This window comes from Lissotriton helveticus, chromosome 8, assembly GCF_964261635.1.
Source record: "Lissotriton helveticus chromosome 8, aLisHel1.1, whole genome shotgun sequence".
Taxonomy (NCBI): Eukaryota; Metazoa; Chordata; class Amphibia; order Caudata; family Salamandridae; genus Lissotriton; species Lissotriton helveticus.
Window position 1 is genome coordinate 52,508,695 of NC_136069.1, and position 144,179 is coordinate 52,652,873.

At 48.0% G+C, this 144,179-nt stretch overlaps 1 protein-coding gene across 1 annotated transcript; it reads right to left on the minus strand.

Annotated features, from left to right (window-relative positions):
• Positions 1 to 25,029: 25,029 nt before the first annotated feature.
• Positions 25,030 to 103,356, minus strand: LOC144773708 (uncharacterized). The gene is made up of 6 exons (XM_078658853.1): positions 103,120 to 103,356; positions 87,451 to 87,557; positions 87,331 to 87,386; positions 67,434 to 67,832; positions 60,856 to 61,137; positions 25,030 to 25,734 (listed from the first exon to the last, which is right to left on the minus strand). Exons 1-6 carry the CDS (start codon positions 103,354 to 103,356, stop codon positions 25,697 to 25,699), a joined length of 1,119 nt encoding a protein of 372 aa, XP_078514979.1. The 3' UTR covers positions 25,030 to 25,696.
• Positions 103,357 to 144,179: the final 40,823 nt, after the last annotated feature.

Genomic DNA, 144,179 nt, shown 5'->3' on the forward strand with positions numbered 1-144,179 from the left:
AAATTTTCTCTCATAAATATCACTAAAGAAACTCTGAATTTAGCCCAGTAGCTCTCTTAGTTTGTTTCCTGTCACATTAGCCTTTTAAACATAAATGATTGCCCTTATAGTTCTTCTATGCAGCTATGTACTCTTTGCAAATTTGTTTTTAGATGGTCTCCTTGTAGTGGAGTGTATGTTCTAAAGAATTTAAATTTGAGATAAAATCTTTAAAACTTTCAGTTGTCCGTGGTCATTTCATGAAATAAATCCCAGGTTCACAGGTTGGGTTTGTATTTTGCTGCCTTTCCTTTTACAGCTAGCTCCCTGATCCATTGTGGTCATAGGTACCCGTAACAGTGGATGGTAAGTCGGGTACACTAGAAAATAGAAAAGGAACTCACAATTATTGGTAGAAGATTGCGACGTCATCCGATCAATGTATATGGTGATTTGAAATATATGGGCCCGAAGCCGGAAGTGGCGAAATTATTGGTCGGGTGACCCGCGATCTCTAGCAGTAATTTTCTGGTAGCATCGAGGATGGTTAGGGAATAGTTAAAGGTTAGGTAGGACTAGTTAGACTAGCTAAGTTGGACGCTGCTAGTTCAAATGACAAATTGCTGCTAAAGGTAAAGTGTTTTAGGTGAACTGATCACTCACGTGGAATGCCTTGCTTTGAAAATTTTGAAATGTTTTAAACTGTTTTTTTTTTATTAATGTATTGATATATGTATTAACCCATTCGTTAGTTACTGTTAAATGTTTGTTGGGAATCCCCGGGGAATTGAATAGCGAGTGGTGAATAGAATCCATTCGTGTTGAGGTCACTGGCCCAAGGAAAGTTGGTGCAGGTTAGGCAGAACTGGAAGCACTAACTAGGGACTTTTCTGAATGCATGTTGGAATAAATGTTAGCAACGAGGTTCATTGGCAAAATTCCTATTGTGGCGTAACCTAGTAAGGGTCACATCGGAAAAAGTAGCAGGTTCATCGGAGCTTGGGTGAAGGCAAAGGGGTCCGCTGGGGAAACCTTAGACTCGGATATATCCCGGAAAAGTGGATGAGTCTGGGGGAGTAGCAGGTTCTTCAATGCTAGCGTGAAGGGTAGGCAGAGAAGATCTACCCGTAGTGTATGAAAAGTAAATGGAAGTAGTTTACTTGCAGTGAAAATTTCTTTCCTATCTAGACACTTGAGCACAGTGGCGAATGTGTATTCGTTGTAAAATAACAAAGCACTAAGCACTTTAGAAAGTAAGAAGGTTTCCGTTACCTTGTGAAGGGGGGAGTCAGTCGCGAAGCTGCTCTGACGTCACTCCGTGCCGCGCTGGGATTGGTAGACGCAGCGGGCGGGTAGCGGGGCTGGTATTGTAAAGGAGGGGTGAGCGCCGAAGCGTGAGAACTGTCTTGCGAAAGGGCCGCGCACCCATTGGTCGAAAATATTTGAACTCGTGCATTTCATTTGCCGCACGAAAATAAAAGACGCATTTTGATTGGAAGTGATTTCGTAAACAAAAGTCACTCGTAGAAATCGTATGTGGCATTCGTATAGACCGCATACCAGACCTGATCCACGGCATATGGGATTTGAGAACGATCAGTGGAAAGGTGTTAAAAACGACATTATGTACGGAAATAAGAGAAAATTGTCCCTTGTAAACAAGGTGAAGAATTATTTAAAAAAAGACAAGCCGATTAAAACTAGAGAAGGTGTTGTCATTCCGCCACCAAATACTCCCGCATCTTTCATGATGTTCGATAAAGGGTACAATACCTGTGTATGGTTGGAAAATTGGACGGATTACACAAAAGATGACGGAGTACTGGCGTTTCTGTTAGACGGAACATTTAACAGCAAGATTCTATTTAATCTGAGAACCCGAATGAATGATTTACATCCCAGACCTAGATTAACGCAGTACGAAGCACTAGAGGAATGGGAAATCGAGGCTTTCGAAAGGGACAAGCCCCGGATGGATAAAGGGTTAACTAAATTTTATCCAAAATTGAAGCAGGAAGACCACGCCAAAAAGATGAAACAATGGAGACAGAATATGATTGTTGAGGGACTGTTTCCAATGATGCCGGCAGATGGTTCTCCGGGGGGGGGGGGGGAAAGGACAGAGAAATCCAAACACTGGGGGCCCCCGGAGAGTCGGATGATGAGTTGTTAGATGACATGTGTATGAGAAGTCCGCCTCCTTATAATGAAGGACACCGACCTTCAAGTGCAGGAGATATTTCCCAAAGACCTCCGCCCCAGGAAGAGGTCAGGTCCGCCAGTGTAGGAGGGGGTTATCTGATCCCTCCCTATACTGAGAATCTAGGACCCATAGAGACAAGAAATATTTATCCCAGAATGTTAGCTGGTGGGGAGACAGGATATTCACGTGAGCGGGATTTATATCCTCGATCTCCCTACGGAGGCGAGGTGAGATCCTTAAGTTCAGGAATGCCGTTATCACAGCCTCTATATGAAAAGGAACCAAGATCCCTAGGTACAGGAAGTTTGTTCCCAAGACCTAATTATGGTGAAGGACCCAGTGAGACACATCCCACTGCCCCAAGTTATGCTCCCACTCTGACCCCGCAGGTGTTACATGACAAAACCTTAGAGACAATATTGGAAGAAAAGGAGCGGGAGGTTCTAGCAAAACAGAGAGCTGAGATCATTCAGAAAATCTCCCAGTTGAATACCAGTCCTGAAGCCTTGACAATCCCAGTAACTATCGGACCGGTGGTTCCGTTGTATGGGGACCGTCAAGGGAGTCCGAAAACTCCAGTCATTACTCCCGTCATATCACAGCCCAGACCAGAACCCTTAATCGTAGATGAACAAACGAGCGAGTGCGAATCTGAAGTCTCACTATTGGATCTGCCCATTAGGAATACAGGGAAAAGAATGCAGAAAAGACATAATCCTTTCAATACGAGGGAGATTCAAATGGAATCGACTTCGGGTACTAAGAGTGTCACACCAATGACTCCGGAGGAAATCGAAAGATGGAGTCAAGAATTAGAAAAACAAATTCCGCAGACGAAACCCTTAAATCTCTACAAATTGAGAGTAGAAATAGAAGAACTAATGGCAGGAAACGTAGGATTAGACCGATTAAATACTTACTCTGAAGAAGAGCTGTTGTTCATTTGCAAGAGTCTTACCCGAAATGCCCGAGTACTTCATGAGAAATTGACAGACACTGCTGCTAGCATGGGAATAGATATTTCTAAATCGAAACCGTTGCAGAAACCGTACAGAGCAGATTTCTCAGACAAAGATTTAGAAAACCTGAACATGTCAGGGAAAAAGGCACAGGTCAAAGAATTATTGACGGTATTGCAGAAATGGGGAGATATAGAAAGATGGAAAGCCAGATGGGGTAGGAAAAAGGATGAGGCCAGGTCTAGGCAGGCAACTCCCGAATTTGTTCTAAAGGAAGCTGACAAGCCAGAACAGTTATGCCCTATGCGCGAAGTGCCAGGTGGAACATATGTACACGTTCCATGGTCCAGACAGGATATTGTGTCCTTTACTAATGACTTCCCAAAATTACGCGAGAAGCCCGTGGATTGGTACCAACAGGTAGAAAGGTTTGTAAAAGTACAAAAATGCCTGTGGAAGGACCTGGATGGGTTCTTCAACATAGTGGTCCCTGTAGATCTGTGGACCGAGTGTAAAATAGCTATAGCTTGGCCCAGTGAGGAATACGCGAGAGATGAAAAAACAGGGGAACCATCGAAGGAAGTAATGAGAAAATATGATCAGGTAATTCAGCATCTGAAGCTAAAAGTGCCCGCAAAGGAAACTGATTGGACCAAGATAGATAGAACCACGCAAGAAAGGGACGAAACTGTGCACTCCTTTTATGAAAGGCTGTTGCAGGTGTTCAAAACATACAGTGGTATAGACAACATCGAGATGAAGGACATGACACACTTCATTTACAGGTTTGTAAATGGTTTAAGACCCGAAATTTGTCAATGGATAAAAGATAATAAAATCTGTTGGCATACTAAAAAGATGGATGAGGTCTTACGGTACGCAAAGTACTGTGAGGACGAGATGGCAGAAAAGAAAAAGGCTCTCAAGGAGAAGGTGATGTGGGCTCAAGTAAAGCTCGCAGAACAGCAGGAAAAGCAGTTAAGCAAGATGAACAAAACTACCCCGAACCAAAGCCCTCGGGGTGGGGGTGGAAGAAAACCACGAGCTAAAATGAGTAGAGAGGAAGCTAAAAAGAAATTTCCTTGCCATCAGTGCGGGGAAATTGGACAATGCCGAAACCCCTGATTTAATTCCACAGACGCAGAATGAGAAACAAAGAAAACCCCAGCAGCAGGTAAAAACGATCCAAGTGCCCAGAGCGCCAAAACCTATTTTTAAAGGAAAATCACCACAGGGTGATGACGTAGAAATCTGGGGAGGCAATGAGAATAGAAATACAGCAACTTCGCAGTATCTACTGAATGACACTTTCTTCTGTGACGACCAGTACTGACGGGGCCTGAGAGGGGAGGACGAGGAGTGCGTACTTGGCGCCTCCTTGCCGGTGGACCAGTCGGGACCATACATTGAAGGAAAGGTTGATGGAAATGATGTCACCTTTCTGTTGGACACTGGTGCTACCCGTTCTACTGTAAGAACAGTGGACGTTCCAAACCTACCCCTCTCGGGAGAAGCAATCCAAGTAGTAGGAGTATCTAATCAACTGATTAGTACACCTGTTACCGAGCCCATGGAAATCTCAATTGGAAATTTTAAACAAATGCACAGATTTGTTGTCTGTGATACCAGTCCGGTAAACTTACTGGGACGTGATTTGCTGTGCAAAATGAATTGTACAATCTTTTGCACACCAAAGGGCGTCGAAATTCAAACCCCAGATGAAGATGGTATTTACAAGCTAATGTTAATTAGACCTGACTCAGAAATAAAACGAATGACTATACAGGACTTACCTGAAGAACTCCAACAGACAGTGAAACCAGAAGTGTGGGATTTTACAGGAAAGGATGTAGGATTAATGAAAAACGTAGACCCCATACAAATAGCCATGAGAGAGAATGCAGTGTACCCCAATACCAAGCCTTACAAGAATGAGTGCAGAAGTGAGAGCAGGTGTTGCCATTGAAATACAGAAATTGCTAGAAGCAAACATAATACAGGAAGTGATGAGTAGCCCGTGTAACTCACCCATTATGGGCATCAAAAAGCCTAATGGCAAGTACAGAGTAGTTCAGGACCTAAGAAAGGTAAACAAAATAGTGGTTCCTTGCTGCCCTATTGTCCCGAACCCAGCAGTGATCCTGTATCAGATTCCCTGGGATGCTGAATGGTTCACTGTGATAGACCTATGTCATGCATTCTTTTCGATTCCATTGCATCCAGACAGCAAATTTCTTTTCTCATTTGCTTTCAACAGTCACGTGTATGTCTGGAATAGGGTCCCCCAGGGGTACACAGAAAGCCCCTCTATCTTTAATCAGATCTTGAAAAAATGCCTTGAATCTTTAGTCTTACCTGGAAAGTCCGTTTTGGTCCAGTACATTGACGACCTATTGGTGGCGTCTAAAAGTCATAGGGACTGCGTGGTTGACACCATTGCCCTACTGAATCACCTGAGTGAAAAGGGACATAAAGTGGCCCCTGAGAAATTACAGTTCTGTTCGAAATCAGTGAAATATCTGGGACACCAGATAGAGAAAGGCATCAGAAAAGTCACCTCAGAGAGAGTCAGAATAATTCAAAATATGCAGTTACCCCGTACTCAGAAAGAAATAAGAATGTTCCTGGGAGTTGTAGGTTACTGCAGGCAATGGATTGTGGGATTCGCAGTCCTTGTAAAACCTTTGATTCAAATGACAAAGAAAGGAGCAAAGGACCCAGTGGAATGGAATGACGAGAGCTTGACAGCTTTCACAAAGTTGCGAAATTGTCTGTGTACAGCCCCTGCTTTGGGGATGCCTGATTACTCCAAGGAGTTTGGCCTATTCTGTGACACTCGTGACAATTGTGCATTGTCCGTCCTGACCCAGGAGCATGGTTTGACCCGAAGGCCTGTAGCATATTTCTCTGCCACTTTGGATCCAGTGGCTGCTGGATTACCTGGATGTCTAAAAGCAGTAGCTGCAACTTGCACCAGTTTAGAACAAAGTGAGTCCATTGTTATGGGACATCCTGTAACTGTGTATGTTCCACATGCAGTTGTAATCCTATTGACTCGAACAAAAACTCAGTATCTCACTCCTAGTCGGCTGACTAAATATGAGAGGATTCTCATGGGTGCTGCAAACATTGTCATCACCAGATGCAATATTTTGAACCCCGCCACTCTACTCCCTGAATCAATGGTAATGGAAGGTAAGGGAGATAATGAGCATGACTGCATTGATCTGACTGAGTTCAGGACTAAACCTCGCCCAGACATTAAAGAAACTCCTTTGCCTGTGCATGATGAGGAAGGGTTCGTAGATGGTTCGTGCCTGAGGCATGAACTGGGGGGCCTAAGTGCTGCCTATGCTGTGGTCACTTTAAACAAAATTGAAGAAGCAGCTTATTTATTTGGAGTAAAGTCTGCACAAATAGCCGAATTGATCGCCCTGATAAGAGCTTGCAAATTGGGAAAAGACAAGAGAATAACAGTGTATACTGACAGCCAGTACTGTTATGGGGTGGTGCATGACTTTGGCCAGTTATGGCTACAAAGAGAATCCCTGACTTCATCAGGTACCCCCATACGAAATGGAAAAGTGGTTCAAGACCTTTTAGAGGCAATCCAGTTACCAAAAGAATTGGCAGTGGTCAAGTGTATTGCTCATAAGAGGGGCCTTGACCCTGTATCTTTGGGAAACGATTTTGCTGATCGAGTGGCAAAACAATGCGCCATGGATCAGATGCGAATAAATCCGAAGCGGGGTGGGGCTGGAAACAGCTGCCAACTTAGAATGTTTGAAGAAGTGCCTACCTGGGATGAAGTGAGAGAATGGCAGCATGTGACGCCATGGGAGGAGAAAGAGAAGTGGAAGGAAGAAGGTTGTAGACCGAGACGTGAGGATGCTGTCATTGTGGGCCCGAATGGTATGCCTGTGTTACCCAGACAACTGCTTGCCCCAATGGCCAGACTGATACATGAAGGATCACACATTGGTAGGGATGCCATGGTTCTGGTGTTTCAACAGACTTGGTATAACAAGAAGTTCAGGAAGGTAGCAGAGTCCCTTTGCCAGAGGTGCCTGACATGTCAGCAGTTCAACGCTGGCAAGAAAACAGTAGTTGAACTGGGGAAAATTGGGAGATCAGGAGGTCCCTTTGTGAGAATACAAATAGATTTCATTACCATGCCTCGTTGTGAGGGAAAACGATATGTCCTTGTCATTGTCTGCCTATTTTCAAAGTGGGTGGAAGCTTACCCTGCCACACAATGCGACGCCATAACAGTAGCCAAGTTATTACTGAAGGAGTTGATACCTAGGTTCGGGGTTCCAGTCTTTATTGACTCAGATAGAGGCGGACATTTTCAGACTGAAATATTGGCTCAACTCTGTCAAGCATTTGGGATCACACAAAAGCTACACTGTGCATATCATCCAGAGGCTTCTGGAGTGGTGGAACAAATAAATGGCACCATAAAGAATAGATTGGCAAAAATGTGTGATTCTACTGGCCTAAACTGGATAAATGCCTTGCCTCTTGTTCTGATGGGACTCAGAAGCATTCCAGATCGGAGAACGGGCCTGAGCCCCCATGAGATCTTGATGGGAAGAGTGATGAGACAAGCATGGGTACCAGGATACAAACTGTTAAGCATTTCTGATGATTTGGTACTTGAATACTGCAAGCAACTGGGTGACCAAGTGCGTTCTATCTCTCGCCAGATTGGGGCAGACGCCGTCGCCAACCCGACAACCCCAGTTCACAAATTGGTTCCTGGTGACTGGGTTAAAATAAAGAAGCACACTCGTTCAAGTTGCCTTGCACCAAGGTGGGGAAAAAAGCGGCAAGTAATCCTGGTAACGACGACTGCTGTAAAGTGCGCCGGCGTTCCCAAGTGGATCCATGCCAGCCATACCCAGAAGGTGATACCTGACGAGGAGCCTGGAGCAGAAGGTTGTCCAGCTGAGGGGTCTGCAGACGTTGGTCCTGAAGTAGCTGACGACAGACGACCGAGCACCAGCCCAGCGGAGGGTCCCATAGACTTTCCCCCGGAGGTAGCTGATGACGCATGGCCAAGCACCAGTACTGCTGAACATCCAACAGAGGCTGGTCCAGAAGTAGCTGATGACGAGCTGCCGGGAATCTGGCCAGAGGATTGGATACCCATTGTCGAGCTCCCTGGAGACCCACTCAGAACAAGAGAGCGAATAAGAGAAGACAGAGAGTGGAATAGAGAGGTCGAGCAAGGCACAGGCGAAGACCCTCAGATCATTGAGATTCACATCAAGTCTGAGGACGAAGAAGAAGGTCAGACAGGGACAGATCAGGTGATTGACACACCTCCACTGACTCCTGAAATCGAAAAGGGACAGACTAGAAATAGTGTAATAGTTCGAGCAGAAGAAAATCCAGGGATCGAAGTGCTTGAACAGGATCAGTTAGAATTAGAAGAACGTGTTCAGGACAAAGAAATAGAGACATTTAAAAGCAAAAACAAAATTTCACCTGAACCAGGCCAGTTTAGTAACCAGGCAGAAGAAATAGATACAAGACCTGGGACTAGTCAGACAGGAAGGGAAGAAACAGAAACCGAAGCGCCACAGACAAGTGAAAATAAAAGAGCATTAGAAGAAAGCTCAATCATAGTGCCAGCAAAAAGACTAAAGAAAAAGAAACACATTGAGCCAAGATATGTTAAGAGACTGAAATTAAGACTAAAAACCGTCCAAGAGAAACTTGCAGATACAAGAAGAAGTCCCCGAATTGCAGAAATACCTGAAGATAGCTCCAAGAGAAGGAGTGAGCGAATAAAAAGACAAAACGAAAAACAGGAACTTGATATCACTGACGAAAGCGACGGAGAACAGGTTGCTGAGTACTCTACAGAAGAGGAAGACGAGCTCACCTGAAGTTGCACAGAGTAAACTTTCTTCTGAGCCAAAATGTCTGAGTCAAGAACGAATGGAAGGCCTAGTCGCAGTTCTTGCAAAACATGCTGCAAAGTATGTATATGTAGTATAGTTATAGTCATATTAGTTTGGATAGGACTAACAGTTTTCATTCCCTTTATGGTTAGTAAAAATACTAATATTGACCCTACACAGATCACTGATACTGAAGAACTGACAACGCGAAGTGTAGAAAGACGTGAGAAAGCACTCAGACAAACAAAACGAGACTTAGACGCATCAGATGAGGAAGGACTACATTACCACGGAATTAGGAATCAGACACACTCAAATGTTTTCGCAAACTTATTAGTACACTATGTAGAGACTATGGAGATAGAGGATTGCTATGTCTGCATGAAGCTACCTACTTCTGTAGCTGAAGGCGTGACATACCATCACTTGCCCCTGACATATGGAATTTCCTGTAGTGTTTTAGCAAGCTTATTTTACAAAAGAGGACCGTTACAGTACTATTACTCTAACAGTGACGTGATTTTTTCCGAACTTCCTATATGGGGAAACTTGAATCCTGTACATACCAAAAGTGACGTTACCCGTTATATGGGTGAATACTTCTTGACTATAGGTACTATAGACTTAAATGAAGCACACAGAGACAACTTGACCTGTTCATTACATGAACAAGAAAAGGTATTTTTAAACATGGCAGAGAAAAGAAGGGAGAGTTTCCAAAGAAAGGCAAATGACAAAGGGCAGAAAACCCCTAAATGGGCTGAGAACATGAAAGCACCTCAACTGGCGGGGCGGGACCTGCTCTGTTGCTGGATTTCGAAAAGAAAGGGAAACTCTGTCTTCACCGCGAGAAGACGGATTATTATAATAACATTTTCATTGGTTCCAGTCAATGTGAGCACAATTACAAGGTAATTGGAGGTTGGGGATTCGAAAATGGGTCAGAGCCTGTGTTTCCTGGAATTTATTATATATGTGGAGACAAGGCTTATTTCAAATTGCCGGATCACTGGTATGGAAGCTGCTACTTTGGCATTGTTTTCCCGAAAATATACCATGTGAATGAAATTGCTGGAAGCAATGAAAACACTAATGGCTTAGTGCGTAGTAAAAGAGAAAGCGTAGGTGAAATAATGGGTAGTATTTTTTAGTGCACTGATACCTGGAGTGGGAGTGGTTCTGAACACTCACAGAATTTGCAAATTGTCCACAATAGTGGATGTGCTGTCTACTGACACAGCTCATGGATTTCTGTTGGTCAACACCGAAATGGTTGCGATCAGATCAATGGTTTTGCAGGACAGACTTGCTCTTGACACCTTATTAGCAAAAGAGGGCGGAGTCTGCCGGATGTTGAAGGCGCAACATTGTTGCACTTACATTCCGGACAAAAGCGTGCAGCTCAAAAGATATGTGAAAAACATTACTAATTTGGAAAGGGAACTCAAACCACTCGAGGTTGACAGTGCCTGGAAGAGACTCGTTGATGGTCTCTCAAATGTAGGTCACTGGTTTGCTAACTTAGGTAGAAGCTTATTGTTCAAAGTACTGATGCCAATTGGAATTATAGGTCTTATCCTATTTTTCATATTCGTCTGTTGCAAATGCCGAAGGCATACTAAGAAGTATCAGGTGAATGCAAGAGGAGTGAAACGGAATGCGGATGAGCTTGAATTGGAGGAAATAAATAATCAGATTTACCAAAGGGTGAAAAATTCTCACCCTACCAAAAATGAGAAGGAAAAATTGAATCGCATGTTGGAAGAGATAGAGTTGTACAAAGTGTGAAAGAAAGTTGGCATCTGGTTCCATTTATGTGTGATGATAGTAAATATCATCAAAGAGGGGATTGATAGAGCAAGATTCCACATCGCGACTTGCTCGATTCATGAACCTCGATTTGTCATAACCTCATAACAAACGTACGTTATTATTAATATCTTTATTTTGGATATGCGTGAAAGGTAGCGAAGCTTGCCTATGTGTTCTACTAAAATAAGTAACCCCTGTGTCTAAAATGGCCGCTGCTTGCCTTTTCGTTTCTGCGCATGCGTAAGGCACAGTCACGTGTAGAGACACAGTCACATTTTGAGAGGGAAAAGGGTGCGCATGCGTAATAGCTATAAGATGGCTGTGCATCTGATAACATGCTGAAGCTTTGTGCTGCTGCTCCTGTGATGTTATTCGTTGCACTTATTCACTAATGCATAGTATATTTTTATAATGATGAAACTAAAGTACGAACTTATAACATGTAATACCTTCATTTATTTTTATGTGCTAATTTGTTTTCGCTTACTTTTCATGTATCACGGGAAATGGGGGTCCAAATGGGTTGCGAGCCATCTTGAAGGTCCCTTCCACGCATGCTCAGGATGCGAGGCCAGAAACAACCTTGGGCAATGGAACTCAGCCAGCTGGCAGAAACGGACAAGATGCTCCTGAGAAAGTGACCTGCGACCCAGCAGGACGGAGTTGTCTGTACCCATATTGCAACATTTGTTAATAATCCATTGTATTTCACTGGCTTGTCTCATGGGAACCCCAATCTTGCTAGGCGGCACCTTAGGATGCTAAATAGGTCTTACAATACTCTGTTCTGATTGGTGTGTTAAGCAAATCCTACCTTAGGACCAATCCAAATTGGGGATTCTGACACTTTGCAACATCTGGGGGGTGGTACGCTGTCCCAAAACAGTATATCTACCCTGGGTTCACTTAGGGAAATTGTCCGACTTGTCCGAATAGCTGACCTGTCACTGACCCAACGCACTCAATAGGTGACTGAAGATACAGAGCGCTGCGGAGCACTCTGTCCGAAATTTGACCATAGACTAAGGTTTTACTAAACCTTAAAAGTGCTGGCGGAGCACTTTGCTGGGAGTTCGCTGACCCAATCGGGGTTCTGATCGATAGCTGCAGAGAGGGTGGAGCGCAGGCGTTGCTTCCGAACTGCGGGTGCTGGTCGTGTCCTGGTGGTCCTGTCCTGATCCTAATCTGAGGGTTTCCTGTCCTGTCCTGGGTGTCCATTCTGCACCTGCTGTCCATTGAGGGGTATCCTTCCTTGAGGGTTTCCTGTCCTTAACTGACCCGTGGCCAGGGTTGGTTTTCACACCAGTCTAGGTAAATATCGCTCTGAAACTCTTGAAACTGCACCTTTCTATTTTTCTGTCTTTGCTTCAATAAAGACATATCTTTGCATATGATAAGTTTTCCATGCTTTCCGCAACCATTGCATTTCATGAAAGTCACTTGCATTTATTTTCATAGCGTGTTCCTATGTTACCCTATCTTTTAGAAATCATTTTCGCCATTGCAGTCTGCAACTTCCTGATATGGTCTCAAATTTTCTCTCATAAATATCACTAAAGAAACTCTGAATTTAGCCCAGTAGCTCTCTTAGTTTGTTTCCTGTCACATTAGCCTTTTAAACATAAATGATTGCCCTTATAGTTCTTCTATGCAGCTATGTACTCTTTGCAAATTTGTTTTTAGATGGTCTCCTTGTAGTGGAGTGTATGTTCTAAAGAATTTAAATTTGAGATAAAATCTTTAAAACTTTCAGTTGTCCGTGGTCATTTCATGAAATAAATCCCAGGTTCACAGGTTGGGTTTGTATTTTGCTGCCTTTCCTTTTACAGCTAGCTCCCTGATCCATTGTGGTCATAGGTACCCGTAACAGTGGATGGTAAGTCGGGTACACTAGAAAATAGAAAAGGAACTCACAATTATTGGTAGAAGATTGCGACGTCATCCGATCAATGTATATGGTGATTTGAAATATATGGGCCCGAAGCCGGAAGTGGCGAAATTATTGGTCGGGTGACCCGCAATCTCTAGCACAAGAACACCGAAAACCAGCTAATCACCACCCGAGACCCAGCAACTGACGACACCGACACAGCTGCCCGTAACCTCAGGCAGTGGGTCGACGACTGCGCCAACACCCTCGCCCCAATCAAGAAACCCTCAAACAGACGTACCGACAGAAGGTTCACAACCTACCTCCAGGCATCCAAGCAGACTTGCTGAAGACTCGAGAAGAAGTGGCGCCACAAACAGACACCAGGCAACCATGCATCCCTCAAGAACGCCAGCCGCAGGCACCACCAACTCATTTGAACCGCCAAAAGGACTTCCTTCAAGGAAAGCCTCGACAACAACGCGCACAACAGCAAAGATGTCTTCAACATTGTGAAGGAACTCGCTAACCCCAGCCCAGCGCTAACGACATCCCGCCATCACAAGAACTCTGTGACTCTCTAGCCACCTTCTTCCACCGCAAGATCTTAGACATCCACGACAGCTTCAACATTCAGCACCCCCGTCAGCCGCTAACACCTCAGACCCACCCACCCCCAGCCACACCAACGTCCTGCTCTCCAGGAACCACGTCAATGACGAAGACATTAACAGCATCCACTCCGGCTAACCGTCAGTACCCTGCCCTCACCACAGCAACTTCAACAAAGTGAGCTCCATCATCGCACCCCAACTCCGGAAGATCTTCAACAGCTTTTTTGAGTCTGCCACCTTCCCGGAGAACTGGAAACACACAGAGATCAACGCCATACTCTGCTGATCTTGCCCTCGCCACTGTTCCACGCATCCACCGAGCGACCACCGGCGGCAGATCCTTCTCTCACCACGCCGCCAAGACATGGAACAGCCTCCCCCTCCACCTGCGCCAGACCCAAGACCTGCTGACCTTCAGAAGACTTCTCAAGACCTGGCTGTTCGAGCAGTAGCATCCCCCCCCTCCTTAGCGCCTTGAGACCCTCGCGGGTGAATAGTGCGCTCTACAAATGATTGATTGATTGATTAATTGACATAACAAGGTGCGCTGCACGTCACCTGCGCGTGCGCACACGCACTCACGCACACAGTAACAAACATGTTCTAATTTCCCTTACCAGCTGCTTCTTCGAGCTCGCTCCGCGGCTGCTGCTTGCTGGCAGGACTTGTGAAATTAAAAGCAGCTCCGGGAAGTTCTCCTTTAACACCTGAGGCGCAGGGTCTAGCGCCTAGGTGCCTGATTTCTCGGCACTCCTGCTCACTAAGCACTCCCTGGCCTACTGTGCTCTCTTTCCTGGCAGCGACCTGCTCGTACAGAACCGGCAGGCAGTAGTAAAGTCCAGCTGTGCCATCTTCATGCCTCCAGCATGCGAGTAGCCCACCAGTGATACCTGGCGAGGTGCAGAGGGTCACACCTGGCAACACGTTCATCGCCAGAGACCGCTGACCTAAAAAGATCCTTAATGTGTTTCGGTTACATGTCCACACAACATGCCCGGCCTGAAGCTGGCATCCTCTCTCGGCGCTTCCACATCTGGCCAGCTCCTGGCAGCCGCATCGAACATGCACCCACTCTGCATTCTATTCCATGACATCACAGTCAGATGGCGGAGCAGCTATTCATGACATCAGATGGCTCAGTGAGCTGCACAGGCCGTGCTGATGGTTACTGGGATACGCAGTTCATGCGTCTGAGTTCCGGCTGTATGAGCTGAGGTCATGAGTTCGAATCCCGGCAAGGTCAAATCAGCAGTCAGTGCTGGCAAAGTCAGTAACAGAGTACAGCTTAACTAGATAATACTGACATCAGATATTTACAGCGCTCAGGAACATTCGAGGAGCCCCATGATGCACTAGCTAAGATAAGCTATTTTTTATCGCTCCACCAGGCAGGGCTTCGACAAGCGCCACGTGCCCTGCTTTTTTCTGCCTGCAGTCCAGAGTAGTACCCACTTGAATACAATATAAGATTATAATGCAATGTGTACTCATTGTATTGCATTTATGAGTATAGTATTTTCATTCGAATGTTCCCTGCCAGCTTCACCTCGTGCTGTCTTGTTTCTCTGCGTCTGCCTGTGTTCAAGAGCTCTGACTACTAATCAATTACATATCTAGAAGGCAGGCGCTGTTATCAATAAATGTACTTGCTTCATCGATAAGAATTATCCTGGTCATCTATTTTATCACGGGGAGCAGCACACAACATACAACGTATGCCATGTAAACCCTGCCTAAAAGTATTCCCCTTTTGATTGTGCATTTGTTAGTCCTCGTTGGCCGATCGGTCTGATTTTCTTATATTTATGTATTTGCTAGTTAAGCATATGGTTCACCAACAGAATGGCTTCTTGGCGCTAGGACCAGTTAAGAGCCTTCATCAGAATCTAGCGCTTAGAGTGACGGAGTATCAGGAAATTGTTGAGAGGGAGATCCATCCACACCTGGGGCCAAAGTGACTAAAAGCCCAGCCAGCATACAGCTGTTTCATAAATCATATCATTTAAAGGACTCGATTTTCTTACCAGCAGGTTTCCTTTTATGTGTCCGGAGCAAGTGAAAGACAGTTCATACCTCACAGGAACAAATGTGGCACCATTACACTAATTCATAATGTAGTATTCATACAATCCAGAAAACACTGAAACTGATCCGCTATCATTCGCAAAATAACCATACCTACTGCTCATGGCCTCACACTAAGAGCCCGATTATTATGCGGTTAGGAGAGCATTCCCACCTAGGGCCCGATTACGGTGCGGTTAGGAACATAGGCTCCCATTGAAGTCAATGGGGGTCCAACCAAATCTTATCTGGAAGCATCTTGATGCCTCGTACTCGGTCGGTGGCACTCTCCCGATCTGAGTGGGTCGGAAACCATTAAGTCTGGAAGATATCCTAACCGCATCGTAATCGGGCCCTAAGTGTGAAAGGTTACCAATCTCAGAACCCACTTCACTGTGTAGGAAATCTGCCTTTTCTGTGTTTCTTTGTGGTCACCTCAGCTTTTTTGCATTTTCTGGATCTTGTCTGAGTGAAGCTCAACTTGGAGAACACGGAGGTCCTCGTACCCTCCCCCTCAGCTTGGGACAACACCTGGTGGCCCACCGCCCTCTGCAGCACGCCCACCCCCACGGAACACGCCCAAAACCTTACGTGACTCCTCCCTCTCCATTACCCAACAGGTCAACGGAGTTGCCTCCTGCTGCTTCAACATCCTCCGCATTCTCCGAAAGACCTTCAAGTGGATCCCCCTTGAACCAAGGAAGCATGTCACCCACACACTCATAACCAGTAATCTGGACTAGGGAAACTCCCACTACGCCGGGATCAACAAGTCTCCAGACCATACAGAACACTGCAGATAGACTCATCCTCGGCATCCCTCATCACGAACACATCATCCAACACCTGTAGAACCTCCACCGGCTCCCAGTTGAGAAGAGAATAACTTTCAAGATACTCACCCACACCTACAAATGCCTACGCAACACCAGACCCCAATACCTCAACAAGAGAATCTCCTTCCACATACTTAAGAGAAACCTCCTATCCGCCGACCTCGCCGATACCCCACACATCCGCAGAGCCAGAACAGGTGGAAGAGCCTTCTCCTACATTGCGGTCAAGACCTGTAACGAGCTCCTGATCGACATCAGACGCACCCCCTCTCTGTACATCTGCAGGAAGACACTCAAGATCTGGCTCTTCCACTGTACGGAGCTGCTCACCTCTCCCCCCCTCCACCCCCCCAGTGCCTTGAGACCCTCACGGGTGAGTAGTACGCTTTACTACTCCCTGATTGATTGACTGTTTTTGCACTGTTACCTCTGTTAAACAGGTGTTAAGTGCCAGTAGTCCCCTCAAATATAATTAAATTGATGTATCCATAATGGACTTATTTAACTTGCCTATAAGTCCCTAGTTTTTGGTATGGAAAATGTACCAGGGCCTAGAAGTTAAAGGCCACCTGTGGACTCCAGCACCCATTGTGCTAACCACAAGCGGGCCTGGAAAGCATGACTGCCATATATAGCCTGACTGCATCAGACTAAAAACCTGCTGTCAACCCTGTCAGAATAACTCTTTCTGACAGGCAGGAAACCCTGCTTTTAAATAGTAATAATTCACCCCTAAGTCCAACTTGTGTCCCTCAAGGCAGGGTGCCTGATGTTTAAAAGTGGACATGTGTCAAATTAAAGTGGGCAGGTCCTCCAGTGTCTAGGACCAAAAGTTATTTTTTACTGGCAGGGCTTTAGCTGAATGTTTGAAAATGTCAAAGTACGTATTATACACTTTAATCTGTAACGATTGATAGGAACCGGCAAAAAAGTAATTCACATACTATTTTTAATATTTATTAGAAGCCTAATTCAATATTGAAGTTGGATTTTAAATAAATATTTGGGAAAAGTAACTTTTAGCAAATTACCTTTTCCCTGCGTGGAGCTCCTGGAGGCTAATTTGCATTAGCACCCCAGCAGCTTCCAATCAAGTGCTTCACCTTAAGGAGGTTTGAAATTCATCCAAGGAACCACACAGAAGGCCACATGGTTGACTGGTCAACCTGAATGAAAAGAGATGGCCCATCTGTGCTCAGCAAAATATTCAGGTAGGGGATGTTGACAACCTGTTGGCACAACATTGCTGAATCTTACCTGACATCTGTCGGAGGCACATGTAGAACGTTTGCTCAAATGAAAAGGATCACACTGGACCAGCACACAATTCTTGTGTATCCCCTGTCTGGTTTGCTGAGGAACCCTGGTTTTGTCCTACCAGACTTCTGTGTCCTGTTTTGTTGTGTGTCCATACCCTGTTTCAAACTTGATTTTGGTGCTAGATGTGGGAGGATGCTGATGATTTTCATACTAATCTCCCACACACACCCCCATCTCTCAGAGTCCACATTTACTGTGGCTGAAGGTTTCGGCCACCTTGGCACTGACCTGATACATGGCATTTTGGGCCTGTTTGCAGTTGACAAACAGGAATTACTGGAAAAGTGGGCAGGGTTGCCACCAGGAACTTTTACCACATTAGTTAAGGAGTGTGGAGTTGTCACCCCCACCCCCTAGCTAGTGCCATTCGTAATTGTGGCACCCCAAGGCACGGTTCTCAGAAAACCTACGGGACCTGCGGAAGATCAGAAGAGGACTCAACCTTCTGTCTATGACTTGAGATGAGCCTTGAAGGACTGGACGTGCTCACTTTTGTGGCCAAGACAAAGAAGTGAACTCCCAGGGTCCACTGACCTCCTCCTGGACCATTGACCTACTGTGTGGATACATGGACACAAGAAGCTGGAAGAGGCCTTTTTCCTGTTGGCCCAGCTGACCAGTGGCAACTGGACCTGGGATGGATTTTGCAGTGGCCTTTGCCTGATGCTCTGAGAGTCTTTAAGTGCCTTCCCGGGTGCCTTAGAAGTGTATTACTGTGGTTGGTTGGGAGCCAGAAGTATTTTAGGAAACATTTGAAACCTTTTCCTCCAGAGGTTATGGGGAACCTACCAAGGAAAGTATCCAACCAGCAGTTTCACAGCACTGGATTGGATTTGAGCTTCGTCTTGTGTGGAGTTCTCTGCTCCTCTGTTAAAACTACAAGTCTCATTCTGCATTGGCTCTGCTCCAGAGCACCAGTGGGACCAACTTGCTTCATGTATCGGCCTTCAGTTCCACAGCTTCAATGGTGTTCCGTGCTGGGTTGGGACATAGAAGACATTTCTGCAGTTTACTTTGTGAGTCCTTTTCTGAAGTGAGACTTGGAGACTTTTTGAACTTTGTTTGACTTTCAGACTTTCACCAACACCAATCCACTTGGTGCATCCAACCCGGGCTCTATTGCGGTCGGCCTCAGATCCTGCCTAGGTGCCGCTCTAGTGCTTCTGTGAATTATCATTGACACTTATTGATTTTTGGTGTTATTTCTACTTGAAACTATAAAAAAGTATATCTCTGTGCCCAGTATTGGATTTTTGTCATTTTGGTGTTTATTACATTTTACACAATTTTTCTAAAATGGCTTGGGATTTTAATGGTTCAGTAGTGTTTTGACTTTATTTCACTTTTTGGACTGCATAAATACGTTGAACATTGCCCCAAGTTAAGCCTGTCTGCTCTTTGCCATAGATACAAAGGGATTGGGCTGGGGTTACAGTAGTGATTTTAAGGCAAGGAGAGCTATTATTCCTTGAGGTGGGCCGTCACCCACCCCGAAAAACAATCCGCTTTCTATCATATGGTAACTAGCTTGCTGTGACCAGGCCCAGAAAACTTTAAACATACCTAAAGTGTGATGTACTGTAATTGCAGGTCCTGGCCTTCGGCCTGGGGCAAAGTACTTTGGGGCATATTATCAAGAAACAGTGTTATAATTATCGCCGCTTTAGCGGCAGTCAACTGCCGCTAAAGCGGCGATAATGGGCTTGATAATATGCCCTTGTGAAATCCCATAGAAGCCCATGTTCTGGTGTGAACATGGGCTTCTATGGGAATTCTCTACGGCATATTATCAAGCATACTATCGCTGCTTTAGCGGCAGTTTCCTGCAGCTAAAGTGGCGATATTCTTAACTCCGTTCTTGATAATATGCCCCTTCGAACCTGAATGCCTCAGTCATTTTGGACAAGGAGAAGGCCATTTACTCAATAGCCTACCTCTTTAGGAGAGTTTTCGATGCGTGCAGTCACACCCAGTGCTCACCATCATGCGTGCGGTCATGAGCAGGGCGTCGCTGGGGATTTTTGGATTGCATTGGTCACCATAAATAATGATTTTTTTTGTTTTTACAAATGTTATTTTTCTTCTTACTATCTTACCACAGTAATCCTTTAAGTTTTCGTTGAATTATTGGAGTTTTCTTTGTTCAATCCTTTAACAGAGTTTTCAGTGAATTTATGGGGTTTTCATACATTTCCTGATATATTTTATCTCCCTGATGAATCGAAGAACACAGTGGTTGTGGATGCAAGGCACAGCAAAATCCACATCCTGCATCCAACGCACGTGCCCATTGTCCACACTGCACGCGACTATAGTGCCCTCCAGGGCATGCACAGGGCGATGCTGCCAGCCAGGCTCTGAGTCCAGCCCCATTGCTCCTCAACCATCTTCACAACAGGCTGTGGGTGCAGGACTTGTCATTCATTCAGACGGGAAACATCCTTTACAACGCAACTTTTACCATGCAGTGCTATTACAACGCAGGTTTTACAACGAAAACCATAACAACGCATTGCGCTCGGGGGCCCACTAGGATAGGGAATAGATTTAATTTACTATCCAACACCTTCCCTAGTGTCCACGGGGACTGGAGTAGGAATAGTAAATTAAACTATTCACTATCCAGCACCCCTAAGCGCTATGCGTTGTAAAGGTTTGCGTTGTAATACTTGCGTTGTAAACGCATGCGTTGTAAAAGTATGCGTTGTTATGTCATACATCCATTCAGACTCTGCTCCAAGCTGCAGTGCTCACAGAACCACCTTTGTATTGTATTTGACTGTGACCCAAGAACTGCGGGCTTCCTTAAACATATTTTAAAAATCCAGGGACCTTCTGTTGGATAGTCAGATACAGAATGGAATAGAGGATCTGCAGTGCTTCTGGGGTTGCAGATTTTAAGAAAGGACACTTACTTTTCTTGACCTCCCCATCACATGCCTGACCCCACCCACCCCGGGGTTGGGAAATGCTCCCCATGTGCCCTTATATCCTCTTCCCCCTCATTTCTGTGTCATCCAATCCTCAGCCATGACTGTGGTGTCTGCTTTTTGAGGGTTCTTTTAAAGGATCTTCATAGAGTTCATGATGTCATCAGTGCCACCATTTGATGTAGCAAGCGGTGCATTCTTTGTATCTACCTGTACTGGCAAATAATAAAGTATTATGTCTGATGACAGTGTATTTTTGATTGTGACATCTGGCTGCTTCAATAGAACTTTGTGTTCGACTTTACTAAGGGTCTTCTTAGGAGTTTGGCGGTGCAGGAGCGGGACCGCCCCTCTCCTGCACCGCCAAACCCATGTTTGAACCGCCTGCCAGATTAGGAGTTTCCTCCTGGTCTGACGGGAGGTTCTTTGGCATTCCCAGGGCAGGCGTTGGTGTGCATGCACACAGGGGGGCACATGTTGTGCCCCCCGTGTGCATCCAGATAGTGTGAGGCACAAGGGGTCCACGTGGGGCCACGTTTGCTTCCTCACCCCCACACTTTTCATGGCAGTTGGGCTTCTGCAGATTGTGACCTCAGGACTACCGTGCAAACCCCCAGGGAATGGCTGTTCCCTGGCCGTTGCGGCAGTCCCAGGGCGGTCCGACCGCCATAGTCGTAATAGGGCGGTGGGGAGTCCCGAATGCAAAGAAAAACAGGCAGTGTTGATGACAGCAAAAATAATCAAGTGGCTGATTCTGTTCTGCAGACCCACGTGGACAGCAAGGGGCCTATGGAGCATGTCAGCTCCCTACTCTAAAATAACTACACCATGAAGAGTACAGCCACCCTCAAATCCTAAGCCCGGTTCTGGGGACAGAGGAGCCTGCAGTGCCTCCAGCTTGACACCAAGTGCCATTTTCAAGGAGTGGACTGCATGCTGGGATTGCAACCATTTAGACCTCTGCTGTGATTTATTATGAAAAACTCAACATAAATTGAAATGATACCACCACAAGAAATGGTGCTGCACGAAAATTACTCTGATACAGAATTTGAAAGTAGAGAAATAATAATCCCTCCCTCACCCGTTATTGATTGCTTTTTGCTTGTTATTTATTTTTAAATAAAACGATACAACAGAGAACAAGCATGGGCTTTGAGTCCACTAGAGACTTAAAGATACCATCCATTACAAAAAATGATTCTCAGAGTGGCAATGGAAAGAAAACATTACTGATGGTGACTTGAATGGAATGGCGCAGAATGGAACATTTAGCTGACTACATTTAATTCAGATGCAACTATCTGGTGGCCAATAAATGTGAATGTTTGTATGACCAGGTTTCATGCCAAAGGTGCTGGTCCACTACTAACAGACCCTTCCTTGTTAGAACATGAATTTCACTATGAGAGTAACCACATGCAGCATTAGTAAGTTATGCCAAAGTTGGCTAACTTATTCAAGTTTAAGCGTTGCAAAAGAGCATTTGTCAAAACTAGGGGCCCGATTCACAGAGCTAACTTAAGACAAAATCCTAAACTTACTACCATTTTGGTATTCACAGAAGGCACTTACTAATTGTGGTATTCATAGAAGGCACTTACTCATTTTGGTATTCACAGAAGGCACTTACTCATTTCAGTATTCACAGAAGTTAGGAGTCCTAACTTTAGGACTCCTAAATGCCTTCTGTGAATACCAAAAGTCTTAAAGTTAGGATTTTTCTCAGTTCAAGAGTAGTAAAGTTAGTGAGGACATGAGTGATTTCCTCCCTAGTCCACACGTCATGAAAAAAAAGCAATTCTTTCTGTAAACCAGGGAATTAAAAGCCTACCCCTCCCTAGGGGAGGCACAACATGGAGAAAAAACTGTATTTCCCCTCATTTTTTCTCTTTCTATCTGTGCTGCATTCTGCATTCTGCAGCACACATAGAAGGAGGAAATTGCCTCCATGTATTGTTTTTTTGCAGGAAGGTGTACCTTCCTGCACAAAAACAAGAATTCCCACAATGCAGGCACCCTTGCACCATGAGGCTAGGGTGCCTGCATTGGCACTAGGCAGCCAATTGTGTGCCCACGCTAGGGAAGAGGACAGAAATGCACCGTATCTCATAGATACAGCACATTCTAGCACTTATCTTTTGACGTAGGGCTGTGCTGCAAGAAGGTTTGCGGCACTGCCCTACGCCAAAAGCTTGTAAATCAGGCCCCTGTTGTGGTCATTGCATAGTGGAGACACACACAAAGTAATGGAATAAGAGTAACTCCCCCTACTCAAACCAACCCTGGTCTCAAGTGCCAAACTCGAGAATCGAGAGCCCTGATCAATGTAGGAAGTAAATGGATCCAGCAGTGGGAGATTCTTGTGGGGTGGTTCAAAAGACACATGGTACAGAATAACAGAACATACAGCCAGATTCATCAAGCGAAATGCGCTCGCAAAAGGGACAGATTCTGAGAATCTGGCCCTTTGCGAGTGCAATTTTTGCATTTGGGATTCATCATCCCAAATGCAAAAATCGCTAATACAGAATTCGCAAATTTGCGTGGATTAGCATTTAAGGAATCTCTATTAGAGATTGCTTAAATGCCATTCATGAAACATTTAAAAATTGCGAATTCGCAATATTTGGCCGCTATTTACCACAAAGTCAGACTTCGTGGTAAATAGCGAAAAAAATAAAAAAAAGCACTTTAGTGCATTATTCTCTGTTGCATGTTACACACACACATGTCCTTTGGACATGTGTGTGCGCAACACCTGTGTAATGTTGCATTTCAGGGGTGTTACAGGGTGTCCTTTGGACACCCCTGGCACCCTTGAAATCGCATCCTTATTTGCGATTAGCAAATTGCTAATCGCAAATAAGGAATAACTCCCCATTCATTCCTATGGGCCTGTAGGCCCGTAGGAATGCATGGGGAGTTATTCCTTATTTGCGATTAGCAATTTGCTAATCTCAAATAAGGAACATGTAGGAATCGCAATATTTATTGCAATTCCTACATGAATCCCGTTTTGCAAGTCCTTAATAGCGATTCCTTATGAATCGCTATTAAAGATTCGCAAAACGGGTCTTTGATGAATCTACCAGATAGTGTGCAAAATAAATATATAAGAGTCCACCACAGAAAATAAATGTTATGAATACATGGTTGCTTACAAAATAACAAGTACACAATAGCGCCCACAAGTATTCCTAAGAACGTTGTCACTTATCTAAGGGGCTGGACCTGGATAAAGGTGGGAGTGTAGTGGGCCCTATTCCCAAGTGTGTATAAACATGTGAAGTGTGGGGTCACTGCAGGAAGTGTCATACTCTGCAGAGTCCAGGTCAGCCCTGCTTTGGATCCAGGAAAAAGTTAAACAAAGTATTTCTACACATGAGGGGAGGGTAAGTTAAGCCGCTAAGCCAGAGACTGAGTCCAGCATGATTGACTCCTTTGCTGGACTGCAAATGGATGCAAGGTCTGGAAATATTCAGAGGCACTTAGGGGCTTATTTACAAGCCCCCTGCGCCCCGGTACGTCACTTTTTCGCATATTAAAAATGGCGCACCGGCGACGCATGAGGCTTGTAAATAAGCCCCTTAGTTTGGCGCCAGTCAAAGAGGAGATAGAAGCAAACTGCCTGTGGGCGCGGCTAAGGGGCAAGTATGAATAGGTGTTGACCTGCTAGCTCCAGCATAGGGGGCTGGGGACAGAGATAAGCCCTTTGAGTGGATCCTCAATAGAGCTGCTCCCTTTCAGGAAGTGTGTGCGGAGCCTCAAGAACCTAAAGTTTAGACAGTCTGGTGCTAGGCCTGGTTCAGAAACCAGTGGACAGATTCCCAAAGCTCTCCATGTTGGACCCAGTCCTAGTCAGTGGGGCACAGAGGAAGGAGAGACCTCAGCAGAACCCAGACTTGCAGATACATGCCTTGGTATAGTGGTGACGAGCTGCAAGGTACCACCCCAGGGCTACCAACCCGCGCGGATGAGTTCATGACATTGGGTGGGATCCCATTACACCGCCACTGGGGTAGAATCTCACCGTTGACTTTGACCCACTGTCGTTGATACTTCAAGGCATAGCATGCATATTAGATGGACAACTTTAGAGGGCCTGACCTTCCACCTGTTCGTATGCGCTTATTGCCACCGCCGCCACCCTATAGTGGTTGTACAACACTTCTCAGTATTCATCACCACGAAGAGAGGAGGTGCATTTGCCTGCATTGAAGGAAGCAGTCCTACCTCATGTGTGCATGTGTTTCTGAGAGAAAGACACAGGCTTGGGTGAAAAGTACTGTGTTATTCCACATTTTCTCCTATCTTTCCAGAGAGCCACATTCTATGCATAGTTATGTTTGTCCCTGAGCTGCAAACATATAGCAACCAGCCCTCTGCATGCCTGCGTGAGTCTCGCGTGAAGGTTTTTCCTTGGCTCCCCTGACATTAGACAACAGTGCACTGCAGGAGGACTGGCGCAACACGCACGAATACGAACCACACCTCTGAAATCATATTTTAAGAAACATTCTGGAAAGAGTGAAAATAACTTTTATTAGTGATTCATGAGAAATTCATTAAACAACTTTAACGCGGACCAGGTATTTTTTACACTGACAAATCTATTGAGAAATCTACAATCCTTAATAATAAATAAAATATAGATATACATGCACTAATGTGAGATCGAGGCACAGAGGAAGTAAATTCCAAACATTGATCTAACATCAACACAAAATGTTGGAAACTCTTATCGCAATCTCCACACAATTTAATCTGGGCTAGTGCCAACCCCAGTGCCACATTTGGTATGCGTTCTGTAAATACCACTAAAACTTCATTATTAAATCAAGAAAAAAAGACAAAAGTGTTAAATATATGTTTTTGCTTTATCCCAAATCATATTAACTATGCGTAGTAGCTATAACAGACCTTGTATTTGCAATTTTATAATTGAAGTACGTCATCAAAAAGTTTCGGAAGCCCTCACACAGTTCCTTTAGCTGCATCCCACATTTCATTTTCCCTTTGCATCCCTCTTCTTACTCATGATACTTGCTGTTAGCTGTAGTACCAGAGATATTAATGAGGAGAAGCAATGTTTTTCAGGATTAAGGAGCAAAGGATCTTCTTTTGCCATGTCCAAGTGGTCTCCAGACTATATGAGTAGGTCATTCAGGAGGGAGGAAGGCCTCGAAGGATGCATCTAAAACTCACCACCATATTCACGCATCAAGTGTTTTGCTGAAAGAAAAAATAACATGCATCAGAAAATAATCGGAGCCCAAAGGCTTCTTATCTACAAACAGCACAATGTCACAGAAAAGATATTTATGCTCTCCCATTTATACAAACGCCTATCAAAAGGTAGTGCTTAATTTGAGCCAGTGGTATCCGGTGCACCTCACCGGCACTTAATTGTCAACACCAGCACTCATAACAGGCTGCCACATGGCACTGTGTGTCTCATAGAGAGATAACCACAACAATAGTTATTTATTAATTCAATATACATAAAAATTATTAATACCTGCCACCCAAACCATTCTTACGGCTTTGGGGGCTTAGTATAGTCTGAATCATCACACTTGTAGGAGTGGGACGGTTAGTAATTGTGTAGGAACTGTCGCTGGCATGTGCAATACCTAGAACCCTCTTGCTTATTATTTTTTAATTTTAGAATTTAAGCACTGGTAGAAATCTGCGGCAGTGAGGCGGCCTTGATCGGCTTCAGATTGACAACATAAAGTGGGCAACACCTATTAATATTTTTGCAAGAGCAAGGCAGATGGATATTTTTGAGGGGGTGCTATAAGATCTGAATCTAAAGGAAGGGTCTAAAACTGAATCGAGGAAGACATAATCGCTGTCACATTTTCTGGATCAGCAGAATTAGATTTAGATGCATTGTATGTCAATGCATCCTATGCGAATATTCTCAAAATCGTAGTGGATGTGAAGCTACTGGAACGTATCTTAAAAAATAATGATCTGGGTGTGTGGTTAATCCATATTATGAAGACAATGTAAGAATTGCCTGGGAGTCAGCTGAGCAGCCAAATATCTTTTTTGGGACAAGAGTGTGAGAATGTCCCCAGACTGTAATGTTGCAGGCAGATGGTATACTGAGTGGCACATTTTCCCTGTTTACCTGATGCTCTAGTGTGAGCAGGATATGATTTATGGTTTGGAACCTAGATATACATATTTGGAAAAGAATTATTACAATATGAAAGGCAGAGAAGCAATATAGCCTTCTAGCCCTCTGCCAAGGGTTATACCAGTTGTTAAAGGCCCTGAACCCAAGTTATGAATGCATTTGTTCCTCCATCACCATATGGTCTTTATAGGGGACACGCAGTGACCCTGCAATGTCCAGCGCACTACTTCCGTCCAAAAATTAACCTTTAGATCCAAAACATCAGGCTCTAGGTGACAACACGGCGGAGCAAAAGCAATACCACATGTAGTAGTTGAGTTGCACACAAATGCTGAAATATGCTTTAGATTCAGGTTGTCAACAGCATCTCACGAGAGTTTCTGTTCTTTGCTGTGGGGGGGGGGGGTCATTGAGATGAATGGACTGTCATTGGAATCCCTAATTGGGAAGGTGCAATGGGGTGAAGTTTGGAGCACAGAGGGGCCTTGAACTTTTCTTCCCTAAGCTGAATTCTGTGCAATCACTGTCAATGTATACCAGTGGTTTGGGTAGGTCTGCCAAGTTCTCTTGTAACAATTAGAACTTTTTTTTTTCACAACCAATTTTATTGAGCAAATGAGCATTGAGAATGTGGCATCTCCACAACCGAAGAACACCACGACAATATCAAAACAGCAATTACATAGGCAGTAAATGATGGAGCAGACACAAAAAATAGGCTCAGTATAGAAGCTCCCCAGCGACCCACCCTAACCCACAACTCCACCCCCCCAACCCCAGACACCCCCCAACCCCCCCCACCACACGTACATAGAAAGCAATAAAGAAAAGTAAGTAGGTGTAGCGCCACCAGGGCGATGCTGCTTCGGGCCAATAGTGTCACTGTGGTCAAATGTCCTCCTCTCGCTCCGCTGGGGGGTCCAGGGATAGACCACGGTAGTCAGCCCAACACTTCCAAATTTTGTAGTGCTTGCGAGGGCAGCCCCGCGCTTCAAAGATCGGCCTCTCCAGACCCATGAAGTAATCCAGCCCAGCCTTCCATGCAGACAGGGGGGGGGCCCTCACTGCTTTCCATGCCCGGGCCAGGTCCCGCTTGGCCACGACCAGCCCTAATAGCAGCAAGTGGCGCTTATAAATGTTACCCCCAACCCCTTCCATGATGTGCAGCAGGCCCAGCCGGTGGGTACGAGGAAGGTCCCAGCCCAGCACCTCAGCCAGGCAACTCCACACACCCCTCCAGAACCCAGTCAGCCGGCCACACGTCCACACAGTATGCATTAGGGACCCAGGCACCGAACCACAGCGCAAGCATTCCGGGGATGCAATCAAACCAGCTTTCCACAATCGTTCACGCGTATAATAAGCTCGATGCAGGTATTTGAATTGAATGAGCCGGAGCCGGACAGCAATGGCGGTTCCACGTGGGGACTCCAGCACCTCCCTCCAATCGTCTTCATCGAGGGGGCCCACGTCCACCTCCCATGCCTCCCGAAGAGAGTGCAGGGTGGAGGAGCAGTGGATAATAAGCGTCTGGTATATCCTGGAGACCTTCCTGTCTCCCAAGTCTCCCATAAACACCTTAGCCTCGACCGGGCTAAACTCTGGTAAGGAGTCGAGGCCGGCGATGCTCGGGGTGAGGGCATGTCGCAGCTGAAGGTAGCGGAAGAATTGGGACTGAGGCATTTGGAATTCCGTGCGGAGCTCCTCGAAGGATTTGAGGGTGGTGCCAGACATGACCTGGCCCAGTTGTGTAACCCCTATGGCTTCCCAACCCTCAAAGCCGGTCAAAGCCGCCAGCTCCGGGAGCAGACCATTATGCCAAAGCGGCGTCTCAGCCGTCAACCTGCCCCACCATCCCATGCGGCGCAAGGATTGTCGCCACACGGCAAAGACCACCCTTGTGACCGAAGGTAACCCACGACGCAGGCGAGCCGAATATAGGATGGTGTGGAGCGTGCGATCACCCATGAGCGATCGTTCCAGGGCGTAGGCCGGATCACCTCTATCGCCATACCACCACTCATTAAGAACAAGTAGCTGGGAAGCCTGGTAGTAGGAGAGGAGGTCCGAGGTGGCCAGGCCGCCACTGTATGTGGACAGAAAACACGTCCTCAATGCTACTCTGGCCGCACCACCATCCCATAGGAAGCGACCCAACACCGAGTTAACCTGACGGAACCACTCCAGGCCGATGGGGTATGGGAAATTCTGGAGCTGGTATAGGAGACGCGGAAGCGCCACCATCTTGAAGATGGCCGATCTTCCATAGATAGTGAGCGGCATCCTGGACCAAGTTTTGACATCAGCCTGTACCCGCTCCCACACCGGCAGGACTCCACGCGCCCAGGCCACGACCCGCGACTCCGATAGGAAAACGCCCAAGTATTTCAGGCCATCCGTCACCGCTCGCAACTCCGCAGCCCAGGGGTCAGCAACCACTCCGCCACCCAGCACCCACAGGGTCGATTTATTAAGGTTAAGACGAAGACCCGAGGCCTCGCCGAACACACGCATAATCTCCAGGACCCGGGGACCCGAGAGCTGTAGGTCGGTGAGAAAGAAGAGGACGTCATCCGCATACAGCGCAATCCTATCCGTCAGGTCCCCATTCCAGACAAAGCCACACAACTGGGCATCCACTCATACCCGCGACGCCAGGGGCTCCATGGCAAGGGCAAACAGATACGGGGACAGAGGGCAACCCTGCCGAGTACCACGACCTACATGGAAGCGCCCAGAGGTAGCTCCGGCCACTCGGACCGAGGCCGTCACGTTTGTGTAGAGAAGACGGACATATGACAGGAAGACCAGCCCCAGGTTGAGGCGGGCTAAGAGGGCGAATAGGTATACCCAACTCACAGAATCAAAGGCTCTGTCCATATCCGCCAAGAAGAGTGCCGCCTGCTCGTCTCTAGCACCCATAGCATCCACTGCCGCCTGCGCCCGTCGGATGTTATGCCGGGTGGCCCTCCCAGGCATGAATCCAGCCTGGTCGGGGTGGACCAGGTCAGTAATGTGGGGTAATAGGCGGTTCGCTAAGGCCTTAGCCAGAATCTTAGCCTCGATGTTTAACAGGGAAATAGGCCGGTAAGAGTCGTGCCTGTCCGGCTCCCTGCCCGGCTTTAAGAAGACCACGATCTCTGCGTGGCGCCAGTCCGGCGGCAGCTCCCCCTGAGCCCGCGCCACCTCCAGGGCACGCCGATAGTGGGGCCCCAGCTGGACGTGAAACTTTTTATAGAATTCGCACGGGTACCCGCTCGGGCCGGGCGCCTTCCCTGTATTCAGTTGACCAAGGGCCTCCCCGAGTTCTTCAGCCGTGAGTGGGGCGTCCAGGCCAGTCCTGGTCTCATCAGGAACGGCCCGTGGTAGCAGGTCATCAAGATATGCGGAGATCCCACCCTCTTCCAAGTGGTCACAAGGGGCGTACTGCGTCTCGTAATAGCGGGCAAAGCTAGCCGCCAGTAGGGCTGGGTCAGTCATAATTGAGCCGTCCTCCGCCGTAAGGCCCGGCAACACAAGAGGCTGGAAGGTCGCCTGACACAATCTATGTAGCATAGTGTAGGACTTGTCGCCCCACTGGTACACCCTGCTGCGCGTGGCGAGCCACGCCTGCCGGGCTTCATCATGTAGGACGGAGGCGACAATTAGAACTTTTTATAGACACTTTCAGTAGCCCTCAAACCACCCAGAAGAGACCTTCAAGATACTTTAGGATATTCAGTGGATTTTATTTGATGGGTTTTTAGGTGAGTGTTTTACATTTTGTGTGGGGCACTTCCAGCAGCAAATCTGTCACCAGTGCTGAACCTGCAGGAACAACTCACCTGAACACACAATTGTTTAGAGCAGTGTTTCCCAAACTGTGGTCCGCGGACCCCCAGGGGTCCGTGACACATTCCCAGGGGGTCCGTAGGCAACCGTTTTAAAAGCACAGAAACTTTCTTGTATAATTAGCAGCTTTCCAGGAACAATAAAAGTGTCAAGAGAATGCCAGTGATTAATGTACCTGCTGGAGAGCGAGGAGAGTTTTGTTCAGTGGCAGCTTTGGGTTAACTAACGTAGCACAGAGGGTTAATGTGCCTACTGCAAACAACGTGTAACATGCATCTTAATAAGCAGTATTTTATGTGCCTAGGTTCGTGGTTACAGCTTTTGTCACAGAGATTCTTTTGTTACTGTGCACTTCATAAGTGACAATCATAATCTAGCAGAGGGACCTATAAACTGTCATCAAAGTGCTGCTTGCAAACTGCATGGTACCAGTTAGTAACTTATATTTTGTCCCATTTATTCATTATCCTGATGCTGCTAAAAAGATTTATTTGGGTGGAAATACATTTTAATGTTAAAGTCAATGCTAGCCACTGTGTTATGTTCTGAATCCTGAGTTTGTGCTTTTCCAGACCAAGCACTCTTTAAACATTTTATATACACACTGATTTACATGTATGATTCAATGTCTCTATATGTGTGTGAGGCAAAAACCTATTGGGCCATGTACATAACCTATTTCGCGAGTCGCAATTTGTTTGCGACTCTCTAAATAGGTTTTGCATCTTGCTATTTGGAAGAGGCATTCCCTTCCAAATAGCGACTCTCAAAACCATGTACAAATGTTTTGTGGTCGCAAAACAGTCACAATTACCACCTACTTCAAGTAGATGGTAATGCATTCGCAAATGCGAAGGGCTCCCCAGGGGACCCCTTTCCCTTTGCAAATGCATGCAAAAATCTTTTTTAAGGGAAGGCAGTGGTCCCAGGGACCACTGCCAGGGACGTTTCATTTTCTTTTTGTTTTTTAAATGCATGGTAAACAGGATGAATTTTTTTTAAAACTGCTTTATTTAAAAGCAGTCCAAGACATGGTGGCCTGCAGAGCCCAGCAGGCCATCATCGCTGGGAGGGCTGGCATTCCCAATGGCCTCGCCAATTGTGAGAGGCTGATTAATATTAATAAACCTCGCAATTTGCGACCCCATTGGGAATCCCAAACAGTGTTAAACACACTGTTGTACATTTCATTTCGCGACTCGCAATTTGCCATTCGCAATGTGTCGCCAATTGCGAGGTGCTAAATGAAATGGTCGAAAATCTGGCCCTAAAATCCTTAGTACTTTGAGTATTTGTTTTGTGTGCACACGTGTGTGTTTTTTTCGAATTTCTGTTTTAATGTTTGAAATTTAACTCATACAAATTGCTTCGGGGTCCCCGGCTTCCAGTGGTGACTCAATGGGGGTCCTCAGGAGTCAAAAGTTTGGGAAGCACTGGTTTAGAGAATTAGAGCCAGGGTTAGTTCCATTATAGCAAAGTCAGCTATATAGTTTGCATCTGTTTGGCACACTTGTCGCATGGCCAGGGAGTAGTAAACAGAGGTTTAAAGCAACAAGTCCTGCAGAGGCACACCATAAGCACCCACTTCCCAACCTCCTCTTAACAAATTAAATAAACAGCTCATTAAATGCAATTCTTACAGCTTAAGCACTAGAAACATGTTTGGAATAATAATTTGGGTCCATAAACTACCATCACCCTCCATTTTTCGTTTGTATTGTGTTTTTCACTGCCCTGTGTAATGTGCATATTACTATAAAATAGCAGTAGATTTTTATTTTTTTACTTTCTTTATTGATCATCATGGCATAGCAAATCAATACAGACCTAGGTGCTCACGTATTTACCATACAGAACATAGTAAATCAGTACAATCTTAGGTTCTTGCTCATAAATATTTCAATCGAGAAAAAATACCGTAACATAGCAATTAATACCTAGGCCCTCATTAGGATGGCGGGCGGGCGGCCTTTGCCCCCCCCGCCATCCTCGAGGTACTTGGGACCGCCTGCCATAAGGGCGGGGGTCCCGTGGGGGTATTAGGATGCGCCCGCCATAGTGGCAGGCACATCCTGCATTTTTAACATTGTGGTGGGCGGTGCTCTCCGTCCGCCGCAGTCCCCCGGCCATGGTAATATGGCGGGGGGAAATGGCTGGCGGGCGGACCAGGAAGTCGGGCGGATCGCCACCGCCGCATGGCTGTGGCGATCCACCTGACATCCTAATGGAGCCCCTAGTGTCTGTCCAGGCCCAAAATCAAAAGGAGAACATTAGCAGTCAGGTAAGTAAAGATTTGTCAGATAGGACAATCGCCAAGGCCCCTCAGAGTCCAGTGTGTAACCAGTCGTCGTCAGGCAGGAGGCATCATGGTCTCATCCAGCCTCAGCCCTCATGTGTGAGATCCCGTAGAGAGAAGAGATTTGTTGCTACAGAACACACCCCTGTAGGGACAACATATGTCCTATAGGGACCCAAAATGTCCCCAGGATGGGAGGAACAGGGTTATGTGCTGGAACAGACTTCGCTATTGGTGTTGCAGTAGGCAAGACTATTCAACCAACTTTGCAAAGAGGGGGTAGTCCTATGACCTCAATGTGTAGCAATTTCACGCTAGGCTTACTGCAAGCTAAGGGATGCGAATTTCCGAACAGCTTTGGGGAAAATTACAGTGTAACCCAGGAGTGCCACTTCCGGTGTGGGGATGAGGGATAGCCTAGGCATGTCACCCAACACTTTGTGAACTTTCTCCTAGTATGATTGTATATTGGGCAGGTCCAAGTGAGGTAGGCGAAATCAGTAACAGGGGCACAGCATTTACGGCATGTGTGCGGCCTACTCAGATCAATCCTATGAGCTTTGGCAGGGGTAATGTAAATTCTGCATAAGTACTTAAAATGTAGCAGTGTATGCCGGCTCTTCAATAAGACGTCTTTCGTGACTACACTTGGCCCATTCTTCGTCCGTGATAGGACGGCCCAAGTCCGTCTCCCAATCCCTACGGACCTTATCATCTATAATCGGGATAATTTTAGAGCAAGACTTATATAGCTTGGATTTGAGGTGTACCCCGCTCTAGCTTTCAATAAGGGAAAGAGGGACGTAGGAGTCAGGCTCCAGGGGGAACCCAGGGAGCATTGCCCATAAAGCAGAGTGTTGCTGTCTAAGTAAGGGTCATCCTCTGCTGCCGATAAAATGTGCCCGCCGGGATACCAGTCACCTAGCGTAGAAATATCAAACTTGGTCAGTGTGCGTTGCACTAGCTTTTCACCCGTTAATGGAAGCAAGCGGGCGTTTGGGAGAGGGAGAGACGTGTAGTATAGCACCTGAGTGCCCGTTTATTGTTGAAGTTTATCCCATGCCCAGCTGGTAGTGGAAACAGTCTGTATATCAGTAGGGTCCCAGGGCACACCCCTAGGTATTACAGTAGCCCGTCGCTCAGGGAGAACAAAATCTGCCTCTTGGTGAAGAAATGGGATCCGGGCGTCAGGGTTGTAACATGCAAAGGCGTAGCTGCATTGAGCCACGAGATAATATAAGCGGAAATCTGGAACCCCGTACACGTCTCTTTCATACAGTAAGGTAAGAACTTGCTAGCGGACGTGCGCCTGTTTACCACCCCTAACCAATTGTGTGAGATGTGACTGTATCTTTAAAAATAAACTATTTGGGAAGGGGATAGGGATGTTATTAAAAAGATATACAAATTTGGGGAGAACGATCATCTTAATAATGGAGACTCTGCCAGCGATGGACAGCAGGAGTTGCCGCAATCTCTCCACCTGGGCCTCAAGTGCCCCGACAGCCTAATAATTAAGGCAGAGAATCTGATCCATATCCAAGTGGACGTGAATGCCTAAATATTTGACTGAGTCAAGCTGGGGGTCAAGGGGAAAATAACCGACTTGTGCCCATTGATGCCCAGACCGAAATGTTGACCAAAGCGAAGAATCTCTCTGATGAGCAGTTCTAAATTCAACTGGGGCTCACAGACGTATAGAACAGTGTCATCAGCATATAATGAAACCAAGAGGGGGTCAGTGTTAAATTGAAGACCTCTATGCAGGTGTTTCTCCTGGAAATGTCAAATAGCAAGAATAAATAAAAGTGGCGATAGAGGGCATCCCTGGTGTGTGCCATGCGATAGAGGAAACGGTCGGGAGAGCATGCCATTTAGGCAAAGCCTCACCATGGGGCGACTGTAGAGGAGCGCCGTGGTTGCTTTAAAGTCGACCGGCAAGCCCATGCAGTGCATGACAGACACAAAGAAGGGCCATTCCAGTGTGCCAAAGGCCTTCTCTGTATCGAGAAGGATTGCAGCAGCGGGAACCTTGGGGCTAATCCTGTGGAGGACCGAGAACAACGTTCTAAGATTGAAATAGGTTGAGCGGTGAGGGATAAAGCCGGCTTGCGCAGGGGAGAGAATGACTTTCATCAATTGTGATAGGTATTTTATAATCAAAATTGAGGAGAGACAAAGGCCTTTATGACTCGCAGAGGTACGGGTCTTTGCCAGTCTTGGGTAGCAAAATGATAACGGCTTCGCGGAGTGTAGGGCGAAGGATCTGTTTCTGGAGGGCCTCAGTGTATACTTCAATCAGATGTGGTGCCAAAAGGTCCTTGAAGTCCTTGTAGAACTCTCCAATAAAGTCATCTAGCACAGGGGCAGAGGAACCTCGAAGAGCATCTATAGCTCCCAGGACCTCGGTCTCAGAGATCGGCTCCGCCAGGAAGTCCTGCATATCTTTTTCTAGGTAATCTAATGCAATTTCATAGAGATAGGCTTCCTGTGCCGTAGGGTCCCGCCCTAATTTAGAAGTGTAGAGAGAAGTAAAATAAGTCTGGAATTTGTCGGAATATCCGTAATGGAAGTAAGCATCTCATTCGCAGAAAAATTAATCTCAGTGATGTATGCTTTACTGTAGGGGGTCCGAAGCATCTGAGCTAGTGTCGGACCTGGGCGATCGTCCTCACCTTAGCGTCGAGCGGTTTGGTACTTGCCCAAAAAGAGGATCTCAAGATCCGCTGTGTCTCTGTATTCAGTGAGTACAGCCAGACGCCGTCCCGCCAAGTTAGAGGCTGGGGCACGTCTCATCTCATTCTCAATGGCTGTCAGTTCCCCCTCCAGTCGCGTCAGAGTGGTGCGGAGAGCCTTAAGTACTCCTGTATGTTTAGAGATGCATACACCTCTTATATATGCTTTAAATCCCTTCCAAAGTACTAACCAAATGTCAACCGAGCCGGTGTTGATAGCAAAATAGTCTTCGATGGCCTCGTGGATCTCATGAAGGAAAAGGTTATCTGGAGGGCGCGACCAGGGAAGCGAAACTGCCTTTCAAACCCATCAGGTCGTGGGACCCGGAGAAACAGCTGAACCAGGGAGTGGTCGGAGTATGTCTTAGGAAGCGTTTTCATTGAGTGATACCATGAGGAAACACTAGGAGAGAGTAACCAATAATCAACTCTGGTCCAGGTATGGTGTTGACCCGAATAATGTGTGAAATCAGTAAGTAAAGGATTACGTCTGCGCCAAATACCAATCAGAGAGAATTGCTCTCATAGTTCAAGGAGCGCAGGACGCGCGAGAGGTTTATATCAGGGGAGTTGGCAGTGCTATCTAAATTCGGGATTGAGAAGGAGATTAAAGTCCCCACCTACCAGTAACAAGGTGGGCTCTAGTTTGGAGAGCTGGGTCTGTAGGGAATGAAAGAAATCCGGAGGGAGTCAGTGTTCGGTGCATAGACGCATAGCAAAGCTATCTTCTGACCCATTAATGACCCAACTGCAAGATTTTATCTACCCTCGCCATCGTTGATGACCTACTGGAGGCTAAAAGGGACCCTCTTGTGTATAAGAATGGCAGCATCTCTCGCATAATTACTAAAATTAGCGAAATATCTATGTCCACCCCAGAAAGCAGCAAAGCGAGCAGGGTCAGATTTGGGCAGATGGGTTTCCTGCAGGAAGGCAATGTCTTCTTTTACGATTGTTGTTAAGAACCCTGAGGACATCAAGGATAGACTAGAGGGGCCGTCAACTATACCCAGCTGAGGGATCTGGTGGTCGTGAAATGCATGAAAAACTTGAGCACCAAATTGAAAAAAAATCTGTGATAGTGAGCAAATTAAAGGACAATCAACAACTGTAATGTAAGAACAATCATCTCCCCCTCACCCTCCTCTCAACCTTACGACAATAAAGGCAAGGCAAACCCATAGTTGCGAACAAGAGATATTGTACCAATTGACTTTACAGTGGAACTTAATAACTTCGAAACGGTACATTAGGAAAACTCAAAATAAACCCAAGGCGTACACTAAGAGGGGTGGCAACGCCACTCCAGCCAACCAACTTTATGCAACATATTAAACTTGTGTATAGTGAAATCCCCAAATAGGTTAGTTAAAGCAAGAAAAATCTGTGCAGTAGTGTCAACCGACACCGGAGGCAGAGAAGAGTTCCATGCTCGCATCTGACCCAATATGTGGAGGAGAGGGCCCGCTCCCACCAGCAGTCGCCTGATTGTTGTTGTGTTTGCAAGTGTGACAAAAGTCCTGCACGTCGTTGGGATTGTTGAAAATACGTGCCTGCCCACCAACCTCAACCTGACAGGATACAGCATACCGTACTTCAGACCCAAGTTTCTGAGGGTGGCCTTCACTCCTTTATACTTGCGCTGGGCCTCCTGCACCATGATGGTACAGTCTGGATATAGAGCAAGATTGGAGCCCTGCCATGTGGTATTGCCGCGTTCTCTGGCAAGGCGTGACGTAGTGTCTCGATCTTGGAAGTTCATAATGCATGCAATGAGAGGGTGCGGAGGGCAACCTGGGTTTGGTCGGGGCCTCAAGGTACGATGGGCATGCTCTACCACAAAGCCGGGGGTAAAAGACTCTCTCCTAAACATATTAGTCAATAGGGTCTTAACGAATCGGTCAAATCGGCCAGTGGAAGTGGACGCCGGCACCCCCAGTATGCGAATGTTGTTGCGCTGACTTCGCGACTCGAGATCTTCAATTTTAATGCCTACCTCTTTTAGTATGTGCTGCACCCTTTCCAGTCTTTTAACAGCTTGAGCGGTGCCGTCTTCAATATCAGATATTTGTGCCTCCGCAACGTCCAAGCGCCTGTCATGGACTTGAATTTTGGCCCTAATGGTTCCAGATTCTTGTTGAGGGCGTCGAAGCACCCGTCTAAGGCCCGGAAGCCCGCTCTCACCTCCTGGAGAAGTGCAGCTGAAGGCGCTGAAGAGACATCGCATGGTCTGAACTCTGGCCACTCTCCACCATGGTGGAACTCTCCTCCGTGGCCCTCTCAACCAGTTTCTCGAAGGGAAGAGTTTTCTGCTTAGGATCTTTGCGGCCCAAGCCGCAGGCAGTTAGCTGAGTCAGGCCGCCGAGCCGTGAACACTGTACAGGATGTGGAGGAGAAGCGGGTTTGGGTCAAGGATGGAGGCAGCCACAAAGCCCTGCAGCCAGCATGGGAGTCTCAGAGCACAGCGCTGATGGCGCAAGCCCCCCTTCGTGCCAGGCACACCCTCGAGCTTCCGCTGCAAGCAGGCCCCTGGGATGGTGTAGAAGGGCGCTGTGGCCCCTGACGTTAAGGTGCCCAAAATAGGCAGAATTCCATGGTATGTTACAGCTCAGGGGGCGTTGTGGGCAGGTATATCTGTGTTGTAGTGCTGACAGAATGAAACAAAGTGGAGTAGACGTCACGCGTCAGGCATCCAGGAAGGCATGAAGGGGCCAGGAGCACACTGAGTGAATGGCGCTATAAGCAAAGCGCAGCTCAGCCCCCTGCACCGACAGGCCTCACCGGTGTAGGTTTAGGTGGCTCCAGAGGGCACCAGAGTTCTCGTTGCCGATTGGGGCTGGCTGCAGCACAGGGCCGGCACAAGCCGCGTTCCTAAAGGCCTTGGGGAAGCAGGGACTTAGCAGGAGCTAACCAGGCACAGGGGGCAGCAGGCTGCCCTCAACTCCCCCTCTGCACTCTCAGCGACAACCGGCTGGCCGCCTCCCGGGCTCTCCCGCGGGCCCTGTTCCCCGCAGGACCTTAGGGACGAGGCGAGAGTGTCCGAGACGGTCCAACCACATCGGGAGTATCAAGCACCTGGGGGTAGAAAGGAGGCAAGTCAGAGCGGCACTCAGATCATTCACCGCCAGTAAAGGTCCCCGCCTCAGGCAGGCTGCGGCCACCGAAGCACGGCACTCCACCTCACCGCCGCCACCAACAGGATAGGCCGCGGGAACCCCAAGCTCCGCTCCTCTGGCGCAGGTCACAAGAGAGCCGCTCCTGTAGCACCATGCCGCGACGTGTGCACATCATCGCTTGCAGCAGGATATCAGCAGCACAGCGGTGTTGCGTTTGTGGCAGTAATTGCGCCGGATGTAGGGATATAACAAAAGAGTTGGGCCAGCTGGCGGAGCTTCAATGCTGCGGGCCATATTGGTCAGGGCTCGGCCTAGCCCCCCCCAAATAGCAGTAATTGGATAGTGTGTTATGCAGATTTCTAGAGCGCACTATCACCTGGGAGGTATCCTGGCATATGCTGTTTGTAGGTCTGGCTTAAAGACAGCCTTAGCTATCTTGTCAGCCTCATGTAATGAACGAAATCAGAGTCACCTCTGTGTAGTTATGGTTCAGTGGTTTTACAAGATTACATTTGTTGAACAATAACTAAGCTTTAACAGTGTTGTTTTTTCAGTGGATACTTAAATATATAAAACAGATAGAGGATTTGGACCCTCTACATCCATAGGTTTATTCAGCTGTCATTCACATTTTGCTTTTGCCCCCTTTTGTACCACCACACAATACAGCATGGGGCAATGGGTCAGCCCACTTCAGTAATTGGCTCTCCTGAACTGTGAGTGATGGTATATTGCCTGATCACATATGCCAGACCACCTAAAAAGAAGTGCACTTCAGTGTTGGGACCGGTGGATCAACACTTTAGTTTGCAAATGGGTTCTTTCCGTTCTTAACGTTTTATGATTTTAGTCATCTGCATGTGTTTAAACTAGGTCTTCATGTTTCAGCAGTTCTAAGGAATTAGCAACTTTTCTTTCTACCACTAATAATCATATTTTCCTGGGATGAGAATTAAAATCAAAAGGGGTTCCAGTAACTGTACTAACTACACCTGCCTGCTAGAAAGCACCCATCTTGTTCCATTAATATTATATTGCATGGTTATTTTTTCATTTAAAGTGTGTATTGCAAATGTATGGCCACAAGGCTTAGGCGATTGCATCTTTTATTTTTTCCATTCTTTTTATGTTATAGCATGAACCAGTGTTAATGGTATAGTGTGCTAATTCTTGGGGTATACAATAATGAGTTATACTGTTTATGAGTTCTACTGTTTATGAGTTGTGACTCCCGCCACCGCCTTGAGTGAGCCTTGTCTGTTCAGCCTCGCTACCCCTGGGGTGATATATGTGAGTAATCTAGTTACCCATTTGCACTGCTCCAGTGAGGACCAGGGAAACCAGTGGTAAATGGAGGAACCCTCAAAAGGATACTCACCATTGACAACTCACCCAGAGAAGAGGTCTCAGAACATTCCCTCCACGCGCCTCGTGGTGGTGTTACGCTACTGTGTGCAGAGACGTTTTAAGGTATGGGTAAAGTGGGCTCTGGTCCAGGGCCCCAGGTTTTCAAGGGACCCCCTAATAGAGCCAGCTCTATTCTGCAGGGTCTTGCCCTGATGTCCTTGATAAATTCCTAAACAGATTGTTTTAAATACAGTTTTCCTTTCATCAATTTTAGTGTGGGTGATGTGTGAGTTTAGTACAGATATTTTGCCAACAAATGTAGTTACTATTCCTTTAGATCAAAACAGGACCTCACATATGAGAAATGCGAGGTCGTCACAGGGATTATTTGCAGTAATATTAGTGAATTTCTGCTGTGTTTACAATATTGAAAACACCTCTCACTATCCCTGAATTTTAGATGTAGAAAACATTTTGAATTTGGACTAATGTGCCTGTGCACTGTCAGTGACCAGGCTGAAGAGGGCATGAAAGAGGTGAAATTGGATCATAAATTCAAAGCTGTTCTGAACAGGAGCTCCCAAAATATGTTTGGCCCAGGGCCACCAAAATCTTTAAGATGTCCCTGGCTGTTTGAGAGATAGTTCACAAAAGCCTCTTCCTTTGTAAGCAGTGCTGGGCCTGCAGGTGTACCGTGTGCTAGGAAGGCTTCAGCTAAACATGATGTAGGTCCACTGGACAGAAGGAACATCCTATGGTGTGAAATGTGTTCTGGAGATGTGGGCTCCCAAAACCATGCCAGTTTTAATGCACAACCAAGCACAGGGTCTCACTGTATGTACTGAGGGGTACTGAAGGGAAGAAGCATGACAATGTATGCATGGGGATTCTGTGGGGGTGTCAGGAATCTTGCAGAGAGATGTATCTTCCTTGGCTTACACTATTATCCCACAGACTGACCAGGAGGCCACCAACAGCATCAGCAGAGGTTGTTACTAAGCAGCAAGGCCCCTCCTCCATCCCGCGTACATGTAAAGTGGTCTACGCTCGCTTCCACTTATGCCCAAGTGCAGCCTGTGCTGCTTCTGGCACCCCTTGATATGAGCAAGTGGCATCAAAAGAAGGCCTCAGCAATTCCTAGGTATGGGTAGGGTGAGGGATTAAACACTTAAAGAAAGGATGCACCACATTATAAAGACTAAGGTGCCTAAAGGTCATAGTAATTGCAAGATGATAATGATCAATTTCTAAAACACCCCATTACAATGTGTAAATTAAATATAGGAAGCGAACACCTGTAACCACCAGTGGTGTTGTATCACTGTATCGCAGTCCAACTATGTTCCAACAGGATATTGGGCGTAGTGCGTGAAGTAGCGCTACGCGTAGCTACGCGTAGTGCACTTCGCACTACACGAGCTACGCGTAGCACTACGCAAATTGCGTAGTAGCATGTTCGCACTGTGCAAGATGTTATTTTCAATGATTGCACAGTGCGGACAAGCATCCGCTCGAGTAGATTTTTACTCGAGCTGCAGCTTTCGCAACGCGGACTGGTAGTTTCTCATTGCGAGTAGTCGCGAGCATTCGCGACCACTCGCAATGAGAAACCTGACCTCCCTGGGTTGAGAATGTCGCCGGGAGGTTTATTTTCCATGCTCGCAATCGCGAACAAGGAAAAAGTCTCACGAGGATGTCATTTTGCTTGCTCGCGGTCACCAACTTGACGTTGAGGACCCCAAGCAAGCCAAAAATGACCGCTGCACTACGCTATGCGTGTTCGCACTGTGCTACGTGCAGTTCGCGTAGTGAGAAGTTGCACAAACTTCGCAAACTACGCGAGCGTAGCGTAGTGCTTGCCCTCATAATATCGACTCCCCCCCTCCGGAGGCCAATTGTGGCCCCGGGGACCTCATTCCCCGGGGAATGGCCATCCTCTTTATTTATTTATTTGTTGGGAGGAGGCCCTTCCTCAGGCCAATTATGGCCCTGGGGACCCCATCACCCAGGGCCGGCCTGTCTGTTTTCTTTTAATATTTTTATTTTTTGAAAGGGGAGGGGGCCTCGTGGCCCCCCTCCCAGGCCACTTCTGGCCCCGGGGACCCCATTCCCCGGGGCCTGGCCTCTCCGTTGGGGACCATGGGGGTAGCCCCAATGCCGCCATGGTCCCGCCGGCTCCCAGCCTCCTGCGGGAGCCAGCATTGCTTTTGGGGAAGGGGAGCTGGTAACATGCAGCTCCCCTTGCCCCTTGAAGCGAGAGCAGGCTTTCCTGCTCTCAATTCAATGAAGCAAAGCAGGGTTTGCTATGGCAGGTCGGGAGCCGCACGGCTCCCGCTCTGCCATAGCAAATGGCAATGTCCTGGGAGTGGGCAGCCCGGGACATTGCATGAGCCGGCCCTGAAGGGTGGTGGTCCCCAGGGCCATGAAGGGCTCCAGTAGGGGGGTAGTGTGCCCCCCTCCCTACCGTCGCAAAGCCCTGTGGAGATGGTGGTCCTCCGGGCATGTGGTGGGGGCTCGAGCCCCCCACACAGTTTTTTTTTGTTTTTTTTAAATAGAGCCCTGGGGAGCTGGTGGTCCTCGGGGCTGGGGGGGGGGGCTGCGTGCCACCCCAATATAAATGGGGGGGGCTTGAGCCTCCACACACAGGTTTATTTAATTTAAAATGAGAGACCAAGGGGCTGCGAGGGCCCCGGCAGGCACCCGCTATGAAATTTGTGCATGCCCATGGGACCTGGCCCACCCGGGGGCTCAAAAATAACGAAGCACGGGAGCCCGCGCTTGTTTTTATTTTTACATTTTATAGGCATGATTCGCACTCCCAGTGTGAATTCGGCCGTTTAAAAAAAAAAGTGTTTTTTGGCCCTGGGGGTCGTTGTGGAACCTCTGAGCAGGCCTATGGGGTAAGGGTGCTTCTACCCTGCCCCCTTTTCTTGTTTTTTTATCTTTGTTTTACTGTTTTCTTGTGACTCGTTCTACCGAGTCACAAGATGGCTGTCAACAGTCCCTAGTTTGGAGTGTTGGTAGCCAATGAGAATGAAGCTTGTGCTTGGGAGGGTTCACATCCCACCGCGCCCATAGAAATATAATTGTTTTCTTCATTTTAAAAAAAGGGCTCTTTCTGAACCAAGACTTACCTTTCTGCCAAATTTGGTGTAATTCTGTTTAGCAGTTCGGCTGTAGCTTTGTCTAAAGTTTCCTATGGAAATTAACATAGGGAAAACATGTTTTGAGCCCCCCTTTTATCTCGGCCCCCGCTTGACGAATCACCCCGAAACTTTCAGGACAGGAGCTGACCAGTGCGCCCCACCAGTTTTGAAAATTTCGCAAAGATTCGTCAAAAATCGCTACAGATATTGGCAAAAGAAAAAATGCCTTTGAATAGAAGCGAGGTCCTAACTATAACTAACTACTGGTGACCACTAGTAGGTAATATATATATATATATATATATATATATGTATCATAATTTGAAGAAATCAAACCAATGGTGGATCACCCAAGTAAGAACAAACCCCAGACAAAAACCTATCCTGGTCCACTATGTCAGTCAGAAACGTACGAGCCTAATACTGGGTGTGACCTGACCATATCCTTAGTGGCCTCCGGCATTATAATCCCAGAGTCCCCCGAAGTGGAAGTTCCAGACTATGTTTAAGGCTTCTTTGGGGGACCCATTACCTTATCCCCTTGAATGGCCCACAGGACAGTATAGTTAGGGCTCCCGGTTTCATGTTATTTATTTTTTCAACATTTCCATCTGTATTCATCCAAATTAATTTTGGGGTCATTTTATTGGTATTTATCCATATTTATTTTGTGTTTGAGAATAAATAGAGTTGTAAAATGGTATATTTCCTCATTTATTTAACTCTTATACGTGGATTCCGGTCAGGTTTTAGTAAATTAAGCAGCCACATATAACAAATCACTACACCCACGGGTGCATATCAGCGTTATACTACAAATACATGTTAAAATATGCCCATATTTAAGGAAATCTCATCCTGTTTTTTTTAACTCTCCATGCTGCCTTTTTAGGTCTCGCACCTGGTGATACAGCGCGAATCGCTGCGGCCAGTGAGACCTATAGTCGTCGGCTATGCTTTCAAGGGCTTGCAAGGGAGACAGGAGATGGGCACGCGCAGGCTGCAGGCCGGATCGGAATGGACTGGATATGTGGACGCACGCGCCGTGCGCATCTCCTGTCCCCCAAGCAAGCCCTCGAAAGCACTTTCACTTTCCATGCCCAAGACGTGTCAGCGAACTGGCGTGCCCCACTCACCGGGCTGCTGGGCAATGCAACGCCAAAAAACACCCCGCCTCTCTACTTCACGCGGGCCCCCTCCTTGGATCCGGGACTTCTCTGGATTTCCACCGCTACCGTGGGGCTCTCCCTTCCTCATGGGAGCCCTGCATCAACGAGTAATACCGGCCTCTTCCGGCCGCATCTCAGGCCCCACCCATTTCATCTGCAAGGATGCCTGACTTCTTCGTTTCGCCCCCGCCCACAGCTGTGATTTGTGCGTGTTAGTTATAGCGTCGGCCTTTTCACTGCTCTCTAGATATCCCATGCCATGTCTGGGTATCCCAGTTACGTCCAGCCTCTCTACGTCAGGAGAGAGCCTTCAGTATCTATGAATCACTTTACAGTTGTTTTCACTGCACCCTGTGTTTTTTTTTCACATGGTCATACTGGGGCTCCAAATGTTTGGGTTGAAATGTAACCCGCCTGATAGTGTTATTTTGCTGGAAGTGGACCCTGTGTGCGTATGTTAGCGCGCAAATCTCCACAAAAGGTGCATTGACTTCCCGCGCTCTCTGTACGAGAATGCGAACTGCGGATTCACAGACATCTATGCCGCAGAGTCAAGGCAGCCGCCTGGAGGCCGCACACAAACACATCTCTACAGGATGAGCATGAACCCTCTGAGCACCTTTACTGGAACCTACCAGTGAGACACCCTGTACCGGTGTATCTTGGTCTTCAGCATGAAACCTGCAGCCTCAGAGGGGTCTCTTCAATGAGACACTCTGTGGCTATGTATCAAGGTGGCTCCTCTCTCGCAGCCGAGAACCAAACTACACCCGGACCAGGTCCGCGAACCCGAGGGAGTCCTAATTCATCCCATCGTGGGAAGCCTTCCACCCGTGACCATGTCCGCGCACCAGAAGAAGTCCGGACTTTCCTGACCCCGGACCGGGTCGGCGAACAAGGAATCAGAACTTTTCCTGCGTCCGGAGCGCCGTCCGCCGGGAGGACTCTTCCGTGTCCGGATACCCGCTCTTACCCCGGCCTCGAGTCACCGGCTTGTGTCTTAATTTTTGGGTGGATTCCGGATCAGTTTCTGGTTGTTGGTGTTTTTTCGGGTCTGGAGTGTTTTCTGGCCTCGAACCCACATGTTGCCCGGTTTCTGGGATGGACCCGGCTCGGCGGCTGCGGACCAGTGCAGGGAGATCCGCTTAAGGCACAGTGTGAAGTCCCCCGCCGTGATCCGGTGCAGAGAGAGGGCATCCCGCCCTGAAGCCCTTCGCCCGCCCCCGATCCTGGGTGTACATCGGTGACGATACGATATTTACAATTTGTTATATTTTATCATTTCGAATTTTTGGATTTCTGGTGGCGATGGAGCGCTGCCTTCAGGTGTTCACTCTGTTCCTGCCCCTTTGCCTGGCTCTGGAAGGTACGTGCTCCCCCATGTGTCTGCTGTTGTTTGTGCCTCTCTTTGCCAAATGTTTGCCAAACGTTTCAGAAAAACAAAAACTTGTTTCATCTTGGTAGGTGCATCACTTACAGATAAAAGGAAGTCACACATTTACTGTTTGGCCAACTTTTCTCGCACTGCAACCCCACTCTTTTTACACAGCGTCACTACTGTGACACATTTCCTAACGAGAAAACATGTGAAACAAAATACACCTTCCTCTGCATGCACACCACACACACTGATCCCACCCACACACAGATATACTCCAGACCGGATCAGCCACGCCTCCATCGTGTGCACTGCACACCATTGCAGGGGTACTGCCAGGGAGGTCACCTCACTGAAGGCCGAGGGGATAATATGTGCCCCGGTGTCCTTAATAATCCACATTTGTAAAGCGCACAATCACCCATAAGGGTCTCTAGGCGCTGGGGGCCGTCAGGAAGATTAAGCAAGCTACTGCCCAGAGTCACATGGTGCAGGGCTAATCTGCTGCCGGTGCCAGGTATTGAACCGTGATCCCTAGATTCTGGAGTCAGTAGCCCGAGCTGCGGCACCACACCTCTTCCACGTTTGAGACCACCACAACTGGCACCAGAAGAAAGGCATGTGAACAGCCCCTTAATGTTCGCTCCCCATCTTTCATGTTTTATGGAGCTGCTGCCCCCCTGGTTCCGGCTCCACTGCTCAGCTGCCAGTGATCTGAGGCACATGCTACTAGCCTCTCACTATGCGGCCATCTAGCGCTGCGGTGCACACTACAGCGCATTTGCTGCTGCACCAATCGTTGCACAGAGCCTACTGGGCGGGCACCTCAGCGTGGACCGTGTTACTCGCACACACAACAGTTCACTAGTTCTTGCACCATTCACACACACACTCACACACACTCACTCTCAGACTCTCACACACACTCTCACACACACTCTCACACACACACTCACACATACACTCTCACACACACTCTCACACATACACTCTCACACACTCACTGTCACACACACTCTCACACACTCTCACACACACACTCACACATACACTCTCACACACACTCTCACACATACACTCTCACACACACTCACTCTCGCACACACTCTCACACACACACTCACACATACACTCTCACACACACACTCACACATACACTGTCACACACACTCTCACACACACTCTCACACACTCTCACACACACACTCACACATACACTCTCACACACACTCTCACATATACACTCTCACACACACTGTCACACACACACTCACACACACACTCACACACACACTCACACATACACTCTCACACACACTCTCACACATACACTCTCACACACACTCACTCTCACACACACTCTCACACACTCTCACACACACTCACACATACACTCTCACACACACACTCACACATACACTCTCACACACACTCTCACACACACTCTCACACACTCTCACACACACACTCACACATACACTCTCACACACACTCTCACATATACACTCTCACACACACTCTCACACACACTCTCACACACACTCTCACACACACACTCACACATATACTCTCACACACACTCTCTCACACACACACACACACAAACACTCTCTCTCTCTCTCTCTCTCAGCGAGGCTACATCAGTAGACCCCACGCACGCTCCCTCCCTCCAACACATCGCCCTCCGTCACAAGACTCTTGCCACTAGTGCAGGCCTGTCCCTCACTTGCTGACACCCAACATTCCCCCACCTCACAGGGAGCGTCCGAAATGGGTAGACCAAGACAACTGAGACGACATTAATTTGGCGACGCAGAGCATCTGTAACCCAGGAATAGTGATGTGTGTCTGAAGCCATCACTGTATCCGTACGGAGACCCAGATCAGTTGTTTTACCCCAATGGGAGGGGGTCTGAAGTGTGTCATCTATTCGGTTTATTTGCTGTTTCATTGGGATCCATTCTTGCAGCACGGAAGCTGCGGCTCTCTGGAGTTCTTGTGTTGTAACGTATGCGACAGGTGCTACAAATTATACAAAGAACATGATTTCCCCAAACATTTCCTGCAGTTTATCAAGAGTAAAATGACTTTATAAATGTTTAATTCACTGAGCCGTTGTTTCAAAGGAGGGTTTCTGAGGACACCGGGGCTTCATTTTAATAAGCATTTGCAATGCAATAGGTCTCGCCTTTGCAAGAGTTAAAGCTATTGGCATTGTAAATGACAATGCCTTTTATTTATGTTTAAAAAACCAACACGTAAATAATAGGCATTGCCATTTACGATGTCAATAGCTCAAACTCTCACAAATGAGAGACCTATTGCATTGCAAATGCTTGTTGCTTTTGCCTAGAATTCAAGAAAGACAGCATGAAGAGTGTCTCACAATAAGCACCTTTTCAGTATTGTTCAGCTTTTAAAAATTAATACAGTCAGGAAACACATTGTTTTCTGTCTGCATGTATCTGTAAAAATCAGTAAAAAATGGAAATCTGGGAGCCTTAAGTATAATTAAATATGTGAAATAGAACAATTAAAAAATATTTAGCCAGTGTGAAAAATGTATTATGTCAAAAACATTTTACCACATGGTCATTGCAAAGCCAATTCCACTCCTGCAACTTGGAGTCATTAGATGTTTGTTTGGTCTAGAGGGGGAGGGGGGGTGGGGGGTACGCTGGGTATTGATTTCACATACAGCCATTTGAACCCAGGCTTCCCTCGCCAAGGTAATTCCAATCAGGACTAGGATCCTATAACGATGTTAGATTGCCCTCAAGTGGCTATTGTAGTAAAGTGCAGATGCTTAACAAAACCCAGAGGCAAGTTCCTGATACAGTGCTGGGTTGTGCATGCTGGATTTAAACTAATATAACACAAATCGTCTAATAAGGTTCCTCGGGATGTCTGATTCTACACTTGAACAGCATTTTTCGATTTCCACCTTCTTATAGGCCAAGCGGCTTTCAAGAATTTAGCTACTGAGAATACGACGCAGGGGCTGGTATCCACTTTACAAATCCTCAGGGCCATTCTGTGTCCAACAACCCCCAGTTGCCCACAAAGAGGTAGGATCCTGCACTTCCTGGATCACCCCAATATGCCCATCAAACTTGTGAGGGGTCAGGTCTCCAGCCATGCCTTTACCTTGTCCTGGATCTATTACTGCCCCAAATCTGACCCTCCAACTCATGCAGAATCCTAGACGCCAGCCATGAAATCCTGGCTCCGGCTGGTTTCCTGGTTAGGGGCAAGAGAGAGTGAGTTCCCGCTCGCAGCAGACTCACAGGCTTTTCAGTCAGCAGCCCAGGACATGTCCCTTTTCCTCGCAAATGACTTAGGGCCCAATTCACAGAACTAATCTGAGACAAAATCCTAAACTTACTATTTTGGTATTCACAGAAGGCATTTAGTAGTAGTAAAGTTAGGAGTTTGTCTTAAGTATGTCTTAAGTCTGTCTTAAGTTTGTCTTAAGTCAAATGATGAGCAGAGAGGATAGTCTGAGCAGGGTCACTTGCATTATGCGGCTGCGACATTTTCTGCACAATTATGAATTTGCCACATTTGTCATATAATGCATCATCTGATGCATAATCGAACATCAAAACATTGTTTCCAGCTCAAATGGATCAACAGTGAGTAAAAAATGCAGCAACACATGTTCCTGCCCAGTGGAAGGCACTTCACATAGGTTGACTGGTTGTCTATCATTCAGCTGTTTATTGCTTTCTTGTGTTTGTTAAAATGGCACTAAAGCGGTGAAACTTTGCACAGACAGTGTTACCATGAGTAAAAAGTATTACTCACAAAATGTGCCTAGCACGCTGCATAATTTGCCTTTTCTTGCTGCATAATTTAATAACCCTGCCTCATAATGTGTCACACCTTGCCATTCCAGTTTCCAGTTTCTCTAGTTATAAGTCAGTTTGGTGGTTGGAGTGCCTAGGTGCCTATATAAGTACTGAGCCAGCATCCTCGTGTTTTACGTGGCCCTCAATTTGGACATGAGTTAAAATATTCGCAGAATGAACACTTGGGGGCAAGGGGTCTGTAATCCTTCAGATAATGTTTTGTGAATGCAGTATCCCGCGGGATCGCTGTAAACAGTCTCCATATTGAAAACCGGAAGTGACATCACAACCATGACCTACATCTCATCTTTTTTGCACTGACCCAGTTATTGATGCTCGTTGGGCTACAAATGCATTTAGGAGGGGTAAGGCTGTTTTTTTTTTTATTTTATTAGGTGATAATGTGGATAAAATCACAGCTCAGTGAAATCCCAAATCAGAATTCTTTAACCCATTGCATGCTGATGACGGCCCCGTCCGTCATGCACCACAGTGCTCGTGTGCTGATGATGGCTGTGGGCCGTCATGAACCCGCCCACTTGCGATTTTGCCGCACAGGCGCAGAATCGTGGCCGCATGCAAGGGGTTAAACATCTCTGCTGTCATGCTATAGAATGATCACATCACACTCCACCTATAGATAATTGCTGCAGCATAGTTTGGGTTCAGGTGAGTACAGACCTTCCAAATCACGATATCAGCTCCCAAACAAATGTATGACATTACATTGCATACATTCACAACGCGGTATTTTACATTGCATTCTTTACAACGTGTCGTTACAACGACTTGCACTGGAGTGCACTGGACTTAGGTATATTCCAACTCCAGCCTACGTAACAGTAGGGAAGGTGTTGGAATAGTAAATCATACTATTCCTTAGTTTAGAGCGCAATCCAGCACAAGTTGTTGTAACGACTTGTGTTGTAATGACCGTGTTGTAAAGTTATCGCGGTATAACGACCATGTTGTAAAGGTCGTTCTCCCTCCTAAACAGTCACCCGGTAAGGTGCTGATATCACACGGTGTGCACACAATTAGCTGGAAACCCCTGCAGGTCGGAGGTTTACAGATAATTATTTACAGGTTCGGCTCAGCCGATGTCCCTCATGAAGTGTGAAACCAGCAGTGAAGCTTCGGGTGGGGGTTTGGAGTGTTACACCCTCCCCAAATAAATGTATTCTGCTCTAAATAGTTGGGTACAGTTGCTTTCAATCAACTAAACAGGATTTGTAATGCTCAGCTAATCACCCGCAAGGGTATCCAGGCGCTTTCCTGTGCTTTAAGTTGGGCATGGTGAGGTGTTTGTCAAATTTCACTTGGGGATTTCACAAACACGTGCAGACAAAATACACACACACTTGTCTCTTTTTTAAAGGTCATAAAAATGGTTATTTTATAAAATATTGAGTTATAAATACCCCTCACAACCGCACTCCTCTCCCTTCCTACTGCTCCTTAAGGCCCGAGATAATAGAAGTAGCTGGGGGGCGGGAGGAGGAGTGCACACAGAGGGCATTGAAGCCTTGTGACAGCATCAATGGAAAAACTTTAGAAGAAAGGGTCAAACAGAACGGATAGCATTGAACCCGCTGTGGATAGTAAGTGAAGAACTCAGTGTTTGGGGAACAGCCTACTCTGGAGATTCTGGTGCCCCAAACATTGTGGGATCAGGTCGTCAAGTTTGCTCATCAAAGAAATCAGGATGCCACCACGACAAAATCAGGACTGTGGAAAAAGCTGTGGATGGATGTAGCGGCAAAAGAAGTAGTAATGAATTGCCATGTCTGCCAGGTGACAGAAGGGGCACACTGCCCCATTGTGTAGGAAGACCTGGGCGAGGCACCATGGACCAACATAAGCATGGACTTCAGCAACTTACCAGATTTTAGAATAACTCTGGTAATGATGGACAGTCACTCCAAATTCCTTATTGTAGAGATCATATCATCTGCAGTAATCTTAAAGGTCAGCCCAGTGATGGAAAAGGCAATTGCAACATTTGGCCAGCCGACAGAGATTAATACGGACAGTGAGGGCCTCCTTAGGATCTTGGCAGATGGGTTACTCCATCACAACGTTTACGGATAGCTCGTCCGCTGGAATATAAATTCCATTATAACCTATGGGATTTATACAAAATCTCAATATAACCTGAGCTAAAAATAATACAAATGGTTGGTCCAATCAATTATAAGTCGAGAAGTCTTCGCATCTTCTTTTATTCACAAAAAATGATCTTCCCAAACATAGTCTTGCCGCCTAGACTGTGTTTGGGAAGATCATTTTATAATTGATTGTACCAACCATTTGTGTTATTTTTAGCTCAGGATATATTGCGATTTTGAATTATACATGGTATTGATTTTTCTCTACCGGTTTGGTTGATGGTGGATGGCCATCTCCTTATCCTTTCAGCTTGCCTAATTTCACACACAGAGACTCTCTTATCACCACTCAGCGCAAATTATCACCCAGCCATCTGACTCTGTTCTTTTCTATGGGATTTATATTTTGGTGGACGGGATATCCGTCGCCGGTGTGACCGAGTAATTTGTCGACCAAGATCTAAATCAGGCCCTAGGACTCTGTTCCAAGGGAAGGATCATACGACTGTCCAAGTGGCGATTTATGAGAACCTTCAACAAGGCCCTCAGCGTTGGGGTAGATCAAGGGGAAGACCATGAATGGTGCTTACATCAATCAGAGTTTGAGAGTCTATCGGAACACACCCCACAGCCCCACACAGAGCTCACCCATGGCGCTCATGTTTAATCGGCAAAACAGAGACAGCATCCTGGCAGGACCCACATGGCACCCAAAGTGCCTTGATATGGGTAGCACCCAGCAGAGGCACTGACCCAACTGTCACTTCTGTGGAGAAGTGTGGCTCAATGGTTAGAGCGGCAGACCCTGATGCAGAGGTCTAGCCCGGTACCGGGGTTCAATTCCCGCCTCGGCTCCTCTTGGACTCAATCTCCCCGGACCTGATAATTCTCGCCTCGGTGCCTAGTCTAATCATGGGTTCCACTCTGCAACTCTGGGCAATAGCTTGCTTAATCTCCACAACGGCCCCAGCAGTGCTTGGATGCCTGGCTTCACCTTGGGGGTGCCCAGGAGTGGACATTTCACAGGAAAGCCAGGATGGGTTGCCAGAGCAGTATGAATACAGCGCTACGAGACCTCTGGGTAGAATTGCGCTATATAAATACAAACAAAAACAATATTCACCAGCTATTAGGGGGTAATGTGTACTCATTTCTGGACTGGCACCATGTGGAAGTTCTGGACATTGTTTGAAAGCAGGCTGTGGATTGTGGGGAGAATACGAGGAACAACATGCTGTCCACAAAAAGAGGGAGAGAGAGTATGACAAGGATTGTCTCATGGTTCGAAAAGATCCCAGTGCCAGCCTAGGGTGAAGATGGAGGAGAAGACATGGGGGAAATTCAAGAACTGCTGTGGACTTCCAACAAGCCATTAGGGAACCCCGGAGGTGCAGAGAGTCCGGCAAGCCAGCCCACATCGGAAGGAGATCAGGCTCCAAGGAAGGAGGAACCCAGGATATTAGATAAAAGACCACATGTGTATCCCATAGTAAAAAATGTGATCTTAGACTCAATATGGCCAAATCCAGGCCCCAAAAAGAGTGCACAAATATAACACACCTTTCAAACCAGAAAGTAACTGAACATGATAAAGGGACTATCTAAAGTGGGGAGGAATGTAGGGAGCCACTCGGGCAAGGGGTTATAAAGGGGAGGTGAATGCTCAAAGTCACTACCCAAAAGTGATTGTAGTGTGTTGCTGGTTTGTAATACATGCTCAAAAGCCTATGCTGAGCCCTTTACAGTCCCATTTGGTAATATTTGTCCTCGAGGACAGAGGGGACTAGCTTGAGCAGAATGAAAGCCACCGGGGTCACCACCAACCTCCTAGAGTCCAAGCACACGTGCCAAAGACTCGAGAAAGCCTGGAGGAACAGCAAAATCCCTGAAGCAAGCTCCGCCCACAAGACCGCCATGACAGAACACAACCAAAGCATCAGAACCACTAAGAAGAATTTCATCCAGAACAGAATCCTCACCAACTCCCACTACTCTGAGGAACTCTTCAACATCATACAAGAATTCCCTAAACACCCCAGCGAATCCTCCTACGTCCCTCCCTCCCAGGACCTCTGCAACAAACTTGGCTCCTACTTCTATCTCAAGATCAAAACTCTCTACGGCAACTTCGATGAGCAGAACGTAGGCACTGACCCTACTCGTGGCAATGCAACCCAGCCTTCCATCACCACCTGGACCCCTGTCACCACAGAAGACACAGCTAAGACCATGAGAAGTATACACTTAGGGGCCCCCACTGACCCCTGCCCACACCACATCTTCCACAGAGCCGCCTCCACCATAGCACCCAAACTAGAACGTACAAGCAACTTCTCACTGGAAACAGGCACATTCCCAGATGACTGGAAATGTGCAGAAGTCAAGCCCCTCCTCAACAAGCCTGACGGACCTCAAGAACTACAGACCCATCTCTGTCCTCCCCTTCGCAGCCAAAGCCACTGAGAAGTCCATCAACAAACAGCTCACTAACTTCATAGAAGCCAACTCGATCCTCGACTCTTCCAATCCAGATTCCGCAGCAACCACAGCACTGAGACGGCCCTCCTAGCTGCCACGGACGACATCCGCACCCTACTCGACCAGGACCACATGGCTGCCCTCATCCTACTAGACCTCTCAGCAGCCTTTTACACCGTCTCCCACTGCATACTAGTTGCCAGACTCCACGACGCCGGCCTACAGGGACCTGCCCTAGACTGGATCTGCTCTTTCCTCACCGGCCGAACTCAAAGAATCAGACTCCCATCCTTCTCTGAACCCACTGAGATCAGTTGCGGAGTACCCCAAGGATCCTCCCTCATCCCCACGCTCTTCAACATCTACATGGCCCCCCTGCTGCCATTGTCTGTCAACATGGGCTCAGTATAGTATCTTACGCCGCCGACAGCCAGCTCATCCACTCCCTCACCAACGAACCTGTCAGCACCAGACACAGCTTCCAGGAAGGTATGAAAGACGTGGCCTCATGGATGAGCAACAGCTGCCTAAAGTTCAACTCAGAGAAAACTGAAGTACTCGTTCTCAGATCCACCCCCCTACTCATGGGACAACACCTGGTGGCCCACCACCCTCGGCAACAGGCCCACACCCACAGACCCCGCTAGCAACCTCGGCATCATACTCGACTCCTCCTTCACCATGAACTGACAGATCAACGCTGTATCTTCTGCATGCTCGACACCCCCCGCATCCTCCGCAAGACCTTCAAATGGATCCCCCTGAATCCAGAAAGATCGTTTCCCACGCACTCATAACCAGCAGACGGGACTATGGGAATTCCCTCTTTGCCGGGATAAACAAATCTCTACTCCTCAAACTCCAGACAATCCAGAACACCACAGCTAGACTAGTCTTGGGCATCCCAATACAACACCACGCCATGCAGCACCTACGAGAACTCCACTGGCTCCCCATCGAAAAGCGAGTGACCTTCAAGCTCCTCACTCACACCTACAAATCTCTCCACAATATTGGACCCCAATACCTCAACGAAAGATTCTCATTCTATGCACCCAAGAGAAGCCTCCACTCCACCTATCTTGCCCTGGCCAAAATCCCATGCATCTGCAGAGTCAGAGCAGGGGGGCGATCCTTCTCCTACATCGCAGCCAAGACCTGGAACAAGCTCCCACCAGCAAGAACCTCAAGACATGGCTCTTCGGATGAGACAGAACTGCTCGACCTGTGTAATGCAGCCTGGTAGGAACTTGCAGCGTGCACATTAACTGTTTAGTTGGCCCAAGAGGGCCGGCCAAAGAGTTCATCTGCATTTAGGGAGTGCACACCACTCCTCCCCTGCTCTGACCAACCCCCCCACCCCACACTGCACACAGGCAATAGGAAAATGAAAATGAAAATGAGTGGTGACTCTATATGACATTTAGGCGGGATACACAACAGCATATACATGACAAATACCAAGGCCTTGCTAAGAACACTTTATTGGAACCTTGAGGAATACTAAAGATTTTGGAGCAATTGCTTCACCCACAACTTATCGGTGCATGCTTCATTATGAATGATTGCTCCATGCCAAGATAGGTGAATACCACCTTGGTGGACTCAACCAGTGTTGGAAATGGCCCTTTTTGCAGGGTTATCCCCAAACTTTTCGATTTTTCCTCCTATTTTTCCTTGACATGTTTGTGTTGGTTTTAGGACTTTGGGTACTTTACAACTGCTAATCAGTGCTAAAGTGCATAGACTCTCTGTGTAAATTGTGTTATGGATTGGTTTTTCCATGATTGGATATTTGATTTACCTGTTAGCCCCTAGTAAAGTGCACTGCGTGTGCCAGGGCCGTTGAATCGAATGCTACTCAGGGACCTGCAGCACTGGTTGTGCCACCCCCGTGAGTAGCCCTGAAAACGGTAACTCAGACCTGCCATTGCAGAGTCTGCACGCAGTTTGTAACTGCAATGTCAACAAGGCTAGTGCACACACTGGCCGGTCCCTAACTTTCCCTTTTCTTACATGTCAGACACCCCTCAGGTAGGCCCAAGGTACCCCTGTGGGCAGGGTGAAGTGTATGTGAAAGGTAGGACATGACCTGGTGTGTGTGGCATGTCCTAATAGTGAACTACAGCCAATTTTGTTTTTCACTATTGCAAGGCTACCAGTTTCCCATAGGACAGAATTTGAGGTTTTGTTTATAACATCTTATAAACATAACTGGCCCAGGGAATTCGGTAAGAAAATAAAAATTGGTATGCCTGAACTCAGAATCTAAAGATGCCTCTTTTAGTGAAGGTGATTTTTACATTTTGCGTTTGAAAATACCACTTTTAGAAAGTGGGTATTTTCTTGCTCAGTCATCCCGTGTGCCTCTGCTGGAATGTGGATTGCCTGTCTAGGTTTTGGATGACAGAAGGCTGGGGGACCGGAGGGGCTCCAGATAGTCTAGGTAGGTCAGGAAAGGGCTGAATGTACCTGGGCTACAATAGGGGAAGGGGAGGAGATTTCTTTGCACATCAAAGGGTCCGGTCTGCCTCTGACAAATGCCGTCCCCACCTCCTGCCAGGAATTCACACCAGACAAGGCCCAACTGGTTCTGGCCGGGCACAGACATCCTCTGCCCGGAAGATCAAATGATTTTTGGACATAAATACTGGGGCCCAAACCCCTGAACTGTAGAAGTCATCTGGATCAAGAAGACTGCCAAGAAGAAGAGCAGGAGAAGCTGCGAAAAGGAACGACTGCTTTGCTCAGCTGACCTGAGTGTCTGCTTCTGTCTTGGGCAGTAAAAGGCTTTGACTGGACTTCTGCAACCCAATTTATGAGTCTCTGCAAGGGCTTGAGGTAGAGCTTGCCCCCTGTTCACGAAGTCTCAGGAACAACAAAGACTTCAAGCTCTTCTGCCGCAGCACTGGGGACTTTGTGTTTTGTGCTGCAAACAGAGGAAAAGCAACTCTACGCCGCCGCTGCCAACTCCGTGACCTGAAGGCACCGCAGAGGGCACCGTCGCAATGCTGCACCGCAACCTTGATCTCACGATGACGCCTGTTGATGCCGCCACCGAACCGATGCTTGCACCGCGACCTGTGGTCACTGCACTCTGCACCGCCTCTCTTCACGCCAAAGCTTTGGCACCGCAAGGGGCACCACCGCAATGCCCCACCGCAACCCTGGTCTCACCGACGACGCCTGTTGATGCCGCCACTGAGCTTCTGAATGCACCGCGACCTGGGAGCGCCGCACTTCGCAGCGCCTCGCTTCACGCTGAAGTTTTGGCACTGCAGAGAACACCGCTGCAACACCGCACAGTGACCCTGGTCTCACCAACGATGCCTGTTGTCGTCGCCACCGAGCCGCTGCTCGCACCACGACCTGTGGGCACCGCACTCCCCACCGCCTGGCTTCACGAGGACACCTTGGCCGGCCTGACGCCACCACCCCCTGCCGAAATCTACGCCACTGCTTGCACCGTGGTTCGAAGGCACTGCTCGTAAGTTACACGATGCACCGCCCTCGTCCCGCACTGCAACCTTGGCCTACCGACGCCAGCGACATCGACTCCAGTTCGGCAGCCGACTACAGTGCTTCAGAAACGACGACCACGCTGCTTCCATCGTGGCCTGCTGGCACCGTGGCGAGCACCGCTTTCATCTCGCACCACGATCCTGGACTCACCGACGACGCCATTTGATGCCACCACCGAGCTGGTGCTCGCACCGCGACCTCGGGGCACCGCACGCCACACCGCTGCCCTTCACTCCACAGCACCCGATGCCTGCCGGCACCAGCGCTCCTGATTCCATCAGAGAGGAGTTCGACCTGCAATGAGAGTGACTTCAAGGGCCCCATCGCCCTGCATTTCTCAGAGGTACTGTTTTGCGGGTCTTTCCGACACCGTAGCTGGCCTGCGACCCCACGACCAGCCAGAACTGTTGGATTTTGTTGTTCATGACGCCGGGGTAGCCCGGACGTAGCTATCCACACAAGGAACTCTTTTTAATCAGTGTATTTTTGGAACTGTGAACTTTTAAGTATCGTATTGTGGATTTTTATCATTTTCGGTCGTCCTAATTATATGAAAATATTGGATATTTTTTCTAAACTGGTGTGGTGTCCTTTTGTAGTGCGTGCACTGTGTTACTGTTTGTTATGTGCAAATGCTTTACACACTGCCTTTAAGATAAGCCTGGCTGCTCGTGCCAAGCTACCAAGGGGGGTGAGCAGGGGTTATTTTAGAAGTGTAACTCCCTTATCCTGACTAGAGTGATGATTTTTGCATGGCTTTGGCCCACGCCCTAGCCTACCAAAAATCCATTTTCTAACAACCAGTTTTGGGAGTTCCTATATAAGTTAAGACTGGATGTAGCAGGGATCCACATGGCCGAGTCTGTCAAGATGGTTTTTACCTATCTTGGCCATATAAACATTTTACTTTAGATGGGTTTTGACCATAAACCAAAAACAATGAATTTAACATTATCAAATTAATTAAATATTTAATTCAAAGTTCAGTTAAAAGTGCTGCAGCATTTCTTGTATTTTGTTCTACATTTGAAGTAAATAAATGAAATTAATCTACATTAATATTTAACATAAAATATATTAACTATTTCCCTAAACTTTGCCATAGGGAGATTTCTGCCCTGGTGGCAGAGAACCACGTTTACTAGTTAGTAGTAAATGTGACAAGAGTAGTGGTAGGAAAATTGGGAAGATCTGCTACTAAATCGAGGAGTTTAAGGAGGAATGAGGAGGAATTTAGGGAAGGGTAAGAAGGAGCTGAGTGAGGTTCATGCTAATCCAAACACCCACCCTCAAAAAAGACCACTTCTATTCATAAACCATACCTCTAAAGTTACTGCCACCCTAAAGGTGACCAAACAATAGTAAATGTGATCCAGCCTAGCCTTTAAGTTACTCTGGCATTGCACAGGGCCACTCACAGGTACTGCAACACACTCAATATAACTCCCAGACTACCACATAATCAGACAGTTGTCACGATAGAGCAGCTCAATTATCCGCTAAACCGTGGCAGCAATTCCCTGCGGTGCAGCGGTTTAATTGAGTGGGCGGGGCTGCGTCACCCAACGGACTTGCGCTGCACTATGGAGGTAGTGCTCACGACGGCCGTTGGCCGACGCATGCATCGAAGGGGTTATATAATGATCAGACACCTGGGATGACTCAGGTCAGTGTCTCCCAAACTTTATAAAACTACAACACAATTTATAGAACGGCAAACTTTAGCAACCCGCCTAGCTTTAGTAGACGTTAGGTAGCAATTGTTTGTAAACGTCACAGCCTTCACCATGCCTTTCGATACTGGACAGTGGTTAAGATATTGATCTGCCCAATGAAAGTGAAAGATGGTGAACTGGACTGAAGCCTGAAGCTGGCCTGTGGCATAGTCATACTAAAATGACACGGCTTCTGAAATGTTTTTGTGTTGATACCAGTTATTTTAGCAAAATTGAGAAACCCCTTTGGCAGCAGAGTAAGAGTATGGCCTCATACCCATTCCTGTGTTAAAATGAGGCCCAGTGGTGCATTTAGTACCCTATATTTATTTAGCAGTTTTATATATTGTGCAAGCAGTCCAAGGGCATTGGAACACTCTACATGAGCACCACATTAATTTATTATAAGCATGGAAGATTAATGATTTGCCCGGAAGCAAATGATGTTGAGCTAATGCCAGGATTTGAACCTGGTTCTCAAGCTTCAAAGTTGGCAGCTCTGGCTGTTAGGCTACATCCGTATTTCACAATTTGTGTGTGAAAGTCATACACAAGTTGTACAGGTGCGTATGAGCATGTATAGTGAGCACATTCTCTATTGAAATGGCTTCGTAAAGTAATAAAACAGTAGCAACAAATACTGGAAGGTGCACCCGGAGTGTTGCTTGTGATTACTTGCCAAGGATTGTTTTAAAACTGGACTTAGGGACATTGTTCAACACCTTTACACCACAGCACAAAGAGGGCTGATCATTTTCAATATTACAGACATATAGACCAGTGGCGGCTGCTACCTTATGGGGGTGGTTGGGCAGGGAGGTGAGGGGTAGGAATGTTATTGAAAAAACAGACTTACCTTTAATGGCTGGCCGCTGCCTCTCGTCATCTGTCCTGGCCAGCAGCGGCAGGAAGCCTCTGGGCAGACAGGCTCTCTTGAGCCAATCACAATGCTGCAATGCAGCGTTGTGATTGGTCTGAATGCTGTGGCTCGGTACTCAGATTCGAACAGCGAGCCAGTGCATGTTCCTGACAAGGCTGTGTAATGCAGCCCGGTAGGAACATGCAAATTGCGCATGAACTGTTTGGTCTGCCCAAGAGGGTTAGCCAAACAGTTCATGCGCACTTAGGGAGTGTGCACGACTCCTCCCCTCCCCTGCCCGAGCTAGCCCCGCCCCACACTGCACACAGGCAGTAGGAAAAATAAAATGACAATAACGATATGTTGTTTTCATTTTATTTTTCCTTTTTGCGCAGTGGGGCAATGCTCCTCCACCTTATCGGAAGAGCCGCCTTTGATATAGACCATGACCATCGCGAACCACCAAAAATCGGCTTCTGACCTGCCAGTGGTTCCTGACGCACAGTTTGGGAAACGCTGTCTTAGGTACGCAACTAAGAAGAGATTTTGCTCATTGTAAACTGCAAGAAATGATAATGGTATCAAGCTTGTACTGGTATTTAGAACTTCAAATGGCCAATTTTCATGACCACTAAGCCCCCTACAGGAACGCACCTAGCTTCCGGTGTATGGTCCTGGCACGCCGCGCCTTCTTGGCGTCTCGGATCAGGCAGTGGTAGATTTCATGTACCTTCACCGGATAGTTCAGTACCGTTAGCACGCGGTGCAACCCGTCCTGCCTCTCCTCCAGGACCTCCACCGTGGCATTGGCGGTCAGGTCGTTCTCCTTCCGGTCGAACCACGTGACGATGGGATTCTTGTACCATCCGGTGGACACGCACCTGGCGACGGTGCCGTTTTCCACTGTGTCGAAAATCACTTGGGGCTCCTCGTCATCTACGTGCACAAAGAGAAAACAAAACAATTATCTGTGTGCAATCTCGAGGCACAGAAATAACTACTAAATGTACTCCTGGGACCATGCAGTAAAAAGCCAACGTGCAAACCAACCATCGCAGTCCCGGGGGGCCATTTTCTGGAAGGTACAGGCCACCATGCTGGAAGGAGTGCTCAAGCTTTAAAAGTATCATAATAATATTGTATCACAGCATTTTCTTGTTTAATAGTCAAGTCAAGACAAATAGCTTTATTTCGATAACAGGTATCATAAAAGCATCAGACAATCCTTCAATATATAAAGGATATATCTCCGATTTTTTGGCTTTAAAAGCCAAGAAAGCGGAGATAAAATTATCTCCCTTTCAGCAACAGGGTGCTAACACGCAAATTCGCATGTTAGCACCCTTTTTCTCTACGCTTCCCCTTGCATCTCTAATGAGATGCAAAGGGGGCGTTCCAGAGAAAAATAATAGGAGAAATGTTGTTAAGCGGCATTTCTCCTATTATCAAGGATTTCGCTAACCCTGTTAGGGATAAAAAAAAGTAGCGCTAACCGCGGTTAGCGCTGCTTTTTTTACACCAGGTATTTTCCTGACTTAGCCATGATATCCTATGGAAGGTGGATATCATGGCTAAGTTTGTGAGCCCCTATCATCAAGCTAACGCCAAACTTCGAGAGATTATCGTTGGTTTCCTAGCGATAATCTCTCATTTGGCAGTGAGCGCGAGGATTTTTATCACTTCTGAGATAAACCTTGCTAATAGCACGTTATCTCTGCGATAATTTCCGGCGATGCTTAGCGTTAAAAAATTTGTTGCTAAGCCTCGTTAGCGATAAATATCGCTAATCGTTGGTAATATGCCCCACAGTCTATTAAGATGAATAAAATATGACAATACAAAAGTTAAAGATAATCAGGGTTTACAAATATTTCATCTTAACTTGAATATTTCGTTTTTTAATTAATAATAAAAACAATAAAACCATGATTAAAAGTGAGAATATTTGATGTTCTATATACAACGGGCATTGCATAGCAAAAAAGAAATTCAAATGACATTGGTCCTCCTCTTAGGCTCTGCTGTATTACTCATGGGACTTGTGAGGTAAAGTTAAGTAGCCCTTCGTATGGCTCTGTGCCTGATTATCCAGGCACAGCCTAGAAACTTGTTTATTAGCTTTTCTTGCTATTCTGCATCGGCCAACAAGAGCAAACCAGGGAATCAGTGATGCTTTTTTATTTCAATTTTGTTAATACCATTTTATCCCAATTTAGTGACCCGCTTCACTTAGGGCCATATGTATCATACCAAATTGCGATCGCAAACGCTGAAATTCGCAGAATTGTGGCATTTGCGATCGCAATTTGGCTCAGTGGTATGTATGAAAGCAAAACTGCCTCCCAAAATAAGGAATCGCAACATTTGCGATTCCTTATTTTGCGATTGCATTTAAGGAATCGCAAATTGCGATTCCTTAAATGCAAAGTAAGAAGCACCGAAAAAGTGCAATTTGACCTTAAGGAATCGCAAATTACCACCAACTTCAAGTTGGTGGTAATTTGCGATTTATTTGAAAAATTAACTTTTTTGAATTTTTAAAGTGCTATGTGGCACACATTCATGTCCTTAGGGAATGTATGTGTGCCACATGTTCAAAGATGTACATTTCAGGGGTGCAACAGGGTGTCCTTTTGACACCCTGGCACCCTTGAAATTGCATTCTCAATTTGCGATTCTCTAATTGAGAATCGCAAATTGAGAATGTCTTCCCATTGATGCCTAGGGGCCTCTAGGCCCACAGGAATGAATGGGGAGGTATTCCTTAATTGCAAATGGCATTTTGCGATTCACAAATAAAGAATATGCAGGATTCGCTAAATTATTTGCAACTCCTACATACATAGCATTTTGCGATTCTCAAATAGCGATTCTCTAAAAATTGCTATTTCAGAATCACAAAACCAAAGTTTCATACATATGGGCCTTAGCTCCTAAGATAACCAGCTAGTTTACCTATCTGGGCACCCCGCCCAGATGACAGCCTCAGAATCATGGTTCACATAATTAAGGTTGTCAGATTGCTCCAAGTCCAAAGACCACCAAGTCTCCTAACCTTGGTTTTCCTTTTACAAATCATTGCTTTCAGCTGTGTTGGTCCAACTGATGCAAGAAAAGGCTACAATTCTCAGAATGCACCAATGTTTTAAATGTAAACTCAGGACTGGGTAATGGTGTCCTCGAGAAATACCTGCAAGGTTAGTAGTCAGCATACCTCATGAGTTCTTTTTGCAGAAAATCCGCCTGTGCACAGCTTATTTGACACTTTAATTACATTTATGAAATCGATGAACCCATCTGGAATTCTCAAGATTGCTTAATGCAAAGGCTGGCAGGGCTGGCATCATTTGAAAGGCATGCAACTAAGAGGCAATCAAAATGGTGGATGTGATGTCATGGCCCTAAAGTGCCACATTAAAAGCACTTTCCCAAATACCGCACAAGAGATGTCTAGCTGGAGTGATGCTTCGGCACTACATCTACCTCGCCGCCAAGACCTGGAACACCCTCCCCATCCTCCTACGGCAGACCCAAGACCTACTAACCTTCATGAGGCTTCTCAAGACCTGGCTGTTTGAGCAATAGCAGCACCCCCCACCCCCCAGCGCCTTGAGACCCTCACGGGTGAGTAGTGCACTCTACAAATTCCTGATTGATTGATTTATTGAGAAGTGAGGTAGCACAGTGGGTTATCTAGAAATCAATAGATCTCTTTCTGATTACGTTTATAGGTCTGCCTATAGGCAACTGTACTTGTCAGTTAGACAAAAAAAATACAATAAGTGGCTGCCCTGAGAAAAAGTGTGGTTTGGATCATTTCCATAAGCTATTGACTTTTTTGTCCTTTTCATGGTTTGTCGTTACATGGACGGACTTTCCACCAAGGACGAGGCATGACATGGATGCTACATTGCCCCATTAGTGTTCTGATTTTTTTAAGCGATGTGGAATCAAGTAGCCCTTTGTTAGCCTGCAGATGTACCATGGGGAAGGGTGTTTGCTTACTTTCCATGTGGAACTGAGCATTGGGCGTCCTTGATACTCCATCTTGTCTTCCTCCAGGGCAGGGGGTGTGGTCAGCCTTGTATTATTTTCAGCATAAGATGGCTGCCTCCCCTATATTTTGACCTAAAATATACCAATCCAAGATAAGGCACCAAAAATTGCCTTCAAAATCACTTACTGTTTTAACCATAGATATAGGAAGTTGGACCAAACCTGGATGTTTTGCAATGCATTTAAAGTGTATTTTGCACTGATGTCAGAAGTGATGTTTCTGTTAGGGGGAGAGGTATGGCGCCGCACCAGGGCAACTGACACTGGAATCTGGGGACCATGGTTCGATCCCTGGTGGCGGTGGCAGATTAGCCCAGCACCATGTGACTCTGGGCAATAGCTTGCTTAATCTTCCCGATGGCCCCCAGCGCCTGGAGACCCTTAGGGGTGATTGTTTGCACTTTACAAATGTGGATTATTATTATTATTATTATGTTAGATTCCATATCCCTTCATTGGCTCTGTCTTTTGCCCAGCATTTTGGAGAGTCTGGTACCTTGCACTTTTCTTTTGCCAAGGGTACCCTTGATTAAAATATCTCTTGGTCCCCCCTTAGGTAGTTTTAAAACACTTATTTCACTACCCTCCCCACTGAGTCCCCACACAGCTGCATGCATCATCACGGCTAAGAGAAAAGATCTCCGCCATAGAGCCCTCTCGTGGGTCTGTGGGCCATTGCAGCACCGGCCCCACGAGGAGCTAAGCCCGAGGATGACGCATGACACCCACATGGGTGGGTGAGGGCAACACCTTCCAATAAGGGGGAGAGGAGTTGGCCTAACGGCTAGGGCAGTCCACCTCAAATCCCAGGAACTGGGTTTGAGTCTCATCAACGACGCTGAACATCCTGTAATTCTGGGAAAATCACTTAATCTCCCCGTGCCTAACAAAGAAAAATGAATGCAATGCACCAGGTGCTATGTTAAGGGCTCTGATACCCGATTCGGGTCAAGTTCGCGCTATATAAAACTCTGGAAGAAAAAAAATAAGGAAGATCCGCTCACTTCATATACATTCCAACCAGACGTCTTCTATAAAGGAACAGCTATCACCTTTTCTCATGCACATTTTTCACTTTTTTCCTTCATTGGGGCCAGTTCCAGAAGGGACAGGCCTCCTTCATGTATCTGAGTGTGCAAGGTAAACATTGTGGCTATGATAAAGGTTCTCCCATCCTCAGGCAATTAAACAGAAAGGAGCAAGCACTTTGTCCACCCCTTGGCATGCAATAACAGACACAAGGCATGCCAGATTAGCTATGCAAGAATCCTATCAGCTAGATTCATGAAAGGGCCGTTTTGCGAGTCTTTAATAGCGATTCATAAGGAATCGCTATTAAGGACTTGCAAAACGGGATTCATGTAGGAATTGCTAAATAAATTGCGATTCCTACACATTCCTTATTTGCGAGTAGCAAATTGCTAATCGCAAATAAGGAATAACTCCCCATTCATTCCTATGGGCCGGCCCATAGGAATGATTATATAATTGATATATTATATGTAATTCTTCTATTTTTCATTGTTCTCATTTATTCTGTATTGATGTAATATTTACCCTAATAAACTTACTTTTGAACTTAAAAGAGTTCCTTGTATTCGCCAATTGGCTAGTAACTGGAGCTTGGGTTACAAGATTCACTACAACTCCATGGATCTGTGATGACTCACATGGAGACTCCACTTACTCAAGGTAGGTGAAGTCTCCTGATAAAATACTGGGGGGAGGAATTGGGACTGCAATCACTAATTTCCATGGCAACTCCCAATGCTCCCCTTGTAAATCCTGGTAACTTCACCCCCCTGGGTTTACTGTTTCCCCTGGTATCAGTATAACATAAGATAACACGTCTATTTGTAAAGTGCACGCTCACATACACGGGTATCTTGGCACTGAATAATAGATGATCATTGTTAACCAACATAATAGTACTCGTTTTATTGGCCTCGGAAGGATGCAAGGCTGAGTGGATCCGCCACGATTTGAACCTGTGACCATGTGGTCGCACACAGGCCCCTATAGTGGAGGCATTAGTTCACTAATGCAAATCTGCTGATCATTCCAAGTTTCAGATTGGTGTCAAAGGGAGTAAAATCACTTGCGTTTGTAGGCTATTCCGCCGCAGCGCTAAGGGGACGGGGTGGCCACGCGGCGTGCCCATGCTGGTGACGGAACCGCTCCGTCACCAGCCTCGGTGGCGCTGTGCTCATGACGGAGCGGTTCCGTCATGGGCCCCCCCGCTCAATGGAACGCCCAGCGCAGGCGCGGAATCCGCGCCGTGCAGGCTCGGCGAGCGGGCCATGACGGAACCGCTCCATCATCAGCACAGCGCCACCGCAGCTGATGACGGAGCGGTTCCGTCATCAGCATCGAAGGAGTTAAAGCCATGGAATACATTTCCACCTCAGCTTCGCCAGATTGCATCTGAGTCATTGTTTAGGAAGGCACTTAAAACCCGGATTTATAGTGCACCAGACATACTTTGTAAAACTCTGATTTGAACGTCCGTTTTTTCTGTTAGGAGCAGCAAACCAGCTCTGTTGCCATCTCTGGTTTTTCCGTATCAGCGCCAAGATGCTCCTTGGAGTGATGGTTGTGCTATACAAATACGCTTTTACATTACATTACTAAGCCACCAGTAACTGAAGGATAGTTACTGGGGAAGATGCTTAATTTGAGCAGGAGCTTTCCGGTGCTCAGCACTTAATTGGTGTCAGGTGTTCGGCACCGGCACCTAATTATCAACACCACACTTAGGGCAGTCTGCCACAAGGTGGCGCTGCTCATGTAATTTAAAGATGAACAGTAAAACAGGTGTTTAGGAAAATAATATACATTTAAAAATACCAATACCTGCTTCCCCAGCCATTCCTTTAGCTTTAGGGGCCTGGAATAATCTGAACTGTGCGCATTTACGCGCGATAGAGATGGTTAGTAGTTGTTTTGGCAGCGATGACAGGGGCGATGGATGGTGCAAGCTGCAGTGGCCTCCTGGTCAGAGCCCTGGCACTTAATATTTTACAAATTAAGCACTGGGCGACCTCATAATGAAGCTTTTAACGACCACAAAACATCCAAGAGAGACTCGCATAGCAGGAAAAGGCGGCGAAAGAAGGGTGAGAATGAGATAAATTTTTCTAAATCCTACAATTGTGGAAAGTATATACCAGTCTTACCTTCCACCAGGAGCTTCATCACTCTCTCCCCAACACCGTGTGGGCTTTTGGCTTTGCACGTGTACACCCCTTCATCTGGGAAGCCGACGTTCTCGAGCACCAGCGAGAGCACCCCGTCTCCGAACTCCTGGTGTGAGAGCTGTATGCGCCCCTGGTACTCATAGCTCTGCTCCTCACGCAGCTCCTCATTGTTGCTGTAGGTGAACAAGATCTTCGGCTCCTTGAACTCGAAGCTCTGCTGGATGTAGGCGTAGATGTCCGACACCTCGATCTCCTCGACTATGTCCTCGCGCTGCCAGCTGAAGGACAGCCTGTCTGCACCCTCCACAAAGGTGAGCTCGCAGGGTAGGGTCACCGTAGAGAAGGGCCGAGCCTTGATTTCCTTCATGGCAGCAGCATCTGACAGGGCAGAAAGGGAGACAAAGGGTCAGGGTCGCAAGGGAAGTGACAACAAATCATGGCCAGCAATTCTGAGGGGTGGGTAGAAGGTGTGCATAAAAGACCTCAAAGGGCAGCAGTCCTGGGTACAGGTATGTCTATGAGATAAATTATTCATTGTGAAGTCGATAAGGTACAGTGGTGCAGAGTAGATTTCTGTAGAGTTCAGTGGTGCAGAGTAGATTGGTGTAGAGTTCAGTGGTGTAGAGTGCATTGGTTTTAAGTATAGTGTTTTGGGGTGCATTGGCGTAAAGTGCAGTGACATAGAGTGGCGTAGAGTCCAGGTATCTCTGTCATCATAGCAATACTGTCCAGTTCATTGTCGTCATTGACTGTAAGAATAAGCACCACCAATGTTTCAGGTGAATGAAGGACAAAATATCGTAAACACAAATATCGTAGGACAGAATGTCGTGTCCAAAATATTGAGGACAAGAATATCGTGTGGGTCATTTTCTATGGCTAAGTAAAGTTTGCTATACATAACTCCACATATATGTACCTTGAAGATGTATATATCTTCAAGGTATGTAGATCTGGAGTTAAGAATAGTAAATCTATATTTACCTATTTGCACGTACCTTCTTGATTTTCTTGTCCTCGATATTTTGGGTTCGATATTCTGTTCACATGATATTTGTGTTTCCGATATTGTGTCACCGATCCGAATGGACACACGACATGTTGAGATGTCTGCTCAGTTGCCCCTCTGTCTTTTTTTTCTTTGGGCAGGTGACCAGCCGTACCGAAGAGTGAGTAGGTGAAAACAGTGGCTCAGTGTGCAGATCACAGTTAGGAGGGTGGATGCAAGCTCAGTGATTCCTCTCTTGATTATCTGAGCTGGCAGTGCTGACAGAGTCTACGAAGAGCAGAATAACTGGCAGGTACTCCACAGCATTGGGAAGGTGGTGTGATGTTCTGCAGGGGCTCTAGAGCTATGTGCCTTTCTAGAGACAGCGATTGTCAAGGTGGGAGAATGGGAGTCTCTGAAGCTCAAACATTCAGAATTTATGAAGCGCAGTTAATCGCCCAATAGGGTATTCAGGCACTACGTGTCCCGGTGGCTTTTTCGAACAGCCATGTCTTGAGCCTTCACATTTGTTGGCCAAAAAACATGATGCATGTGGCAAGGACCCAGACCCTGCAGGTGCCTAGAAAGGTTCTCCCTCGGGTGAGAAAGGAGGACCCCAAGGGTTGTACCAGAGGCCAATATCCAGTAAGACTGATTTGGGTGAGGTGGGGTGAGGTCCCTTGCAGATGTCTTCTCCACTATACGATTGGAGAGAACAGAATAGCCCCAGATCTGGCTGACAGAAGGAGGCCTAAGCCCATGGATGTAACACAGAATGTGTGTGGGCACTGGGATAGGAGCCACAATTACAGCCCTGCCGACTGCAATGCATCACGGATTGGACTAACGCTCTTAGGGCCAGATGTATGACCCTTTCATTTAGGGCTTCGCAATTTGCAAAACATTGCAAGTCGCAAATTGTGAGGCGCTAAATTAAATGTACAACAGTGTTTACAGTGTTTACAATGGGTCGCAAATTGAGAGGCTCATTATTTTTAATGAGGCTCTCGCAATTTGCAAGCCCATTGTGAATGCCCGCCGTCCGAGGGATGGTGGCCTGAAGGGCTCAGCAGACCACTATGTCTGGGACTGCTTTTTAATAAATCAGCTTTTTTTTTTAATGCATCCCGTTTTCCTTAAAGGGAAACGGTATGCATTTAATAAAGAAATAAAACAAAACGTTTCCGTTTCATTTTTGAAGGGCAGGCAGTGGTCCCTGGGACTCAATGGAATCAATGGCAAATACCGATTCGGTAAAATTACCGAATTGCCAAGGGGGACAGGGTGTCACTTTGACACCCTGTTGCACCCCTGTTGCTGGCTTGTGTGCCATGTGACACACATGCATGCCCTTAGGGCATGCATGTGTGTCACATGGCACAGATGTACATGCACAGATGTGCATGTACACTGGAATTCGTTATTTACCATGTAATAGTATTACATGGTAAATAGCGAATCGGTAATGGCCTGTGGCACTGTTTGAAGTGCCACCTACATCTGTATTTACCGATTCGGTATTTTATAGAATCGGTAAATTTACCTAATCGGTAAATATACCGATTCTGGAAATATAAGGCCCCCTACATGTCAAACACCAAATACCGGTCGGTAACGGCCGAAATCGGCCGTTACCGACCGGTATTTGGCCTCCTACATCTGGCCCATAGTTTGGCAAATTCTTCTTGAAAACCATAAGGCTTCTAAGAGAGGTTGAACAAATAACGAAGGCTGCCCGTCAGGGGACTACCACTATTTTTGGCCTTTGAACAGTTGACACCTGCTAAAATGTCAGGAATAAAAAGTCAGGACGCAAATAGAACTAAAAATCCAGGAGCCTGCACGAGCGAGGGTAAAAATTGAACAGAGACCCTGCCACAATCTTTTGGTGCTTGCCTGCAGTGTACCCCTCCCGCCGCCGCAACTACTGATGAAAAGCAGCCGCCGAGTGGAGGAGGCTCACAAACTACCATCCCCAACTGGCTTTGCGGCGCCAGACGCCGATCCCATCGCGCCAGGCGGCGCATAAAGGCAGCGTCACCCCGGCAGAGCGGGTGACACGAATAGAACTAAAAATCCAGGAGCCTGAACGAGCGAGGGTAAAAATTGAACAGAGACCCTGCCACAATCTTTTGGTGCTTGCCTGCAGTGTACCCCTCCCGCCGCCGCAACTACTGACGAAAAGCGGCCGCCGAGTGGAGGAGGCTCCCAAACTACCATCCCCAACTGGCTTTGCGGCGCCAGACGCCGATCCCATCGCGCCAGGCGGCGCATGAAGGCAGCGTCACCCCGGCAGAGCGGGTGACGCGAATAGAACTAAAAATCCAGGAGCCTGAACAAGCGAGGGTAAAAATTGAACCCCTCCCGCCGCCGCAACTGTTATGTTATGTTATGTTAACTGAAATTTCTTAAGCGCACAGCTGCCCCAGCTAAGGGGCGTCCCGGCGCTATACCTGAAAAAGTAACATAACCAACAGACCAACAGAGACACAACTAATACGGCATGGGGAAAAGATGCGTCTTAACAGCTTTCCTAAAAGCAAGGAGAGTTTCCAGAGAGCGAATGTGGACAGGGAGGGTATTCCACAATTTGGCGGCCATCACCATGAACGAGCGGCCCCCTAATCTACATTTTTGGAACCGTGGGACAAGTGCCAAATTTAGACCAGCAGAGCGAAGGTTTCGCGATGGAGTGTACAAAATCAGAAGATGCTGAAGAATGGCAGGAGTATCAGTTTTCAAAATTTTGTACGCGAAGCAGAGACTCTTAAACTCAATACGTCTGATTACAGGTAACCAGTGCAATTTGCAAATTGTAGTGCGAGCAGAGCAGAAGCGAGGCAAGCCAACCAAGGCACGTGCTGCCGCGTTCTGTACTCGCTGGAGTCGCTGGACTTCCGCCTGGTTAGCACCCAATAGCAATGAGCTAGCGTAATCTAGTCTAGATAGCACGCTCGCTTGGATCACCATTTGTCGCGTTGGGGCATCGAAGAATCTGAGGATCGGCCTTAAACCTCGCAAGATGCCGAAGCACATAGATGCCACCTTCTTAGTGTGACACGCGAAGGTCAGTTTGGAGTCCAGCCAGACGCCAAGATTTTTTAACTCAGAGATAGGTTTAGGGGGCGACCCCAGCTCCCCAGGCCACCAGTTGTCACCCCACAGATCAGGATGTTTTCCCAAAACCATCACCTCAGTTTTGAGGGCGTTGAGCTGTAAACAGTTGAGCGTTAGCCAACTAGCAACAGCCCTCAAACCCGCCGCAAAATTCGATGCCGGCTGGTTAGAATCCCCATTAAGGGCTACCGCCAACTGGGTATCGTCGGCGTACGATACCATAGTGAGACCCCAGCTCTTCGCAACTTCCGCCAACGGTTGGACATAAAGATTGAAGAGCGTGGGGCTCAACGCCGACCCCTGCGGGACTCCTTGGGTGATGGCATGGGACTTAGATCTGAAAGGTGGCGCTACCACCTGAAAGGATCGCTCCGAAAGGAACGACCGGAACCAATCCAGCGCCCTGCCTGAGATGCCGGCTTCACCCAGCCTACGGATAAGGATGGTATGGGATACAGTGTCAAACGCGGCACTAAGGTCCAAAAGGACTAGTGCCACCGTTTGACCTGCATCTAGTACAGAGCGGAGATGTTCTACCATATAAAGGAGCGCCGTCTCTGTACTATGTTCCGGCCGGAACCCATTCTGAGTTGGATCAAGTAGGTGTGCAGAGGCCAGGTGTTGAGTTAGAATGTTATTAACATGGGCCTCTGTGATCTTTGCTACCCACGGGAGAAGGGAGATTGGCCGATAACTCTCCGCCTTCAACGGGTCCAATCCAGGTTTCTTAATAATGGGTCTGACACAGGCAGCCTTCCAACTAGGTGGAACAAACCCCGTAATGAGGGACTGCTCCACCGAATGAAAGATAGGAGGAAGGCAGATGGACGCCGAGTCCAAAAACTGAATTGGCTTCAGAGGGTCGTCAGGAGAGCCTGATTTAACCTTGGCCGCTAAGAGGGTAAACTCTTGTTCCGAAGGTGTGGGAAGAGTAGCCAAACACTGAGAACAAACTACTGACGAAAAGCGGCCGCCGAGTGGAGGAGGCTCACAAACTACCATCCCCAACTGGCTTTGCGGCGCCAGACGCCGATCCCATCGCGCCAGGCGGCGCATGAAGGCAGCGTCACCCCGGCAGAGCGGGTGACGCGAATAGAACTAAAAATCCAGGAGCCTGAACAAGCGAGGGTAAAAATTGAACCCCTCCCGCCGCCGCAACTGTTATGTTATGTTATGTTAACTGAAATTTCTTAAGCGCACAGCTGCCCCAGCTAAGGGGCGTCCCGGCGCTATACCTGAAAAAGTAACATAACCAACAGACCAACAGAGACACAACTAATACGGCATGGGGAAAAGATGCGTCTTAACAGCTTTCCTAAAAGCAAGGAGAGTTTCCAGAGAGCGAATGTGGACAGGGAGGGTATTCCACAATTTGGCGGCCATCACCATGAACGAGCGGCCCCCTAATCTACATTTTTGGAACCGTGGGACAAGTGCCAAATTTAGACCAGCAGAGCGAAGGTTTCGCGATGGAGTGTACAAAATCAGAAGATGCTGAAGAATGGCAGGAGTATCAGTTTTCAAAATTTTGTACGCGAAGCAGAGACTCTTAAACTCAATACGTCTGATTACAGGTAACCAGTGCAATTTGCAAATTGTAGTGCGAGCAGAGCAGAAGCGAGGCAAGCCAACCAAGGCACGTGCTGCCGCGTTCTGTACTCGCTGGAGTCGCTGGACTTCCGCCTGGTTAGCACCCAATAGCAATGAGCTAGCGTAATCTAGTCTAGATAGCACGCTCGCTTGGATCACCATTTGTCGCGTTGGGGCATCGAAGAATCTGAGGATCGGCCTTAAACCTCGCAAGATGCCGAAGCACATAGATGCCACCTTCTTAGTGTGACACGCGAAGGTCAGTTTGGAGTCCAGCCAGACGCCAAGATTTTTTAACTCAGAGATAGGTTTAGGGGGCGACCCCAGCTCCCCAGGCCACCAGTTGTCACCCCACAGATCAGGATGTTTTCCCAAAACCATCACCTCAGTTTTGAGGGCGTTGAGCTGTAAACAGTTGAGCGTTAGCCAACTAGCAACAGCCCTCAAACCCGCCGCAAAATTCGATGCCGGCTGGTTAGAATCCCCATTAAGGGCTACCGCCAACTGGGTATCGTCGGCGTACGATACCATAGTGAGACCCCAGCTCTTCGCAACTTCCGCCAACGGTTGGACATAAAGATTGAAGAGCGTGGGGCTCAACGCCGACCCCTGCGGGACTCCTTGGGTGATGGCATGGGACTTAGATCTGAAAGGTGGCGCTACCACCTGAAAGGATCGCTCCGAAAGGAACGACCGGAACCAATCCAGCGCCCTGCCTGAGATGCCGGCTTCACCCAGCCTACGGATAAGGATGGTATGGGATACAGTGTCAAACGCGGCACTAAGGTCCAAAAGGACTAGTGCCACCGTTTGACCTGCATCTAGTACAGAGCGGAGATGTTCTACCATATAAAGGAGCGCCGTCTCTGTACTATGTTCCGGCCGGAACCCATTCTGAGTTGGATCAAGTAGGTGTGCAGAGGCCAGGTGTTGAGTTAGAATGTTATTAACATGGGCCTCTGTGATCTTTGCTACCCACGGGAGAAGGGAGATTGGCCGATAACTCTCCGCCTTCAACGGGTCCAATCCAGGTTTCTTAATAATGGGTCTGACACAGGCAGCCTTCCAACTAGGTGGAACAAACCCCGTAATGAGGGACTGCTCCACCGAATGAAAGATAGGAGGAAGGCAGATGGACGCCGAGTCCAAAAACTGAATTGGCTTCAGAGGGTCGTCAGGAGAGCCTGATTTAACCTTGGCCGCTAAGAGGGTAAACTCTTGTTCCGAAGGTGTGGGAAGAGTAGCCAAACACTGAGAACAAACTACTGACGAAAAGCGGCCGCCGAGTGGAGGAGGCTCACAAACTACCATCCCCAACTGGCTTTGCGGCGCCAGACGCCGATCCCATCGCGCCAGGCGGCGCATGAAGGCAGCGTCACCCCGGCAGAGCGGGTGACGCGAATAGAACTAAAAATCCAGGAGCCTGAACAAGCGAGGGTAAAAATTGAACCCCTCCCGCCGCCGCAACTGTTATGTTATGTTATGTTAACTGAAATTTCTTAAGCGCACAGCTGCCCCAGCTAAGGGGCGTCCCGGCGCTATACCTGAAAAAGTAACATAACCAACAGACCAACAGAGACACAACTAATACGGCATGGGGAAAAGATGCGTCTTAACAGCTTTCCTAAAAGCAAGGAGAGTTTCCAGAGAGCGAATGTGGACAGGGAGGGTATTCCACAATTTGGCGGCCATCACCATGAACGAGCGGCCCCCTAATCTACATTTTTGGAACCGTGGGACAAGTGCCAAATTTAGACCAGCAGAGCGAAGGTTTCGCGATGGAGTGTACAAAATCAGAAGATGCTGAAGAATGGCAGGAGTATCAGTTTTCAAAATTTTGTACGCGAAGCAGAGACTCTTAAACTCAATACGTCTGATTACAGGTAACCAGTGCAATTTGCAAATTGTAGTGCGAGCAGAGCAGAAGCGAGGCAAGCCAACCAAGGCACGTGCTGCCGCGTTCTGTACTCGCTGGAGTCGCTGGACTTCCGCCTGGTTAGCACCCAATAGCAATGAGCTAGCGTAATCTAGTCTAGATAGCACGCTCGCTTGGATCACCATTTGTCGCGTTGGGGCATCGAAGAATCTGAGGATCGGCCTTAAACCTCGCAAGATGCCGAAGCACATAGATGCCACCTTCTTAGTGTGACACGCGAAGGTCAGTTTGGAGTCCAGCCAGACGCCAAGATTTTTTAACTCAGAGATAGGTTTAGGGGGCGACCCCAGCTCCCCAGGCCACCAGTTGTCACCCCACAGATCAGGATGTTTTCCCAAAACCATCACCTCAGTTTTGAGGGCGTTGAGCTGTAAACAGTTGAGCGTTAGCCAACTAGCAACAGCCCTCAAACCCGCCGCAAAATTCGATGCCGGCTGGTTAGAATCCCCATTAAGGGCTACCGCCAACTGGGTATCGTCGGCGTACGATACCATAGTGAGACCCCAGCTCTTCGCAACTTCCGCCAACGGTTGGACATAAAGATTGAAGAGCGTGGGGCTCAACGCCGACCCCTGCGGGACTCCTTGGGTGATGGCATGGGACTTAGATCTGAAAGGTGGCGCTACCACCTGAAAGGATCGCTCCGAAAGGAACGACCGGAACCAATCCAGCGCCCTGCCTGAGATGCCGGCTTCACCCAGCCTACGGATAAGGATGGTATGGGATACAGTGTCAAACGCGGCACTAAGGTCCAAAAGGACTAGTGCCACCGTTTGACCTGCATCTAGTACAGAGCGGAGATGTTCTACCATATAAAGGAGCGCCGTCTCTGTACTATGTTCCGGCCGGAACCCATTCTGAGTTGGATCAAGTAGGTGTGCAGAGGCCAGGTGTTGAGTTAGAATGTTATTAACATGGGCCTCTGTGATCTTTGCTACCCACGGGAGAAGGGAGATTGGCCGATAACTCTCCGCCTTCAACGGGTCCAATCCAGGTTTCTTAATAATGGGTCTGACACAGGCAGCCTTCCAACTAGGTGGAACAAACCCCGTAATGAGGGACTGCTCCACCGAATGAAAGATAGGAGGAAGGCAGATGGACGCCGAGTCCAAAAACTGAATTGGCTTCAGAGGGTCGTCAGGAGAGCCTGATTTAACCTTGGCCGCTAAGAGGGTAAACTCTTGTTCCGAAGGTGTGGGAAGAGTAGCCAAACACTGAGAACAAACTACTGACGAAAAGCGGCCGCCGAGTGGAGGAGGCTCACAAACTACCATCCCCAACTGGCTTTGCGGCGCCAGACGCCGATCCCATCGCGCCAGGCGGCGCATAAAGGCAGCGTCACCCCGGCAGAGCGGGTGACGCGAATAGAACTAAAAATCCAGGAGCCTGAACGAGCGAGGGTAAAAATTGAACAGAGACCCTGCCACAATCTTTTGGTGCTTTCCATGCAGTCTACCCCTCCCCCCGCCGCAACTACTGACGAAAAGCGGCCGCCGAGTGGAGGAGGCTCACAAACTACCATCCCCAACTGGCTTTGCGGCGCCAGACGCCGATCCCATCGCGCCAGGCGGCGCATAAAGGCAGCGTCACCCCGGCAGAGCGGGTGACGCGAATAGAACTAAAAATCCAGGAGCCTGAACGAGCGAGGGTAAAAATTGAACAGAGACCCTGCCACAATCTTTTGGTGCTTGCCTGCAGTGTACCCCTCCCGCCCCGCAACTACTGACGAAAAGCGGCCGCCGAGTGGAGGAGGCTCACAAACTACCATCCCCAACTGGCTTTGCGGCGCCAGACGCCGATCCCATCGCGCCAGGTGGCGCATAAAGGCAGCGTCACCCCCGTGTCGCGGGAGCGCGCGGGAGCGCCCGGGGCTAAGCCCGGGAAAAGGGCGGGCCCTCTGTGGCCCTCAGGGGACCGAGGAGGACGGGGCGGGCTACCCCCCTGATATTTTGCATCGTATAACTTAACCAAGGTGATCCTTAGTACCTCTTCTATCCCAGTCTACACTCAAGGGGTAAATTATTATTACTGCCAGACTTACAAAACCAGGTCAAGATGTATAAAACTAGAAATACCCCTGTGGCCACAAGATCTGCAACCAGAATAAAAGATGTCTCCAATACCCCTCTTCCCACAATAACTGCCATAGATCTAATGCTACAGAAAACGATCAATGTAGTGGCGGATGCCATCCAGGACTCAGAAAGACGCATTTCACTAACTCCAGACCTGTGTTTTCCGGACCTCTCTTTACATACTACCGAAAACGTCAACACACTGGACAATACAATGAATTCTCAAGAGTCCATTCTAATGTTGTCATTTACGGGGCTCCCTAGTCCCCAAACAAGAGACAACACACCAACAGCTCTGTCTATACCTTCTACAGGCAATAGCAGGGACAATAGTCTTATGCTGCTTAGCGAAAATGGCATCAACACATGTTTGTCGCCCATAGCCCATCTAGAACCAGGGGCCCCGTCCACGGGTGATTTAACATCTATAACAACAAAACCTGCCCCCGGTATAAGTCATGCGATAAAAAACACAACTAGATGTCTTGGAACACGAAGTAAAAAAAAAACATCTTTAGTCAAAAAAATGTCTCGGCTTAAGGCTAAACAACATAACTCAGACAAGGACATCTGGTCTACATTTAGACTGGCTAAACTTGCTTCCAAAACAGCGACTTATAACCAGTCAAGATCCAGGTCCGCTCTTGAGTAAAGAGCAGACAGTCCCTACAAATATGCCTACACATCACACAGATCAGCCAGATCACACAATGATAAATAATAAATTATTTCTGGGTGATCTAGAAACGCTAATTAAGTCCCTCTTGCTGCCTATTAGTGAGAGAGTTATAAACATCGAGAAGGCATTAGGGAAATTTGAAAGGGCTCAAAATGATGCATCTTCCACCTTGCTCAAAATATTGAATGCACCACAATCAACCTCTACTTTTATACCAGCTAGTAGCTCCCTCGTTTCAACCAGTAATAAAAACGCACGGGCAAAGAAAGCCACATATAACACTGTCAATAAACAAAACTTGCCAACTTGTCAGGAAAAAAACCCTCCTACTAAACCTGTAATAATCTTAGACGGAGGAGTTCATCCACCCCACATAGTGGCTGCCACTTTGAGTAATGCCCAAACCTTACCTGACACGGAAACTGAGGAATGTGAATGGGCCGCCGAGAGCTCTCCGGTCAAACTAGTACCAACTCATATAGAACCAATGAGGCAAATTAAAATATCTAACCAGAGTATACCTACAAACCATACAGGTGATAAATTGTTAAAACCGGTGGTAGCTAAAAGACCACTCCACATAAATCTTCCACCTGAATCCAGCCCGTATACCATCGTTATGATTGGAGTACCTAAACTAGCGGGCGAGAGGGCAGAATCCCAAGTGGAATTAAAAAACAAGGTGAGCCACTGGCTGACAACCCATAGACCGATTCCCATATAAATGGTCATATTTCACATGTGAGAAGGGTAGACTGGGTGGGAACCAGATTTAAATCGACTGAGGGTGATTGTATTGTGGTAACCCTCGGTGACAGTCGTGCAGCTAGTTTTATTAGCAGCTGGAAAAGCGGTGTGACGAATAGTCTGATCCGCACTATGGACCTAAGCTATTTTTACCCCTCAAATAACCCTAGCCAAAATATAACACAATCACAGCTAACCTATGGTCAGGGTGGGTTGCTCGAGCCAATAGCTGATTATCAACTTAGGGAAACCACATGGCCTTATGGCCCAACCACCTTAATGGACTTCACTAATTATAGACAGGAACCCCCACGGCCGAGTAGGCTAAATAGCTATCACATAAGACAACAAGAGAGAAGGGAGTTTTTATCTCGTCCACAACAGCAGCACTACTCATACCCACATCATCTAAATATGCAATACGGGGTTCCCATCTCAAACAGATTTGACGCCCTTTATGCTCCAGATTATCTGGATGAGATTGACTGACAAATCGTACCTTCGCCCTTCCATTCTACCCCTCCTGAGTCATCAATTAGGGAAGCATTTTCCCATAAAATACTGAGCACTACCTTAGAGTGTACACATATCTCTATTCAAGAGGCAGGCGAAACACCTAGGGCAGTTCCCTCAGTACACCAATCTGAGAGCATGCTGATTCTAAATGGGCGCAGTCTCTCACATCCTTCCAGTCAAGTTCAATGCACAGTCCCTAGTGACGCAAAACTTTTACTTACCAGCAACGAAATGCAAGCAGATACAACGACTGATCGAGGGGATCAAGCGATACCTCTACCCATAAACAAGGCCCAGGTAGCAGGTCTAGGTCACACACCACCACGCATTATAAAACTTTTATCCTGGAATGTAGCTGGTCTGGCTGCCAAGGTTAATGACCCAATATGGATGGCATATATAAAAAACTATACCGTTCTGTGTTTCCAAGAAACATGGCTGGAAGATGCAAAAGTACATATTGAGGGCTTTCAAAGTTTTTTCCAACCGGCAGCCCCGTCGGACAGTGGAAGATCAAAGGGGGGCCTGGCAATTTACATCAGCCTTGCACTTATCTGCCAGGTTTCCAATAGAGCATCTGACAACAGACATATCCAAGCCCTGGTGCTTAGGAGTGGTAAAAGGGCACTCACCCTCATTAACCTCTTCCATGCTTGTGACGGAACCGTTCCGTCATCAGTCACGGCTGAGCTGTGCTGATGACGGAACGGTTCCGTCACGACCGCGCCCTGTTCTGGAATGTCCAGCACAGGGGCGGAATCGGCGCCGCACGGACGCGGTTAACTTTTATAATGCTGTACTTCCAAATAGGGAGTGTAACACCCTTCATCTACACAACTTTTTAAAAGCCAAAGCGGCAAGTCTGCCTCGAAGCACCCTTATTGCTGGAGATTTTAATGCGCATCCATGTGGCAATCCTGAAATGTCACCTATTGGCCTCTTAGGTTGTAACAACAGGTCTGGCTTCCATTTTGACCATTCGTCGCGTGGCACTTACGTCAATAACTTAATCGATGACAGGAACTTAACAGTTGCAATGTCCATGTCGGAGGATTCTTACATCTTTGATGTCCCCACGTATAAAGGCTCTGGAAACGGTTCTTATATAGACCACATTCTTCTTTCGAGAGATCTTGTCGATTTAGTCACCGATTTTGAAATTCAAACAAGTATTTTCAGTGACCACAATCCTCTTTCCATTCAAATTGGAGGAAGTATCTTTGAACACCGGAAGCCACGGACAGATTGTGGCTCTCTAAAACCAATAAACGGAAAGCGACGTCTGAAATGGTCAAAGGTCAATAGTGACTCTCTGTACAGTTCAATCAATATCAGCTGTGGTCAAGAATTAGGCCTCTGTGTCTCTCCCACCACCTTGCCAGAAGCGACCTTAATCGCCTTCTCCGTTGTGGTTGACAGAATTGGACAATTGTTAACCATACCAACGAAGGGTCACTATGAACACCAACCAAGATGGTTTGATCAAGCATACTCAAAGGCCGGACGAAATCTAAAAAAAAACACTTAAGGCTATCCCAAGAGATCCTGTTCTTATAAAGATTTTGAGAACTAAATATAAGACAGCCCTGGCAGCTCGGAAAAAAGAAGTGAAAGCAGGCATTTGGGAATCTCTGTGCGACCCCGCAATCCTGGGTAATAGTTCCAAGTTTTGGAGCATCATAAACAAGCCTTTGTTTGATGACCCCAGCAATCCTACACTTGGGACTAACATACCCGAGGAAGAGTGGACATCACATTATAGTACAATCTTTAAAAGTGACGAGCCACAAGCGGACTTTGTTTTTAAAACTTCTGATGAAGAATTGTTGTGTTTTACAGTAGGGGAGGTAGAAAAGGGGATTCAGGGTTTAACTAGCAATAAAGCACCTGGTCCTGATGGCATTCCTCCCGATTTATTTAAATCAAATACTCATTTATGGGCCCCAGTTCTTACTGCAGTAATAAATGCCGGAATCTCAATTGGCTGCCCAAAATCTTGGGGGTCCTCGGCCATAGTGCCTGTATTCAAGAAGGGCGACCGTAGTAGTCCAACATGTTACAGACCTATATCGCTGATTAATTCAGTTGCCAAGGTGGTGGGGGGTATCATTTTAAACAGGCTGATAGCATGGGCCAACGAAAACAACATACTGTCGCCAATACAATACGGGTTCAGACCAGGTCACTCTACGATAACCCAATGTCTGAACCTGTATTTAATAAACGGCAAATATACCATAGCAAGAAAAGGGACCATTTATATGGCCTTTATGGATTTATCGTCCGCCTTTGACTGCGTGGACAGAGGCAGGCTCTGGGAGGTGCTGCAAAAAATGGGAGTGGAGCAAAACCTCGTTAATTTTTTAGCTGATCTCCACTCGGACACAAGAGCAAACGTCCGTTATACCCAAGATATGAAAGTAACCAGGGATTTTAGGATAAATTGGGGTGTTAGGCAGGGGTGCATCCTAGCCCCGTTTCTTTTTAACCTTTATATTAATGAACTGGAGGAGCACCTACTAAAAACTGGTACAGACTATCCATATATAGGAAGGAAGGGCGTGCCCGTCCTGCTATACGCGGACGACGCCGTCCTAATTTCCAGAACGGCGATCGGTCTTCAAACCCTGTTAGACTCTTTTTTCACATTTATGAACTCCCGAGGCCTGAGCATCAACAATTCGAAATCCTTTACAATGATGACAGGTTTAATTCCCCAAAAAATATACCCCCACTTTGTAAATGGCGAAAAAATACCGACAACCAAGACCTTTTCGTATCTTGGTGTCCTTTTCGACCACAAATTAACATGGGCACCAGCAATTCAAAAGAAAAAGGGTGAGGTAGTGCGCGCAAATGCAGCAATAGTGGACTTTACAAAGAAAATGGGTAACAGCCCGGTGGCTGCTGTTTTGAAGCTCTACCAAGCCAAAAGCACTGCAGTCGCGTGCTACGGGAGTGAAATATGGGGGTCTGAATCCTTAGATGCCCTTGAGGTCACTGAGAATAATTTTTTAAAGCAAGTTTTAAGGCTACCTAGGGGTACGGCAAACTTTTCCGTTCACGAGGAACTTGGTATGCCCTATCTAAGTGATAGGCTAGCTGTGAATCCCATGTTATGCTGGCTAAATAGCTGGCTAAACATAGATATACCCCTTACTAGAAACATCTTGCAAGAGGCACTAGAGTGGGAAGGGAGGCTTAAGATCCCGTGGATAAAATACATTAGAAGATGTCTCCTTGAACTAGGTCGGCCGGATCTTTTTCTAGCCCCTGAGACAATAAGTAAAACTGATGTAACATACGTGAAGAACACCTTTATGTTATCCAGGCACTTGGCGAGGGAGGAGAGCGAGTATAAGAAAAATAGCGTGAGACTGCATGCTCTCACAAAAACGTGTCCACATATGGAACCCTACCTAGCTTGGCCTTTGTCCGGATATGATCGTTTTTTGTTAACAAGGTTTCGATTCGATATGATCCATCTTTTGTTAGCTGTACCAAGTGGGGCACATAGAGGACAAGTGTTGCCAGCTTGCGGCTGCGACAATAAGTCTCCGCAAGAGCTGGCACACTTTTTATTTTTCTGTCAGTATTATACAGTCCCCCGTAACCTGTTTTTAAAACCCTTACTTAAACAGTTGCACTTTGTACAAATGAGACCAGCACTTTATTACCTCCAAATGTTAAATAGTGAATGTATTATGTTTGTATGTAGCTTTTTAAAACTTGCACTAAAATACAGAAAAAGTATGGAAGGTTAATTAATTTTGCTACTGATTGTATTTTTATCTCTTTTAACTATAACTTTGTAATCCCGCTTGTGTTCATGTCCATGTGATATCACCCTTTTTATAATCTTTTATTGTGAGTTTAAATGTCTATGAAATGTACTTTTATGATTGTTATATGTAAACAATCGAATAAAGATATTTTACTTACTTAAAAAAAAGTCAGGCCGTTACTTATTCGGCCCAACCGGAACTTTATCCTCGGATATTGCCGACCTGAATGAACCCTCTTTTTAAAAATATTTTAAGGTGTTCATTATTTGCATTTACTGAAGTACAGTCCTATTCATTTTAACTTAATCAGCTTGCACATGTGCAGTCCGGTCCAGCGAAGATACCCACAGAGTGAAATCCTGGAAAGTGAGGGCTCATTCACAGAGGTAAAGTTTGACTTTTAATATAAGATTAGACCAAAAAGTTTAACTTTACTGCTTTTTGATATATGCAAAGGTAAGTTATGAGTAGTATCTCTACAACTGCAGAGTTTCCGCACTCAGGGTGGATTCTCCGCACTTGGGCGGACCTCTGCCCCGAGTGCAGAGATTCAAAACCTAGTGAGAAACTCTGCAGGCGTAAAATACTACTCATAACTTACTTTTGTGAATGCCGAAAAGAAGTAAAGCTAGACATTAGGTCTAAGTTAGATGTTTGGTCTAAGTTTACCTTTGTGAATACGGAAAAGTAGTAAAGTTAGACTTTTGGTCGAAACTTAGACAAAAAGACTTACTTTACCTTTGTGAATAAGGCCTGAGTGAGTAGGGTTACAAATGCAGAAGTTAGTAGATGTCTGAATGTGCACACCCTGCTTCATACCCTGGGACCAACGCTTACTACAACAATGTATCTGAACTATAGAAATAAGGAACTAAGGGCCAGATATACTAACATTAGGAATTGCGATTTCCAAATTGCGATTTTAACAGAATTACAGTTTGGAAATCGCAATTCCTAATGTATTAAATATTTATTTTCTAAAATAGTGATTTCTGGTGGGGTGGCAAAGCACCCTACCCCATGAATATTAATGAGGCAGGTCGCAATTTGCGACCCACTAGTAATCACAGCAATCACTAGGATGGTGGCCGACTAGGATCAGCAGACCACCATGTCCGTGTTTACTTTTTAATAAAGCGAATGTTTTAAAAAAAAAACTGCAGTTCGGATTCCATTAAGGAAAACAGGATGCGTTAAAAAAAAAGAAACTTTCAGACCACTGCCTGCTCTTAAAAATATTTAATTTACATTCTCAAAGGGGAAGGGGTCTTTTATGAACCCTTTCCCATTTGTGATTGAGTTACCACCTCCTTCGAGGTGTCAGTGAAATATTATTGTTTTGCGACCAGAATTTGGTCGCAAAATATTAATACATACCAATGCAAATCGGTATTGTCAACGCATGCACTAAAGAAGTACCTTCCAAATACCGAATAGCAAACCCAAATTGTGATACAGTAACAGTTACGGACTCGCTATTTGGCTTTTGTACATAAAAAAGCATTTTTGCTGTCACAAATGTCTGAAATTGCAAATCTGGCCATTTGCAATCTATAAAAAGCTTTGTACGTGTGGCCCTAAATCACCAGCCACCTGAGCAAACAGAGACACTGCTATAAATACTCACTGTAAAGGAGAAAATGGGTAAAAAGACAATAAACAAGAAAAACAGAAGCCAAGACTAGCCCCACAGAATAAAGGACAACAGGAACATAGATGGGTCAGCATGGCTACCGAGACAGAAGCCACAGACGACCCAAGTACTACAACAGACTAACATCTTGCAATTTGTCTAACCACTGGCAACCACTCGGGATAGCATTCCAACCCATTGTTCTTTTGCCAACCATGCCGCCTCAGTTTGGACCCAGCCGTATGCAAATCTGCCTTGGACCGGCTCCAATAGGAACTGTTTAGTCTAAACTTCCCAGTCCTCTCTGAACCAGAAACAAGCAACCCAGGACTGGTTTTGTCCTATTAGGACCTCTTCAGTTGGGTACAGTTTGGTTCCAGTGCCACAGTGATGCCTTCCAGTGATGCTCCCGGAGTACGCGCCAGAGGTCCCTAAATCTACTCGGAGACTTACTGGAACACTAATTTTATTAATTAAACACCACGTAGTCACGGGTAGATGACGGGACCAGCACCAGAGCTCAAGCAATGGACGCAGGATATAACATGGTGCATCATGAACCCCGAAACATATAATTCACCACGAAACCCACAGATATAAGGGAACCAGTGTGAAGATACTTTATAGAAAAGACGCCTCCACCACAGGACACAGAGAACATACAAGTATTGTGGTTTAATGGTTGATAATCATTTAAGAGTCTACACACAATGGGCCATGTCATTAATTAGTAGTAGTGCAAAGTGACATTGCTGGATACTCTTGTAATCGAATAATGTAGGTAGAACGTGTAATGCCATGGCTACTGGAATGTGTGTAGGGGGGCAGTGCAGGGACCCCATGAACTCTTACATCCTGCAGAGGGCTAGAGCAGACTGGTGAAGGCTTCTCAGGGGTGAGTAGAGATACATCCCGGTCTGTATGTACTCACTTTACGGCTCAGATATATGTCCGCTGGCAGCTCCACTGGAGCCATTTCACTATGTTGAATAAGTATGGCTGTATGTAGGCTAGATGTATGCATTTATGTATATATGTTTGCATACATGTAGTGTTTGTATCACACAAACCTCGCCAAAAGGAGGCCTTACAGGGCCAAAGTGACAGGTGAGTGAGTGATTGAGGCACTGAGGCAGAGAGAGCTGAAGAAAGGGGTTTTAAGTTGACTTGGGTGGTTGGTTGAGTCAATGGGTGAATGAATGACTGCGCAGATTTGCCAGTGATATGCAGATGAGTAACTAAGTGGACCAGTTAATGAACATGTAAGTTGGATAAGAAATGGACACATGTAACTACAGGCTCTGCTGTCAGAATATATATATACTTGCAAAACTGCAAACTGTGCTGCCTGAAGATATGGACTGAGAAAGCCGGGAAAACTAGACTTTACTGCCTGAGGATATGGACTGAGAAAACTGGGAAAACCACAGACTTTACTGCCTGAAGATATGAACTGAGAAAACTGAAAAATTACAGACTTTACTGCCTGGAGATATGGACTAGGAAAAATGGGAAAACTATAGACTTTACTGCCTGAAGATATGGACTGGGAAAACTGGGAAAAACACAGACGTTACTGCCTGTAGATATGGCCTGGGAAAACTGAGAAAACCACAGAGTTTACTGCCTGAAGATATGGACTGGGGAAACTGGGAAAACACCAGACTTTACTGCCTCAAGATATGGATTGGGAAAAGTACAGACTTTACTGCCTGAAGATATGGACTGAGAAAACTGGGAAAACCGGGAAAACCACAGACTTTACTGCCTGAAGATAACGACAGGGAAAACTGGGAAAACAACAGACTTTACTGCCTGATTTTATGGACCGGGAAAACTGGGAAAGCTACAGACTTTACTGCCTGAAGAAATGAACTGGGAAAACTACAGACTTTACTGCCTGAAGATATGGACTGAGAAAACTGGGAAGACACAGACTTTACTTCCTGAAGATATGGACTGAGAAAACTGGGAAAACCACAGACTTTACTGCCTGAAGATATGGAATGGATAAACTACAGACTTCACTGCCTGAGGATATGGACTGAGAAAACTGGGAAAACTACAGACTTTACTGCCTGAATATATGGACTGAGAAAACTGGGAAAACCACAGACTTTACTGCCTGGAGATATGGACTGGGAAAACTGGGAAAATTACAGACTTTACTGCCTGAATATATGGGCTGAGAAAACTGGGAAAACCACAGACTTTACTGCCTGAAGATATGGACTGGGAAAACTACAGACTTTACTGCCTGAAGATATGGACTGGGAAAACTGGGAAAACTACAGACTTTACTGCCTGAATGTATGGACTGGGACAACTACAGACTTTACTGCCTGAAGAAATTGAGATATCTTACAATAGGCTCTGTTTTCAGATGATATGTACTTGTAAATCTATACACCTTGCTGTCTGAATACATGGACTGGTTAACAGCAGACTGTGCAGTTTGAAGACACGAACACATGTAACTACAGGCTTTGCTGTCAGAAGAGATAGACTTGTACAATTACACACTGCGCTGTCTGCACTGCACCCGCTGGACCAGCACTGAGCCCACTATGCCAATCCTGCACCGACTAGACCTGCACTGCTACTGCTGAGCCTGCGCTGCATCCGATGTACCAGCACTGAGCCCGCTAGGCCTGCCCTACACCCACTAGGCCTGCACTGCTACTGCTGAGCCTGTAGTACACTGCACCCGCTGGGCCTGCACTGCACCTAACTGGGCCTGCCCTGCATCCGCTGGCCCAGCAGTTTCTCTCCCTGTTTCATCCGAAGGAAGGCTGCTTCGAGATACTGACCTGCACAGTACAGGAGCCCAGCGAGGCTGAGGGCAGTCCAGAGCAGAGACATCCTCCTGTGGATAGAGAAAGGAGCTACATGTGAGTGTCAGTGTTCCACAGCAGGCAGTACTCATTTACAGGATCACTTCATAAACAGGATGTGCCAGTTCAAGTTCCTTTGTTCCTGTGTCACTGGATTGATACTTCACAGGCGCCTTTCCATCCTCTTGCCCAGTGCTGACACCCTACAGAGCAGCCTCAGCACATGTTTATTGAAACAGTGCCTCAACAAACCTCAGATTTGTGTCCTGATATATGTTAAGACATCAGAGGGGGTGGGGGTGGGAGGGGGGGGTTCTCGGAGTAGTTTGTAATAAAAATGAAACATTTTAAGGTCAAACAATGAACAATTATGAGCACAAATGGCCAGCAAGCATCTGAATGGAAGAACAGTTGTTTCAGCAAATATTGTCCCAAGAGGAAAAGATCACAAAACAACAAATGTACCGGTTACTTTACCATTCAGTTGAACGAGGGATTGTATTATTTCCACAATATATCAAAATAAATAATAAAGTGATTACATGTGTTTAATACAGTGACTACACAGTTTGTATAATAAATGCAAACAATAAATACAGTCTGGGCAGGAGATATTTAGAAAAAATCACAAAGGTTTTGGCTGTAGTAACTTGTAGGCAGATTATAAGCACTGCTGAGCTGAAATAAGGCATGCATGCACTGGTGCAGGTGCAAGGTGAAGGGATCCCATGCACTAGTCTGATGAAGCAATGTCTTGCAACACATTATTCTGAAGAAGCAATGCCGTGCAACACATTGCCCTTATGTAGCAATGCCGTGCAACACATTGCCCTGATGAAGCAATGTCTTGCAACACATTATCCTAATGAAGCAATGCCATGCAACACATTGCCCTAATGAAGCAATGCCGTGCAACACATTGCCCTTATGTAGCAATGCCGTGCAACACATTGCCCTGATGAAGCAATGCCATGCAACACAGTGCCCTGATGAAGCAATGCCATGCAACACATTGCCCTGATGTAGCAATGTCTTGCAACACATTATCCTGATGAAGCAATGCCATGCAACACATTGCCCTGATGAAGCAATGCCGTGCAACACATTGCCCTTATGTAGCAATGCCGTGCAACACATTGCCCTGATGAAGCAATGCCATGCAACACAGTGCCCTGATGAAGCAATGCCATGCAACACATTGCCCTGGTGTAGCCCTGATGAAGCAATGCCATGCAACACATTATCCTGATGAAGCAATGCCATGCAACACATTGCCCTGATGAAGCAATGCCGTGCAACACATTGCCCTTATGTAGCAATGCCGTGCAACACATTGCCCTGATGAAGCAATGCCATGCAACACAGTGCCCTGATGAAGCAATGCCATGCAACACATTGCCCTGATGTAGCCCTGATGAAGCAATGCCATGCAACACATTATCCTAATGAAGCAATGCCATGCAACACATTGCCCTGATGAAGCAATGCCATGCAACACATTGCCGTGATGAAGCAATGCCGTGCAACACATTGCCCTGATGAAGCAATGCCGTGCAACACATTGCCCTAATGTAGCAATGCCGTGCAACACATTGCCCTGATGAAGCAATGTCTTGCAACACATTATCCTGATGAAGCAATGCCATGCAACACATTGCCCTGATGAAGCAATGCCGTGCAACACATTGCCCTTATGTAGCAATGCCGTGCAACACATTGCGCTTATGTAGCAATGCCGTGCAACACAGTGCCCTGATGAAGCAATGCCATGCAACACATTGCCCTGATGTAGCCCTGATGAAGCAATGCCATGCAACACATTATCCTGATGAAGCAATGCCATGCAACACAGTGCCCTGATGAAGCAATGCCGTGCAACACATTGCCCTGATGAAGCAATGCCATGCAACACATTGCCCTGATGTAGCAATGCTGTTCAACACATTATCCTGATGAAGCAATGCCATGCAACACATCACCCTTATGAAGCAATGCCATGCAACACATTATCCTGATGAAGCAATGCCGTGCAACACATTGCCCTGATGAAGCAATGCCGTGCAACACATTGCCCTGATGAAGCAATGCCCTGCAACTCATTGCCCTGATGAAGCAATGCCATGCAACATTGCCCACATGAAGCAATGCCATGCAACATTGCCCACATGAAGCAATGCCATGCAACACATTGCCCTGATGAAGCAATGCCATGCAACACATCACCCTTATGAAGCAATGCCGTGCAACACATTGCCCTGATGAAGCAATGCCATGCAACACATTGCCCTGATGTAGCAATGCTGTTCAATACATTGCCCTGATGAAGCAATGCCATGCAACACATTATCCTGATGAAGCAATGCCATGCAACACATTGCCCTGATGAAGCAATGCCGTGCAACACATTGCCCTTATGTAGCAATGCCGTGCAACACATTGCCCTGATGAAGCAATGCCATGCAACACAGTGCCCTGATGAAGCAATGCCATGCAACACATTGCCCTGATGTAGCAATGCTGTTCAACACATTGCCCTGATGAAGCAATGCCATGCAACACATTATCCTGATGAAGCAATGCCATGCAACACATTGCCCTGATGAAGCAATGCCATGCAACACATTGCCCTGATGAAGCAATGCCGTGCAACACATTGCCCTGATGAAGCAATGCCGTGCAACACATTGCCCTAATGTAGCAATGCCGTGCAACACATTGCCCTGATGAAGCAATGTCTTGCAACACATTATCCTGATGAAGCAATGCCATGCAACACATTGCCCTGATGAAGCAATGCCGTGCAACACATTGCCCTTATGTAGCAATGCCGTGCAACACATTGCCCTTATGTAGCAATGCCGTGCAACACAGTGCCCTGATGAAGCAATGCCATGCAACACATTGCCCTGATGTAGCCCTGATGAAGCAATGCCATGCAACACATTATCCTGATGAAGCAATGCCATGCAACACAGTGCCCTGATGAAGCAATGCCGTGCAACACATTGCCCTGATGAAGCAATGCCATGCAACACATTGCCCTGATGTAGCAATGCTGTTCAACAAATTATCCTGATGAAGCAATGCCATGCAACACATCACCCTTATGAAGCAATGCCATGCAACACATTATCCTGATGAAGCAATGCCGTGCAACACATTGCCCTGATGAAGCAATGCCGTGCAACACATTATCCTAATGAAGCAATGCCATGCAACACATTGCCCTGATGAAGCAATGCCATGCAACATTGCCCACATGAAGCAATGCCATGCAACACATTGCCCTGATGAAGCAATGCCATGCAACACATTATCCTGATGAAGCAATGCCATGCAACACATCACCCTTATGAAGCAATGCCGTGCAACACATTGCCCTGATGAAGCAATGCCATGCAACACATTATCCTGATGAAGCAATGCCATGCAACACATCACCCTTATGAAGCAATGCCATGCAACACATTGCCCTGATGTAGCCCTGATGAAGCAATGCCGTGCAACACATTGCCCTGATGAAGCAATGCCATGCAACACATTGCCCTGATGTAGCAATGCTGTTCAATACATTGCCCTGATGAAGCAATGCCATGCAACACATTATCCTGATGAAGCAATGCCATGCAACACATTGCCCTGATGAAGCAATGCCGTGCAAAACATTGCCCTGATGAAGCAATGCCGTGCAACACATTGCCCTGATGAAGCAATGCCATGCAACACATTATCCTGATGAAGCAATGCCATGCAACACATTGCCCTGATGTAGCAATGCTGTTCAACACATTGCCCTGATGAAGCAATGCCATGCAACACATTATCCTGATGAAGCAATGCCATGCAACACATTGCCCTGATGTAGCAATGCTGTTCAACACATTGCCCTGATGAAGCAATGCCATGCAACACATTATCCTGATGAAGCAATGCCATGCAACACATTGCCCTGATGTAGCAATGTCGTGCAATACATTGACCTACTGAAGCAATGCCGTGCAACACATTGCCCGATAAAGCAATGCCATGCAACACATTGCCCGATAAAGCAATGCCATGCAACACATTGCCCTGATAAAACAAAGCAGAGCTTGTAGGTGAGTAACAGAGGCTGTAGGTGTGTGACAGAGCCCCTAGGTGAGTCATGAAACCTGTAGGTGAGTGACATAGCCTATAGGTGAGTGAGTCACAGAGCCGATAGGTGAGTAACAGAGGCTATAGGTGATCGACAGTGCCTGTAGGTGAGTGACGGGGCCTGTAGGTGAGTTACGGAGGCTGTAGGTGAGTGACAGAGCCCCTAGGTGAGTCATGAAACCTGTAGGTGAGTGACAGAGTCTATAGGTGAGCGACAGAGCCTGTAGGTCAGTGGCAGAGCCTGTCTGTGAATCATGGAGCCTGTAAGTGAGTAACAGAGGGTATAGGTGAGTGACAGAGCCTCTAGGTGAGTCATGGGGTCTGTCCCGGAGGATGGACAGGACCTGTGGGGGCTAGATCATGGAATGTCTTGTGCCAGCAACCTCAGGCTCTCTTCAAAAGGATTTGAGAGTTTAATAGGAACTGGGACCACAGTGCCAAGTACCCCTAAAAGGTAGTAAGTGGCTGATTGTTAGATCTGGGGGTCTCTAGTTGGCAATGGTATACACCTTCCTCCAAATAGGGACCCTTGCTTCTAAGTCAGGATAAGGGGATTACACTCCTTAATAACCCCTGCTCACCCCCTTGGTAGCTTGGCACAAGCAGACAGGCTTATCTCAGAGGCAGTGTGTTAAGCATTTGTGAATATACACAGTAATACAGTGAAAACACTACAGATGGACACAACACAGGTTTTATAAAAATAAGTATTCTTTATATAGACTTAACACAAGACCACAAACAACAGAAATCCACAATACTATACTTAAAGATGACTTAAAGATGATAAATGTTGCTTAGTTCAAGTTGATGATAAATGCAACAAAGTTCTCAACAAAGTACCTGGATGCGTAACGCAAAGTGAACAAAAGGCTCGCAAAAGGGGAGATGCGTCGGTTCCATGATCCAATGGAAATAATGCATCGTACCTCAATGCTTGCGCAGAGTAGGGGGTGCGTCGTGATCCTTACCGGTGTGGGGTTGTTGCGTAGATTCTCGGCCTGCAGGCCTGTTGCGATGCGCAAGATGCCACCTTGATGGGATGCGATGATCCGGTTGCGATGCGAGAAGATGGCGCCCTTGAAGCGACGATGCGATGACGATGTGTAAACGCCTGGCAGCCTTGCGACGACTCAGTACGTTGGAGCCGCGACAGGCCCTGCAACACGCTTCTCCGGTGATGCGATGGCGACTCTCTTGATGGTGTCACTCTTCTATGGTGATGCGACAGCAGGCAGCTTTGACAAAGACACGCTTCCAGGGAGATGCAGAGAAGGCACGCACCTCCGGCGATGCAACGATTTTAGCTGCGTCCGCGACACGCTTCCTTTCGATGCGTCGCGCTTCCAGTGACACGCAAATGTCTGGAGTTTGAATTCCCAGCAAGGAAATTCAGAGGGAAGCTGGAGATGAAGTCTTTTGTCCCTGAGACTTCAGCAGGAGGCAAGCACAGTTCAAGCCCTTGGAGAATATTCTGTAGATAATGAAAGTCCTTAAAAAGTTCCTTCTCCTTTCCCTTGGCAATGAAGCAACCACTGCAGGCCAACCCAGCAAACAGCACACTGACAGAGGGGCAGTCAAACTCCTGCAGCTTCCTTGGTTCTTCTCCTTGGCAAAAGGTTTCTTGTTCCAGAAGTGATCTAAAGTTCTGGGACTGGGTCCCAATATTTATACCCCAAAATCCTTTGTTCTCTGAAGGCAGAGAGGCCTCTGTCTAGTCCAAACCAGTTCCAGAGCACTTTGTTTACATGACTCCTTCCTTCCTTTCACTGTGTAGGGCAGAGACATCAGACGCCCCACAGGAGGGGACGCCAGCACAGGGGAGGGAAGGTACAGCCCTGGAGCACTTTGTTGAAATGATTCCTTCTCTCCTTTCACAGTGCAGGGCCGAGAGATCAGACAAGCCACAGGGGGTAGAGCCAGCATTGCAGAGGGAAGGCCCAGCCCTATTCAGGTCCCAGGTGCAACTCCTCCCTCCCATCTAGATGCAGACCTCTCTATTCACCACAGGGCTGCCCCAGCCTGTCTCCTGGAACCCCCCAGCCCTGTCACTCACAACCTCCAGGCAAGGGTGTTGAACACCCATTACAACGAAGAGAGAACATCGCGGGTGCATTACAACGCACATTTTACATCGTGGGAACCTTTACAATGAATGCTATTACATCGCGCATGCTGTTACATCGCAGGTTTCCACATTGCGCATGCTGTTACATCGAATATACGGATAGAAACGGATAGAAACTGTGAACAGTGGTACGCATTTGGTTTATGCAACGAATATACGGATATAAACAGTGGATGGACGTTTAAAATACACGCTGAACAGTGGTACGCATTTATTTTATGCACAAACCGTGTTATTGTGAACATTTATTAGCTGAAGGCCATTTGAAAATCATACGCATTTATTTTATTTACAAACAGTGTTATTAGTGGATGGACATTTCAAATACACGCTGAGCTGCGGGAGGCCTGCTGCACGTGACCACAACCAACCCTGCACCCACCTCCACCTGGTCTCTGGGACAACAAATAGGAGACAATGCTGCGATCCTGTTGGGTGAACTAAGTAAGCTCTATAGCCATGTGCTACGCACTTTCACAGGCCGCTTTACACCCACGGGCTGAGGAGCTCCTGCATGCCTCATTAAACAGGTAGCGTAGAACTGGGAAGAACCCATTGCTGCACTGCCATCCTCTGCCTCACTCTGGTCTCTGAGCCTCCGTACCCATCTGCAGTTGTACTGCCTCAGCCTTCTCTCATCGCAGAATTCCCTCCCAAAACCCTTCCCGCTCTGGTTCAAGGTCTTATTTGGGACATGCTGCATGGGAAGCGGCTGGGTAAAAGCAACGGAACTGACGTGACCCGCACTATTAACAAAAAATAAATAAATACATAAACAAGCTCCAGTGATAAGCAGTCAGATGGGTGAATGGAGGGATGAAAGGGGGGATGGATGGATGAAAGGGTGGGTGGATATGGATGAAAGGGTAGATGGATGAATGATGGGTAGACGGATGGATGAAAGGGTGGGTGGATATGGATGAAAGGGTAGATGGATGAATGATGGGTAGACGGATGGATGAAAGGGTGGGTGGATATGGATGAAAGGGTGGATGGAGGAAGGATGAATGGATGAAAGGGTGGATATGGCTGAAAGGGTGGATGGATGAAGGATGGACGGATGAAAGGGTGGGTGGATGAATGATGGGTGGATGGATGGATGGATGAAAGGGTGGGTGGATATGGACGAAAGGGTGGGCGGGTGGGTGGATGAATGATGGGTGGATGGATGGATGGATGGATGTGTGAAAAGGTGGGTGGATGGATGTGTGAAAAGGTGGGTGGATGGATGGAGGGATGAAAGGGGGATGGATGGATGAAAGGGTGGATAGATGAAGGGTGTACGGCTGGACGGATGAAAGGGTGGGTTGATGAATGATTAGTGTTTTTTAGGCCTTGGGACAGGTTTATCATGACTACATTTCACACGGCTACTTGGGAGCAGGAGAAGCAGCCCAATGTTGTTTATCATGTAATGTAATGTAATCTCACATTTCTATAGCGCACTATCACTCCAGGGAGCATCTTGGCGCTTTGGATCTGTGAAAGATGTAGGGGTGATCCGCAACTGTACTGTCCACAGGCCTCAACCTTCATACCAGTGATTTACACACTGTGTCCATAAGGCTATAAATCCAGGTCTTTAAGGATTTCCTGAAACACTGTTCTGATGAGATCTGAAGGAGATGGGGGGGGAAGTTTGTTCCAGGCCCTAGAGCCGATCACTGTCCGGGACCCTCCTTTTGTGGCCAGCCTGAATTTAGGGATAGTGAGCAGGTTGGCTGTGGAGTACCTAAGGTTTCGTGATGGACAGTAGCGAGTAAAGCCTTTCTGGAGATAATTCGGGCCATGCGAATGAAAGGCCCTAAAGGTGATGATTAGGACCTTGAACAAAATGCATTTATGGATGGGAAGCCAATGAAGGGCATCTAGCGCAGCAGAAGCAGAAGACTTCCTGGGCCATCTGAGCACCAGACGGGCGGCAGCGTGCTGGACCATCTGTAGCCTGTAGAGGACCGCTTTATTTGATCCTGCATACAGGCTGTTACAATAGTCCAGTCTTGATGTTATTAAAGCGACAACCACCGTACGTCTTACTGCCAGGGGAAGGAGATCAAAAAAAATTCTCAGGTCCTTTATGATATTAAAACAGGTAACTGCCACTGCCAGCGCCATGGCGATTACACAGATAATCCGACTGAGTGTGTTGGACAGCACAAGTAACCACTTTTTACCTTTTTCCAGGAGGAGAACACCCTTTCCCTACACTCCATTAAAAATTAGGTTCCCTTACCACACCCCATCACTCACTCCTAAACATCCGCCCCCCACATTTACCCGTGAACATCGGATGTGGAAAATACCGTTGTTGGAATTGGGGGTCTCTGGTTGGCACAGTGCAGCACTGGCGACAAGCAGGGACCCTCTCTTCCAAGTCAGGGCAAAGGATTACCTTCAAGAATAACCCCTGCTCACCCTCTAGGTAGTGTGGCGCAAGCAGTCTAGGCTAATCTCTGGGGCACATATGGTTAAACATTTGCAGCATCACACCATCACCACCAACCCACCACACAATGACACCAAACTGTATTGTATTAAAATATATTCTCTTTATATATTCTTAGCAGCAGGCTTGTAAATACTGCTTTGTTACTTTAAAATGTGAGGTTCCAGTTACTCTTATCAAAGTCACAGTGTTTTAAATCAGCTTGTTCTTCTTATTCCCCCAATACGATATCATTTGGGGCTTTCCTGTTCAACGTTCTCAAGAAGGCGGGATGCCTGCTGAGGCCTTGGTGCAGCTCTGGTAATCAAATGGGCCCGACCGGCCCGGGCTCACGCTTCTGGCGAGAGCGGCGGCAGGTTAGTCCGAGTCCGCCTCTCAGTGCGAGCCGCACGGCTGTGCGCGGCTGGCGGGGGAGAGAGCGGGGGCCCTGGGAGCGCTCAACACGCGGCTCCGAGGGCTGCGCTTGGTCAGAGGGCGGTGCGAGCAAGGCAGGTCAAATGCTCGCACCGCGGGGCCACAACAGTACCTTTTCTTGCTTGAGCAGGGGTCGAGGCAGTCAGGTCGCAGGTCGGCTCGGTGATCCGCGTCGCGGTGTCTTCCTCCCGGGGTTGGAGCGAGCGGCGGCTCGGCTCTGGCGTCGGCGTTGCGGCGCGGGCCGGGTCACAGGGACAGAGCGCCTCGGGGTTTCCTCACAGAGGGGCACACGCAGTGGGCGGCGATCCGCAGAGCACGCCACAGGCAATCCAGGCAGCGTTCTTGCACCACACGCCGCAGCTGTTTCTCGGACAGCGGCAGGCGAGTTCAGGGGCACAAGACACGAAGGGGTGCAAGCGGGCACCGGGCACGACCTCTCTTCACGTTGCGAGCTGCGGCTCGGGGCCAGTCACGGTGCCCGGGCCAGTGGGGCTGGTCTTTGCGATGCTTCTGGGCCTGGCAGGCGGCAGTCACGGTGTTTAGAGGGATGGCAACACCCAGAGCTTGATGAAGAGCGCGATGGTCACAGCGCGCTCCACTTCTCCTGGATAGGCGTGCAGAGGGAAAGCAGCGTTTCACAGCGGTTCCTCTGTCAGGGGGTAGCGCCCACTGGTCCTGGGGCGCTGGTCAGGGGGCAAGTTCCACAGCAAGCCCTTGGAGATCTTTAGCAGAGTTTGGCACAAAGTTCAATAAAAGCAAAAGTCTCTTGTAGTCTTTTCTCTCCTCTCCTTCTGCAGCAAGGCACCAGACACAGGCCAGAGACAGCACTCCTCCTTGTGGTCTTCTTCCAGGTCCTTCTCTTCGGGCAGAGTTTCTTCTGTAGCACAAACAGGATCTAATTTACAAGGAGCAGGGCTCCTATTTTTATACCCAGTTTCTTTTGTTCTTACAGGCCAGGGGGGCCTTTGCCTAACTGCTCTCAGCCCCTGAGCACTTGTTGTGGGTACTTCTGGTTTCTTCATTCAGTGTGAGGGCAGGCACATCAGCCGCTCCCCAGGGGGGCGGAGCCAGCATTGTGGGGACAGGGGCTGCCAGGAGCACTTTGTTGACAAGCTTCGGTCCTTCCTGGGCCAGGTGCAGGCTGAGTCATCAGTCGCTCCCCAGGGGGGCAGAGCCAGCATTGTGGTGGCAGAGCACAGCCTGATGCATAGTTCAGGGAAACTCCCACCTCCCACTAAGGTGTAATCCTGCCATTCACCACCTGTCATCCCCCAGCCCTGTCACTCACACACACCAGACAGTCAGATCCACATCCAAGCAGAGGCGGGCTGAAATGGTTAGGAAAGCAAACGCTAGCTTTCTAAAAGTAGCATTTGCAAACGCAGGATATTAAAATAAACTTTACTAAAAGAAGTATTTTATTATTCTGAGCTCAGGCATACCAAATTTCTACCATGTTCCCTGAGCCTGCTGGGATTATAGAGTGTAATAATTCCAGCAGCCCATCTGGCCTAAAGGGAACTGGTAGCCTTACAATAGTGAAAAACGAATTTGGCAGTAATTCACTATCAGGACATGCCACACACATTAGAGCATGTCCTACCTTACACTTACAAAGCACCCTGCCCTTGGGCCTACCATAGGGGTGACTAATATGAAGTTAAGGGAAGGTTTAGGGGCTGGCAAGTGTGTGCACTTGCCCAGCCAGCATGACAGTACCAGACTGCACGCAGGTTCTGCAGTGGCAGACCCTAGACACATTTTAAGGCTGCTTCTGTGGGTGGCGCAACCAGCGCTGCAGGCCCACTAGCAGTATTGGCATTTACAAGCCCTGGCACTCCTGGTGCACTTTACTAGGGACTGACAGTGAATCCAATGAACCAATCATGGACATCAATCACATGTACACTTTACAGTAGGGAGCACTTGCACTGCGGCACGGGTTGGCCGTGGCGCAGTGCCCTGAGTAGCGGACACCAGCAAAACATCTGAGGCACAAAAGCAAAAAGTGGAAGGGAAACTCACGCCAAGGTGCCAGGTCTAACACGTGTCCCCTCCAGCTGAAATGTGGGGGGAACTACCCTTCCCCAGGGAGTTCCACATCACTAAGGCGGAAAAACCTGGACAGACCGTCAGCATTGGCGTGATCTGTGCCAGGGCGATGTTCCACCGTGAAGTCCATACCTTGTAGGGAGATGGACCACCTCAACAGTTTTGGGTTCTCACCCCTCATTTGCATCAACCATCTGAGGGGCCTGTGGTCTGTCTGAACCCGGAAGTGCGACCCAAACAAGTAGGGTCTTAGCTTCTTCAGTGCCCAGACCACAGCAAATGCTTCTCGCTCTATTGCACTCCACCTACTTTCCCGTGGAAGTAACCTCCTACTGATGAAGGCTACAGGTTGGTCCCAGCCCTCCTCAGTCATCTGTGAGAGAACAGCCCCTACACCATGCTCTGAAGCGTCTGTTTGCACTATGAATTCCTTGGAGAAATCAGGAGCCAAGAGCACGGGCGCCGTGCACATGGCAGTCTTCAGGGTGTCAAAAGCCTTCTGACAGGTGTCAGTCCAAATCACATTCCTGGGCTGCTTCTTAGAAGTCAGCTCTGTCAAGGGGGTCACAATAGTGCCATAGCCCTTGACAAACCTCCTGTAATACCCAGTGAGAACCAGGAAGGCTCTCACTGCAGTCTGGGTCTTGGGGGGTTCCCAAGCCAGGATGGTCTCAATTTTGGGTTGCAAGGGTGCCACCTTGCCACTCCCCACTTGGTGCCACAAGTACACCACTGAACCCTGCCCAATCTGGCACTTGCTGGCCTTGATTGTGAGGCCTGTCTTGCGCAGCGCCATCAACACTTCCCAGAGGTGTCGCAGGTGTTCTGGCCAGGTGCCACTGAACACTGCGATGTCATCCAGGTAGGCGGCACTGAACTCATCCAGCCCAACCAACACCTGGTTGACCAACCTCTGAAAGGTGGCAGGGGCATTCTTCATTCCAAATGGCATAACCCGGAACTGGAAATGCCCATCTGGAGTAGAGAATGCTGACCTCTCTTTTGCCCCATCGGTCAAGGCGATCTGCCAGTACCCAGACGTTAAATCAAACGTGCTGAGGAACCGGGCAGCCCCTAGCCGATCAATGAGCTCATCAGCTCTGGGGATAGGGTGCACGTCAGTCTTGGTGACTGAATTGAGTCCTCTGTAGTCCACACAGAACCGGAGTTCAGGTGTGGCTCCCGGCGCAGCAGCCTTTGGGACCAAGACCACGGGGCTGGACCAAGGACTGCTGGAGGACTCAACCACCCTAAGAGCAAGCATCTTGGAGACCTCCTCCTTGATGCAGGCCCTGACCCTGTCAGTCACTCTGTAAGCCTTATGCTTCACAGGTAAGCTGTCTCCTGTGTCCACATCATGGACGCACCAATCTGTGACACCAGGACCCAGGGAGAACAGATCTGGAAACTGCCCCAGCAGTTGGCGGCAGTCTTCCTGTTGCTCAGGGGTCAGGGTGGGTGAGAGGTTAACTCCATCCACTGACCCATCTTTCTCAGAGGCCACTAAGAGGTCAGGAAGAGGCTCAGACTCCTCCTCCATTCCATCATCAGTTGTCAACAACATGCCCACTTCGGACCTTTTCAAGTGGGGCTTAAGGCGGTTAACATGTAGGACCCTTAAAGGGTTCCTGGGAGTCTGCATGTCCACCAAGTAGGTTACTGGACTCTTGCGCTCCACAACCTCAAATGGACCTGTCCACCTATCGTGAAGTGCACAAGGCTCCACTGGGGCCAAGACCCACACCTCTTGTCCAGGCTGAAGCTCTACCAGAGTGGCATTCTGGTCGTACCACCGCTTCATCTCTTCCTGGCTGGCTTCCAGATTTGCCTCAGCAAGTTGTCTGAAGCGCCTGGTCTGGTTTCTGAAGGCCAGCATGTAACTGTATACATTCTGGGGAGGTTTCCTGGGAGATTGCTCCCAGCCTTTCTTTACCAAACTCAGTGGTCCTCTCACTGGGTGACCATACAGCAGTTCAAAGGGGCTGAACCCTAGGGACTTCTGTGGCACCTCACGGTATGCAAAGAGCAGGCATGGCAAGAGGACGTCCCACTTACGCCTCATTGGACCTTCCAGGCCCATGATCATGCCCTTCAGGGTTCGGTTGAATCTCTCAACCAACCCATTTCCTTGGGGATGGTAAGGGGTGGTGAACTTGTAGGTTACACCACACTCTTGCCAAAGGGACTTCATGTACTTGGATATGAAGTTGGTCCCCCTGTCGCTCACCCCCTCTAGAGGGAATCCCACTCGTGAGAAAATTCCCATCAGTGCACGTCCCACCACGGGGGCCGTCACTGTCCTCAGAGGGATGGCTTCAGGGTACCGGGTGGCATGGTCCACCAAGACCAGGATGAACCTGTTGCCCATGGCTGTCTTGGGGTCCAGAGGCCAAACAATGTCAATACCCACTCGTTGGAATGGAGTACTGACCACAGGGAATGGTTGGAGGGGAGCCTTGTTCTTCCCTCCGCACTTCCCACATGCCTGGCAAGTTGGACAGGTCCTACAATGAGCATCTGAGCTCTTGTGCATTTGGGGCCAGTAAAAGTGGGTGACAAGCCTGTCATAGGTCTTGTCCATCCCCAAATGTCCTGCTAACGGCACATCATGAGCCAGTCCCAGTAGGAAGGCTCTGAACTTCTGGGGTACCACCAGCACACGGGCTGACCCAGGTTCAGCAGCCTTAGGCTCTGAATACAGGAGGTCATTCTCCCAGTACACATAATGTGTTTTGGCCTGAGCACCATTGGCCTGGTCTGCAGCCTGCTGCCGCATACCCACGAGAGAAGGGCATTCTTTCTGCTCCCTGCAGAATTCCTCCCTGGAGGGGCCTCCTTCTTGCTGCCAATGGGTCAGCTCAGGCAGGTCCCCCAGTTCAGCAATCTGTTCCCCAGTAGGCTCCAGGGCAGCCCCCTCAAGGTCTGCTTCCTCCTGGACCGTGGGAACTTCAGGGGCCGGTTTCCCGCGCCCCCCTGCGCCTTCTCCCTAAGGCCGGTTCCTGGGCCTTTCCTTCAGGCCCCAGGACCTCTTGATCACCCCTACTGGCTGCCATTGACCGGGTGGTCACGCACGCCCAGTCACGCAGACCCACCATCTTTAGGTGAGTCGTCTTCTCCACCTTTTCCCAAGGGGAGTCCTCCAAGTCATTCCCTAGCAAACAGTCTACAGGCATGGTTTTCCTCACACAGACCTGCAGAGTACCAGAGACCCCCCCCCACTCGAAGGGAACTTGAGCCATCGGACACTGACTCTCTGAATTGTCAGCATTGACAACCCTACAGTAGGCATGGGGTACAACCTGCTCTTGAGACACCAGGTGCTGCCTCACTGCAGTCACACTGGCTCCTGTATCTCTAAGAGCCTCAGCTTTCCTACCATTGATGGTCACCACCTGCCCATATTTCTTAGTGTTAGAGGGCAGGTAGTTTGTAGGGACCATCTCACTGTCTCCTAGTGAGACTAGGGTCATCTGAACAGGATCTCCACCCCCAGGGACCATCACTTCTTCTCCTAAGTGAACACTAGTCACTTGCCGGGGTGGAGCACCAGTGGGTGCTGTTTTTCCAAACAGGCGACACTTGGGGTCACTGGCAATGTGCCCCGGGTCACCACATCTGTAACAATTGAAGGGCCCCTTTGGAACAGGTTTACCTGTCGGGGCCCCGTTCTGCTTCGGGGGTGGGGGAGGCTGAGAACCTTTCTGCTGGTTCTATTGGGGATTACTTTGGGGGCCTTTAGGGAACCCTTTCTGTTTACCCCTGTCCCCCCCACTCTTCTGCTGGGGACCCTGCCCACCCTTGGCGGAGTCTTGTGGACCCTGGTGCTGAGCCAGCAGTCCGCCTCCTCAGCAAGCTTCCTCGGGTTGGACAGCTTGCTATCAATCAGGTGCTGGCGTAGCTCAGGAAAACAATTACTAGACAAGTGCTCCCATGCAATTAAATCAAAGAGACCTTGAAAATCATTCACCTTGTTACCCTTCACCCAACCATCCAGGGCTCTGCAAAAAAAAGTCACATACTCCCCATATGTACCCCCAGGACGCTTCTCACACCCCCTGAACCTCTGTCTATACATTTCAGGGGTAAGCACATACCTGGTCATTAAGGCCTCTTTCATGTGGGGATAGGAACTCTGTTCTTCAGTGGGCAAATCTAGCAGGGTGTCCCGCCCTTCGCTAAGGAACCTCCCCCACAACCCCGCTCCCCAATCCTTGTCAGGGACCCGGTGGGAGGACATGGCTACCTCATATGCCCTAAACCACTGTCCTATGTCATTCCCCCTAAAGAACTCCTTAACTACATCTTTGGGGATGTACACCTTGGACTCTACCTGCACCGGCGTTGTGCTGCCACCAGAGGGAGGATGATCCAAACTTTTCTCCTTTAGACTCATCTCCCTCAATTTCACTTCATGATCCATTTGGATTCTTCGCTCTTCCAGAGCCATTCTTTTGCTCTCAAGCTCCAGTTGGCCCTTCAATTTCAATTCTGCCAGCTTCATTTCATGATCCCTGGTTGCCTGTCTGTCTGCCAGCTCCTCTGGCGACAGTCCTCTGCCAAAGCTATGGACGCTGTCTGGTCGCTCAACTACCACAATATTTCCAGGTGCATTCTCATCCCCAGGTGGATCCCTTGACTCCACCCAGGCTTTCAGGGCCTTGTAGAGCTCTGGTTTGTTTCTGCACCCCACGTGTGGAGCCTTGAATTTCTTGCAGAAGAACCTCAGTTCCTTTCTTGTGTAGTCATCCAGCTTTGATGCATCCCATTCTACCTCCAACACATCAGAGGTTACGGATTCCGCCCTATCCACGCTGTTTGTGCCAGGCATGATTTCTTTCCACTAGGGATCTTCTTCTTTAGCAAAATTAAAAAGAAAAAAAAAGTCTGTGGCTAAGTTACTGGACTGTAATCACTGTGCAATAGTCAGTAGTTAAGGTAAAGACACTGCAAATGTAAATTCGCTATCCTCACCGCTGCGTCCAATGTTGGAATTGGGGGTCTCTGGTTGGCACAGTGCAGCACTGGCGACAAGCAGGGACCCTCTCTTCCAAGTCAGGGCAAAGGATTACCTTCAAGAATAACCCCTGCTCACCCTCTAGGTAGTGTGGCGCAAGCAGTCTAGGCTAATCTCTGGGGCACATATGGTTAAACATTTGCAGCATCACACCATCACCACCAACCCACCACACAATGACACCAAACTGTATTGTATTAAAATATATTCTCTTTATATATTCTTAGCAGCAGGCTTGTAAATACAGCTTTGTTACTTTAAAATGTGAGGTTCCAGTTACTCTTATCAAAGTCACAGTGTTTTAAATCAGCTTGTTCTTCTTATTCCCCCAATACGATATCATTTGGGGCTTTCCTGTTCAACGTTCTCAAGAAGGCGGGGTGCCTGCTGAGGCCTTGGTGCACCTCTGGTAATCAAATGGGCCCAACCGGCCCGGGCTCACGCTTCTGGCGGGAGCGGCGGCAGGTTAGTCCGAGTCCGCCTCTCAGTGCGAGCCGCACGGCTGTGCGCGGCTGGCGGGGGAGAGAGCGGGGGCCCTGGGAGCACTCAACACGCGGCTCCGAGGGCTGCGCTTGGTCAGAGGGCGGTGCGAGCAAGGCAGGTCAAATGCTCGCACCGCGGGGCCACAACAGTACCTTTTCTTGCTTGAGCAGGGGTCGAGGCAGTCAGGTCGCAGGTCGGCTCGGTGATCCGCGTCGCGGTGTCTTCCTCCCGGGGTTGGAGCGAGCGGCGGCTCGGCTCTGGCTCGGAGGTCGGCGTTGCGGCGCGGGCCGGGTCACAGGGACAGAGCGCCTCGGGGTTTCCTCACAGAGGGGCACACGCAGTGTGCGGCGATCCGCAGAGCACACCACAGGCAATCCAGGCGGCGTTCTTGCACCACACGCCGCAGCTGTTTCTCGGACAGCGGCAGGCGAGTTCAGGGGCACAAGACACGAAGGGGTGCAAGCAGGCACCGGGCACGACCTCTCTTCACGTTGCGAGCTGCGGCTCGGGGCCAGTCACGGTGCTCGGGCCAGCGGGCTGGTCTTTGCGGTGCTTCTGGGCCTGGCAGGCGGCAGTCACGGTGTTTAGAGGGATGGCAACACCCAGAGCTTGATGAAGAGCGCGATGGTCACAGCGCGCTCCGCTTCTCCTGAATAGGCGTGCAGAGGGAAAGCAGCGTTTCACAGTGGTTCCTCTGTCAGGGGGTAGCGCCCACTGGTCCTGGGGCGCTGGTCAGGGGGCAAGTTCCACAGCAAGCCCTTGGAGATCTTTAGCAGAGTTTGGCACAAAGTTCAATAAAAGCAAAAGTCTCTTGTAGTCTTTTCTCTCCTCTCCTTCTGCAGCAAGGCACCAGACACAGGCCAGAGACAGCACTCCTCCTTGTGGTCTTCTTCCAGGTCCTTCTCTTCGGGCAGAGTTTCTTCTGTAGCACAAGCAGGATCTAATTTACAAGGAGCAGGGCTCCTATTTTTATACCCAGTTTCTTTTGTTCTTACAGGCCAGGGGGGCCTTTGCCTAACTGCTCTCAGCCCCTGAGCACTTGTTGTGGGTACTTCTGGTTTCTTCATTCAGTGTGAGGGCAGGCACATCAGCCGTTCCCCAGGGGGGCGGAGCCAGCATTGTGGGGACAGGGGCTGCCAGGAGCACTTTGTTGACAAGCTTCGGTCCTTCCTGGGCCAGGTGCAGGCTGAGTCATCAGTCGCTCCCCAGGGGGGCGGAGCCAGCATTGTGGTGGCAGAGCACAGCCTGATGCATAGTTCAGGGAAACTCCCACCTCCCACTAAGGTGTAATCCTGCCATTCACCACCTGTCATCCCCCAGCCCTGTCACTCACACACACCAGACAGTCAGATCCACATCCAAGCAGAGGCGGGCTGAAATGGTTAGGAAAGCAAACGCTAGCTTTCTAAAAGTAGCATTTGCAAACGCAGGATATTAAAATAAACTTTACTAAAAGAAGTATTTTATTATTCTGAGCTCAGGCATACCAAGCATTAATTTCTAACATGTTCCCTGAGCCTGCAGGAATTATAGAGTGTAATAATTCCAGCAGCCCATCTGGCCTAAAGGGAACTGGTAGCCTTACAATAGTGAAAAACGAATTTGGCAGTAATTCACTATTAGGACATGCCACACACATTAGAGCATGTCCTACCTTACACTTACAAAGCACCCTGCCCTTGGGCCTACCATAGGGGTGACTAATATGAAGTTAAGGGAAGGTTTAGGGGCTGGCAAGTGTGTGCACTTGCCCAGCCAGCATGACAGTACCAGACTGCACGCAGGTTCTGCAGTGGCAGACCCTAGACACATTTTAAGGCTGCTTCTGTGGGTGGCGCAACCAGCGCTGCAGGCCCACTAGCACTTTACTAGGGACTGACAGTGAATCCAATGAACCAATCATGGACATCAATCACATGTACACTTTACAGTAGGGAGCACTTGCACTGCGGCACGGGTTGGCCGTGGCGCAGTGCCCTGAGTAGCGGACACCAGCAAAACATCTGAGGCACAGCAGCAAAAAGTGGAAGGGAAACTCACGCCAAGGTGCCAGGTCTAACAACCGTCATAAAGGATCTCTCTGACAAAAGCTGTAGCCCACTGATCTGCATCCAAAACTACTGCGGGTTGTAATAAAATAGCGAGCATGTGAAAGAGAAGCCACAAAGTGGCAGAAACTATAAACGCAGTCTGCCGTGTTTTAGGCTACAACCGAGTGCTGGGACCACAAGATTTAAATTTTGAAACAACTTCTGTACGCAAAAAATGTTATCCGTGCACACTGCACATTCCAATGGGCAAACTTATTACCCAGGACCTACTTCCACAAATATCAGACTGAGTGTGTTGGGAAAACCCTGCTCATCGGGATTACGAATTTCTAAATGCAATATCACTCAGTGTCGTGGGGACGGCGGCGTGAGGTGAGGGGGGGGTCGGGGGAGGTCAGTGGGTGCCAGGTGTTAGAGGCGGGATCCCGCATGCCGTAGGACACAAAGAACGCGATGTAATGTCGTGCAATTTGGCAGTCTGCGATGTTATGTACTTTTCAAATGGAAACAACGCATTAGCGTTGCAACAAGGTGCGATGTAAAAATTGCCGATGTTGTGGTCTTGGTGATGTATTAAACGCGTCATAACAGCACGCGATGGAATGCAGCGCGATGTATGAACATACATCCCCAGACAAGGAATACACAACCTAGCAGAGGCAGGCCTGGACAGTTAGGCAAGAACATAGCTACTTTCTAAAAGTGGTATTTTCAAACACAGAATGTTAAAACCAACTTTACTAAAAGATGTATTTTATCATTCTGAGTTCAGGCATACTAAATTCGAATTTCTACCACGTTCCCTGAGTCAGTTAGGATTATAAGAATGTAATAATCTAACTGCCCATTCTGGCCTATAGAGAACAGGTAGCCTTGCAATAGTGAAAACATTAAAATGGCTGTAATTCACTATTAGGATATGCTACACACACCAGAGCATGTCCTACCTTATACTTACAATGCACCCTGCCCTTGGGCCTACCATAGTGGTGTCTGATATGAAGCAAATGGAAGGTTTATGGACTGGCAAGTTGGTGCACTTGGCCAAGTCGATATGGCAGTCACAGACTGCACACAGGCCTTGCAATGGCAGGCCTGAGACACACTTTACAAGCTGCTTCTGTGAGTGGCACAACCACTGCTGCAAGCCCACCGCAGCATTTGATTTACAAGCCCTGGGACACACTGTACCTCTTCTGTGTATGAGAAGCTTGCACTGTAACAGACACACTACCTCTTCTGTGTGTGGGAAGCTTGCACTGCTGTTGGACATACTATACCTCTTCTGCGTATGGGAAGCTTGCAGTGCTGCTGGGCATACTTTACCTCTTCTGTGTGTGGGAAGCCTTCTGTGAATACCAAAAGTAGTAAGTTTAGGATTTTGTTGTAAGTTAGTTCTGTGAATCAGGCCCATTGTGTCTGGCACAGTGCAAGCTTCCCAACACAGAACAGGTACCGTATCCCAGCAACAGTGCAAACTTCCCACATACAGAATAGGTACAGTATCCCAGCAGCAGTGCAAGCTTCCAACATACAGAATAGGTACAGTATCCCAGCAGCAGTGCAAACTTCCCACATACAGAATAGGTACAGTATCCCAGCAGCAGTGCAAGCTTCCCACATACAGAATAGGTACAGTATCCCAGCAGAAGTGCAAGCTTACAACACACAGAATAGGTACAGTATCCCAGCAGCAGTGCAAGCTTCCCACATACAGAATAGGTACAGTATCCCAGCAGCAGTGCAAGCTTACAACACACAGAATAGGTACAGTATCCCAGCAGCAGTGCAAGCTTACAACACACAGAATAGGTACAGTATCCCAGCAGAAGTGCAAGCTTACAACACACAGAATAGGTACAGTATCCCAGCAGCAGTGCAAGCTTCCCATAGGCAGAAGAGGTACAGTATCCCAGCAGCAGTGCAAGCTTCCCACACACAGAATAGGTACAGTATCCCAGCAGCAGTGCAAGCTTCCCATAGGCAGAAGAGGTACAGTATCCCAGCAGCAGTGCAAGCTTTCCACACACAGAACAGGTACAGTATCCCAGCAGCAGTGCAGGCTTCCCACATAGAGAATAAGTACAGTATCCCAGCAGCAGTGCAAGCTTCCCACACACAGAAAAGGTACATTATGACCAGCAGCACTTCAAGCTTCCCAACACAGAGAACAGCTACAGGATTGCCAACCCAGCAACAGTGCACACTTCCCATGCGCAGAATCAGAAAGGAGAACAGCAATATTAACTTCCCCAACAGAAAAAAGGTGTGGTATGTCTGGCATCAGTGCAAGCTTCCCACCCACAGAATAAGTGCAGCAAGGTGAGAAGGACTGCTAGCTTCCCACCAAGAGAACAAGCACAGCATGTCCCGCAGGAGTGCAAGCTTTCCACCCAGAAACCAAGTAGAGCAAGACCAGCAGGAGAGCAAGCTTCTCATCCTGAGAACAAGCACAGTAAGACCAGCAGGAGTGCAAGCTTCTCATCCTGAGAACAAGCACAGTAAGACCAGCAGGAATGCAAGCTTCTCATCCTGGGAATAAGCACACTAAGACCAGCAGGAGTGCAAGCTTCCCACCCAGAGAACAGGTACATCATGGCCAGCAGAAGTGCGAGCTTCTCACCCAGGGAGCAACGCCAGTACGGCAAGCGACGTTCATTCTTCCTGCCCAGAGAAGAGTTATGGGTAACTACCGTTCTAGCTTCCCACACATACATAACAGATACAGCATGAGGACCAGCAGCACACATACCTGCACTCTGCACCAGCACTGCAATGCCATGAAAAGAACAGCAACAAGTTAAGAACCATTGGCAGCCCATGTCTTGGAAGGACTGGAGTTAAGTTTTTGCTATGGAAGGGATATTGTTTAATATTGCGTCCTTTTTCAGTTTCTTTGTTGTGCTTGTCACCGATCACTTGCAATGCATCGTCACATGGAGCACCTTCTTTACAAATATTGTAGTAATGTTTGTTTGTACCGTCTTTTGCTTCCCATGAATAAAAATGCATTTTGACACTGTAAGAAATGGGGTTACCAAATCTCCAGGGGGGTAGCACGGAACCAAGCGGGTAGGCCAAACTTCGGAGGACATGTGAAGCACTCACGCAGTACCCACAGACGACACACCAGGCACACCACAAAAGAGGCAGGACACCAGTTTGAGTTGGAAAATTAATAAGTAGTTTAGTATCTCCAACCTGCAAGGCAAAAATGCATCAACAGTGGTATCACAACACGGCGCCAACTGGCACCAGAGCCAAGTGTATCAGGGGGGATTATTTACATGGGAAGTAAGGGCTGAGTCTATAAGTCCATGGCTGAATTAAAGAAGGCGATTACATTTGTCATTAAACCTGGGGCCAATATGGCGGGGCCAACTCAGGCTCCCATCCTTAGCAGTATAACTCCAACCCGACCCCTGTAAAGGAAAACTTCATGGCATCACAGCAAATCCCAACAGACAGGAACACCTGTGATAAATCAGCAATGGGATATAACCAGGGGCCCGGAATGACACGTCAGGCCAGCACAGGGGCAGGACACCTGCAGTAAAAGGGGGCATCAACATTAGATATCGGTCTCATCACCTTAGGCCAGGGAGATGACCATCTCATCAGGGTAGTAGGCACCTTGTATGCAATTGAACCTTAGGCATACGCATTACGCTGTGACATTAGGCATTTAACCACAAGCATATCAACACTGGCGCATTATTCCTGAGCAATACCCTGGGCATCCAACACATTGCGCACCTCACCAGTGCGTACATTAGGCTCACTTTGGCAGGTAAATAACATCCGCAGGGGCTCACAACCTTATTTGTTTGACCGCCTGGAATCAGCGTAGGATCACCTAACAGGCGTGAAACATCAACATACATTGGCATCAGTAACGGTAGTAACTGGTCACAACCAATCAAACATTTCCTATTACCTGGTCACTGTGCAGGAATAAACATTTCACTAGGGCAACCCTAAATACCTCTTCAGGCGACTAACACTTCCCTAGGGGGGGGGGGGGGCAGTCAGCCTCAGCAGCATAACGCATGGGGATGCCCACCACTAACAGGGGCATTAACACTAGGCCATAAGCACACCGGGCGCGAAACCATCGGCCTGAACATCAACCCTGCATTAGCATAAGTCCTGGCCCTAGCTCTTGGGGCTTTAATAATTCCTTGGGGGACCCAGGGGCACAGCATTGACCTCCAGCCTACACCAGTTGGCACTTCAGGCCGTCGCCCAGTTCAGGGTATGATTACCATCCCAAGCAAGTCATAGGGGGGGGGGGGGCGGACACCGACCCTGTGCCCCGTTGCCCACTCTACCCTCCACACAGTCTAACGTAGGCCCCACTCACCGGGGTTCTGGGGAGGTCTCCTTCTCAGTAGGGGCCAGGCACCGACAATGTGCCTCGAGGCCCCTGCCACACAGCACTATCGTCGCGGGGCTCTCCTTAGACCTGCACCGGTCACTCGGGGCCCGCAAGGCCTCACTCAGGAACTATGCCGCTTAAACGGGGCCCTCTGCAGTTTCGAGGCGGAGGGGGGCAGGCACCGGCAATGTGCCTCGAGGCTCCCCCTTTCCGCGGCGTCACCCGGGCCCCTCCTCCTCACGGGGGTTCAGAACGGCCTCTGGGCGGCCACACTTGCCTCACCCGGGCCTCCTTTCCTCACAGGGGCCCGGGGTTTCAACACGGCCTCGGAGGGGCCTCAGGGGACACACACGGTGTCTGGGCACACGTGGGGGGAAGCCCGTCTGGCTTTCCTCCCACCTCACACGGCTCCTGCAGCACAATCGGGGCTCCCTCGTCCTCACGGGAGCCCCGCAGGCACTCTGCTCCTCCGGACGGCTTCGCCCAGGTTTCCTCCGCCTCACGGGAACCTGGGACTTCGATCCGGGGCCGACGGGCTCCGGGTTCTGCTTTTTGTGAAGGCGGGGCTGGCACCGACAGTGTGCCCCGGCCCCGCCTATTCCACCGGCCCCTCACTCCGGGGCCCAGACCGGCGGGGTGGGCTCCCGCTTCGGTCGCTCCCAATCGGGGCTCCCCCTCGACCACGGGGGCCCCGCACTGGTACTGCACCCGGGTCCCCCTTCCTCACGTGGTCCCAGGGCTTCGCGTCGGCTCCTCTTCTCTGGCTGCCGGCCGGCAGCCAATCCCTGCGCGGCGTTGGCAGGGGCGGGCCGATGACGCAGCCGGGCCCCCGTCACGTGATGCGGGTGACGGCGGCCTCAGGGCCTAACGCGTCCCTTTCTTCACTTCGGCGGCCCTCTCCTGGTACCGGGGGCCGCCGCGACGATGCCCACAGCGGTGGGGGGTCCCTTCAAGGCGGCGCCGCGGCGGTGAGATCGGCGGCACAAGGGGTAGGCTCCCTTTTTAATTAAATATTTATATGGGGGACAGCGCGCCAAAACGAGGGTAGGCTCCTCCAGCTCGATTCCCCTCACAGTGCCCTCAGGCCACACGGCGCTATTCTCCTCGTCAGATGGCGCCATTCACAGCGCACTGCTCCTCCCTCTGCCCACAGCTCTCAGCTCCTTTCTCAGGCCACGCACTTCTCCAGCGCTTCCAAATTATAGCGCTTCATAGGCTGCAACAGTCTTTGGACTCACAGCGCTTCGGGGCCATGCAGCCGTTCATGCCAGTCAGCCGTCCACCGTCCCTCGGGGGCACAATCCTCCTGGGCAGCTCCTCACGACCCAGCACTACCAAAGGGGCCACAGCTTCACAAGAGGGGGTAGACAGTCCCACTCCTCACCTCCTGGGCGCTTCTTCCACACAGCGCTGGCGTGGTACCCGGTCCAAACAGCGTCAGCGACCTGGGTAGGGGCCCTCCTTTGTCAGGGGCCCGGGGGGACAGCAGAGGGGGGGGGGGTTAGGGGTGCAGGGCCCAGCTCACAGGCCCATGTGGCGATAGCACCTCGCAGCAGGTCCCCTCTCTTTCTTGTCCCTGCTCTGACTGACTCTCTGGTGGCACATCCCCCTTACTTATACCCTCCTCCCAGGCAGTGCCAGAACCTTCTAGAATGTTGGCAAAGCTGGCCTAAACTGGCTCAAGGGGAGGTGTTGAGCACCCTGGGTGCCAGGCTTTCCCTCCAAAAGCTAGGGGTGGCTGGGTAATAATAACTAGACCGCTGACCTATGGCAGTCCAGTGGCAAAACCCATGGCCATGGCATCCATTTTAAACACAGAACATTTTAGTCAGGTGCATTTCTAAAATGCGGGAAAATTACAAGTGCTCACATCATTACATGACTTTACATATTTAAAACAGGGCAACTCCTACCACACATGGCCTATACAGGTTTATTACCATGGGGAGACATCCTAGACTAGGGGGTCAAAAGCGAAAAATTTTGGGGGAAAAGGCCAAGTCCAACAGACACTATTTCTTTTTGGGCATTTAGGGGCATATGTATCAAGCCCTTTTCCCGTTTGCAAACAGGCCGGTTCTCAGAATCGCCCATTTGAGAACGCGGAAAGGCCTTGTTGGATGTATCATCCCAAAAGGGCATCGCAAATTAGAGAATCGCAAACTTTGTGATTTTCTATTTTGCGATTGCATTTAAGGAATTGCAATTTGCGATTCCTTAAATGCAATGTAGGAAGGACAGAAAGAGTGCAATTTGGTCTTAAGGAATCGAAGATTACCACCAACTTCAAGTTGGGGGAATGTGTGATTTCTTTGAAAAATTCACTTTGTTGCCTTTTTCAAACTGCCATGTGGCGCACATTAATTCCCTTAGGGCATGTATGTGCACCGCATGTGCACACATACATATTTCAGGGGTGCAACAGGGTGTCCTTTGGACACCCCTGCACCCTTGAAACTGCAATCTCAATTTGTGATTCTCTAATTGCGAATCGCAAATTGAGAATGTCTTCCCATTCATTCCTATAGGCCTCCTAGCCCATAGGGATGAATGGGAAGGAAATCCTTATTTGCGAATCTCAATTTGCAAATCGCAAATAAGGAATATGTAGGATTTGCTAAATTTTTAGCACTTCCTACATACATTGCATTTTGCGATTCTCAAATTGCAATTTGCTAAAAATTGCAATTTGAGAATCGCAAAAATCGGTTTTGATACATATGCCCCTTATTTCTCATTGTGGCATATTCTTATAAAGTGAGGCTCCCAACCTATTTTGACCTTCGGCCCGTGGGAACTGATGTTATTTCCTTTAGCTTCAGTACCCTGGTTCCCAGGTGTGCCTGGTAGCCCCTTGTTCTTTACAGTCACTAGTATCTGTGATAGTTCCACTGTCTTCAATCATGCAGAGTGGACCCTCTGTTTAGGTCTCGTGACCTACAATGCGCGCAAGCGCATTGAGGGAGCGAGAATTCAAGTCGGCAAAATCCTCGTCAAACCAAAGGGCTTTCAGCCGCGGTTTTCTTTCAGTTCACGTGAAACACAAGCACGCGCATCAGGCACTCCTCCCACACCTCACGGACATCTGTTCATTTCTCCTGCACAAGGCTCGCAAAAGGCTCTCCTCCCTCCCCACATCAAAGGCATCAATCACCCTCCCACAGGCTTCCCCAGCGCTGCCCCGCCACCTGCTTCATGGCCAGGCCATCTGTTCCCTGCCAGACCTCTCACACCTCCGTCACAGCATGCCTGTGCTCCTTGATTTATTTAGTAAAAGTGCCGCTTCCAGACACCTCCCACCTCTGACACAACATGCCCTTAGGCCTTTATTAAATAACAGCGCCGCTTTTACTTTGTGCTCATCTGCTTGGTGTGTTGCTTGTTTAGGTCGAGTTTACTCGAACCTAATGTAGTCAATCCAAAAAATTTCTTTCCTAACAGGCGGATTCGGCGGATTTTGGACAGTGCACGAGAGAGTCACGTGACTCCTCGTGGACGAGCATGCCCAGCCCAGCCTTCCCACTGCCAGCAGCATTTCTCCACGGCCGCCAAGCCACATCAAAGGCTTCCCCAGCACTGCCCCGCCCATCAATCACCCTCCCACACCAGCAGCTCTTCCCACTCCGACCCCCTGCTCTCTGCCCCCTGCTGCATCAAAGGCTTTTTTTTTTTACTTAAATTACCATCTGTTCCAAAGCCTTCTTCGAGAGCAGCTCTTCCCGCTTCGAATACCCCCCCTCCTCCAGCCATCGGCAGGTTTTGCCCAGTGATGTCGACAGCTTTCAGCTATAAATTCCTCCCGGCGGGCAGCCGACACATGGAAGCATACACTTACTATTGCCTTATATTAATACATGCCTACCTTGGACCCCCATCCACCCACCCGCCAACAATCCACAGAGAAAGAAAAGGAAATGCACTTTTCAGCCAACAAACAAAACAGGGCGAGGATCACATCTTGTAGCTGTTTGGTTTGTGCAACTAAAAAAGACTAACATTAACCCTGTCGTATAATGTCCCCGGTGCACAGACAGAGAAAAGATACACAAAGCAAGCCCGCGCCCTTTCATCCTTTAGAAAAGCGGCTCCCGTCAGCTCGGCTTCAAAGACTGTCAGCACAGACACATTGTGCCGCCGACCTTCCGAAACGCGTCGGCAAGTGCAGACGGTGTGTGTTGCCCACCCCTGCCGTGTAATTACAGGTCTTTACAGGCTTTTGTCGAAATTAGAGGCCTTTCTTTACAAACAAAAATCTCTCTTTTTATCCGGTGACAGCCACTGATCCCACACGAGGACCCATCTCACGGCATGGCTGCATGGGGGTGGGGCACACAGCAGGCAGCTGTGTTTACTCCTGAACGCACACAAATCCTGTTTTATAATCAGCTGACGTGACTGTATGATCAGAAGTAGAACCAGCCTGCTGCAGCAGAGAGCTAGAACGGAGCACTTTAAAACGATGCTGCTGCACCAGACAAAGAGAAGATATTGTTTTAAAGTGGCAGTGCTGTAAGTACAGCTCACCGATTACAGTGGTGCAGTGCTAATCTGGGCGGACCAAATCACAACCCAGCGGTAGTACATATGTGCATACAACTACATATGTGCATTTCATCTGACATCGCACTGAAAATGTCAATTTTCAACTTCGCGCTTGTTGAGAAAGCACTTTTCAAAAGTCAGTCATGCGCTTCCTTCCACTTTCACTGTTTCAAATAAAAGCGGCTATTGCAGTGCCAGGGTGCATATTCACAGCTTCTCCCTTGACTTTGGAATTAAAAACGCTTAAGGGTGAATACAAGTATGTGCAAGTTTGTGTGCTTTGGTACTGAGCGGGGGAGATGACTGGTTCATGAAGTCGTGCTAGTTTTGTTTATTGTGACACTGGGTTTTGGTCACATTATTACATACAAGGCCATGTTGAGTTGACTGATTTGATATGGTTCACTGCCATATTGTAGCACTAGGACTGTTGTTGACCGTTATTATATTGGCACTTTTACAATTTTGTTTCCTGCACATGGTGCAAATATTGGTTGATTCACTTTTCCGCCACTCATTGTCGAGTGTTAATCAGGAGGTCAGCACATCAGGGTTTGGGAGAATATCACCCTCACACCCTCCCAACCCTCTCACCCTCACACACCATCACACCCTCGCCCTCACCCTCACACCCCCTCACACACCCTCACTCACCCTCACTCACCCTCACTCACTCACCCTCATACACCCTCATCAGCATAGCATAACAAAACATAGCATGGCATAACAAAAAAAGCATAGGATACACAACCTCACAACCCTCTCACCCTCACCCTCGCTCTAACACACTCACCCTCACACACCCTCACTCACCCACCCACCCACCCACCCTCACCCACCCACTCTCACTCACTCACCCACCCTCACCCACCCACCCTCACTCACCTCACTCACCCTCACCAGCATAGCATAACAAAACATAGCATAGCATAACAAAACAAAGCATAGGATAGGACAACATAGCATAGCATAACAAAACATAGCATAACAAAACACAACAAAACAGCATAGCTTAACAAAACAAAACATAGCATGGCTGAACAAAACATAACAAAACATAATAATATAGCAAAACACAGCATAGCATACCAACACAACAAAACATAGCATAGCATAGCAAAACAAAACAAAGCATAGCATAATAAAACACAACAAAACATAGCATAGCATAGCATAACAAAGCAGAGCAAAACATAGCATAACATAGCATAGCATAGCAAAACATAGCATAGCATAGCATAGCAAAACATAGCATAGCATAATAAAACAGCATAGCATAGCAAAACAAAACATAGGATAGCAAAACAAAACATAGAATAGCATACAGCATCACTCAGCACCACCACAGCATCACTCAGTGGCACCACAACATCACTGAGCTCCACCACAGCATCAATCTGTGCAACCATTCAACAACAACTGGTTCAAATATGTTATCTCAATGTTTCAAGCTTTATTACAAATGTAACAAAAAGATGTTAATATTTGACATATGTTCTTGGATTTTCGTCACAATAAAATACACAACATAATCTTCACAAATGTTATTTACAAAAGTTTAAGCTATTGCCATTATAAAGTACAATAACTTTTATTTAAGTATTAATTATAAAATATATATATATATATTGTTATTTGTAATATCAATACATGTAAGTCACGTAAATACAACACATATTGCATTACAAATGCTATAGGTGTCACATTTGCGAGAGTTATAACTATTGGCATTGTAAATGACAAAGCTATTAATTTCGCAATTTTCAAAAACAAAACCTAAATAAAAAATGTGTCATTTACAATACCAATAGCTCTAACTTTCCTAATACGAGACCTATTGCATTGCAAATGCTTGTTTTAAAAAAACCTCTTTAGATCCTCCAGATACAGCAAATTATAGGCGTAAATCGCCACAAAAAATCATGGGAAAATTGCTTCAGAAGGTAGTTTACTAGCAACTCCTACATCAGGTGGAAGAGAGTAACATAAGCTCAACATTGGCCGGGATTAGACCAGCCGGGGCGCCAGGCTAGTGATAATCACAGCCATGGGCGCGTTCAGAAAAATGGTGGACTCGGGCGGCGAAGAGTTCCTAGTTCTTTGGGCTCTATCGGCCAGCTTTGATTCCAATGATCTTGATATCTTACCAGATAGATTAAGCAGATTGGGTTCTAGAGGAAATTTGATAAAATCAATCAAGGATTTGTAAAGTGCGTCAAATCACCCGTGAGGGTCTCAATGCGCAAACAATGACTAAGGTCCCTCTTATCAGATATATTGCCCGGCTCTAGCCGTTCAACATTTCACTTCAGCCAACATCCCATCCAGTGCGGGCATCGATTATATTGCTGCCCCTTTAAATTTCGATATTTGCCCTTTGTCTCACATTCTACAAAAATTGGATACGCAGATGTATTTTTAGGCAAATAAAACCCCGTTTATTTTTAACTGAAATCAAACTTCCTAGAGATGCAAGAACAATGTAATTTAGTGTTATCCATCACACCAGATCAGACGATGCATAACTATTTTAGAAAAGTACATTCAACCCATGTTTAAGATTCTTCCTAAACAGAAGAATGCCCTATGACCATCGACCTCGGGCAAATGTCCTTTTCTAGCCGTGACAGTGAGACATTCAGGGATTACAATGGACTCCCACATCCCCTTGGATACAGGAATCCCAACAATTTCAAAGCCACTTCTTCCAGTCACTAAAAAGAGCCTCCCGGGGGGCGTGGCCAAGATGGCGTCGGAGTAAGACGCACTTTCGAGTCCCTCCGGCGCCTGACCTGCTCAGCATTGTCCAGCATTGTCCACGGGGTGCTGACCAGCCTCAGGGGGCTGGCGGAGGCCGCTGACTACAGGCGGTGCGGTCCGGCGCTGCCGGTGGAGCTGCAAACGGCCTGAATCGGCCGGGGGAGGAGAGGCGACTTCCGGCCCTGTCGGCACCGGCCTTGCGTAGGGGAGGAGGCTGGCCCACGAAGGTGGAGACGCCCGTTCTGGACGAGGAGCAGAGCCGCGAACTCGCGGGTCATCCCGGCCCCCCCTGCTGCCTGTGGGCTCTACGACACATCGGCGGAGGAGGCTCGGCGGCCCGGGGCGCTCTACTGCAGCTGGAGGAAGGCGGCTGGTACGTCCGGCCGACTGCGAGGGGGGTGTACCTCGGCCTGTCGGCGGAGCGGGAAGAGGCTGGGAGCGGCATTTCGTGGAGTGCGCCGGGGGCGCTGAGTGCGGCCGCTGGAGGAGGGGGTTGGCCCTACTGCGGTGGGGTGCACCCCGGCGCTGCCTGCTGTTCTGTGCGCCGCGTGGTGCGGCTGGGACGGAGTAGCAGCCCCCGGCCTGAGGAGCATCGGCCTGACGTGGGACGGACCCTGGCCTTGAGTTTGCGACACCGCGGAGCCCAGCAGTGAGAGGGCCACTGCGCACTCGGGGCCTTCTGGTCCGGTTGACTGCCGTCTGGAGCTGTGCGGCGGAGTTGGGTGCCCCAGGGGAGCCGGGAGACGGAAGACGGTGGATCTGGCGGCCAGGGACACACCGAAGCCTGCTGTGGCGGTTCTGCCTACGCCGCTTCGCGGACCGAGCGGCTGGTCTAATCTATGCTTCCGGCTTGAAATGGACCATAGCTCTCGGAGGGAGTGAAGAGGGGCGCTGCGGGAGCCGGGGGGTCCGGACTGGTGGCCCCCGATCGGCAGTGACGGTGGACCCGAGACCGGGCTGTGCGCGTCCCGCGTTCTTGAGCTGCCGGACTCAGGAGGCGCAGCATTGACTGTCAGCGAGGCACCTCTGGGCGGGAAGCTTCCACGACGCCATCTTGGCTGGGTGACTACTGATTGCAGCATAGATCAGTTGGGTCAGACGGGTCTAATCTGGCCTACCCCACTCCTCTGTGACCTCGGCTGGCTCTCGGGTGGGGCCCTGCATCGCCCTGGACACCTCTTCTTTGACTTAACACCCGGGTCCCGTGGAGCTTGGTTTCCCCCCCCGACTTCTGGCGTGGTGGGCACCTCGGAAGAGCTTTGGAGAGGGGGGCCCCTGCGGAGAGGATTCTGTGGGACTCCCTGGCGGAAAGGAAGGGGCCATACCCCTGGTTGGCCTGACTTGAAGGAGGTGCTGTGTGTTTTGCTGCCCCGGAGACCCCATAACGGTGTTCCACCTTTGGTTCCTGGAGTGTGGGCGACCGCCGTGACCCGCGCCGCAATCGGAACTCCACGATGTCCAACACACTACGTAAGGGGAGACCGGGGAAGGATGGCGCCTCTAAATCTTCGCAGCAGCCGGCCTCTCCCGGGGCAAGTGGATCGTCCAAGCAGTCGGATGATGAGGCGCCCGCCACCAAGGCCTTTATGACTGAGCTGTTCGCCTCTATTAAAGAGGACATCTCAGACCTCCGCGCTCAGTTGGCGTCGGATCTCCGTGAGGTGCGGAGAGATGCGGATGGAATTGGCGAACGGGTGGCGACGCTGGAAGATCATGATCTAAGTGTGGCGAACGACGTGCACCAGCTACAGCAAGACATCATCCGCCTCACTGAACAGAATCTGGACCTGCAGGCCCACACAGAGGACTTAGAGAACCGATCTCGAAGGAACAACATCCGCATTCGTACGGTCCCATGGGACGGAGAAGCTGGGGATTTGCGTGGCTATGTGCAGGCCCTGTTCTTACAGATCTTAGACTAGGAAGATATGCAAGAAATAAGAATGGATAGGGTGCACAGAGTCGGTTTGCCCAGGAGATGAGGGGGGCCCCCTCCGGACATCCTCGTTTGCGTGCACGACTTCCAGGTGAAGGAACGCATCCTGCGGAAGGCCAGAGCCATCTCTTCCTTGCAATTTAGGGACCATCGTCCACAGCTCTACCAGGATCTGGCGGCGTCGACGCTTCAGAAGAGGAGGGAGTTCCGCCCAGTGACTTCTTTTCTGCGGGAACGCAACGTCTCCTACTCGTGGGGGCACCCCTTCCGTATCATATTCCGCTGGCAGAATCGGCTGGTGCAGATTCGCTCTCTTCAGGTGGCAAAGGACCTGCTGGGCCTGGATGACGTTCCTCCCTCCCAGGAGGCACGTACCTCCTCATCAAGGAGACGACGTCGTTCGTCCTCTTGGCACAGAGTTGGAGCATCCCCGGACCGGCGGCGGCCGGATAGCGCTGCTAGCTTGCAAGAACGAGGTGATGCGGTGGCGTCGGTGGCCTCCGCCACGTTAGCAGATTCTCAACAAAGCTCTGGAGCAGCGTGATCCCAGACTCTATAGAAATTTGGCGCCGGAGGGACTCTGGCCCTAAGGTCCCGGGGGTACGATTGTACTTTTGGAGAAGACACCCCGGACCGTGGCCCTGGGGGTCACTAAGTTGGTGCCCCCTCCCCGTTTCCAGTCCGGAAGGGATCTTACGAACTATGGTCTACTGGAACTGTTGAGTACATTGTTCAGGTTCAGTGCCTTCTGTTATTTCCTATTGTTTTTCTGTTTGCGGGAGAGGGGTGGGGGGTGGGGGATCCTGGGGGCAGGGGACGCGGGGGGGTGTTGGGGTCTGGGGCAGGGGAGGATGGGAGGGTGGTGGCGTCCGAATGCTGTGTGTGCGGTGTGTTGTTTGCTCTGGAGGTGTTATCACTTGGCTTCTACTGCGGGTGCCCTTCTTTGGGCGCGGTCACTACCTTGTGCCTTGCTGAGGGTTATTTCCTCCCTGTTGGTTTCTTGGAAGTGGGGAACCTGGAGCTATGGGATGGGCGGTGTGCTGCTTCTCAGGAAAGGACATTGGACTGGTCATTGGTATTGGTGTTTCTACCCGAATGTTATCCATGTGAACTGCTCTGCGGGGCATCTTGTATGACTAGCTCTGAGAGGCTTGAGGATGCGGATCTGATGGAGAGAGGGGGGAGGAGTGGGGGTTGGAGGGGGATGCTTGGAGATAGGCCTGGCCCGGGAGTGTGTGGAGTGGTAGTGGCACTGGCCAGGGAGTGGGAACGGGTCACGCTGATAGGCATACAGAGCGGAGACTCCCAACATCACTATGCCTATTAGTGTAGGTACCTGGAATGTGAATGGCCTCAACTCCCCGCAGAAGTGCCAGAAGCTCTGGAAGTACCTGTCGGATCACCATCTTGATGTGGTGGCCCTCCAGGAAACCCACTTAGCTAGGAAAGATGAACTTAGACTTCGTCATAGACAATTCCCCCTCATTTATAGGGCATCAGCGTCCACCAAACATAGGGGGGTGGCTCTACTGTTCAGGGCGTCTCTTCACTTTCAGCCTCTGGGGGTGAGCAGTGATAAGGAGGGGCGTTGGCTAATGGTGAAGGGGGTCATTATATGGTCGACAGTGTACGTTTGTGGTTGTTTACGCCCCTAATGCTGGACAGAATGGTTTTTCACAGGAGTTGCTGGACAGGGTAGGGAACTTCGTGGAGGGGCACTTGTTCCTCATGGGGGACTTTAACATGGTGTGGGACAGAGACATGGACAGTTCGGGGGCGCGCAGGGCAGACCCTGGGATCTTTTCGGACGAAACGCAACGACACATAGGTGCCTTGGGGTTGGTGGACAGCTGGCGTTTCTTACACCCAAATACTAAGGATTATACATTTTTTTCTTCTGTCCATCGCTCTTACTCCCGTATAGATCATATTTTTGTTAGTCAGGCCCTCAGGGGGGATGTCCGAATATCCAGTGTCTTTCCACCCTCGGTATCTGACCATAGCCTGGTGGTTCTTGGACTGCATTGGCATGTGGGGGGGGGGCGGTTGGCGAAAATGGTACTTCCCAGCAGCGTTGGTACGGGATGAGGTGTCCTGTAAGGAGCTGCGGAGGGCTATAGGAGACTTCATGGCACTTAACACGCCTTCTGATACCTTAGTGTATGTCACTTGGGATGCATGTAAGGCCTCATTACGGGGCACATGCCTCGCCCATAATGCAAACCTCAATAAGCTTCGGAGGAAAGAGAGGGAGGTCCTGGAGGCGGAGCTTGCTATTTTGGAACAAGCACACAAATCAAACCCCTCTAGGGTGACCCTCCGACTGTTGACGGCGGTGAGAGGGAAATTGAGGGCCCACTATAACAACCGGGCTGAACTTGCCCTCCTGCGCCTCCGCCGTGTCTCCTACTCTCAGGGGAACAAGGTGGGGCGGCACTTGGCCCGGCAACTTCGAGATAAGCGCGAGAAAGACTACATTGGGGGCATATGGGACCACGCGGGTTCTGTGCAGCACAGAGATGCAGACAAGGCAGCTCTTTTTGGCCGCTTCTACGCTGATCTCTATTCAGGCGACACCCTTGACCCAGAGGCCCAATCCGCGTTCTTGAATGATCTCCCGATACCTCAGGTCTCCAGAGAATGGAAGGATTTGCTGTGTTCCCCCATCACTAGGGAAGAGGTGCTGGACGCCATCAAGGCTCTGAAACTCCACAAGGCCCCGGGCCCTGACGGTTACACTGCCTTGTTTTACAAGACGTTTGCGTCAGACCTCTGCGATTACCTGGTTTCCCTCTTTAACAGCATGGCATCGGAGGGAAGAACATCTGAGACTATGGCCGAAGCCCTGATCACCGTCCTCCCCAAACCGGGGAAAGATCATACCAAATGCGCTTCTTATCGCCCGATAGCGCTCCTCAACCTGGACGCTAAGTTGTATTCGTCTATAATCGCTGGAAGATTACAGGACTTGATGCCGGCCCTTGTACATCCGGACCAGTCCGGGTTTATAAAGGGACGGCAAACTCATGACAACTTGAGACGCGTGATCCATCTGATCGAGAAGGCTAATAGATTTCATATACCGGCGGTATTAGTGGGACTCGACGCGGAGAAAGCCTTTGACCGCGTCGATTGGGGCTTTCTACATCGCACCCTGGAAGCCTTTGGGTTTTCACCCCACTTCATACGAATGATTGAGGCTAACTACAGCACCCCCACATCTAGGGTGATGGTTAATGGCCATAGATCCGGGTGCTTCCGTCATTCGCGTGGAACGCGTCAGGGATGTCCTCTCTCCCCACTCCTCTTTGCTTTAAGTATTGAGCCGTTGGCTCTTGCGATTCGGGAGAGTGAACATATCTTGGGCCTCCCCTTCTCAGGTGAACAGCATAAGATTTCGCTATTCGCGGATGATGTGCTACTCTCGATCAGAGACCCGGCGCTATCGTTGCCTTATGTCCATACGGTGCTCTCTGACTTTGAGATGGTGGCGGGATTCAAGGTCAACCTCGACAAATCGTATATTCTGAACTTGACTCTACCTCCCGAGGAGGTGCACCGACTTCGAGCGATTACCCCACTGTCATGGTCGACTTCATCCTTGCTGTATCTGGGAGTGCGGCTGACCTCTACCCTAGGCGCACTATTCCCGGCCAACTTTCCACCGATGTTGACGGCGATACGCGCAGAGCTAGAGAGGTGGAAGCCGAAGTACATCTCATGGATGGGTAGGATTCACGCGCTCAAGATGGTCCTCCTCCCAAAAATGTTGTATCTCTTCCAGGCACTGCCCATACCGGTGGAATTAGACTATTTCCGTCGGCTTAAGACTCTGATGTTGAAGTATGTATGGCAAGGCGGCCGGGCGCGACTTTCCTATGCAGTGCTTCGCCGTCCGCGAGCGGAGGGGGGGGTGGGGTTCCCGGATGTGCACATGTATTATAAAGCTGCACAGTTGAGGATACTGGTGGAATGGTCCCAACAGCTTTCAGAAAAGCACTGGCTCCATATGGATCGGAGTGTGGCCGGACGATCCATCTGGGATCTGGCCTGGAAACCCAAGGCTGACCGACCCAGGAATGCATATATTAGCACTCCCACCAGCACGGTATTAAAGGTCTGGGACACACTCAGTGGCGATGACCGGTGGACTACCTTCCCATCTCCGTTTACTCCTATTCATTACAACCCGGCTTTCCCTCCAGCCTTGACTGACGGACCCTTTGGCGTCTGGAGGGAGGGTGGTTGCAGAGCCCTTACTCACCTGTTTCATGGTGTGACACCTCTCACCTTTCACAATTGTATGCGAGATTATGGTGTTCCGTCCACTGAACGTTTTCGACACCTTCAACTCTTACACTGGGCGACATCCACGGCGGTGGTGAACGCCGCTACTAGGCCGCTGACGAAGTTTGAGGCTTTTATTCTCCGCACATCCACGATGAAGGGGACGATCTCCTTCATTTATGGGTTGTTACTGGACACCGCGGTATCCCCCCGCCCTCGTTACATGGACCACTGGGAAACTACCCTTGGTAGGGACATTTCTGACAACGAGTGGAGGAGCCTCTGGCGAGATGTGGCGGCACATAATCATTCAACAGACCTCAGGGAGGCTCACCTGAAGCTTCTGTTTGACTGGTATCTCTACCCATCTATGTTGCATCGGATCTTTCCGACTACCTCGGATAGGTGTTGGCGGGGCTGCGGTAGGTTGGGTGATTTCCGCCACATTTGGTGGTATTGCCCCACCATCCGACCTTTTTGGTCCGAGATCCTGTCCCACATTAAGGATGTGCTGGGCTATCCGATTCCGAATTCAATGGAGTATGTGCTGTTGGGGCTTAGGGACCCGTTGCTGGAACATCAGACTAGAGCTGATAAACGCATTGTATGGTTGTGCTTGGGGGCGGCTAAGTTGACCTTGGCAGCCGCCTGGAAGAACCCGTCTGCGCCAGCCATCTCGCTATGGCACGCGCGGTTATGGCGACTACTGAGTATGGAAAGAATGTCAGATATATTTTTGGGGAACTTTAAGAACTTCATGTTTAACTGGGGTCCCTTAGTTAGGTTTCTATCTCGAGGTCTGCCCTCTGCGGTTTGCCCCTCCGCGCTTCGTGCACTACACCTCTTCCAAATTTAACCACCTACTTGTATGGCGTTGGTTTGAATGACTGCTGGTCGCCACCACCGGGGAAAGGGTGGGGGGTGGGGGGAAGGGGGGTCTGAGGGGTGTTGGGGTGGGGTTGTTGTTTACTTTTGGTTGCGACACACTACGCATGTGGAGATGGACTGCATGGCCTTCCTATACAACTGTGATCCTGGTTGGGGACCTCCCCTTCCCTTGTGAACTTTAGATCACCTGCTGAGGGATTGGCGCTCCCTCCAATCGGTACTGGTTGGCAAATAGCGACATTGCCATGGACATCTGACAGCAATGAGTACCATCTTCTGTTATATACATTTGGTTTCTACAGCAATACTTTCAGCACCCCCTGTGTGGGGATATGTGGCGGATTGTCGCCTGTTCCAATATTCTTTTCCTCTCTCTTTTCTTCTCCTTCTTTGCTCTTTCCTCTCTTTTTCTACTTAAAATCTTGAATAAATAAAAATTTAAAAAAGATTTTTTTTTAAAAAGAGCCTCCCATTTGCATCCCTCTCTCATAAAGTGAGCATCGCCCATGCCTATGTCCAGACAGAATTGGACTATGGGAACTCTATTTACTTGTGTGCTCTCCAGAAAAGTCGTGTGTGTTTGCAGACATTCAAAACTCCATCACTAGCCTGCTTTTTAACCTCAAGAAACATGAGCAAATTTCACCTTATAGACAGCAGCTTCACTGGCTCCCCATTGCCAAGCGCCTTGAATTCAAGGCAGCCCGCATTCTGCGCAAACGCTTGTATAGAGACAAGAGTCACTCTCGGAAGCTCCATAGGTACAGACCAGGGGCCAGATTTACAATAACTGACGCATCTCTGCATATCAGCAGGGTTGCGCCAGCTATTTTGCGTCACAGCAGAAACCTCTTGTGCCACCATGGATGCGCCGCATTTACAATGCGGTACACCATGGCGCAAGGAGAGACAGATGTGTGACGCATCTGTCGGTGTAAAGGTGACGCATTGCTGGAGTCGTGCCACAAGCGCGACGCAACTCCAGCACTGCTCAAGGGCATCCTATACTTGCTGTGCTGCGTCACTCCTTACGTCTGGTTCAAGCAGGCGCAAGGTTTTGATGCAGCGGGGACGTAAAAGTGACTAAGTGAAAGCTTGTAAATTTCACTGTGTCACTTTTACCGGGCTTCCTTGCGACAGAACGCCAACCCTCAATACTTTATACCTGATGCAGGTATAATGTAGCGCAGGGCTTTACAACTCAACATATCCCACTACATGCGTCACATTGTAAATCTGTCGAATAGAGGCACATGCTGTATGACGCTGCTGCGTCACAGAAGTGACGGTGATGTAAATATGACGCAAGGGGCTTGTAAATCTGCCCCCAGGTCTTTCTCTAAGATCTGAGATTAAACCCACCTTCAGCATTCCTAAACCTAATTACCATCACAAAACAAGAGCAGGCAGGGCCTTCTCCACTGCTGGTCCTAAACTATGGAACTCACTCCCTTTGTCCCTGCATCCTGAACCCAATCTCTTGAGATTCAGGAAACACCTGAAGGCCTGGAGGGTCCAAATGGTCCCAAACAATCTTTCATGTCTCTAAGGAGATATATCAGTGCTGGGTGACTGTGAAACAAGTGAATTAGGAGTCTTAATTGTGTAGAGCGCGCAAATACACAAGCATGGCCTTGCGCTAATCAGAGACAAAGGGACAACAAACAAAACTATATTTGAAATAAATGAGTTTGCCAAGCTTTACAATAGATCATATCTTGGGTGGGTACTGCATGAATGGTAAGTAGCCGGCTATTCCAAGTCTGAGCTGTGATCACAGAAAAGGCTCGCCCACGCGTGTGCTTTCTATGGAACCTCGGTCTGGACACAAGAAACGCAGAACTAGAGGCAACTGTCCAGTGGGTTGGTAGCGGGTGAAAAGGTCTGTCATATAGTTGGGTGTCCCACCCCATTATCCACTTTGTGACAGTAGCAGAGGGCTTTAAAAGCAGAGCGCTTCTGAACTGAGAGCCAGTGAAGATTAGGTGGGAACTATTTCATGTTGTAACCTCTGCATTGGCGGTAAGACTTTTGCAAATAACTCCTATCTTGAGAGAAATATAAATTCTGCGCCCGATTCACAAAGAGTCTCAGCAGTCGTGGCGGGAATCTCCGCACTCGCGGTGCGCTGCACTGTCTGTGAATCTGCCCACAGTTGTTGTGACTTCAAGTTAACATTTAATATGTTGTGCATATATGACAATTACTAAAAAAACTGATGCCAGTTCTTTTAAGATGTTTGATACATACTCACAGTAGCATTTGAAAGTGTGGTATACTTACTCACAGAGCTGTCCTGTTCTGCTATTAGAGGACAGAGTCTTCGGCACTGATCTTAATTCGCTGTAAAACTCCAGAGAGCAAATCAGGGCACAAGTTCTAAAAAAAGAAGTGGGGGAATGCTGACGTCACGGCAGGAAGTGACGTCACGAAAGGTGGCTTGCACCATCAGACTCTTTGCCTCCCCTCGCTCACCCTTTAGATGCGATTGCATCAGAGAAGCCAGCGCGTGAGCAGCGTTCTGAATGGGCTCCGATCTCGCCCCAGAGAGGCCAAAGAGTGAATGTGTGGCTCCATTTGCTCCAGTAATCGAGCTCCTGGTTAAATAAGTGGGGGGACGTCGTCCACCTGCGTGGTACCCCGACTCAAGCCCTGGAGCAAATTGTGTCATACTTTGTCCAGAGCACCTATGTATGCAGTCTGTAATTTTGACTGCAACCAACATGCATGTCCCTCATTGTTGTAGTGCACATGTCATGTTCAGAGACGCCTCACCTGCCCTCAGGGTCGGACTGGCCTACAGGGCAACCAGGCAGTGGCCGAGGCTGGTCTGACATGTCAGTGTGTGAGCCAGTTCTTTGAAACATATGGGTTTTCCAAGCTTTACAAAACATCATATGATTTGGTTCTGCATGAAGTTCATGGTCTGGTGGGCTGGTTGTTAGGTCTCACCTAGGCAGGGCATGCGCTGCATGCATTGCTTCTTTGAGACATGTTGTATTTAGGATATGCACTTAAAAATAGCCCATCTTTTTCATTGGCTCCTCTTACTATCCTTTAGAAATGCTGGTTTTTCACTGGTGAATATGCTTAGTAGTCCCTCCTTTGGAATTTCGTATCCTCCCATGAGAACTGCCCCTGTTACATGTGCCTTTACTCTTCATGTTAGTTATACTTAGAGACCTATTTTTGTTTTAACTGTACTTTTTTACTTGTGCATGAAACTCCGCTTGACGTCCCTTATTCTCCCTGTGCCTCCCCATCACCCTTCCCACAACACTGCTTGCAAGGCTGGACTGGCCAGCCGGGCAAGCGGGCAATTCCCCGGTAGGCTGGAGCCCCAGGAGGCCGGTATTGACACTTGGAGGCTGGGTTCAGCCTCTAGGAATGGTGGTGCTCATTACCGATCCCGGCTGCAACTTGAAAGAGTTGCTTTTATTCTGGCACACATTAGGACGTCTGCCCATGCGGGCTGAATTTTTAATTGTTGCCAGGACTGTTTTAAGCTTCTAGTCCGGCCCTGACTGCTTGCAGGCCCCCACCTCACCTTCGAGGCGACTGCTCGATTTTTTGGTTTGTTTCATTTACGCTTCATTTTCACTGCAGCACCCTCATTTGACAAGAGGGAAGGACGAGATACTGAACCGTCTCTTACAGGGTTCACTACTATTTCTCAACAGAATGCCTTGGCTGAAATTCTGAGATGTAAATCAGGGGAACCTGATGACCCTTGCCCCCCTAAATTATGGAAGGTCATGGCTTATTCCCTATCGCACACTCTGACGTGCATCTGGAACGCCTCCCTGACCACCGGCACCTTTCCAGATATCTGGAAACATGCCACTCTCCTCCCGCTGAGGAAAAAACCCGGGATCCGGCGGATCTCACCAATTATAGGCCCATCTCTTTGCTACCAGCTCTGGCAAAGATGCTGGAATAAATTGGTGCAGCGGCAGCTGACCAGTTTTATTGAAAGGGAGGGCCTCCTACATGACACCCAATCTGGTTTTAGGGCAGTTTTCAGTACAGAGACAGCTCTCTTGGAGTTGGCTGAGTGGGTTAGACAGGCGTCTGATTCAGGGGCATCCACGATGTTGATGCTCCTGGATCTGTCGGCGGCATTTGATACTATCGACCATACCCTGCTATCCGGGAGACTGCAGGAACTGGGTATAGGTGGCACAGTTATGGCCTGGCTGAAATCCTATTTGGATAATCAGACACAGAAGGTTGCGCTCCAACCATTTTTGTCCGCACCAAAACAGCTCTGGTGCGGAGTCCCCCAGGGGTCAACATTGAGCCTCCTCCATTTTAATTTGTACTTGGCCCCTTTGTTCTCATTGAATTTCATTGCCATTTTTCCCAATTGTATCGGCTTCCACAGCATACTTAGAATCTGTGGCAAAGCGGAATTCATGGGTTAGCTCTATGCTTCAGGGCCTGACAATCCATGATAGTAAAAAGTTACGGGAGTGTGACCCATACACCAAGTCGGGATTGGTGTAGAAAGGTAGAAAAACATACAATATCCCAACAGGTAATATTTTTGGTAACAATTAAGTATGTATGCGACAAGCATTTCAAGTGCAGAATAAAAGGAGACTTCATTCAATTAAGTTTAGATTGTTATTCATCTTGTATTTCAACAAAAATTATATCGAGTCATATTTATACAGTTATAGCAGTGCTGTATGGGAGAGATCATATGACAAGACAACCAGATTGCACTTGGTGTATGTACAAGTGAGGAAATGTGGCGACGCAAGTGACAAGGTGAACAGCGTGAGCGGCGCAAAGTGAACAATAGTGAAAGTAATGTACAGTGGGTGGCTCAAGGATGATAGGAAATGAAGTGACTGTCTAGATTAATTCACGATTTGTATTGAGCCAAGGTAGAAAATGCACCTAGCATTGCGCTGTGGAGTCGACGGCGTTTCGATCCTCATCAAATTGGGATCGTCTTCAGGACTATATACGTGCCATCCAAAAGAAATGTCTGTTATACCAACCACAGCCTTTCTTCGCCAGCGGCAAGCCCATCGCATATCCTGCACAATAAATGTAAATAACATCTGCATTTCTTCCATTATAAGCTTTTAAGGTGCCAGTTAAAACCTCTGTGTCGCTCACATTTCAAAGTGCCCTGCCGATAAAAGCAGAGTGGTCTGTTGTGATGTCTGGTTGATAGGTTAGAAGCAATGAGGGGTGAAGGTTGGGAGCAGAGAGCAGCATGTAAGGATTTACCCTGTGATATTGAGAGATCTGTGATCATGCAAGACACTGGCCGGATCCCTCTCTGCTGCCTACTGCTAGGACCACCCTCTCTACCAATGCACCTCTAGTATGACTAGGGCTCCCAGTTTGCAGTTTTTACTGATTTTTACAGATGAATACAGAGAGAAAACCACTAATTTTCCTGTCTTTATTTATTTTTAAATACAACAAAATACAGAAAAAAGGTCTTCGTGGATGTTTTTTTTCTACTGTGAATCATGAGTGCCAGGTCAGTGGGTGAACAGATTGAGAGGAAGGGTAGATGAAAAAACACAATAGATTTCCTAATTAAGCGTAATCAAGTGCAGATCTCCAGTTTTTTTATGTTATTCTACAATGCAAGTGTTTTCAGCTAACGCATTCGCACTGTATACTGCAGAAACCTTTTGAACATTAATAACAATTGTCATTCAATCAGTGAAATAAATGTGGAAAAATACCAATTGCAGCTTCATTTCTACAGCAGACACAAAATAAAAATGGATAAATACAGATGAAAATGTCAAAAATTAAATACCCTAATTATGACCAAACCCCCTAATAGGTCCACAAGTCTCTGCCAGAGCACCTCTCTCCATGCCTGCAGCGCCACCTTCCATCAAGCGATGGGGTTGCACCACAGAGCTTTACCAGTGCATGTCTTTGCGACATTCTGCCCCTATGCAATGAATACAAGCCCCTACAATCAGCCGCCTGTCACTCCACGCGGACTGTCCTTGTGACCGCGGGTCACGTGATGGCTTAGTTCAGCGCCTTGATGATTCTTTAGGTGCTGAGCTGATACCGTGGGCTTTCTTTCCAGTGGCGCTACGTGACTCGCTAATCAATGAGCATGCTGTACAAAATTCTACAGAAAAGGACTCACAACTGAGTTCTTTATTTTAGTAATACAGGGAGTGCATGTCCTTACGAAGTGCATTAATATTTGGCCGTTTACATTATGTTTTAAATAGTTTTAAAAGTATTATTTATAGACAGTTGTGTGCCTTGGAAGGCAGCCCTCCACAGCACACCACATCATTAAACTCCACTACATATCACTCCAAAATCACAAAATACAACTCCACATAATTACACTCCAAAACACACAATCCCACTGCACATAATTCCAATACACTCAATACTACATAATTAGTATCCACATTATTCTACAGCACACCATGCCACATATTTCCAATACACAAATCCACTCCACACCTCACAAGTTCACGCCACACAATTACACAACCAACCTACATAATTCCACAACATACCACATGCGGCACCCCATAACACATAAGTAAAAAAACATTGCCATTTACAATGCTAGTAGCTCCAACTCCAACAAATGCAAGAGCAATTGCATTTCCAATGCTTTTTTTCGTTTTTGTATAGCTCAAACTCGGCCAAAGATATTGGTGCTGCTTTACTTGAGCACCAGGTAGATTCCATAGGGCATATTCATGTTTTGAATCACAGGATGTTGAGCCGACCTGAGGCTGGAACCTGCTTTTTCAGCTCGAAAGTCGGCAGCTCTAGCCTTAAGCCACACCCTCGCCCACAAGAGCAGAAGCATTTTCAACATTATATAGAAGGAAGTCATAGTTGCTGCTTATTTCTGCTGTGCAATTTACAACCACTGACAAAGCCAATAGTCCTGTCTTGTTGCAGGTATGATGTTACTTGCTGTGTTATATATCTGGATGCAACGACAGAAGCAGCCAAATAGAAGTCGGGCGGCACACTATACTAAGCACAGATGTTTAGGTTGTGTTTAATTACATCGGCCACGCCCCTTCGAGAGACCCCCAGTTTTCTCATCCCACTTAAAGCCCTGGCCTTATGCAACTCTTCAAACAGCGCAGGGCAGCAGGTCAGTGACTGAAACGACCCCGTGATCCATATTATTACTTTCGGAAAGACGAGAGCCTGAGAAGGGACCTTGTAAAGCACCGCGCCCCCTGCTCCCGGTGAGAAACGCGCCCTGCAGCCGGCGCATCAACCCACTGGTTTATCCAACCAGAACTGGCTTGAGGCAGCACACGCATCTCTGTGGCCACCACCCACCCAGGAGCAACTCGCCTGCTAGTTGGAAGACCACCTGAAGTGAAGCAGGAAAAGAGCCCCCGACCTCCTGTGCAGTGATCAGGCTGCCTCAGATCACACGGTTCAGCGAGCGCCGGCGGTGGATGCGCGCTCCTACCTGGCACAGCTGGTCCTGGCAGCGGGCGCGGGGTGGGGGGCTCCTGCAGCAGAGGGGACAGGTGGTGGTAGAGGAGTGAGCCCTGCACGGCGCGCGCTGTCATTACACCAGACACGAGGGCGCCCTTGATTGGCTCCGAGGGAGGTGGCAGCCTGGCACAACCTGTGGATGCCTGCCACCCTGCAGCCTGGGAGGAGGGGTGGAGTGAGCAGCCCCCACCCGTGGCCTCCTGTGGTGAGCGCTTCACAGAAGCAGAGGGCGGGGCTTACACCTCCTGGTGTCAGCAATGGCACGGTGGGGGTGGGGGGCAGCGGGCCTCGTGCCCTGCACATGGCACAGATGGTTGCCTGCCAGGGTATCTTTGGAGCAGTGTTTGTGAGCCCTCTGGTGCTCACCTGGGCTCTGCTGGTCCTGATGGGAACGTGTCTGCCTGGGCCCATCTCTGCCTCCCTAAAGGGAAAGAGGCCTGCGTGTTCCTTCACAAGTTTCGTTATTTCATTCCCCTTCCCTGTGCCATTGAGTCCAGTGCTTCCCGCACCCCCCCTCCCCTCATCGCTCAGTCTGCTATCTACAGGGTTGCTCTGCTATCTATATGGTTGCTCTGCTGTCTGTGACAGGTGAGAGGTTGCTCTACTGTCTGTGACAGGTGAGAGGTTGCTCTGCTGTCTGTGACAGGTGAGCGGTTGCTCTGCTGTCTGTGACAGTTGATGGGTTGCTCTGCTATCTGTGACAGGTGATGGGTTGCTCTGCTGTCTGTGACAGGTGATAGGTTGCTCTGCTATCTATATGGTTGCTCTGCTGTCTGTGACAGGTGAGAGGATGCTCTACTGTCTGTGACAGGTGAGAGGTTGCTCTGCTGTCTGTGACAGGTGATGGATTGCTCGTCTGTCTGCGGCAGGTGAGCGGTTGCTCTGCTGTCTGTGACAGGTGAGAGGTTGCTCTGCTGTCTGTGACAGGTGAGAGGATGCTCTACTGTCTGTGACAGGTGAGAGGTTGCTCTGCTGTCTGTGACAGGTGATGGATTGCTCGTCTGTCTGTGGCAGGTGAGCGGTTGCTCTGCTGTCTGTGACAGGTGAGAGGTTGCTCTGCTGTCTGTGACAGGTGAGAGGTTGCTCTGCTGTCTGTGACAGGTGATGGGTTGCTCTACTGTCTGTGACAGGTGAGAGGTTGCTGTGCTGTCTGTGACAGGTGATGGGTTGCTCTGCTATCTATGGACTTGCTCTGCTATCTGTGACTGGTGAGAGGTTGCTCTGCTGTCTGTGACAGGTGATGGGTTGCTCTGCTATCTATATGGTTGCTCTGCTGTTTGTGACAGGTGAGAGGATGCTCTACTGTCTGTGACAGGTGAGAGGTTGCTCTGCTGTCTGTGACAGGTGATGGGTTGCTCTACTGTCTATGACAGGTGAGAGGTTGCTCTGCTGTCTGTGACAGGTGATGGGTTGCTCTACTGTCTGTGACAGGTGAGAGGTTGCTCTGCTGTCTGTGACAGGTGATGGATTGCTCTGCTATCTATAGGGTTTCTCTGCTGTCTGTGACAGGTGAGCGGTTGCTCTGCTGTCTGTGACAGGTGATGGGTTGCTCTACTGTCTGTGACAGGTGAGAGGTTGCTGTGCTGTCTGTGACAGGTGATGGGTTGCTCTGCTATCTATGGACTTGCTCTGCTATCTGTGACTGGTGAGAGGTTGCTCTGCTGTCTGTGACAGGTGATGGGTTGCTCGTCTGTCTGTGACAGGTAAGCGGTAGCTCTGCTGCATATGGTAGGTGAGAGGTTGCTCTGCTGTCTGTGACAGGTGAGAAGTTGCTCTGATGTCTTTGGCAGGTGATGGGTTGCTCTGCTCTCTGTGACAGGTGATGGGTTTCTCTGCTATCTATAGGGTTTCACTTCTGTCTGTGACAGGTGAGTGGTTGGTCGTCTGTCTGTGACAGTTGAGCGGTTGCTCTGCTGTCTGTGACAGGCGATGGGTTGCTCTGCTATCTATAGGGTTTCTCTTCTGTCTGTGACAGGTGAGAGGTTGCTCTGCTGTCTGTGACAGGTGAGAGGTTGCTCTGCTGTCTGTGACAGGTGAGCGGTTGCTCTGCTGTCTGTGACAGGTGATGGGTTGCTCTGCTGTCTGTGACAGGTGATGGGTTGCTCTGCTGTCTGTGGCAGGTGATGGGTTGCTCTGCTATCTATAGGGTTGCTCTGCTGTCTGTAACACGTGAGAGGTTGCTCTGCTGTCTCTGACACGTGAGAGGTTGCTCTGCTGTCTGTGACAGGTGATGGGTTGATCTGCTATGTATAGGCTTCCTCTGCTGTCTGTGACAGGTGATGGGTTGCTCTGCTGTCTGTGACAGGTGATGGGTTGATCTGCTATCTATAGGCTTGCTCTGCTGTCTGTGACAGGTGATGGGTTGCTCTGCTATCTATAGAGTAGCTCTTCTGTCTGTAACACGTGAGAGGTTGCTCTGCTGTCTGTGACAGGTGAGAAGGTGCTCTGCTGTCTGTGTCAGGTGATGGGTTGCTCTGCTGTCTGTGACAGGTGATGGGTTGCTCTGCTATCTATAGAGTAGCTCTTCTGTCTGTAACACGTGAGAGGTTGCTCTGCTGTCTGTGACAGGTGAGCGGTTGCTCTGCTGTCTGTGAATGTTGATGGGTTGCTCTGCTGTCTGTGACAGGTGATGGGTTGCTCTGCTGTCTGTGACAGGTGAGAGGTTGCTCGTCTGTCTGTGACAGGTTGGAGGTTGCTCTTTTGTCTGTGACAGGTGAGCGGTTGCTCTGCTGTCTGTGACAGACGATAGGTTGCTCTGCTATCTATAGGGTTTCTCTGCTGTCTGTGACAGGTGAGCGGTTGCTCTTCTGTCTGTGACAAGTGAGAAGTTGTTCTGCTGTCTGTGACAGGTGATGGGTTGCTCTGCAGTCTGTGACAGTTGATGGGTTGCTCTGCTGTCTGTGACAGGTGATGGGTTGCTCTGCTATCTATACGTTTTCTATTCTGTCTGTGACAGGTGAGTGGCTGCTCGTCTGTCTGTGAGAGGTGGGAGGTTGCTCTTCTGTCTGTGACAGGTAAGCGGTTGCTCTGCTGTCTGTGACAGACGATGGGTTGTTCTGCTAACTATAGAGATGCTCTGCTGTCTGTGACAGGTGAGATATTGCTCTGCTATTTATAGAGTTGCTCTGCTGTCTGTGACAGGTGAGAAGTTGCTCTTCTGTCTGTGACAGGTGAGAGGTTGCTCTGCTGTCTGTGAGAGGTGAGCGGTTGCTCTGATATCTATAGAGTTGCATTGCTGCCTGTGACAGGTGAGAGATTGCACTGCTATCTATAGGGTTGCACTGCTGTCTGTGACAGGTGAGAGGTTGCTCATTTGTCTGTGACAAGTGAGAGGTTGCTCTGCTGTCTGTGACAGGTGAGAAGTTGCTCTGATGTCTTTGTCAGGTGATGGGTTGCTCTGCTGTCTGTGACAGGTGATGGGTTGCTCTGCTATCTATAGAGTTGCTCTGCTGTCTGTGACAGGTGATGGGTTGCTCTGCTATCTATAGGGTTGCACTGCTGTCTGTGACAGGTGGGAGGTTGCTTTTCTGTCTGTGACATGTGAGCGGTTGCTCCGCTGTCTGTGACAGGTGATGGGTTGCTCTGCTATCTATAGGGTTTCTCTTCTGTCTGTGACAGGTGAGAGGTTACTCTGCTGTCTGTGAAAGGTGATGGGTCGCTCTGCTGTCTGTGACAGGTGATGGGTTGCTCTGCTGTCTATAGGGTTGCTCTGCTGTGTGTGACAGGTGAGTGGTTGCTCGTCTGTCTGTGACAGGTGAGTGGTTGGTCGTCTGTCTGTGACAGGTGAGCGGTTGCTCTGCTGTCTGTGACAGGCGATAGGTTGCTCTGCTATCTATAGGGTTGCTCTGCTGTCTGTGACAGGTGAGCAGTTGCTCTGCTGTCTATAGGGTTGCTCCTATGTCTGTTGCACGTGAGAGGTTGCTCTGCTGTCTGTGACAGGTGATGGGTTGCTCTGCTATCTATAGAGTTGCTCTGCTGTCTGTGACAGGTGATGGGTTGCTCTGCTATCTATAGGGTTGCACTGCTGTCTGTGACAGGTGGGAGGTTGCTTTTCTGTCTGTGACATGTGATGGGTTGCTCTGCTGTCTGTGACAGGTGATGGGTTGCTCTGCTATCTATAGGGTTTCTCTTCTGTCTGTGACAGGTGAGAGGTTGCTCTGCTGTCTGTGACAGGTGAGAGGTTACTCTGCTGTCTGTGAAAGGTGATGGGTCGCTCTGCTGTCTGTGACAGGTGATGGGTTGCTCTGCTGTCTGTGACAGGTGATGGGTTGCTCTGCTGTCTATAGGGTTGCTCTGCTGTGTGTGACAGGTTGTAGTGTAGCTCCTATCATCCCAATAGGCTCTGCGCATTGGAATAATACCTACAGCAGTAAAGGCCTAGACCAGACGTTAACTAGGTCTACTACTGTCGATACTAGACTTAAAGTTTTGGGTTTGCCAGCTTAGCTCAGAGTTCACTAGAAACTTTCTCGAATGTTCAGGAAAGAATTAACTTCCCTGATTAGACAAGAAGGGATTTAGTTTCTGACAACCATAGAACATGACAACTTTGCTCTCCCCTAATCAAGAGTAAATCTCGAGAGTCGTGTGAACAAAAGGCAAATTATTTTACTCAGTCAGTACGTGCATTCTTAGTCTCATCAGATTGTAGAGAAAAGGAAGAGACGGGCGTGTTCAATAAAAAGGTGTTATTTATTGATCAGTCTCTTTTCTCATACAAGAGAAATGGATCGATATTATTGCAATACTTATAGTTAAGTAAAGTGCATACATTAAAAGCAATAGTATAAAATAATACTGTAAAAACATTGATATGGTTTCTAAGCCATAAGATGTTTTAAAATGATTAAAATATATTACATACACATATACATTTGACTAAACGTACTCAACTGGTGTTTCTAAATACGCCTACCCCGTGTACCTGACCTAAGTCTAATACGTGGGCGGGAATAGAAAGTTACAGTTTAAGTTAAGTTTGTTTTTGCCAAGTGAATAACTAAAGAATTCTCTGTGAGGGGTTATTCAGTTCTGTACCTGGAAGTTAGGATGAATGAGGAATGGTATCTCTCTCTCTGGTCTCGATATTCCAGGCTGCCTGCGAGGGCTACCCAGAAGCGCCGGGGCTGGATTCTCGGCAGGAGAAAGCAGCGCGTCTCGTTCTCAGCGCGTCAGGAAGGCGGGGCTGCTGCCAGCGGGGTCTGCTCTGCTCTGGGCTTCGGCAAGTATGGCTGCTCCGTCTCGTCACCACGCGTGTGTTTGCATAGGGCAAGATCGGTAATATTTATACCTTTAAGGTGCCGAGATTGACGTAAGGATGGACATAGATGCGTCAATAAGGATGTCATACGACTTGCTCGTTAGCACATTCTTTTGCTGAAGTTCTCGGTGAAATCAAAACAATGGCCGCAGGGTTTTGCCCAGGTTGTCATAGGTTTGATTTGTTATGAGAACTCCGTATGCCTTATCAGGGGCTGGAGGAATATCGCTTGTCTAATTAGATCGCAAGCGTTATGACCTAATCAGATAACACGTTCCTGTGCCGTAGTGTGACTGCGTCAGATAACGGTATCTGCATCATGGGGGTTTTCTGCCTCATGGGCTGACTGCTAGTTAACTTGTTGGTTTGTTTAACCAGAATAGGGTCAGGAATAGGGGGATCGATTCAGAACCTATAGGAATACATCACACCCACTCCACGCTAACTATGGTCATATTTACTAATCTATGCATAGTATAACATAGTACAACATACTATAGAGTATTGTGTATACCTTACCACCCCAAAATACATAAATGCATTTCGAAATTATCAAATATACTGAAAAATTGCAGACATATGTATTGTATGCACTCAAGCTGTAGAATAATGCCAAAGTAATCGCATTAGTATACATTATTGCTATTTGGTATATGAGAATTACACATGAAATGGCTCTAAATACAGAAAAAAAGTTCGAGACCATTCCATCACAGAATAAAATATTTATGAACATACCAGCGGGCAGCTAATGTCTATAAGCTATCTAAAATTAGAAATTTTAGTTCTTTAAGAATAGTTCTTACTTTAAGCAGAAGATAGTGTCCCGAAAAATATGAAAAAATATTTTGGGGCTGCTGAAAAACTTGCTGTCCGTGAACTGGAGGGAAAATTGTTCATGTGACTTTATTTTTAAAGATGAAGGCCGAATTCAGGGAACGCCATGTGCGAGCTTGTTCAAAAGTCTCTATTTCTGTTCTGGCGAGAACATCATATCATTTAGGCTTTCGAAAAAACTGTCAACAGCTTCCTGGGAAAGTTCCACTAACTCGGAAATAGGTGTAATCATGCATTCATGCGCATGATTGTCTCCATTGACATTCTGATTCGCATTGCTGACAGAAGGTCGTACCTGTTCGATGCTGCTTTCATCTTGAACTTCACTACCCATCAATCGTAGTGGTGAAGCTTCCACGAATGCCGTCATCAGGATTGGTAGCCTTTGAGGGCAGCACAAAGCGTGAACCTTGATCGGGCTCAACAATGTTTCTGCATCCATTGGCGCATCCGATTGTAGCGTCAGACAGGTGTCTAACACGCATTCTTCTCCGCATAGCAGACACCTTAGTACAGGTAAAACACATCGTTGCCACATTGGTCGAAATGATAGAAACCAAGTCATGTTCAGGTCTCTAAGCCGGGAGAGTCCCAGGATTTTTGATATCCGGTCCCGGTATCCAATGGCTAGGATTGTTTCTTCCCTTGTCGCAAGAGTTTTGTCTGTGACACGGGTTGCCATAACGAAAAATAAGGACTAAGAATAGGATTCCTGCAATTAGTCCCAAGATCAGGGGAAGTCCGCCAAAAATCGAATGGACGAAATCTGGAAAAATACCCAGTATGGCTTTGAATGGTGTTAATGCCATCGAAAATACTGTCTTAAATACCTTTGAGATCCCATTGGTATCAGAAATATTTAAGATTTCATTCAGGATTTCCGCGAAATGTACGGGGGAATTAGTTGATAATAATGTATGTATCTCTGCAGTCGTCCTTGCGACTTGGAGATCATATGTTTCTTTTGATGACGTGAGCCTTGGAGGCGTCTGAAGAAGCACTGTTTTCATTCTGCTTAAGGTATCTATTCGAATAGAAGTAATTTTCAAATTGGGCCATGCCCTTGCCTCCCTGTCTGGAAAGGAGCTGGGGAACAATGAGCGTCCACAGCACTTGACCTTCGCAGTCGTAGTTACTAGATAAGGAGTCCCGGGCATAAGACTACAACATCTGCGGTCTACAATTAGGATGTAACTCCCATTATAGAGTCTTTGAAAGAATGGTTCTATTTCTGTTGCAGGTGCGCCTTGCTGGTGACATGAAAGGTTGTATGAATTCCCTTCACAGGCTCCGTGCAAACTAATTCCGTTACACAGAAGTGTGCCACTTAGTGACATCGCACAATTGTTGCCACTAAGAAACACTTTCTGTCCTTTATTACTGACACATGCATGTGAATAGGGCAGGTTCCAAGTTGTTTTAAGGTACCCCTTTCCCAATTTCTCGTACATGCCAGCCTGTATATATTTTTGGCAGTATTGAAACCTGAAGGTTGAGATTGGAATATTTATTATCCCATGTATTATCCATTCACTGACAGGTCGTTCTGACATTGTCACTGGTAATCTTTCTAGTTTTTCAATGCTCAAGATTGTATAATCAGCACCCTTTTGTGCCATACTGATTTGTCTATCAGTAAGGTTAAAGATTTGGAATAGTGACGTTGTGTTGATTAAACGCCAAGGCACATAGCCTGAACGCAGATTTTGTAACGTCCAGCCAACCTGTACAATAGAACGCAATTGAGACTGACCGTGTTGTAATAACAGTAAGTCCTGCGATAATATGTCGATTGCTGAAGACACAATGCTGTCCAAAGAAAAAATTCTGGAGGACAGAGTCATTAACCCATTGTCCACTACAGAAAGTGATTTTTCCAAATGAATACGGTCAATTTCCCGTATTCTCTCTGCTGTTTCAATTTGAGTAACCTTCCAGGCCTCATTGTATGCTGCATATACAGAGGCTGCTATGAAACGCTTTTGGCGCTGTTTGCGTGGTCCCAAAGTGAAATCACGCAAGTCAGCACCATCAGTAAGTAAAGTTAGGTGTTGCTTAATTTCTGCCAGTGTGGAAGTTTGTAGCCATTGAAGGCATAATTTGCCCACACTGTAGGTGGTTATTATCCCTGGGTGATGTCTTTGAGGATATCTAGGGTCTGGCCTGATCATTTTGAACCCCTGTGTTTTGTTCAGGAATCTGTCTTGACAGTTATTTGTATCTGTGGGCCAGATCAACCACTGTTTCCAATCAGGATGTGTTCTGTTTTGGTTTAATATATGGTTTACGTCTATCTCTTCATCTGTAGAAGTGTTGCTAAACATTGCTGGCTTTGGAATAGACGGTTTATTTAAATCTTTGATTTTGGCTAGGCCAAGACAGGTGGTTTGTTGAACAGTGTCATTTAAAAATATCATTTGTTCTGGGATCATGCAGGCTCTAAACAAAGCTTCTATACCCTGTACTTGCCAATCTTTTGTACCCCAAACACTTTTCAATTCAACATTTTTGTCCCAATAATCAAATCCAAAAGTATTCATTTGTTCAAAAAAGGAACCTGAATATATCAATTTTGTGTTTGTTCTCATGGTCTTCATCCCTGTCTTATTTAACAATTTAAAATAAAATGTTTCAGCATTACTTATGTTAAAACCTGAAAAATATGAATATTTGTCGTAAACGGTTCTTGAGCTCCCTTTTGGAGGTGTTGCACAATGTTCCCATTGATTATAATTTAAAACATTTCTAGGTTGTGCAGATCTATGTAAAAAATGGTTACCATAGTGGTTGTAGCAATACATACTATCATAATTTGTAGAACCCTGCAAATAATCATGTTTGGTAAATTTAGCAGACATTACTAAGTCAGACATCATATTATTAATGCTTTCGAAGTCCCAATCATCAGCAAATGAGCTTAGTTTTGCAAAGTCACTCAATGAGATCTTAATTTGGTGTGGATATTTCAGGATTTCGACCGGACCATAAATTTCATAGTCAGTGTTGTCCCAGGCTACCCCACCCGGTATAGGATTGGCTGTGAAGTTGACTGAAGAAAGTTATCTTTTCTCGACGTGTGAAGATGTGTGTGGTTTGAGGATCAAGTTGATTTTCTGACTTGCTGTGTCCATTTTAGCATATTTTCCCTCAATGAAGCGTCCCAAAGTTAGTACCATGATGAGCCAAAGTATGAGGATAAATGCACCAAAACCCACCCAAAATTCACTCCATGGAGAAATCAGATATGTTTCTTTCAGTTGTTTCAAAAGTTCTTTAGCTTTCTCTTTAAAGGTTTTTGATGATGGCTGTGTCTTTGATTCACTGAAGCCTTCAGAGGAATCATCGAAGTTTATGAAGTAGCCGGATGCAGTTCTGTCAATTGTTCCAATTGCATCAGGATTTCTGTTTCTTGCATTTTCACTTGATACTTCATTATAGATTGGTGTGTCTCTGCTAAATGTTTTTATTTGGGTTTTCAGAGGTCTGAGTTCTATTGCATTGTTGCATAGTCCTTGTTGTTCTTCTGTAGGCGTTTCGAATGTGGTGAGCCTCTTCGATAGGACCTCTGTACTGGTAGCAAACCTTGGTGTTCTGCTACTTATTGGGAGTCCACTTGGCCTACTGTTTGTTATCGGCCACATGTTGTGGTTTTACCAGGTCGATGGATACAACTCGGTTCTCCTTTTTACCAGCAAGTGGCGGTAGTTCAACTGATCTTGTCCCGTTGACAGACAAGACAGGAACTGCTTTTCTGTAAGAAGGCCCAAATTCCTTCTTTACCGCGATCTTTTCCCTAACTAGATCCCCGACTTTTGGAATCCAGACAGGTCTTGCTGGGACAGGTGGTGGTTCTTCAGTGGTTGTTGGCTGTTGTTTCAACTTTATGTTGCTCAGGTCTTTTCTTGTTTTGTTTAAGTCCTGCAAAATAGCCAAACGGTCTTTGATATCAAAGCTTTTTTCTTTCACCACTGAAGTCTGACTATCAATGTCAGAGATCATCATCCTAGTTCCAAATAATAATTCGTACGCACTGAATCCCTTCAGAGAATTTCTTGGCAAGTTATTGAGACTACGTTGGACACTTATTAGATGTTTGACCCACCCAGCTCCCGAACCTAATATCCTTTCCGTTATAGATTGCTTTATGCCTTGGTTTTTTCTTTACACCATCCCGTATCCCTCAGGAAGGAAGTGAGAAGATTCCCGCTGGGCTATGCTGGAGGGCTAGAGTGAAAACAATGGTCAAACGTAGCATGCTCTTAGCGTATATGCCATTTAGACTCGCAAATCTTTGTATGACAGTCCAGACGTCAGCCGAGTGCTGGTGATCTACATTATAAGTGGAAACTAGCCTGTATATGTTAATCGCAACCCTTCCTTTTTACTTCTGATTTTTTCTGGAGTAAAACGACGAGGTATTAAACTGTTTCTCTCCCCACTGCGATCTCTGTTTTAGTTTGGGCAGTTTTTTACAAACATGGTGTGACGCAGGCTCATGCCTGGCCACCAGTACCGTGATTGTAATTCTTCCAGAGAATCTTTTAGTTTAAGGTGTCTGAGACCCTCGCCCATATGTGCGTCTGCGATTAACAAGTTTCTCCTGTCCATGTTTGGAATCACTCTATCCCCCACTCCAGGGATTCGAGCAAAAGGGACGGAGTTTGCATCGATTATGTATGTATAATTGAGTGGATAGTTGATCGGTAGCGCTGAGCAGTCGCCTTTTGATGACGTTTTCACCGCCAGCACTGTTTCACCGTCAATGTATTTTAATGTACGCTTTTTTCGAACTACGGGAGCCGATTTAGTGGCTGCCGCTGTGGCTGTTTCAGCCAATGAATTCCCTGCAACGTGAACGCCATCACGCTGATGACTCAGTGAGTGTGTCACGTGAGCCTTTGGTAGTTCTTTTTGTAAAAGAGCTATTTGTTCCCAGAGCAGTTTCTGCTTTATTGGTGTATCTGTGTCATCTTTGTAACCGTTTTGAATCCATGTCTGCAAATCCTTGTTATATGATTTGACGCAGTAATATGAATCTGACACTATAAGTGTCGGGAGTTCGCGATCCGCATTATCTAGCGCCATTTTCAATGCTATTATTTCAGTCTGTTGTTCTGAATTAGTTTCAACAGAGTGCGTTTTTGTTAATAGAGGTCTTAGTTTACCTCCGCGCCACACTTCTTTTGTAATCCCACATGTGGGGTTGTATGCTTGTTCTCCCCAAACGGGGGTTTGAGCATGTCCGTCTGTATAGATTACACAGGCGTAGTGTCGTAAGGGCAGAATGTCGATTGGCAGAGGATATGTTTTTTCATATTCTAGATTTTTTAATTCTTCTAGTTTTAGAAAATTGTCAGCCAGGCTATATTTGATAATTCATATCCTACGAATAGGACTGTCAGATGGGCAATTCTGGATTTTTTAAAGTTGAATTTGTAACCCTCCGCTGCGAACCCAAGTATTATGGTGTTCACTCTCTTCAAGTGAGTATCCAAGTCATCATCTGTTAAGTAAATGTCATTGACATAAGATAATGCTTCATCATCATATATTTGTAGTAATTCTGTTACTCTCGCTGAGAATACTCCCGGGCTGTTCTTGTACCCCTGGGCTAACCGACAGAATTGTTTTTGAGTGCCATTTATTGAGAACGCAGTTAAATATCTGCTCTCTGGTGCTATGTTTTGACAAAAGAATCCATTAGAGATGTCTAAGGTTGTTTTGTATTTT

Bases quoted from the DNA above. Each gene is read 5' to 3' on its own strand.
- LOC144773708 (XM_078658853.1), bottom strand. From the start codon at position 103,356: ATGCCTGGCACAAACAGCGTGGATAGGGCGGAATCCGTAACCTCTGAT. The intron at 87,387-87,450 runs GTAAATGAGTAC...CTCTATCCACAG, and splicing joins CCTGTTTATGAAGTGATCCT to GAGGATGTCTCTGCTCTGGA. The intron at 67,833-87,330 runs GTCAGTATCTCG...CTGCCCTGTCAG, and splicing joins TGGGCTCCTGTACTGTGCAG to ATGCTGCTGCCATGAAGGAA.